This window comes from Fonsecaea monophora, assembly GCF_001642475.1.
Source record: "Fonsecaea monophora strain CBS 269.37 chromosome Unknown Scaff33, whole genome shotgun sequence".
Lineage (NCBI taxonomy): Eukaryota > Fungi > Ascomycota > Eurotiomycetes > Chaetothyriales > Herpotrichiellaceae > Fonsecaea > Fonsecaea monophora.
Window position 1 is genome coordinate 1 of NW_019173964.1, and position 135,657 is coordinate 135,657.

The 135,657-nt window shown below is 52.6% G+C and overlaps 39 protein-coding genes across 39 annotated transcripts in view; 18 read left to right on the top strand and 21 right to left on the bottom strand.

The window, feature by feature from the left end:
* Positions 1-682: 682 nt before the first annotated feature.
* Positions 683-2,150, top strand: AYO21_05289 (hypothetical protein; the record flags this gene model as incomplete). Its single annotated transcript, XM_022655259.1, has 2 exons — positions 683-844; positions 993-2,150. 2 exons carry the CDS (start codon positions 683-685, stop codon positions 2,148-2,150), a joined length of 1,320 nt encoding a protein of 439 aa, XP_022512341.1.
* Positions 2,151-2,478: 328 nt separating this feature from the next.
* Positions 2,479-5,885, bottom strand: AYO21_05290 (eukaryotic translation initiation factor 3 subunit A; the record flags this gene model as incomplete). Its single annotated transcript, XM_022655260.1, has 3 exons — positions 2,479-5,502; positions 5,561-5,785; positions 5,844-5,885. 3 exons carry the CDS (start codon positions 5,883-5,885, stop codon positions 2,479-2,481), a joined length of 3,291 nt encoding a protein of 1,096 aa, XP_022512342.1.
* A 370-nt stretch (positions 5,886-6,255) lies between these two features.
* On the top strand, positions 6,256-7,018 carry AYO21_05291 (hypothetical protein; the record flags this gene model as incomplete). Its single annotated transcript, XM_022655261.1, has 3 exons — positions 6,256-6,277; positions 6,334-6,739; positions 6,799-7,018. 3 exons carry the CDS (start codon positions 6,256-6,258, stop codon positions 7,016-7,018), a joined length of 648 nt encoding a protein of 215 aa, XP_022512343.1.
* Positions 7,019-8,486: 1,468 nt separating this feature from the next.
* Positions 8,487-9,099, top strand: AYO21_05292 (hypothetical protein; the record flags this gene model as incomplete). The annotated part of the gene is made up of 2 exons (XM_022655262.1): positions 8,487-8,604; positions 8,657-9,099. The coding sequence occupies 2 exons, from the start codon at positions 8,487-8,489 to the stop codon at positions 9,097-9,099; spliced, it is 561 nt and encodes a 186-aa protein (XP_022512344.1).
* Positions 9,100-14,196: 5,097 nt separating this feature from the next.
* AYO21_05293 (hypothetical protein) lies at positions 14,197-14,985 on the bottom strand (the record flags this gene model as incomplete). Its single annotated transcript, XM_022655263.1, has 1 exon — positions 14,197-14,985. One exon carries the CDS (start codon positions 14,983-14,985, stop codon positions 14,197-14,199), a length of 789 nt encoding a protein of 262 aa, XP_022512345.1.
* Positions 14,986-20,668: 5,683 nt separating this feature from the next.
* On the top strand, positions 20,669-22,912 carry AYO21_05294 (hypothetical protein; the record flags this gene model as incomplete). Its single annotated transcript, XM_022655264.1, has 1 exon — positions 20,669-22,912. The coding sequence occupies one exon, from the start codon at positions 20,669-20,671 to the stop codon at positions 22,910-22,912; it is 2,244 nt and encodes a 747-aa protein (XP_022512346.1).
* Positions 22,913-23,625: 713 nt separating this feature from the next.
* AYO21_05295 (small COPII coat GTPase sar1) lies at positions 23,626-24,536 on the top strand (the record flags this gene model as incomplete). Its single annotated transcript, XM_022655265.1, has 3 exons — positions 23,626-23,787; positions 24,037-24,130; positions 24,196-24,536. The coding sequence occupies 3 exons, from the start codon at positions 23,626-23,628 to the stop codon at positions 24,534-24,536; spliced, it is 597 nt and encodes a 198-aa protein (XP_022512347.1).
* A 1,837-nt stretch (positions 24,537-26,373) lies between these two features.
* Positions 26,374-27,579, bottom strand: AYO21_05296 (serine/threonine-protein phosphatase PP1, variant; the record flags this gene model as incomplete). Its single annotated transcript, XM_022655266.1, has 5 exons — positions 26,374-26,392; positions 26,457-26,485; positions 26,545-26,844; positions 26,925-27,326; positions 27,400-27,579. 5 exons carry the CDS (start codon positions 27,577-27,579, stop codon positions 26,374-26,376), a joined length of 930 nt encoding a protein of 309 aa, XP_022512348.1.
* A 2,244-nt stretch (positions 27,580-29,823) lies between these two features.
* Positions 29,824-32,040, bottom strand: AYO21_05297 (hypothetical protein; the record flags this gene model as incomplete). The annotated part of the gene is made up of 1 exon (XM_022655267.1): positions 29,824-32,040. One exon carries the CDS (start codon positions 32,038-32,040, stop codon positions 29,824-29,826), a length of 2,217 nt encoding a protein of 738 aa, XP_022512349.1.
* A 6,532-nt stretch (positions 32,041-38,572) lies between these two features.
* Positions 38,573-40,750, top strand: AYO21_05298 (hypothetical protein; the record flags this gene model as incomplete). Its single annotated transcript, XM_022655268.1, has 1 exon — positions 38,573-40,750. The coding sequence occupies one exon, from the start codon at positions 38,573-38,575 to the stop codon at positions 40,748-40,750; it is 2,178 nt and encodes a 725-aa protein (XP_022512350.1).
* Positions 40,751-41,745: 995 nt separating this feature from the next.
* AYO21_05299 (hypothetical protein) lies at positions 41,746-46,961 on the top strand (the record flags this gene model as incomplete). The annotated part of the gene is made up of 2 exons (XM_022655269.1): positions 41,746-46,384; positions 46,492-46,961. 2 exons carry the CDS (start codon positions 41,746-41,748, stop codon positions 46,959-46,961), a joined length of 5,109 nt encoding a protein of 1,702 aa, XP_022512351.1.
* Positions 46,962-47,619: 658 nt separating this feature from the next.
* On the bottom strand, positions 47,620-48,918 carry AYO21_05300 (hypothetical protein; the record flags this gene model as incomplete). Its single annotated transcript, XM_022655270.1, has 1 exon — positions 47,620-48,918. The coding sequence occupies one exon, from the start codon at positions 48,916-48,918 to the stop codon at positions 47,620-47,622; it is 1,299 nt and encodes a 432-aa protein (XP_022512352.1).
* Positions 48,919-49,263: 345 nt separating this feature from the next.
* Positions 49,264-51,774, top strand: AYO21_05301 (hypothetical protein; the record flags this gene model as incomplete). The annotated part of the gene is made up of 1 exon (XM_022655271.1): positions 49,264-51,774. The coding sequence occupies one exon, from the start codon at positions 49,264-49,266 to the stop codon at positions 51,772-51,774; it is 2,511 nt and encodes an 836-aa protein (XP_022512353.1).
* A 925-nt stretch (positions 51,775-52,699) lies between these two features.
* On the bottom strand, positions 52,700-56,631 carry AYO21_05302 (carbamoyl-phosphate synthase arginine-specific large chain; the record flags this gene model as incomplete). The annotated part of the gene is made up of 4 exons (XM_022655272.1): positions 52,700-54,088; positions 54,170-54,451; positions 54,498-56,188; positions 56,292-56,631. 4 exons carry the CDS (start codon positions 56,629-56,631, stop codon positions 52,700-52,702), a joined length of 3,702 nt encoding a protein of 1,233 aa, XP_022512354.1.
* Positions 56,632-57,581: 950 nt separating this feature from the next.
* AYO21_05303 (hypothetical protein) lies at positions 57,582-60,217 on the bottom strand (the record flags this gene model as incomplete). Its single annotated transcript, XM_022655273.1, has 4 exons — positions 57,582-57,668; positions 57,729-57,938; positions 57,990-58,057; positions 58,108-60,217. The coding sequence occupies 4 exons, from the start codon at positions 60,215-60,217 to the stop codon at positions 57,582-57,584; spliced, it is 2,475 nt and encodes an 824-aa protein (XP_022512355.1).
* A 1,581-nt stretch (positions 60,218-61,798) lies between these two features.
* On the top strand, positions 61,799-65,121 carry AYO21_05304 (hypothetical protein; the record flags this gene model as incomplete). The annotated part of the gene is made up of 3 exons (XM_022655274.1): positions 61,799-61,903; positions 61,950-62,439; positions 62,618-65,121. 3 exons carry the CDS (start codon positions 61,799-61,801, stop codon positions 65,119-65,121), a joined length of 3,099 nt encoding a protein of 1,032 aa, XP_022512356.1.
* Positions 65,122-68,380: 3,259 nt separating this feature from the next.
* Positions 68,381-69,701, top strand: AYO21_05305 (nuclear transcription factor Y subunit beta; the record flags this gene model as incomplete). Its single annotated transcript, XM_022655275.1, has 4 exons — positions 68,381-68,534; positions 68,835-69,155; positions 69,235-69,362; positions 69,444-69,701. 4 exons carry the CDS (start codon positions 68,381-68,383, stop codon positions 69,699-69,701), a joined length of 861 nt encoding a protein of 286 aa, XP_022512357.1.
* A 1,150-nt stretch (positions 69,702-70,851) lies between these two features.
* On the top strand, positions 70,852-72,604 carry AYO21_05306 (hypothetical protein; the record flags this gene model as incomplete). The annotated part of the gene is made up of 2 exons (XM_022655276.1): positions 70,852-71,183; positions 71,239-72,604. 2 exons carry the CDS (start codon positions 70,852-70,854, stop codon positions 72,602-72,604), a joined length of 1,698 nt encoding a protein of 565 aa, XP_022512358.1.
* Positions 72,605-73,947: 1,343 nt separating this feature from the next.
* Positions 73,948-75,904, bottom strand: AYO21_05307 (hypothetical protein; the record flags this gene model as incomplete). Its single annotated transcript, XM_022655277.1, has 2 exons — positions 73,948-74,071; positions 74,298-75,904. 2 exons carry the CDS (start codon positions 75,902-75,904, stop codon positions 73,948-73,950), a joined length of 1,731 nt encoding a protein of 576 aa, XP_022512359.1.
* An 855-nt stretch (positions 75,905-76,759) lies between these two features.
* Positions 76,760-78,908, bottom strand: AYO21_05308 (hypothetical protein; the record flags this gene model as incomplete). The annotated part of the gene is made up of 9 exons (XM_022655278.1): positions 76,760-76,922; positions 77,015-77,089; positions 77,164-77,210; positions 77,308-77,522; positions 77,639-77,716; positions 77,770-77,868; positions 77,960-78,375; positions 78,431-78,518; positions 78,569-78,908. The coding sequence occupies 9 exons, from the start codon at positions 78,906-78,908 to the stop codon at positions 76,760-76,762; spliced, it is 1,521 nt and encodes a 506-aa protein (XP_022512360.1).
* Positions 78,909-80,739: 1,831 nt separating this feature from the next.
* Positions 80,740-82,229, bottom strand: AYO21_05309 (hypothetical protein; the record flags this gene model as incomplete). The annotated part of the gene is made up of 4 exons (XM_022655279.1): positions 80,740-81,182; positions 81,238-81,410; positions 81,465-81,922; positions 81,990-82,229. 4 exons carry the CDS (start codon positions 82,227-82,229, stop codon positions 80,740-80,742), a joined length of 1,314 nt encoding a protein of 437 aa, XP_022512361.1.
* Positions 82,230-83,541: 1,312 nt separating this feature from the next.
* On the bottom strand, positions 83,542-85,491 carry AYO21_05310 (hypothetical protein; the record flags this gene model as incomplete). Its single annotated transcript, XM_022655280.1, has 3 exons — positions 83,542-84,482; positions 84,534-85,294; positions 85,436-85,491. 3 exons carry the CDS (start codon positions 85,489-85,491, stop codon positions 83,542-83,544), a joined length of 1,758 nt encoding a protein of 585 aa, XP_022512362.1.
* A 438-nt stretch (positions 85,492-85,929) lies between these two features.
* AYO21_05311 (hypothetical protein) lies at positions 85,930-87,916 on the top strand (the record flags this gene model as incomplete). Its single annotated transcript, XM_022655281.1, has 5 exons — positions 85,930-86,271; positions 86,321-86,379; positions 86,429-86,493; positions 86,694-86,844; positions 86,896-87,916. 5 exons carry the CDS (start codon positions 85,930-85,932, stop codon positions 87,914-87,916), a joined length of 1,638 nt encoding a protein of 545 aa, XP_022512363.1.
* Positions 87,917-88,075: 159 nt separating this feature from the next.
* AYO21_05312 (hypothetical protein) lies at positions 88,076-89,385 on the bottom strand (the record flags this gene model as incomplete). Its single annotated transcript, XM_022655282.1, has 2 exons — positions 88,076-88,854; positions 88,974-89,385. 2 exons carry the CDS (start codon positions 89,383-89,385, stop codon positions 88,076-88,078), a joined length of 1,191 nt encoding a protein of 396 aa, XP_022512364.1.
* A 1,407-nt stretch (positions 89,386-90,792) lies between these two features.
* AYO21_05313 (hypothetical protein) lies at positions 90,793-92,184 on the bottom strand (the record flags this gene model as incomplete). Its single annotated transcript, XM_022655283.1, has 1 exon — positions 90,793-92,184. The coding sequence occupies one exon, from the start codon at positions 92,182-92,184 to the stop codon at positions 90,793-90,795; it is 1,392 nt and encodes a 463-aa protein (XP_022512365.1).
* Positions 92,185-92,962: 778 nt separating this feature from the next.
* On the top strand, positions 92,963-95,285 carry AYO21_05314 (hypothetical protein; the record flags this gene model as incomplete). The annotated part of the gene is made up of 3 exons (XM_022655284.1): positions 92,963-93,433; positions 93,490-93,887; positions 93,953-95,285. 3 exons carry the CDS (start codon positions 92,963-92,965, stop codon positions 95,283-95,285), a joined length of 2,202 nt encoding a protein of 733 aa, XP_022512366.1.
* A 911-nt stretch (positions 95,286-96,196) lies between these two features.
* Positions 96,197-97,891, bottom strand: AYO21_05315 (hypothetical protein; the record flags this gene model as incomplete). The annotated part of the gene is made up of 1 exon (XM_022655285.1): positions 96,197-97,891. One exon carries the CDS (start codon positions 97,889-97,891, stop codon positions 96,197-96,199), a length of 1,695 nt encoding a protein of 564 aa, XP_022512367.1.
* Positions 97,892-98,828: 937 nt separating this feature from the next.
* AYO21_05316 (hypothetical protein) lies at positions 98,829-100,786 on the bottom strand (the record flags this gene model as incomplete). Its single annotated transcript, XM_022655286.1, has 3 exons — positions 98,829-99,108; positions 99,213-99,980; positions 100,056-100,786. The coding sequence occupies 3 exons, from the start codon at positions 100,784-100,786 to the stop codon at positions 98,829-98,831; spliced, it is 1,779 nt and encodes a 592-aa protein (XP_022512368.1).
* Positions 100,787-102,453: 1,667 nt separating this feature from the next.
* On the top strand, positions 102,454-103,888 carry AYO21_05317 (hypothetical protein; the record flags this gene model as incomplete). Its single annotated transcript, XM_022655287.1, has 3 exons — positions 102,454-102,924; positions 102,990-103,512; positions 103,566-103,888. 3 exons carry the CDS (start codon positions 102,454-102,456, stop codon positions 103,886-103,888), a joined length of 1,317 nt encoding a protein of 438 aa, XP_022512369.1.
* Positions 103,889-104,532: 644 nt separating this feature from the next.
* AYO21_05318 (hypothetical protein) lies at positions 104,533-106,389 on the top strand (the record flags this gene model as incomplete). The annotated part of the gene is made up of 4 exons (XM_022655288.1): positions 104,533-104,832; positions 104,920-105,291; positions 105,349-106,164; positions 106,279-106,389. The coding sequence occupies 4 exons, from the start codon at positions 104,533-104,535 to the stop codon at positions 106,387-106,389; spliced, it is 1,599 nt and encodes a 532-aa protein (XP_022512370.1).
* Positions 106,390-107,126: 737 nt separating this feature from the next.
* Positions 107,127-110,080, bottom strand: AYO21_05319 (hypothetical protein; the record flags this gene model as incomplete). Its single annotated transcript, XM_022655289.1, has 7 exons — positions 107,127-107,443; positions 107,586-107,807; positions 107,877-108,376; positions 108,445-108,787; positions 108,834-109,618; positions 109,672-109,772; positions 109,868-110,080. The coding sequence occupies 7 exons, from the start codon at positions 110,078-110,080 to the stop codon at positions 107,127-107,129; spliced, it is 2,481 nt and encodes an 826-aa protein (XP_022512371.1).
* A 792-nt stretch (positions 110,081-110,872) lies between these two features.
* AYO21_05320 (hypothetical protein) lies at positions 110,873-112,453 on the bottom strand (the record flags this gene model as incomplete). Its single annotated transcript, XM_022655290.1, has 1 exon — positions 110,873-112,453. The coding sequence occupies one exon, from the start codon at positions 112,451-112,453 to the stop codon at positions 110,873-110,875; it is 1,581 nt and encodes a 526-aa protein (XP_022512372.1).
* A 1,046-nt stretch (positions 112,454-113,499) lies between these two features.
* AYO21_05321 (hypothetical protein) lies at positions 113,500-119,268 on the bottom strand (the record flags this gene model as incomplete). The annotated part of the gene is made up of 2 exons (XM_022655291.1): positions 113,500-114,523; positions 115,589-119,268. 2 exons carry the CDS (start codon positions 119,266-119,268, stop codon positions 113,500-113,502), a joined length of 4,704 nt encoding a protein of 1,567 aa, XP_022512373.1.
* A 2,269-nt stretch (positions 119,269-121,537) lies between these two features.
* On the top strand, positions 121,538-123,370 carry AYO21_05322 (hypothetical protein; the record flags this gene model as incomplete). The annotated part of the gene is made up of 6 exons (XM_022655292.1): positions 121,538-121,698; positions 121,776-122,161; positions 122,234-122,304; positions 122,363-122,578; positions 122,666-123,019; positions 123,116-123,370. 6 exons carry the CDS (start codon positions 121,538-121,540, stop codon positions 123,368-123,370), a joined length of 1,443 nt encoding a protein of 480 aa, XP_022512374.1.
* A 1,156-nt stretch (positions 123,371-124,526) lies between these two features.
* Positions 124,527-125,773, top strand: AYO21_05323 (hypothetical protein; the record flags this gene model as incomplete). Its single annotated transcript, XM_022655293.1, has 3 exons — positions 124,527-124,963; positions 125,090-125,446; positions 125,611-125,773. The coding sequence occupies 3 exons, from the start codon at positions 124,527-124,529 to the stop codon at positions 125,771-125,773; spliced, it is 957 nt and encodes a 318-aa protein (XP_022512375.1).
* A 529-nt stretch (positions 125,774-126,302) lies between these two features.
* Positions 126,303-127,643, bottom strand: AYO21_05324 (hypothetical protein; the record flags this gene model as incomplete). Its single annotated transcript, XM_022655294.1, has 1 exon — positions 126,303-127,643. One exon carries the CDS (start codon positions 127,641-127,643, stop codon positions 126,303-126,305), a length of 1,341 nt encoding a protein of 446 aa, XP_022512376.1.
* Positions 127,644-128,410: 767 nt separating this feature from the next.
* AYO21_05325 (hypothetical protein) lies at positions 128,411-131,749 on the bottom strand (the record flags this gene model as incomplete). Its single annotated transcript, XM_022655295.1, has 3 exons — positions 128,411-128,692; positions 128,745-130,201; positions 130,252-131,749. 3 exons carry the CDS (start codon positions 131,747-131,749, stop codon positions 128,411-128,413), a joined length of 3,237 nt encoding a protein of 1,078 aa, XP_022512377.1.
* A 1,037-nt stretch (positions 131,750-132,786) lies between these two features.
* Positions 132,787-134,577, bottom strand: AYO21_05326 (hypothetical protein; the record flags this gene model as incomplete). The annotated part of the gene is made up of 1 exon (XM_022655296.1): positions 132,787-134,577. One exon carries the CDS (start codon positions 134,575-134,577, stop codon positions 132,787-132,789), a length of 1,791 nt encoding a protein of 596 aa, XP_022512378.1.
* A 670-nt stretch (positions 134,578-135,247) lies between these two features.
* AYO21_05327 (hypothetical protein) overlaps positions 135,248-135,657 on the top strand; it is a gene marked incomplete at both ends in the record, with an annotated part of 3,702 nt that continues 3,292 nt past the window's right edge. The window contains one exon of the mRNA XM_022655297.1: positions 135,248-135,657. This exon is cut by the window's right edge and continues 3,292 nt beyond it. Coding sequence (XP_022512379.1) covers positions 135,248-135,657 — 410 coding nt within the window.

Genomic DNA, 135,657 nt, shown 5'->3' on the forward strand with positions numbered 1-135,657 from the left:
GTGAGTGTGGTGGTGGTGGGTTTGTTGTTGTTGTGTTGTGGTGTGGGAGACAACGATGTTTGACACGGGTTGGTTGTCGGGAGGGGTAGGAGTGTTATAAGGGACGGGTGGTCCTGTGGAAAAGCACTTGGACCTTGAGAAGGGTGGGGGCGTGTCAAAAGGATAACATGACGGGTGATCTCGACAAGGGGCTTGGCTGGCGCTCCTGGTTGTAAGGGTAACCGCCGTACTTTGACAAGCTCAGCCAACTCGACTGATCACAACAGCCCCTGTGCTTGGAGAAGCTGTTGCGGTGGGCGCGCATAAGAAGGACCAGTACTCCACAAAACAAAAAGAGTCATGAAAGCAGAGAAAAATGCCGGGGTCAGGCGTTGGAAGGCCAACCAATTCAACGTGCAGGGAGGAGAAGAAAAAGCCCAAGAGAACGTATATTCCGCTCCATACTCAAGTACAAGTAATCAGTGAGCACCTTTCAAAACTTCGGTATCATAAGTCTTTCTGAAGAAGTAGTCGTTTTAAAAGCGGCGACACTAGGGTGAGAGTTACAGTAAAGGGTAGATATAGATTTTCCTCCTCTTAGACTCCACTTCTGCTCATATCGCAAGACTTTGAAACTTCTTGCCGTCATTTTTTTTTTTTTTTTGAAAAAATTTCGAGGGACAGCCCTTTCGATGAATACCCCATGTCGTTCTCATTTGGTTTCAGCGGCGATGACATCGAGGACGACGGCCAAGCCACAGAGCACGAGGCTCTCACCAACAAGATCTCCGAGTGCGCACTGTCCGACCCAAGAGAGTCCCCTCAAAACACCGTAGAGCCCAAAAAACACTCACTGGAAGAACTGGTAAGTTTCTGTCCCTCTATGATCTGCGAGCCCTGAAAACACTTTTACGGCCCTTTTGTCATCCACATCCAGAAAAAAAAAGAACCCCACTGTTTAAAACAAGAACCAAGACAAAAGCCCGACTCACAACCAATCGACTCCTTCCCAGTTAGTATCGTTGCCATCCCAGATATCGTACAGCACGCTGCGCATACCTAGTTCCTCAGGAGATGGGAAGCTACGGGACACCAACTCCAATGACCACGGAGCCGTGACGTCGATATGCCGTCGCTCGGTGTTTGACATCCGCGCTCAACTCATGGCCGAAGCGAACCCGTCCGCCGAAGAGGAAGAAGAGGACACGGCCAGAACGCTCCTCTCCGGCCTAGAAAGCGGCGACCTCTCCTCGGGCATCTACGAGGGAGGCTTCAAGACGTGGGAGTGCGCACTCGATCTGGCCTCCCTCGTCATCTCAGAAACCGATGTGTCCGGTCATGGCCAAGGTCAGGAGGACGGAGACGACGAGGGGCAAGAAGCCTGGGAGGTCGTCGAGCTCGGCGCGGGAAGCGCTGTGCCGACTCTCGCACTCATGCAGAAGTTCCTCGACCGGAGACGAAAGAGACCTACAACGCACGGTGGGAGCCTCAAAGTGACGTTGTGCGACTACAACGCCGATGTCCTCCGGCTGGCGACCGCTCCCAATGTCCTCCTCAATTACCTGTTCGTCTCTTCTGGAAGAGTTCCTCACCCACTCGATGACCGGTGGACCCAAACCGATGGGGACCTCGACCTCGAAGAACTGGGAGGCGAGGCCCTCGTGAATCGCACCATCCAAGACATGACGGCCAACGACATGTCGTTCGAATTCATATCGGGGGGATGGGGCCCGGCATTTCTGGACCTGGTTTATCCGCCATCTCCGCCGTCACCACAGGCATCACTCGGGGAAACGGACCACCAACACCGACACTCACCCAAACCCACGAACCTGCTGATCCTGGCATCCGAGACAGTCTACTCGCCCTCTTCGATCAAGGCGTTCACAGAAACCGTCCTCGGTATCCTAGCTTCTCATTACCGTCGTTTTAGGGCCGCGCCCGTTATAGGGAGGCCTCCTCCACCACCCAGAGCCTGGGTCGCCGCAAAGAGGGTCTACTTCGGCGTCGGGGGCGGAGTGGACGAGTTCGTCAGGGAGGTGGACAGGCTCGGTGGGAGGAGTCGCGTTGTTGTGGACGTCCAGGACGCAGGCGTGGGAAGGGTCGTGCTGGAGGTTACTCTGTCCCCGGCTTTTTGGATAGTGCTGCCAATACATAGGGAACAGCAATGATCATGTGGAGAGAGCGGAATGGCGAATGTCCAAGGGTGGGAGTGGGCGATGAACAAGATATCAATGGCATAAAAGGCACTTGGACTTATCGAACCACAAAGAATCTCCCCCCCGTTGCTATGGGAATTTGGCCGTGTGCCCCTGTCTTGATTGCGCCGCTAATACAACTATGTGGCCGTCTCAATTTGGTAGCAAAAGACTGACTCAATGCCTGGAGACTTAAATTACAGATACCTAGCTTTTAGGCAAGAATAAACCTCCATCACCGTCTCCACGTCCTCATTTTCCCTTAGCCCCTTTGCTTGCCGCTCCGTTCAACCCCTTCATCTCACTGCTGGCGATTGCGCATGCTCGGAGGCACGTACCTTCCTGGAGCTGCTGATGCAGGCTTTCTCGGCGCTGCTTCGTCACCACTGCCCTGTGCTGGAGAACCGGCGCCTTCTCTCGACAAACTGCGGCCACTATCTCTCATGTGCATCGGCACATAACGTCCACTTGGTGCGCCATTAGCGGGAGAAGCGGACGCATTGCGCGCTGGTGGAAGGTGGTCGCGAACAGGCGGGTGATAGTCACGAGCAGGTGGATGGTCTGCCGTAGGTCGAGTAGATCCGCTTTCACGAAGATGTGGTGGCACATATCCGCCTGGGCGGCGGGCTGGTGGCTCTTGAGCGGGAGGTGCAGCTGAAGGCGCAGCCTCAACAGCAGCCTGTCCTTGGCCAACAGTTGTGGTGGCTTCCTTTGCGGCTTGTCGTTCGCGCCAGCCGCCACCAGCTTTGCTAGCCAAATTGAGACGGGGTGCAGTTCGTGCACCATCTTGAGACTCAGTACGGGCCTCCATGGGAGGAGCTTCTCTCTGTGGACCGCGAGCAAACGGTGCTGGGGCGGGTGTTGTCTGTTCGGCTTTTCGGGCAGCTCGCCTCGCTGCGGCCTCTTCCTCACGCTGCATCTGTTTCCTCGCAGCCTCTTCACGTTCCAGCCTGGCGGCTTCGGCCTGCGCTCGTCTCTCTGCAGCCACACGTTTCTTTTCTTCCTCGACTTTAGCCTTCTCCTCTTCCTCACGCTGGCGATGCTCTTCCTCTTCACGAATGCGGCGCTCTTCAGCTTCTTGGGCAGCAGCTTGTCTGGCCTTTTCCTCATGGTAAGCCTTGATGCGCTTGCGCTTCTCCTCCTCGAACTCCCGCTCAGCTCTCTTGCGAAGCCTCTCAAACTCGGCAGCACGACGCTCTGTGATCTGGCTCTTGAAGGCGTCATACTCCTTCACGAGTCTGCTAAGACGGTGCTTCAGGGCGAGCCCTTCCTTATGCTTTTCCTGTGCTTCCTTCAACATGAGTTGCTTGTTTTGCTCGTAGATCTTCATATCTTCCTCTCGCTGCTTCTCGTAATCCTGTTGTTGGTACTTGAGTTCCTCTCGGCGGAATGCACGCTCCAGGTGGTCGAGACGCTTGGCCGTAATGCGGATGCGCTCATCTTTCTCTTTCTTGTCCTTTTCAAGCTGTGACAACTTGAGGTAACGAATTTGATTGGAATCAAGTTCGTCGATGTTCACGTCGTGGAGATCGATCTTCATGCCACTTTGAAGTTCGGCCAGCTGTTTCTCTATTTCTTGACGTCGGATGCGTGCCTGTTCATCTTTAACACGCTTGAGCTCACGAGCCCTAGTCTCATCGCGTAGACGTTGAGACTCGGCCTCTGCCTGCTGTTGGGCACGGATACGGCGACGCGTTTCTTCCTCTCTCTGTCTCTTTTGGAAAGCTTCAGAAGCCGCTTCTTTTTTCTTCTCAATGATGACACGTCTCTCCAGAGTCTCCCGGTGCTCTTGTTCGGCTCCGGCCTCAGCACGAGCGAGGGCGGTTTCTCGCGCCGCTAGGCGGGCCTGATTGTAAGACGGATCGACATACATACAAGTCACATGCAAAGTCTTTGCCAGCCTTGTCAACTGGGATCGTGCAATCTCCGCTGGAGTATTCTGGAGTCTTTGGACGGAGCCAACTTCGCTCTCTGCCGATCCCGCTGCGCTGCCCGGGTGTAGAGCCTTGGCCGAGGAGAAGACGTCCGAGTCAAAGGCCAAGATACCAGAAATATGGTCCAGTCTGATGGATAGATCGCCTTTCTTGCAACCATTCATGATAAACTTCTCAATCATGGCAGGAGTTACCTCAAATGGCGCAGGGAATTGAGCGAGCCGGGTCACGAAGCTCAGCTCCACTGATTCGTAGACTTGTGAGAGTTGTTGAAAGAGGCGGGTGAGAATGACTTGCTGCAGGGGAAGGACATACTTCTCCATCTCGGGGTCAGAGCCAATCTGAGCCAGGATGGGAGAAATCTTCTTGCAGATCGAGAGAGGATGGAAATCAACCTCAAGGATGTTGTAGAGGTCTCGAATTTCCGGTCGAACACGCTTGAGCAAACCTTTGCTGAGTGCGTCCTTGAAGAGTCCAGCCCTTGTTGGAGCAAATGGCATGCTGAGGAGGTTGGTCAGGCGATTGTTCTTGTTCTTCCGCGCCTCATCGACATCAACCAAAGCGCCCCGCGAACGAGACGTGCTGATGACGGGGATTGCCAGCGCAGAGAGCAATACAAAAGAGGCAGCTTTGGTCAAAGAGTCTTCGGTGACAACAGGGTTGTCACGCTTAGGAGACTGACCAGATGCAACCGCAGTTGCTGACTGTCGTAGCAGGTTGTAATACTTGTTCCATGCGGCGGCGTGGAACAAAAAGTTGTCACTGACGAGGAAGATCTTTGTGAGTTTCTCGTAGTAGTTGGCCATCATGACGTTCTTTGCCGGTCGCTTGGATAGTGTAAGAAGCATGTGAATATCTTCGACACTACGGAAAGCCTCCTGCCACAACTCAAGTTCATCTGCCACGTTCAACTGCCGAAAACGTGTCTCGAGATGACGCTGCAGGGTGTCGGGTTCATTCAGATTGATAGCATGCATCTGGGAGGAATACTTGGCAGCATTCTGCACATGGTTTCGCAGGAGTTCGCAAAGGCGACGGAACTCGGTCTTTCGTGTGTACTTGAGACAAAAATCGAATGCTTGATGAGCGGTGCCCTGGTACATGACCTCCAGTCGAGCATTGTTCTTGAGAATTTCCAGGACCGTGCGATACGTCTCCCAGAGAAACTTGAGCCATGGCGTAACAATAGCTCGGTCCGTTCGATCTTTGGATTGTTCGCCAGAGACAGTGGCGAGCAGGATAGTCTCAGGGGTTTCAGTAGCTTCAAGGTCTTCGACATTCAGGTCCGTGGCAGTTGCTGCTGACTCAAGCGACGACTGGACCTGATCGGCCTTGGCCTGAGCCTCCTGAACCTTTTGTTCGGCGAGCTCAATGAATTTTTTCAAAACCAACTGCAGTGGTCAGCATGTATTAGACAACAATAGGCGTCGGGGTTGTAATTCATCATACCTCAATCGTTCCCACGTTTGTGTTTTGCGCAATGTTCTTGTATTGGTAAAGTCCATCTTTTGCAGATTTTCCCTTTCTCAGATCGACACACAACTCGACAAAAAGGAGCATAACAGGCTCCAAGGAGGAGATGGGACTATTCCGGGAACGTTTGGAGGTGACATGTTCATGGAGGACGTTGAGAGCGGCTTGGGTTTGGTCGACGGCGATGAGCTCTTGCGCTCGCTGAAGGGTTCTGTCAGTCATTGTGCGCGACAGGAATTGAAAGGGATTTTTGCCTTACCCTGAGCACATTCTCAGGCCTGATATGGGGTGGCGGAGGCATCTTGATTGTCGGCTGGTTGAGTCACAAGAGAGATGAGGGAAGAGACGATCAAGCAAATGATATCTCTCAAGACTCTACCCAGATGGCCGATGAGTCTGTCCTAGAGATGGACTTGTGACTGAATGATTGCCGACAGGAGCCTTAGTGACGATGTCAAAAGTGGTCGAAATCGCACTGCCCTGTGTTGTGCAGCTTGGCACTGATTCTGCCGGACCATTGTTTCCCCGAGCGACACCTCCTGAATATAAATTGTCTTCCAATGCGTCACCGTATTTTTTTCCCTCACGTCTCGTCACGTGTACCCAAACAAACGCACTTCGCAAGCTGTTCTTTTGCACCACCGCACTCATCACGCTTACCCCAAAACAATATGGCGTCTCTTCTTCCGGAAGGTAGCAGTTTAAGTTCCCCCTGCTAATCAATCCCTATTAATTCCATCTTCTCGCAGGCAAGAAAGAACTCGTTCGCCGAGGCTACCATCCTGACCAGCGTGTCCTCGATCGCTCCTCTCGTTCCTACCACCATCAACACAAGGAGATCCGCGCCATCGACAACTTGCAGGCTCAGTGGGCTGAACACTTTGACAACGAAATTGCCAAAGAGAAGCCCGAGGAGAAGGCACAAGAGCCGGAAGCCCCACGCCCAACCGTTGTTCGTCGCGCAACTCCCACCCTTCGTCGAGTCACTCAACGTATCCCTACCAAGAACTACACCGCAATCCCCGCCGGCTATTTCGAACGTCCTGCTCTTGCCAGCGACTTCGACGTCACCTGCGTCCTTGACTACCACGCCTTCCTCTTCGACCGCCACGAATTCTTTTCCTGCAAGAACCCAACATGCCAGCTGCATATGCGGTGCGGGATGGGGGCGATGCCAAGTCCAAAAAACAAAGCATGGCAGATCTTAAACTTAGGCGGCTTCAAGAACTGAATTCGCGTCTCAAGGAAGATCTCGAGAGGCCTCGTGTCAAAGTCGCAGAAGCATCCATGAGGTACGTTTTGCAGAGTTCCAAGCTCTGCGTGGTTCGAAAGCAAGGGTCGTCCACTAACCATGTTTGGCCGCCACAGCCTGATCAACTACTGCAACCAAACACGAGATTACATGGTACCGTCGGTCTGGGGACAGGTGGATAGGAAGGAAGATCCATACAATCCACAGAGTGGAGGTAGTGAAGGGTGTTGCACTGTCATGTAATCGAGTTTTGTTGAAGCTGTTCGGATTGGGTCACAAAAGGGACACAACGGAGCACTCAAAGAGAGGTGTGGTATCATATTGATCGAGTCAAAAAGCATTCGGCGCAAGAAGGCGTTCACAATTGTCAGAGTCACGCAACATCGCAACAGGTTTTTATGTCAACCCACAACGGGAGAGGCAGCACGGAGTATTAATGTACGTTGCGCTGCGCCTTGTGCTTGGTTACAGATTCAGCTTCTCTTCGTCCTGTCGACAACTTCGACAATGGGTTTTTCCATTGAGGATTATGTAGGAGGCTACCTGAGTGCAATCCAATTCAAGTCAATTCCACAACCATGCTTTTACTGTTCATCCTTGCTGGGAATAAAGCTCCTCACCGCAACAAGAGCGTGATTCCTGCTTATCGAATCTACCACACGATCAATCGGTCTTTTGGGCACTTTTTTTTTCAATGCCCTGTAGACGATGCTATGGACGGCAATAGCTCCATCCAACACGGTTCAACCTCGTCTATGGCAAAATATGGCCACCCAATCCCGCTTTGGGTGTACAAGATTGGGGATTTCCCGCTTACCCAGGGATCCCTTGCCCCTAGCACCAGGGCACACCGCTGTGCCCAAACAACGACTCCAGGATAACCCCTTTTTGCTTCGGAAATGCAGGCGACCTTCCCTATTTCTCATCGCTTAGAAACCATGTTCCCAATAACCGAGTCAGAAATCCCAACACGTCGCATGTGGCCCGGGTATGTAACTAAATTTGGGGTCTTCTCTCCTCTGCTAAAATGATTGAGCACTTTGCAACCGAGTTGCTGGGGAACTAGTTGCCTATCGGCTGAGAGGGCAAACGAGGGCATCCGGTTGGGTTTCAATGAGGAAGCATTCGAAATCGAGGGGATTGACAAGTTTGTGTGTGACAGTTGTATCTGACACTTGGAGCAGCAACTGTGGACTCTCCTTCCCCTCCACGATTGCTGGGAAATTCTCCGAACAAGTACGGGATCTACTCTACCGTTATATCGGAGGTGATGATCTACCCGTACCTCGTACTGAGTACGTATTCTATCTGCATTGAACCGCATCAGTGTGTCAAGCTCCACCTGTCACCTCGTTCTGTGGAAATTCTCCAGCTTGTCGAAAGCCCCTGACTTGACGATAATCATCGATCAAGGCGGCCATTGACCGATCTCATATTACACGCGACCTTCTTTCTAGCGAGCTATCAACCGCATATACCGAACAACTCGTCCAGTATCCTGAAGGTGGCTGCCTCCGAACCCGTACCCGAGCTCAAGTGTCCCGCAGCAAATCGATCCTCAAACCCCTGATGTCTGCATAAAGTCCGTCTCCTTGAAACACGTCAACACAACCCGCAGTTTCCGTTACGCTCCTACCACCACAACCGACCATGGCAACCGAAGCTTCCTCACTGGTCAAAGTGCCGCGTATCGCGATCGCATTCTGTACACAATGTAAATGGAACTTGAGGGCTGCTTACGTGAGTGTCGATACCCTGGCCGTGACTCGTATGAGCAATGAAACTGGGATCTATCCAACATCACGACTCTTCCAATTTAGCTTTGACCGCCACTGACAATCCTTCCCTACAGTATGCTCAGGAATTACTTCAGACATTCAGCACCAGCATTGGCGAGATTGCTCTGATTCCGTCGACGGGGGGATTGTTCACCGTCACGCTCACAACAACAAACGTCGTCAACAACACTTCCAGTGACGGAACTGCTACTTCAACAGGATCAACGGAGCAAGGGATCCAAACCACTGATACGGTGATATGGGACCGCAAGAGCGAAGGCGGCTTTCCAGAGACCAAAGAGCTGAAGAACCGAGTTCGAAATATTCTCGACCCGGGCAGAGATCTCGGGCATATCGACCGGAGCTTGAGAAAGGGGAGCTCCCAACAAGCCCAGGTAGAGACTGGCAAGTCTGAGCCCAAGCCAGATGACAATGTCGACCCGACCCAGCAAGAAACGAAGAAAGAATGTGAGGATTGCAAGTAATACATTGGGTCTGGTGGCCTCGGAGGCACACCACACGTGTTGCAAACTCCTTCTTCTACATGAGACCGGCGTTGTCAATTATCTCTAGCCTGAACCTTTGGTTGGGTATCTCGGAGCTCACGAGCCTTGAACAGCGTGTGAATTGATCTACGCACGGCGACATAACAAGGTAATCAAGATACTGCTTTTTCCCTCTGAAATCGTGAATGTGGACGGGAAGACAAAAGGCTCGAGCCATCCAATGGCTGAGTCATTGAACAACTATAGGTATATTACTCTCATCACAATTGATGTCCACCTCCCTCAACCCATTGACGTCCAAAGTCCACCATGTCTGACCTTTGAACAGTGCTAGCTCTTGTAGCCCATTTGCACTCCCATTTCCGAGTCTATCTTCAGGGACAACCACGTTAGGGAACTGTAAGTGGGTAGCTTGAGCCACCCAATCGAGCTCTCTTCAAGAAAGCGACAACTTCGTTCCAACCACGCCTAATCCCTGGGGGACTCGGGGACCCCAGACGGAGATAAGGCCAGCAACGACCCTTTTTCTGGTTGGGGATACTTGATCCACGTCACTGCCTTTCGCCATCTCTCTCGATCTAGAAGCTGTTGGGTGTCCTGCCAATGGTTGAAGATCTGGCTGCCACGGATGTGCCGGCCGACGACTCAAGAGGCTCCTCCACCAACCCAAAATCCTCGACGACGGCGAAGTGGGCAAACTTGTCGAGGTTCGGATGGCTCGAAGTAGACGTGGGCCAGGTGGACGACTGTCGCCTCAGAACATTCGGTCTTGACGCTCAACGATTGGCATTTTCGGCGTGAGGCGCTGACAGAAAATCCAAGGAAGCTGGGAAGATAAAGTACGTCGATAGAGGTGGGTGCTGAACATGCTCTCGCGCTCGGGATCAGCTTGAAAGGCCATTTTTCACCAAGATTAGTGAGGAACGTGGGCGTGTGGGACATGGGGACTTCAAAGGCATCTGTCTCTCCCTCTCCCTCTCCCTCTCGCTTGTGTATGGAATCATTCTTTGTCACCACATATCCGTCCCATTACCTCCCTCCCCGTTTGACGTGACATGACCATTCATCTTCCCCCATCAACACAGCTGAACAGTCGAGAAAAGAGCGCAAGGCCATGCCCTGACTCTCAATGTGACTACCTCTAAGCGTCCATGTTACGTCCTGAAGACTCGAATACCGGGTGAGGAAAGACATGACCAATCGCAGCTCTATCCAAGGTTGACCTCATCGCCGGTCCTGACCTTGTCAGAGGACTCCCAGGGGCCATTCTGAAAGTCAATAATCGTCCGTGCAGGAGTTTTCAAAATGATGTTCATTCTGCGATAGTGAACTGACTTCCTGAAGAAAGCCCCATTCAAAGTCCCCGCAAGAAGAGTTCCTTGTTGAAGCACGGCGGTCAAAGCTCTCTCCTTCGAGGGGCAAGGCCGATAGAATATGGAGGCATATCGACTACATACAAACACCACGAGTTGTTGAGACTGCGAGGGGGGTTCAGAACAGAATCGAGAATGCCTTGTCAACATACATTGTAAGCATACATACAGCCACATGACTGCGTGCTTGGATCAGAGCACACCCACCCCTACACCATTGAGAGGATGGATATATCGCTGTCACCGTCCCACTTAGTTTACTCCTCACAAATACCTACTCAGTTATCAATTGACCAGCGATGACGACATGGGCAAGAATTTCAGCTTCGACGAAAACCCAGCAAGGGAGGACTCGTCAGCACAACGTCCCAGGAAGAAGAAGTCTGCAGATTCGGGGCCTCGAGGTTTCTTGGTTATTTGACTGTCACAACACGGCTGGCATCCTCTCTGAAAGAGGATTCTGTTCAGCCCGATGCCGCTGATTTGCATGGGTACAGCGGCATCGTGGTCCAAAAAACTGTCCCGGTGTCTCCGTTTGCGAGGGTCCTGACACCGGCAGGGGTGCCATGATTGCCGTGCTGTGTATGCACCAAAGGTGATACCTGCTATCGGTGAGTAAAAGGCTTGGACAGGATTGTACAGAAGACACTCGTCAGAATAGAGACAGGGATCGAAAAAGCCATGATCACCACCGTCCTCTGCGGCTGAAGTTCTCACACCCGCTCATGAAGTTGCAAAATCTGTGCACGTATCCTTCCCGTGGCTTCTATCGTCCAAAATCACCGAGTGGATAGCTTGGCTTTTTCGTGGAGCTTGTGAGTCTAGCTAATACCCGCGATTCTTGGGTCAGCAGCACAGTACAACATGAATGGGTACCCCCGTTCCTCTGCCTTGCTCAGGAGTGCCGTCAATGTGACTTTGTTGGCAAGATGATCGTCGAAAGAAGTCTAGACAGAAGTTCCGGGGTCCAGACATTGCAGTACCCTCGATTTCCAAAGTCTGTAACGTCCTTTGCGTTTCCTTGCTGAGACTCACCGCAGACCAGTCTTGGAAGCGCCCGTATATTAGATGCTGGCCCTGTTTGTCTAAGCGATATATCTTGAACAGGTCAGTCATGTCCGGCGCGAGTGTCAGTAAGACGACATTGGATATGAAATCCATAGTTTTCCGCCAATTGTATCCCATACTGAGACTCGGGAGCACACAGCATCAATTGTGATCACCCATCAGATCGCGCCGTACCGCTCATGTGCCCCGTCATTTCCTCAGCCTCGCATATCGGAGTTCCACCATGTGGTATATCCTGAGCGGACTATGACTGTGAGAAGTCATGGTCTTCATGCATCGAATAGATGGCCCGCAAAAGATGACTTTCATGGCTGCTAGATGTACCGTCGTGGTCCTGCATTTCCGACACAGTCAAGGTTGAGAGCAAGCTCACGCCAATTGCTAACAGGGCAGATCTGTTTCCATTTCATCAGCCAGGCTTTGAGGTCGAGTAGACGGGGGCCCGAGTCATGGTCATGGTCGAGAGGCGGCCGGTCTAAACGACAAGAAGCCTCAACCATGGTCACTATCGCACCGCGTGACAGACTCAGCATCATAGGAGCGCAATCAAGGAGCGCGGACTCCGCTTGTGGTATTCAGCGATGTGCTCCATGAACCCGTCAGCACCGCCAGGCATGCTGTTCAGGCACGTCGCAGTCAAGAGTGTATTCGTTTGTGGTTGGAAAACACAAAAAGCCGTACGTACCCAAGGGGGTTTCAAGGGGGTTGTTCACGACCAATTTCTTCCAGGAAGAGCCGAAGCGGTTTTCCCAGCTAGAGGGTGTTGATCAGCTGCGTCTATCGTCGTTAGTCGCGAAGGTATGTTGCTTGACGCGTTGCAGATACTTCCTCTCGACGATGAATTCTTGTCGCAAAAAAAACAAAGCGTTGGATATTTTCGGACTCAATTCAGAAGGCCATATGAAATTGAGATTGGCTGTTTTGGTATTTCCATATTGACACAATAGGAACCTGACCTGGGCTCCCCGTCTGAATCTCAGACGTTTTCCATCATCCTCTGGCGCAGCGGCGGCAGTATCAGAATGATAAGAATATGGGTCACCCGTCGTCCGTCGCTCTGTCTTCGAAAGGTCAATATAGCCACAATTGTCCCAACCACCCGCTGCTGTGGATCAACGCCCATGCTGTGTTACCGCCGGAGCAACGAATTTGCCTGGGTCTCCTTCGCGTCGCGAGCATTGAGCAGGTCGTGGGTGGCCGCCTCGATGAGCTGCAAGTTCTCACGGTTCGACCCCTGAATGGCCCTTCCAGGGACGCCCGGTAAGTCGCTTGCATATGGTCAATGCATGCATGGTGAAGGCTCAATACCTGCAGAATGGATTGATAAACAGAGCTTGGGAATCAAAAGCAAGCCTGGCCTTTTTCAAGTGCCTGAATCATCATAGCGTGTTTAGTCTCCCCTGGGCGTCTGTCCACCCGACCGCTCAAATACTTCCACGGCCTTAAGAAGCAGCTCTTTTCCAATGTGCTGTAGGTCTAAGATGCGAATTTTCTGCGATACTCGCACGGCTGGACGCATCAGAGAGCGGTGGACTGGGCGTAGTACGACGGACACTGCATGCTAGCCGAAGCAGCCAGGTCGTGTAGTGAGCACTGCTGGTCTAGCAGACCAAGCGTTGACCGAAGCAGGATCATTTTATATGCGTGTTAGATAGCAGAAAGAGCCATCTTGAGCAGTACAGCATCCAGAACGACAGATAAGTTCGGATGGCAGCCTACAGACTGCAGTTGTGAAAGCGTGAGGTCGTGGTTGTGGATGATGCGAATGAAGTTGTGGAAAACAATTAAAAACACGAGTCTCTGGTGCAACATTGTATCGACATCGGCCCAGCGAAAACAACCGCTAGGCGGTGACAGCACGTCCCATGTCCTCATCGGACGCCTCGTGAAGAAGTAGAGAGCACACCATCCATCATCCGTCATGTAATAAATAACCGTCTTCTAACTTCGGAGTCTGTCAAGTACTGCGGAAAGTGATGCTCAGGCTTCAAAACATACACCTCAAACTATACACGATGTTACAACCAACGACAACACTAGAAGAGTACAGAAAACGGTGCATGAGCCTGTTCTTACAACCATTATATTATTGTTACATCTTGATATAGACCTGGTACTTCCCCTGAAACATTGTCCTCGAGCCTTTTTACCTTGTCTGCACACTGCACACCGAAACAGTCAATGACCCTGGCAAGGCAGGGCAGGGCCGGGTAGAAAGAAGAGAGAGTATGAAGTGGCCACACTTTGCCGACACGATGCCATTGCGAAAACATGATCCATGCTGGCTTCCATCGTGGTCCCGAACCTCGTCGTGTGCATACCCTCGAGCCAATCGGCCCGAGGGATGTTGGGTGTGCAAGCAGGTGAGAGTCAGACCACGGACTCAATAGCCGAACAAACATCATGTAGCCTTTGCTGGCCCTATTTCCCGCTCATCAGACACCGAACCGGGTATAGATGCATGAGGCGCGTGCGCGGCAGCGGCCATGCTAGTGACATAGGTTCAACAGCACATGGGCGGAACCAACCAAGTCAGCGTCTTGATATCTCATCCTTGCTGAGGCGACAAGTAAAGCGAGTTCCAACATCCAGCTTAATGGCTCCGTCCGTAGCAGCGTGGACGAATACAGAGCCCTCACTTCTTGCGCATCTTCTTCTCGACGTATTTCTGGACGCGCTTGTCGCTCATGATAAAGCCCGTGACAGCCACGCCCAGGAACAGCTTGGAGGCGGCCGCAGCTCCGCTAGGATCCGTGACTTGTGAGTGCACCGACGACGGCTTTGTCGACTTTGTGGTTGCGAAGCCGAGTTCGGAATAGCCAGGCGGCGTGCCTGACGAAAGAGTGCGCATCGAGGCATCATCAGGCGCCGCCGACTGGGCCGCCGCCCGTTCTGCCTTGAGCCTCTTCTTCTCCTCCGCAGCGGCCCTTTCGCGCTCGTCCTCTTTGACGATCCACTCCCTAACCACGTCCTCGCCGGGAAACATCCTCCTCCTCATCGCGATCCAGATTGGGACGAGCAGCTTGTGCAACCGTTCCTCTTCCTTCTTCATCTGCTCGTCGATCCGGGTCCCCGATTTCCCAACCCAGCTGGCCCCACGCCATCCCTTGGCGAAGTCGCTGTGCACTCGACACCACGGGTGTGCGAACCGCGAACCGACAAAGTTCCGCGAGACGGCGCGGTAGTTCTGGGAAGTTCCCGGCTCGAGGAGGTAGATGATGGTGGGTTGCTCGCGGAACTGCTTCAAGTCGACGAAGAACTGCTCGTGGGATTGTTGCGGGATGAGCAGGGCCGAGAAGAAGCGTGCGTAGTTTGTATGTGAATCCGGAAGTCCGTGGATGTACCGCTGGAGGGACGGGTGGATGATGGGGTCATCGCCTTCTGATTCTGGTGGCCGCACGAGTGGTTCTTCCAGAGACGACATCACAAAAAAGTGTCTTTTATCGCAGATGGCAGCCTCGAGTTTGCCTCACAAGCTGTTTCAAAACCAGGAAGATCCCTCTTCGGGTATGTTTGGATTCTTTGATAGGAGTTGTAATGAGGTTTGACGGGATGTCCCGCGGCCCCTGGTCAATTCAGACCGCAGAAATCGTGGCGGCTGGTGGGAAAAGTCGAGAAAACTGGGGCGCAGACGTCGAGATTTGTATGTTCCAGGCTTAATGATGGGTCAGTTCGTCTGTCATTGCAAGAAAAGTAGAAAGTTCCTCAGGTCCTCAAAGGCCAAGGCTCCAAGACAGCCTCGTCTACGCGGCCGTGGATTCGTGACTCCGTGCCAAGTCCGCACTATGGATTTGTCGACATCTTGAGCTGTGATCTGCATCAGTCTCAATGCTTGATAGTTCCTATTGTGGAAGAAGTTCCAATATCAAACCCAGTGCAGGTAAGCTGTTGATATTTAAGGGACGGCGAAACCAAGTTGGTCGGATGGAGGCGGGAGGGAAGACCGGAAGGACCAAGAGTGAGGCCTTGTCTATATGGGACTTCCCAGCACTCCACAGAGGCTTCGTAAGACATAATTCACAGACGAGGAGCACCCCAACCGTATCTGAGCGACACCACTCCATCCATTCGTCATTATAGGAATCTTGTTGGAAAATATAGAAGTGAAAGGACAAGGCTACTCTGGACAATTGAGTTTCCGAGCGCCAAGAAGCCATTTCGATATATTCTGGCTTCATGTTTATCTTTATCTGGTCAGATTGAGTTGTTTTTTTTTTTTTTGGATCCAGATGGCTTCCAGATCATCCCTGGAGTCCCTGAGCATCTTGCTGGCTTGACCCTGGGGACTTGATGTTCATCCCGTTTCATCGACAGCCGATCATTCTCGGACCTTGCTCAAGATCTATCAAAAGCCAAGAGATTGGGAGGAGCCCCTTTGGCTCGGCATCGGTGCACTTTACCCCGGACCGCAAGTCTTGGAACGTTGGACAAAACTCTCAAAAGAAGCTCGTCCAGGAGAAAGTGCGGTGAGATAGCGTAGGGAGGGCCTCATGTGATGGAAGTCGGAACCCCCTTTTGCACGACACTGTGAACCACACCTCTCTTCCTAGGTTTACTCGGTTGGGTTGCGATAGTTTCTTAGCAATGAACCGTCCGTTTCGCCAACTCCTGCCTGCATGCGGCGAGCCGTGATCTCGTGAGCATTGCTATACGACAACTTCTACCTTGTCCTTGTGCTGGCCATGAGTGATCGTAGGCAAATGACCAACGATCCCTTGTTTGGGTTACAAGATGCACGGGGTATTCGCGGGGTTGCAAGCGGAACATCTGAAACCCGGAAAGACGATTGTCAAAAGACTCGAAATATCGGACGCAGGCCCTGACCTTTTGATAGCATTTTACGGCTTTGCTGGAAAATGAAATTCAAAAAGAGGTTACTCCATCTGGAAAACAACATACCCAAAGCAGTGCTCGCCTTCTATTGGGAGATGGTAAGCGCCGCACAAACGCACACACATCGTCAAGACGAGAGCAGTTGTGAACTACAAGTACAAGCTTGGAATGTCGCGTCGTACTCGCCAAGACTACATCTCGCAAGAGCCCACTAACACGAGTCGCCGTTTTTTCTTCTTCGTACAAGGAATGGGAATGTGTGTGGTGAGGGGTAGGCAAAAGGAAACCTCGGTCAGTGAGTGGCGGACTTGGTCAGTGGTCACAAGTTGCTTCTTTCTCAAAGTGGTTGTTGCATTAGCCTTCTTTTAGTCTCCATCAACACCCAGTTGTTCTTCACTGCGATTCGCTAATTGAAAATGCCTCATAGTAAAAAGTCCGTTCTCAATGGGGCTGTGGGCCAGACCCGCCGGTGGCTCCACTGGTCTGTGCGTTGTCGTCTCCGCCCATTCACATTTCTGCTTTGTCCGCTCGAGATCCAAAAACTCGCCCAAGGTCACTGACAATTTGTATTTGGTACTCTGAATTGTGTTCATATCCCACGGCGCACTTGCATCTGCAGTCGTGGTCTCACTTGAGCTTCCGCGACCTCGTTTGCCGATTTAATAGTGTGGAGGACGCTCGCTTGGCCATGCAGCTATCCCCACACTGTGGATGTGGATGAATAAACTACTTGCGTCGTTACAGCATAGCTTTATCGAGCTCTGGGAGTAGTCCAAGCTAACAGCAGCTCGCATTCTTACGTGGAATTGAATGCGACACGCAATATGGCTGAGAATGAATGCATCGTGAGAGGGCCCGTGGTCAGCCAGATGACTGAGGTTGCCAGGTGCTTCAGCTGTCTTGTCTTCGGTGTCACCGGTGCATGTGCTTCTAGAATCATTCTTTTGAGGAACAGAGTGGCACAGACCCGCCTGTTCACCGTCAGACAGTGCAAAGGGTCGCTGGTTTCATGCGCATGCGGACCGCTGTGGATGTGTACATCAGAAAAAGATCTCTGCGAATAATATATCGGGGCAAGCTGCCGAGTTGTAGCACGCGGTAGTGCCTGCGTTTGACTGGTCCTTATGCGTCCGAAGATCTCCGTCACACCTCTGCAACTATCCTCTTGGTGAGCAAAGTGAGCAGTGGAGAAAAGCATCAGCAATAATACTACTGTGAGTATACAGGATGCGGTACTGCACCGTCAGAAGATCATGTCATGTTTGGAGGTCTCGCGGGAGGAAAGAGATTGGAGGAATACGCGGTGGCACTTGAAAGACAGCCCTCACATCCATGTCTTCGACGGTAAGACCTCTCGAGCCGTGCGGCCCGTGAAATGGGCACGAGGGAATCAGTTTCCCCTGTGAGCATGCCAAGGTCATCTCACAACATAATGATTTAGCATCCTGGAGGATTTTTCCAGTTGCCCACGAGTACAAGTACGCGTACAAAGAGAGTAAGAGCAGGGAGTACCTCGTACGCGTCTTTGTGAGGCATTGAGGTTGACGTCATGTCAGCTGACAGGAGACTGCGGGATTCAGCCTACGTTGAAGTCGGAGCCCAGGGCATCGAAACGCAGATGCAGGGCGAGGTTAAGGATGACGGGCGTTGAAACACAATGATACCTGGGACCAAGTTCGATAGTACCAGGTATCCCAACCCACGAAACCGCACAATGTACTCCGTAATTGCATGTCAAGTAATGCTTGGATTCAAGATACTTCCCACTTGCGTCAGATCACTTCTCTTCCATCACGAACCAGTCAAGCGGTTCGGCAATAACGAATATGCTGCAAAGCGATCGCAGGTCAAGTGGTCAATGATGTAGCAGATCCAAGAACCTGATTTCGGGAGGGCAGACGCCGTTTGACCAGCGGCAGTTCATGGTGGGCGAAAAGGTTTGATTCAAGTACCAAACAAATAAAGACCTGGAAATGACAACGCGTTCTTGTTGGATGAGAGTTTAGATGACGCGCCAGAATTCGAGAAGTATGCTGTCATATTGCGTCAAGACGGCGAAATATCCCGGTCATAATGCCTGCAGGACCTAGGAACAAGTTACGACTCACGAACTATCAGGGTCCACGGTCCACGGGAGCTGCCCCCATCGAAAAAGGCACACCCGGAAATGGTCACCTTGGCAATCATGTTGCCAGATGTCACAGATGAATGTCACCACCAGTGCAACGAGCTGACCGTGGCGACAGATGACCATGTCGATCGAAGTGGCACCAGGGTTTTCTCTCTGGTTCCTGGCTGCCCATGCGGCGGGATCAACAATGGGCTGTGAGGGACACAAACCCATATAAAATTAGCACAAGGGCATTGGAGCCTGTGCCTGTATAGGAAGCAAAGCATGTCTCCGCGTGTACAATGGTACCGAGGCGGTGTACTGGGACTTGTTGGTTCCTCGATCCTATGTACTCCAGAGAGCATGACGGACTGGTTTTGATCAAGTACCCTGCAGTAGTTCTGTCATTGTTTCCCTTTAATCCTCTCTTGCTCTTTGCATTAGTATTGTGTTATTTTACACCGATCGCTACCCGTCTGTGGAGGGGCGCAATTTCACCAACGCACAAGGTCGCAGGGACCACCAAGTGGGATACGAGTAGTTCGGGAGGCGAAAACCCTAATAGAAACCGAGGGCCAACCTGCTGGTTGAGGAGATCCCGTCTGAAAATCCAAGTCAAAGTGGGCGGTTTCAAGTGCAGGACTGCTGGAGACGGCAGGCTAGCTTCGGGCGTCTTTTTGGCCCTTTGCCGCCGAGAGGAATTGATCAACCTCGAGGGATCCAGGTCCGAGATCTCGACGAGTTGCCGTTTGAGAGTTAGTGGTACGGTGGTCGGTGCTCGATAGTTGAGTGAGCGGTGGGTGGTAGGCGGCAGATGGTGGGCTGTGTGGATGAGATGGATTTTGTTGGCCTCTTTTCAAAGCACGGGAAAAGGTGGCTAAGGGGGTAGCCACCTGCCCGCAGGTGTCGACTTTTGTACCCAGGACTTACAACTACGGGCACTGAGAAAAGAGTTTACCAGTAAGGAGGAACGAGTTAAAATTGCAACCCAGGGCAGACTCTTTACCTCCTTAGGCGCCTTAGTGACCTACGGAGTACCTAATAGCGGGGTCATCTGGGTACCTAGGGGAAAACCAACAATGAGCAGTCCAACTGGAACCCGTCCAAACAACACACCTAATGGCTGAAATCCGTTGACTGTTGACTGGCTAGGCAACCCCCTCCTCCCCCCCAAACTGGGTCTCGTTTGGCCTGGCATCTTCTGGCTGAATGGCTGCGTCGCTGAGTTTTGTTTATGTGTGTTCGCTGGTCTCTGGCTTCTTACTAACTACTTCTCTCTCTGCCTCTGCTCACAAATCTTTTTCCTTCTCCAAATTTTTCTCTTTTCTTGCCATCCAAACCATCCCATTCCGGGTACCATTGGTGCCATAATTGGTGGCATCCCTCTGCCACACTCTGCCACCCTCTCTCGCTTGCTGCTATTCCGGCTGCCCGCGATTTTCCCTCATCTTTCACCCATTTTCCTCTTCACCGTCGTCCTTTGTTCATTATTCTTCCTCTCCAAATTTTCCCTCTCCACTCCCGCATCCCGACTGCTCCCTACAAGCACACCACCTACGATTACTACCACCCACTCCCACTTCCCGTCCTCGCCATCCTCCATCCGTCTTCTTCCTACTGCTCCTCTCATCCAGCACCTTCGGTCTCTTGACCATACTCGCTTCTCGTAAGCAATCTGTTTCATGCCAACTCATATACTCGCATCTTATTGACACCTTCCAGATCTCCTGTCTCTCGAAATTACGCTCTCGCAAAAGTCCTGAGACGCAGCAGTCACCGCAGAACGCCACCTGTCGCGCCGCACTCTCCCCTCCAAAGACTCTCCGGTTCACGCTCTACCACTCTGCTGGTGTTCAGAGGAATTGACTTTTTATCTTCACACAATGTCCAAGTCGAATTTATAACAGCGGCGGTCCCTGTGGGCCAACATAAAATCATTTCCTTCACCAACCAAACAGTGCCATTCGGCTACTGGTGTTGGTAGCGTTCTTGCCTGAACTTGATCGCCATCTGTGTCGGGCTGTGGGAAAAAGTTCCTGCATTCTTCTTCAATACCTTTACATCACTTGCTTTGTCACTCCTGGCTGCAATTCAGATGGCACATCACCAGAAACACCAGATGGACGCCACCCGAAGAGGTTCAGCCATGCAGAGTTTACTCAAAATGTTTAGTCTATCAAACGCCCCCACAGTTCCTCTCGGTGACGACGAGCTCAGTGCGGACGCTGATGAACCACCGGACGACCACGTATCCCCATTGACCGTCGTCCCAACGCGAGAGGCAGCCTACCATCGATCTCCCGCTCCTCCCAATCCTCGCCGCGAGTCTCTTTTGACTCGAGCCATTCTGGCGGAATCCAAGCACGAAGATGATTCTCATAGATTTGCCGACCGAGGGCTATCGACGACTTCCTCCCATAGTACAGCGAGCATGCCGTCGACTGCCGAGTTGACGAGTGATGGGGACTCCAGCCAGTCATCGTCGGCGACGCCCAGTCCACCACCTCCCTCAGGGCGCTTCGGCACCCTCCTCAACTTCAAGAAAACAGGCTCCAAGGTGCTTATCGCCCCGGTGACGAAGGACGAAAGGGAAGCAGTGGCAGAAGTTGGCGAAGCCGCGGTTGAGAAGACGCTGGGCCGCAAGCGTTGCATCATGTTTGCTTGTGGGGGCACGGATTCTGAGAAGAGCAAAGAAAGCGAGGCATTAAGCAAGCAAAAGCCGTCAGCTGGACAACCCGAGCCCCCCAAGCGGAAGTGTGCACTCACCTTCGCTTGCCCCTCTCGAACGAGCACAAACGAGATGAAAAGCTCCCCCGCCAAGCTACGGGCTGAAGCAAAGAACGCACGGCGCCCGTCTCCTGCTCCCTTCAGGCGCAAATCCACCTCAGAATCTGTCGACCTCTCCGGCCACTCCACCGACACGACTAGAGTAGCTAGTCCCGAGAAATTCAGACTCACCCCACCCTCCCCAAAGGCAGCCTTTCACGAATTTGCAGCATCTCAGGATGAGACCGACGCATGGGTTGACAAGCCAGATGTCCACAAGGAGAAGCTCACTTTTGATGATTGCATGAAAAAGGAAAACCGCATCCGGCAAATTGGTCGTGAAGCCGAAGAGGAGGCGGAGGAGGAAGAACGAGAACAGGAGGAACTCGGAAATGCATCTGAGGATGAATACAATGACAATGAGGATGATTTCGCTCCTTCCGATGATGGTACCGATGGTGGCAATGAATCTGACGACGAAGGAGGCTTCGCTAGCTCCGACGAAGAGAGCGACGGCGGCTCCGAATATAGATTCTGGGCGCCTTCGAACACCGGTGCGGGCATGAGCAGTGACCATCTCAACATCAGCCACTTCAGCGCCCGTCGACAATCCGAGGCAAGTTCCGTCGAGTCTTTGATTCGATCGAGTACGCCTCCCCTTCACTCAATGATGAGGCAAGTTGGAAGACGTCGCAATAACAACGCCTTCAAAGTGCCGAAGATGAGACCCGGCACACCAGAGTTGCCCGACAGCACCGACTTTGTCTGCGGAACTCTTGACGAGGATCGTCCGTTGGAGGCCGCGTACATCTCATGCCGCGAGCAAAAGAAGCGAGAGAAGCACATCCCCATCCCACAAGATATAGATCCGAGCTTCCCGACGACTGATCCAGAAGACAACGAAGAAAACAGTGACGATGAAGAGGTCGACGAGTCGCAACACAGCTCCGAGGGCCCGCGATGGCTCAAGGACGGGTTTGCAGACTTCGACGAGGAGCATCATGGACGCCGGAAGGCGTCGTTTACCATGCCAATCGCTCATTCACCCTCTCCACCTCACACTGCATTCGGCGGAAGAGTCGGTCGCAGCATCCACCGCGTGCCGCCGCCGAGGCATGCCGTTGCACGATCACCACCACCTCGAAAATTGTTTGGGCATTCTCCCACTCGACTGAGGTCACCCTTTCCGCAAGCTAAGCTGCGTTCTCCTCGTGGGTCGCCGACAAACGCTGGTATCCGGACCAGGATCAACCCAAGAGGTCTTGCTCAACGTCCTGGCATGGAACGGACAGCGTCCCTCCCTGATACTCCTAATCCATTCTTCAAAAACTTCCACATTGGCAGTCCTTCCATCTCCAATATTGCGTCTGGAGCTGTCACGCCCGCTCTTGAGGAACCATTCCGTCCAGACATGCACGTTCGTGGCCCCGTTGACATTGTTGCCGGGCTTGAAAAGAAACGTCAAAAGCGCAAAGAAAAATACTGGCGTCAACATTGTCGTAAAGCAGCCAAGGAACAGTCTGAACGGAAACCGGTTCCTGGTCGTGGAGCGGAGCGCATGAAAGAGCTGGGTCTAGAATGTGCTGAGCGAACAAAAGGCTACGGCATCGGGCAACAGACTCAGCTGGTACTTTCACTTTGATTCCCTTCAAGTCCACCCTTTTACACATATATTGTTTTACTTGTCGACCATTTCCCCTCGGCTCACTTAGAGCTTTTTTTGAACATATATCGGTGCGGCTTAGCGCTCGAATATGACGAATTGATGATGGGATTGGGTGGGAGCAACAAGGGTTATCGCACAGCCAGCATATCATTTTTCACAAAGCACGGTTTTGGGATCCAAGGGGCATTTTATGCATAGCACCGGCGCATGTCGCGGGAGGCGCATCTTGCGTTGTAAATATGTGACATGACCATCAGCATGGTCCCCACAATATCAAAAAAGCTCTCTCGAGTGGCAGACTCGATTGCAGAGCGTGATATGCACAAAAGCACCAAGAAGTATTTTGTTTATTCCTGTTCATAAGTCGATCAACGGTTGACGCCGAGGACGCCAAGAGTGATGTAATGTGACCTTTTTGTGTTATGTTTCACGTGACTTTGCTGCATCACGTGAGAGATTCTTCGATCCAAGTCTAAACTCCGAGTATTTGGGATTCTTTCTCTTTTCGGAACTTCTCAACGGTGGCACCCCATCACCTCACTTCCTGCCGTGAGATCTGGTCGAGTGCGTTTATCACTCTTATTCTCGCGATCCGCCTCCTCGTTAGTTTCGTGCTCCCATATTTTCAAAGACCACCTCTGCCTCGTTCGGACGTGCAAAGATGTGGATCATAAACTGGTGTATGTGCAATGGACTTCCTGCGCTTGTGCAGAGGACAGACTGACCTGATGGTTGTTATCACTTTAGTCTACGATATCCTCGCCTCTCTGGGTCTTCTGAACAAGCATGCCAAACTCCTCTTCCTCGGTCTCGATAATGCGGGAAAGACAACACTATTACACATGTTGAAGGTGAGAGGGCTCTGAAGCAACAAACCGCGGAGTTTGTGTGGTGCGGAACTGGATAGGAACAGATTGGGACTGCCTATCATGACCCATGGCTTTGATCATGGACGTGGAGGAGCTGCAATCTTGGACTCGGTTCGGTCGTAGAGTTCGAAAGCTGACCATGCGTGCTGCTTTATAGAATGACCGTGTCGCAATTCTGCAACCAACCTTACATCCCAGTATGTACATCCCCAATGATCCTCTTCGAATCAGTATATTATACTGACAAGCTCTGGCACAGCTTCCGAGGAACTCGCCATTGGAAACAACAGATTCACAACCTTCGACCTGGGTGGTCATCAACAAGGTACGTTGGACACTATTTCGCAGCCCTTCGGGGCGACGCAGCCAGGTGGACTAACTCCTGCGCAGCGCGCCGCCTCTGGCGCGACTACTTCCCCGAGGTATCGGGCATCGTCTTCCTCGTCGACGCCAAGGACCACGAACGTCTACCGGAAGCCAAAGCAGAACTCGATGCCCTACTGGCAATGGAAGACCTCGCAAAGACGCCGTTCCTGATTCTGGGAAACAAAATCGATCACCCGGATGCGGTGTCAGAGGATGAATTGAGACATCAGCTAGGCCTGTATCAGACTACGGGCAAGGGCAAGGTACCACTCGAGGGAATCAGGCCGATTGAGGTGTTTATGTGCAGTGTTGTCATGAGGCAGGGTTATGGAGAGGGTATCAGGTGGTTGGCGCAATATGTTTGAAAGACAGCAGAGCAGATGATGCATAATGACAAAAGGGAGGCAATCCCGACGGCCTTCAGCGATCGATACGTTCAATCTGTCGAGCCACAATCCCCATAGTCCCAATTTCACCCTTTCGTCAGAGAAATCAATCAATCAATCAGTTCCTCAAACCTCGTCCGCCGTCCCATTCCATGCACACACATACATCCACCATACCAAATCAATGGGCCCTTGGTACGAAGAGGAGTCAAAAAATCGGAGTTGATAAGACACAATGCCATTTCTTCATTTGAGCAGCGAGACCACTCACATGCAAACCCCCATCAAAACATTTTGACGCGAGATAATACGATACACATGCTGGAAGAAGAACATACAAGATAAGATGAGAGCCGCGAGAGGTAGAAAGAGAGGAAGAGAAGTAAAACAAGAACACAGTGACGAAATACACAACACTCGGGCAGAGAGAGAGAGAGAGAGAGGCAAGACACACAGACAGACTAAACAGACTAAACAAACATCCGGTCGGTAGAGAGGGAGGCAGGTTGTCAGTTAAACAGGTATTATTAGACCGTTAGAATGGATGAATGAATGTGATTTTCTGTCGATACTTTGACCGCATCCATCATCATCACTATCGATCCAGTCTGTGGCAACACACACACATATATATCTCCATACCTACCTATATACTTACCTATCTGCCTACCCACCTAGCTACGTAGTAAGGGAGAGTAAGCCAGAGAGAACAATACAGATATCCAAGCTCCACGTGCATGTGTATAAAGAGTCAATATGCATGGTGTGTATGTGCTTTGTGGGTACATATATGTATATATATGTCATATATACGTGTTGTGTTGAACGTCCTAGGTACCTAATGTGTAGATATAGCCCTCGAGATGGGTCCACGAGATATAGCTCACCTGTGTTGTTCTCGGCTCCCAAGGTCAGCGACCATAACACTCAATCTGTAAGATATGGCGTAGGCAAGACGTATAGGCGCAGTTCGTCGTACGCACTACTATCTCGTCTCATCCCAAAATAACAAAACCCTCTATTAAATTCACAGCATACTACTTATTTAAAGTCATCTTGATACAGAGGGAGCGGATTCAACTGCTAACTCGATGCGTAACTGCTCTGCTTTGTGTCGTGTGGTATGATCTGCTTTATTCTTGTTCTGCACCGTGCATTCAATCATTCCATGGGCGTTTCTTTGTCCATCCTTCATCACCGCATCGAAAAAAAGGGCAGGAAAGCAAAACCGGCATTTGCGTAGTACATTTGGAATGGGGAAAGTAGTCTCGCCTTGCGCCCTGCGCTCCAGCAACATCTCTTTCCTTCTTTCCCACAGACAAAAACACATCGGCAGTTACACCGCGAACAGGGGGGTCAGGTTCCGGGTGGTCAAAAAAGCATTCTCCATGTCTCATACACCACGACCCTGTTCCACAAAACATCACTATCCCTGAGCCCATTTCCATTGAGAGCCCCATGAAAAGTACTTAGGCCGACTCGTCCTTGACCTTTGCCTCGACCCAATACCTTGCCGCCGAATTTGTCGTCATGACTGATTTTGCCATTGTGGATACTAAAGACTGGCGTCCGACCTCCAAAAATCTGACAGGTCCGAGGGCTAGTCAACGTATTGATGAAAATGAGTAACTGGGAAGTCTTTCGCAGGTCCAAAAAGATGAGATGTTCATGAGAGCGTGGAAACTATCAAGTGGTGGCGGTTGGTCACATGCTTCGGAACCGGAGGGAAAGGACACTGGTCGAGTGCGAGACCGGATCGACGGGGAAGCCAGAAGGTGACCCTATCTTCTTCCAAACCTGCTATCAATGACATCGATCAGCCCGAGTCGAAGGGACTAGGTTTTGGATTTGCGAGACGGAGTATTGGACCCGCTTGGGCTCTTGGAGCCATACACGTACTTTTGTTTCTTCTCGGCAGGTTTGAGAATCTGGTGCGGGTGGAAAGTCAGCAAGGATACTTCAAGGATCCAGAGGGTTTGTGCCGTACCTGGAAGGAGCAAAGTAGACTTTCGTCTACGCTCATCATGGCACCAGCATTGTCAAACTCGCCGCAGTAGTTTGGAGCGCTGAACAGGGTGACCAACTGTCGCTTGGAGAAGAACTCGTAGCCGTCTTCCACCACTTGATGTGCACGACAGATAAGGTCCATGTCATGTTTTTGCAGGAATCGTGACACGACATCGGGTCCAAAGGTGAAGGACACGCCACGATCGTTCTCACTCCAGCCGGTGATGTCCTTGTCGGGATCTGACCAGAGTAAATCGCAAAGGAGGCCGCAGTCCGGAATCTGTTGTTCGTTAGTGGATTCAGTACTCATGTAGAACAGCCGCGACCGTGCCGGCTTCGCAAGCAGGTGGGAACACTCACATCTGTCGGTCGCATGACACGGCGTATCTGCTCCATTGAGTTCAGATCCGGACTCAAGCCACCGTGCATGGTGAAGATCTTCTCGTCAATGATAGCGGCGATCGGCAAGCAGTTGAAGCAGTCCGTAAATGTCTTCCATAGCTTAATATTGTATCGACGTTTGCACTCATCGTAGAAGCCATAAATACGGTTGATGGAAGCGCACTCGTGGTTGCCACGCAGAATGAAGAAGTTTTCGGGGTATTTGATCTTGTAGGCTAGAAGCAAGCAGATAGTCTCGAGGGATTGCTTGCCTCGATCCACGTAATCGCCGAGGAAGAGATAGTTGGCTTCGGGGGGGAAACCGCCATATTCGAAGAGGCGGAGAAGGTCGTAGTACTGGCCATGAATATCGCCACAAATCTACGACGATGATAATCAGTGTGACTGTTTTCCGCGAGGGCAGATTGATGTTCAAAGGAGGAGCAATTCGTACCTTGATGGGGGCTTCTAGCTCGAGCAATATCGGCTGCGAGATGAAGATTTCTCGCGCCTTTGTGCAAAGGTAGCGAATCTCATTTTCGAGCAGCTGAACCTGCTTCCCTGGTCTGCTTCCTCTGACCTCTAACAGGCGATCAATGACAGAATCGAGGTCTACCTCATTTGCGTCGGCCATAGTGGGATCGCCGCGGGCGGGGCAAGGGGGTGGAAGGAAGGGGGGGCGGCGACCAGGTGCGGTCGGATGAGAGGAGATTCAAGGAAATCAATGGGTGTCGAGGCGTGCAGATGGTAACGCTAGTCTGCTGAAGAATGTTTTGGATCAGTCTGGGATGAATTAATTGTAGGTGGTGAGTGGCGGCTGACGCAACTGACTAGTTCGGGGGGTGGCAGAGAGTATGTACCAAAATTGAATTTTCGACCCCGAGGCACCCAACAAACGGGTTCAGCGAGAGGAGTCCCCAATCAGACTTGACGAGGGAGGAATGAAGATCGCAGGGGACAATGACCTTCAGCAAAGAAAGGTGTTGTTATCGTGGTGGATGTTGGAGGCACAATGTGCCAGGCTGAGGAGTGTTTTCTCGGCGCAGAGCGGGCAACGCAGTTGGGTTTCGTGAGCACCAGTTTGACACCGTACGATTTTTCTTCTTGCAGGTAGTGGGTCGGTGTCAGTGACAAAGAGCCGGATTCGCGGTGCTTTGAAGAATGAGGATGGAATGAATCGAATACAGATCGCAGGGCGATTAATACAGGCGAAACGCGAGGTGAACTGCGGCCGGATGAGAAACGCAGTGCAGGTTTGCGGTGGTTATGGGATAAGATGGACTGGATGAGTGGTTGGTGGACGGAGGGAGGGATGGGAATGGGAGGGATCAGTGGGTGGAAGGCGGGATTCGTCTATTTTCTCAAATCCTGGCAGGCGGCAAGGCGGTATCCTCTCTTGGCACCAACACTCCTCGTTATGTTTTAGTTGCAAGACACAAAGAAATCTTCCCTCTCCTATTTCTTCTTTCTGGTTGAGTTTTTTTTCCTTCGGTCTGACACCGTGAAGAGAAGTACAAGGACTGTCAGGGGAAAGAGGAGGAAACATAACAAGAGCAAAACAAGAGATAGTCTTATGTGTGCAGCCTGCGAGCATACAATTTGGGGTGAGAAAGAGAAGGAGACACACAAGAGACACCACGAGATACGCGAGAAGGAATGAGACAGTCGCCACGAGTGACAACAACGCCAGTAACTCATTACTCAACTCGCCTGTCCTCTACATCATTCAGTCAAGTTTTCTCTGCAAGAAGAGCTGCGAATACAGCGTTCCCCTGGCTGCGCTCTAACTGCTAAATCGCGTTCAACTCTCCTCCCCTCCACCCATCCATCCCACTCATTAATCACCCAATCAGCCCACCCAAACACCACTGTGGCCGTGGCCTCCTGCATCCTCAAATACCTTTCACCTTTCTACTTTCGACCATCATCTACTGTATTTGATAAGTACGGGCAAGGCCCTTCCCATGCTGACATAAAGCAATACCTGTAACACTTCACCTCCATCTCACGACAGAGATTTGGTATGGGTGCGCATAATTTCCCTTGAGCATGAGCTGACGTCGCCGTGGCGACCATAAAGAATCTACCATTGCAAACCTTGCCCCCTCCCAACCTCTACAAAGCTCTTAGGACATCACTTCGCCTTTGCGGTGTCGACTTTAGGATCCTGCGTGGTCGCTTACTCGACGACTCGGATTCCTTACCTGGGGAATTAGCCTGTGGTGACACTCTGCATACGCAGATAATCATTCGACGCTTGTTCTTATTGTCGGATTTGTGGATGAGCCTCGTAACTTCCCCAGCTATATCCGGACTCCGGCACAGTGTGCCAGGATTCTGCTGCAGGTGTCAGCACTCTGTTATTGTAAGAGCACCATTCGTACTATGCATAGTTCTGTGTCCATCGAGGTGGCAACGCGCTGTCCGGTAAGCAGGAGATGGATGTAGATATTGGTACTGTACTTTGGACAAGATCGCGAACATGTATCAATTGCAAACAGGCACTAAACTTCCATCCCAGTCCCATGGTCTCATGCTTTCATGCAATCATGCAGACATGATAAAAGCAGTCTGTACTAGATTCCCTTCCCGTCAGAACCAAAACAAAACGCCATCGCTATGCTTCGAAAAGCACATCTGAGCAGAATGCCACGAACAATCCCATGCGGTAAACAGACGCGACGACTGGTTTCCCCGATCCAGCTATACATCCCACGAAGTCTTTCGGCAAAATCGCAACGAATGGGTATATCAATGCAAACAAAACACAAAAAACCCACGGCCTCATGGCTGAGACACGAATGGCCTCTAGTAAGAATGTCAAAAGAGAAATGTCCGCACATACGCAGCAAAAATCACACATGTTGGGAAGGCGGACTTATCCCAGTGTCCGCCCGCCACCAGAAACCATGACCTGGTGTCCTGACCGATGCAACGCATCATGGCTCAGGCTTTGCCCTTGTAAAACTTCAAAATGATGGCTGTTGTGCCAATTCTGGTCACCCAAAGCGTTGAGCCAATTGCTGCCAAATTCTTGTCGGAGTGCTTCCACTTTCGCTCGGTAGTCATCTTGTTGTTGAGCTGGCTCGCTCGAGCCAACAGATGGTGCCTCTGTCGAACCATCGAAAACGTCGTCCACCACTGCTTCGGCTAATCGTGATTGTGATATAGTCGGGGCACTGAGTATTGGGACGTTATCATGGTCCATGATATTGGCACTCGGCGTGATCGTCGCTGCTAAGTCCTCGTCAGGAACTCGGGCAAAAGTTTCATCGTGTGCCAGATCTACTATCCGTCTTCGGGGAGGCTTTTTCCGGCGCGTCGTGTTCATGACAATCTCCGCTGACTCGCTGTAGCCAGGCTGAGCCGGATCAGACTGTTGAACTATTACCGGGTGCTCAGCAATTCGGACGGATGGTTGTGAAAGCTCTCGCTCAACCTCGGGGACTCGATCCACCAACTGCTTTCGCTCCGAATAACCTGGCCCTGAGTCATCGACAATAATGTCCTCCACGTACCCAGGCGTCTTTCGAAAGAGATTGAAGGTGGTCACTCGGTATTCAGAGTGCGTTTTGGTGAACGGGTTTCGCTTGACCCATATCCGTTTTAGATTCGGTATACCCGTGAGTCTTGCCATTTCCATAGGATCTGAGAGCTGATTGTCCTGGACGTTCAACTGTTCCAGAGACAGCAGCTTCTCCACACCTGCCAATGACCGTAAGCGATTCCCTTTCAGGTTAATTGTGAGGATAGCAGGCAGAGGCGATCTCGAAAGTGACTGGAGAGAACCAATCATGCAGTTCGATAGATCAAGAGAAACGAGCCTCGTCAAGGATGCCAAGCTATCTGGGATTTCGTTGAAGAGGTTAGAAGAGAGATTGAGGGATCGAAGAGTGCTGGCTACAGGCGCCAGACTTTGTGCTGAGATGGTGGTCATGGAGTTGTCTGCCAGGGATAGATACTTCAGCCTCTGCCATTTTGAGGGAGGTAGGGTATTTAAGCTCAGCATGTTGGTGCTGCTCTCGCTACGATGCGGCTGGATCGAGTACTCGCTCGAGTAGGAACTTCCAGATCCTGTCCTTCTCACCGTCGACGAGTAAGTCCGAACATGTCTATACGAGCTGGCAGGCCGAGAGGCACTTGGCCGTTTTGGAGACACGCTTCCAGAGAGCGGCTTCGTTTTGTGCCCTGGCTCCATCGAGTCTTCATTATCCAAGCTTCCATGGGCTGGCGAGCCTGGATCAGAATGTGACTGTGCATATTCAGCTCGTGGGGTGGACGGCACTGTCCAGGAGGCGGACATGGTGGGAGATCCACGTCCTCCTTTGGTGGATCGTCTTCGACGTTTCTCAGCGTCGTCCAGAACAATGTTGGTGAGTAGCTCAGTTGGATCACTGACATTAGCCCGCTTGACTGTAAGTAGTGTCAGCTGTTCGGATATTCGATCCCATCCGAAGAATTGGCGGAAATCAAGATCCACTATGTCCAGCTGTTGAAGGTTCTTGAAAGCAAATAAAGGAACAGCAGTATCGAAGGGGAATTCCTCGTATCCCTTGATCAGCCGTGCGCGGTGATCAGTGGTGAGGCGCAAAGAAGGAAGCTTAGTAAAGGCAGAATAGAGATAGGTGAGGTCCGCCTGCGTTAGGGCTTTGGCCTTCTCGCTTTTGGATGTGCCCCCTCCCAGGCCAATGGACGACCAAAAAGAGCTCATTCCCGACATGACACTGCGCATGCTGGACACGGAATGTATCGAATCTTTATCACTCCGGCCTTTGGACGGTTTGTGGGTTTGCAGGAAGGAGACATAGTTGGAGGGTGTAGGCTCGCTGGTCAAACTCTCGAGTCGTATGTTCATCGGCCCAACAGCTATATCCAGCTCTTCCATGCGAGATAAGAGGTAGAAGAGATGGTGGGGTGTCAGCGTCAACAATGCCGCCTTCGCGGCATGGGATCGAAAGTAGAGGCCAGCAAAGGAGAATGCTGCAGCTAGAGCGCTGGCGGAGGTATTTGTACTCGAGGAAGATGTACCAGAGGTTGGGACAGAGCTGTTTGCAGAGTTATTGTTGAGGGAAGCCTGCCGCCTGTGAACAGACATCTGCAGACTGTTTGCGAGGGCCTTCTCATGTTGGCGGATAAATTGCGCCAGAGACTGCAAAGGACATCACAACGAATCAGTCAGGATGCTTGGTATGGAGGGGGTAGAGGAATTTTGCAAGCGACTTGATCCTAGCCCGCGTGCGCATAGTTGTGATTGCGATGCTAGATAACACTTACCCGAATGAAATGATGCCCATCTTCTGTTTGCAGGCGGTCCATCTCCTGCTTTGTCGACCTCGAGGGCTCGATATGGGCTTGTGGGAAAGGCTCTTTGGGAACAAATTTTCAAGGTAAAGGAGTGTGGAGGTCTAAGACGTGCGACCCGGGAGCTGTTCGCCAAGTCAACTGAAGGCTCATTGACAGGTTGGATATTGGGAAGGACGAGAACATACGAGGATTCCGCAAAGAAATCATGGTGGCATGTGGCGTGTCAAAAGGTCCTGGCTGCAATGCCCTGTCTACGTGACCAGGCTGAAGAGACTGTCCGCAGCCGGTAAGGAAGATTGCAGATGTGTCTGTGCCTCTCTTCACGCGTGATGCCCAGTGAGACAAGACTCTGATTCACCCGAGTGAAATTGAGGCAGAACGCTGTGTATATTGAGGGGAATTGGGACGTTCAACCAACTGTTGTGTAAGCACAAGTGGTTGCGTGACAGTCGTGGGAGAGCAAGTGACGGGCCTCGACGGGTCAGCAGTGAGATGAGCCGTGGGATGAATGAGGCTGAGAGGGGGGAGGAGATATGAGGGTGTGTATGAGAACCCAGAATACCAGCACAGAAGAGATGCAACGACGGCCGCGTCTGATGTGCAAGACCCCAGGATGTTGAACAATGGCGGTGACAAGGTAGAGTTCAACTGTCTGAAGTTTGTGTAGGGGAGCGCAGGAGGGCGGAAGTGGGATGCAGGATGGAAATGGAAGAGATTGAGTGTGCAGAGTTTTGCTATCAAAAGGTAACAACAGAGTTAGATTGGGCTTGGGGCCAGGGTGGAGGGGGGACAGCGGGCAGGGCGGGCAGGCGGGCAGCTCGTAATGGGCACCTTTAACTAGAACCGATCAGATGCAGGGGCATGGGTGGTCTGAACGGAGCCGGGGGGTGGGAAAGAACTAGCTATTAATGCCCGGCTCAGTTAGAGGCAGCGGGATCAGATGCATATCATCAACAGTCTTGGTGGGCTGTACCCAAGTAATAGAGGATTCCGCCACGCTTCCTATAACAAAACGCGCCTCTCCCCCCCCCTCCCTTCAACAACCCCACGGTAGTCCACTTGCTCAACTGACTGGTTCCCTGGATTGCCTTTGCATACCAGGCTAAGAATGACAAGGACAAATGAGTGAGTACTAACTACGTCCTCAGGACAACTCTGGTGGCACCCTGGGTTGTCATCTGAAGCTGATGGTATTGCTCAGGCTCTGCTCAGAGCGAGTTGAGTCAACAGGATCGACGTTGATCTCCCTGCGGTGTCTCTATGCCTTTTCCACGACGGGTATATCGACGACTTATCCCTATCCACAATTGTGCTCCTTCGGGGGACCCTCACGGCTTTTTGATCACGAGAGCGGCGATGATATCCTCTCCCTGCCCAAGTTACCCGCCCGAAATCCGAAAGCTTCACACCCTCCACTGTCCTCATTCTCGTGATTGACCTCGTAATCCGTCAAAAAAATTAGACTCAGCTTCCAGACACCAGACCAGGTCCCGAGTGTTTAGATGTCGCAATGAGATCCGTCGATGGCCGGCCGGACAGGCTCGGCCCTCGCTTGGTTCCTACAGCATCATCTTCGAAGGAAGCCGCCTAATCAGAGGCGGCAGGAGATACACAATCACACAACCGCTGGCCTTGCCCCCTCATGCCACTCGACATGCGACTGGGAGAACCGTGCTGGAAAAGGTTCTGTCACATCGTCGAGGCTAAACTTTTCTCGATCTTTGGTTCTGGGAACTTTTGCACCTTCTGCAGTCAAAGTGGCAGGAGTTTCCTTGCAGCTTTAGAGCAATTCCACGCCATGTACAAAAGCGACGCCCAATAAGTTGTCGGTGTGGTCGTCTCGTGGAGAGTCAAGAGAGCCAGAGGGCGAGAGACCAGTACCATTAGGCGCTTTGATGCACCGCTGAGGGTTAGAGCACACTAGGAATAGCTGTCTGTTGTTTGACTGGCCCGACACTTCGAAACAACCTCAGTGTAGCCTGATCAGGCTCTGGATCTCTTCATTCGTCCGGGCTGCTATGCGCTGACGACGATAACGCCAACCAAAACGAGGTGTTGTGGCAAGCCAGTCTGCCGGTCTGGCTTCGCAGAACCCGATGGCTACCAACTTGCATTCGTATCTGCTTCTGTCCTTGTCTTCGGCACTCACATATCACGGACGCCCGTCTGCATGACCAGTCCTTCTGCGTCTGTGCTCCGTCAACGACAGGTCAGGCTTCTGACCGCCACTCTAAAAATGACAATTCCAGGCTGTGCCTTCTCGCGGTCTCGACCGATTGACCAATGCTGATGCATGAGCCGTGTGACACAGAATGCTGCACGAGTTCGAGCGGGAATATTTCTCAGTCAAACACACAAGTTCGCCATTATTGACTCAATCTGAGGGTGGTAAGAAACCCGCTAAGCAAAGAATGCTCCCTCTTTGCTGCAAATCTAGGGCGCATTGGTCCGTGGTCACATTGCTAGCGTCAAAATCAGCTGCAGCTTCGGAGGACCTCATGACCGATGCTGAGAAAAAAGTGGTGGCCTTGTTACCAACCACCGCTCTCCCATCGGATCAGGCTGCTTGATTTGAGCCGGATGCAGGCTCAGCAAAGGGGGGTTACAGTTCCAGCATTTCATTTTACGTGCTGAAACCCCGAGAGGTCTGGGACCTACATTCACGAAGCAGACAGAACGCCGGGCTTTGTTCTGTTAGCGAACTCCGGGGGAGAAAGGGCACCAATTCCTGCATAAAAAATCAGGGAGATCTCCTCGAAGTCTAACCTCTGGGGCAAAATACGAGTAGGACCCGTGCGTGGGCTGCGAATCGCTTACTGAGGGCTGGTTCTTGCGCTTCCCGCCACTTAGGAAGCCAAGTGTGGGATGTAGTGCGGACAACCGAGAAGTCTTTCAGCATCAAACGAATTATGCTGTGTCACAGGAAGATCGCAGGCAATGGAAATGTTACACCATTGGTCGAGTGAAGGCTGTTTCGGGGGCACAAGATTTTATTCTACCTACGTATATCACTGCCTGAGGTCGGATTCCGGCTGCCGAGAGCTTCGAGTCCTGCCAGTCAAGATTGGAACCCGCTTCCAGGTGCTTTACGGGCGACCACGAACGAGACAAGCCATCAGTGTCCCTTTGTTTGCCCCTCCAGACTGTCTCGCCTCTGTCGACACCGCATTGACGCCATTCTTAGCTTGGACGGGGTCCCTCCAGCGCCCTACTCGTGCTACTGGTTACTTGTCGGTAGCCACCTAACCCCACTGGACTTGAGCCCAAGTGCACTGTTAGCTTCAACCATGAAGCATTATTTCCTGCTAACACAACCGTCCTGTGAGTGATTTGAAGCGAGCAACCAATGGCACACCCGATTCCAAGCTGGAGCTACACCTGAAAGAGGCCGAGAGGGAAATGAAGGTAAGCAAGGATTTTCACATGCTTGATATTATTTGTTTGCTCCAGCTGTACCGGGTACTTGGAGTGGTACCAATTGAGCTGAGAAAATAGATGGGAGGGAGGGCAGAAAAAGCAAAAAGAAGAAAGTTCTGTTGGGTATCCTAAGAGAAAGAGAAACTTTACTGGCATTCTTGGGGAAACAAACGAGGAAAACGGTTCGACAAGCCACGGCGGGTTGAATGATAATTATGCAATGACTGCCTTATGCCAACAGTCAATCAGCACGGATTGGCGAGGGCAGTGTATCCTTTACAAAAGAGAGACAATGACCAAAATCCCTCTTGAGAGTACAGGAATACTCGGTCGGTACCATGGAACGATGGAAGCATCCTGCTCTGGCTACAAGTACAGCAACACGGCAGGTAATATGGTCCAGCGCGGCGCCGCACCGAGGTCGCGTAGGCAAGAGATCACTAGAAGCAGATATGCGTCCAGGGATTCCAGGCTATGTTAGCGGCAAAGCTGTAGTGGATTCAGGTTGCATGCCCACGACATCTTGCATCACTTCCAAAGCTCTGCAGGGCTCCAAGTGGCCTAGAACTCGTCGCTAACCCCCACAGCGTCAAGGAAGCACCGCGCCCAGAGTTCGACCGAAGGACAAGTAACTGGTTTTTTTTATCCATGATAGTCGTACCCTCGGGCAAATGCTTCGACGATCAACCACTTTTGGGTTTCCGCTCGGCACAAAACGGGGCCTCCATATTCATAAGGAGTCACATGGAAACAACAAGCGGAGATCTCCCTTTGCTCAGTGGCCCGTTCGCTTTGGAAACTTGTTACAGTGATAGGCATGGCAGATGAGCTGCTTGGCGAAACCGTCGAGGGAGGAGGATTGTGGAGGACTGCGTTGCTGGGGCCCGGTGGATTTTGGACCCCGTCGTGCGATGGAGGGGCACAAGCGACTACTGTAGGTATGATGTCAAGCCCCGACAATTATCCACTGGGCAATTTGCGAGAGTTAATGCGTTGCATATGTGTCCAGCGCTGGCAGGCTGGAAGACTGGCAACGCTGACCTCTGCATTGAAGATCAGACAAAGATTGCTCCATCATCTGACCAGAAATGTGTTGATCAAAACCCTAATGACTCTCAAGGAGGGATAAGGTAGCTGAGATGGAATCCTCATATTGCCATGCGAGGAGGGGAAGAAGAGCGGTGTGTCCAAGGGAACGTGTTGGGAACCCGTGGGGATTGGGGGAGATTGGATGATCATTGATGATAGATAACAACGAGGAAGGTGTGAACCACACTTATGCACTACGTCATTGCCTCTACGTACCTCTCTAGTAGGTAACTCTGTAGTATGCTCGTCATATAGTACAGAGCCTCGACACGCTTTGGGTCGCTTCTAACATCATGAAACAAGTCAAGCGCATTCAAATATCCTCAAAGGCACTTTTTTAGATTGTTGTTTATTTCAACTTGACAACAAATACCTCCCACAACACCCCGTAATTTGTACGGTTGGTCATTCCGACCCCATGTTTTGCACCCTCGTTGAACTTTACATCGACGCGTGACTTGGTGGTGGTGCAGGATACACAACGGGAAAAGTTCAATCTTCCCAAGGGATATCACGTATATATTGTCCTTGCCATGGTAACTTCATGGTATTCAGGTTGATCCTTGCCGTCAGATTGATCAGGACGTTTAAATGCCGCCGCATAGAAGGCTGAATCCGCTGGTCGAAATACACACAGGCTCTTTTACCCAAATCGTCGTGAGGCTGATCGAGACTCAGGCGTTGCTCGATCCCGCTCTCACGCGATTCACCGTCTGTGTATATTCCACTAGACCGACACCCCGGTGCAATAGATTACCGGTTTGCACGCGTCCTTTAAACCACTCTACTGCAAAGTCCATCTACATACCTTACTTGTATAAACCAGGCAGGATATCAACATAGAGTCCTACAGAGAGAAAGACGCTGGCGCTGACATACAATACTGCCTGATTGACGCCTGGTTACATTCCTAGCAGGGCACCACTTTGATGTTTCACTGGTTCTAGAATGCCGGGCCGGTTTGATCTAGGCTTATCAGATGTTTCCGCGGATGGGATGCCACAGGCGTCTACTCAACGACGACTTCGGAAATAAATTTTCGCCCCCATATCGCTTCGTCGAGGCTGAAGAGGTCTATACAGAGGTGTTTTCCATGCTCCGCACTTGAACTAAGAAGACAGGGCCGTTAAATGGTCTTTGCGACACTTGCGACGCGCTTCCATACAAACCATGGCCTGCGTTAAAAATTCAGGAGTGAGTGTGAAACCAGTCGAAAAACTATTCATCGAGGAGGATTGAGTCGTGTAAAGAAGAGCAATGTTCGTCGAAAACATAATCTCGCTGCTAGGATGCACTCGCTGTCCGCTGTTGGTCGTATCGTGAACTGGATTGGACATATCATCCATACATGAGTACACAATGATCGCGCATAGAATAGACCGTACCAGCAAGGTTTCTTGAGCAATCGTGGTCCTCATCTGCCAGATCGATACCCCAGCTCATTGCTATATACTCGGTGGTTCAAAGCATGTATTGTGCCACTGGTGCTGTCGAGGTGTTGTGGCACTGTGGCACTGTGGCTTGACAAGTGTGGCGCTTTCTTAGCATGTTGCCCGTTTAAGTGGCGCAAATGCCAAGCCCCTTCTGCGAGCCTCACGATGCCAGTGACTTCTTTGGCGTTCCAGGCACCTGGTGACCCCAACAAAAAGACATCATCATCATAGTGGAACCACCGTGCCACCTTAACATTATCTCTCCACCGGTTTGAACCTCCCTTGTTTTATCCTCAAATCTTCTCTTTTTTATGGTGGTAGTCCTGCCTTCGTGATTCTGTAATGGACTTGGGCTAGGATTGTGACATCGACAATGTCAGAACGATGACATCTATCCCACAAAAGACCGATGCAGTTGCATCAACGCCAGCCTCTGCAGGCACCTATGATATTCGCGAATTACCAGACTACGACACTGATTTTATTCGACGCGAAGATCTAGAGAGTTTTGCAGAAGCCCTAACTGCCCCCAGTACCGAGCCCGTGACGGCTTTGAATGATTGGGGTCCAGTGAGACAGCGTGTGAAGAGAAGTCGAGTCCGACGGAAAGCGGCACCGCGATCCAAGGACGAGACTCGCGAAGGCTTCGTCTATACGATCCTGTACTATCCTTTATTGCTCATTGTCTGTGGCTGGATAGTGTTTCTCTTCATCATTTATAATTTGACCCGGCTCTACATCTACGCTTACGAGCATGTGTTTTCATGGACCGGGGAACGCGAAAGACTGCGCAGAGAACTACAGCGAGCGACTACCTACGACGAATGGCAAGAAGCCGCCCACCGTCTCGACGAGTATCTTGGGAATGAGGAGTGGAAGCACTCCGACCCATACTCGTATTACAACCACCAAACCGTGAAAAAGGTCGCCGTCCAACTGGCCGAGCTACATCGGAGAGCTATAGCCGAGTCTCAAAGACACCAAGGGGGAGATGGCGGCCTCGTGGCATTGAATGAATTGAAGTCACTGCTCGAAAGTTGCGTCAAGAACAATTTTGTTGGCGTGGAGAATCCACATTTGTACAGTGAGACTTATATTGGTACGAAGGACCTGATACAAACCTTCGTTGATCAAGTTGAGCGAAGCCTTCGATTCGTGCTCGAGAATAAACAAATCACCGACAAAGAAAAGGTATCATTCTTCCGGCATCTCGAATTAAACTATGGGCGCACGGCACTCTGCCTTTCTGGGGGGGCGACCTTTGCGTATTACCATTTCGGTATTGTCAAAGCCCTGCTTGACACAGGTCAGCTCCCTGAAATTATCACCGGTACGTCTGGCGGCGCCCTGGTTGCGGCCCTGGTGGCGACCAGAACGGACGAGGAATTAAAGAAACTCCTGGTACCGGCATTGGCATATCGTATCAGGGCCTGTCACGAGGGATTTGCCACATGGATTCGCAGATGGTGGCGTACTGGTGCGAGATTCGATTCGCTTGACTGGGCGATGCAATGCAGCTGGTTCTGCCGGGGCTCGTTGACTTTTCGAGAAGCATATCAGAGAACTGGCCGCATCCTCAACGTCTCATGTGTTCCCTCTGATCCCCATTCCCCAACGATCTTGAATAACCACATTACGAGTCCCGACTGCGTCATCTGGTCTGCGGTGCTTGCGTCTGCGGCTGTCCCTGGAATTCTCAATCCAATCGTGCTAATGCGAAAGATGAACGACGGAAAACTGGTGCCCTATTCATTTGGCAACAAATGGAAAGATGGAAGCTTGCGTACAGATATTCCCTTGAAAGCGCTCAACATCCACTTCAACGTCAACTTCTCCATTGTTTCTCAGGTCAACCCGCATATCAATTTGTTCTTCTTCTCACCTCGAGGATCACCAGGTCGGCCAGTCACACATCGCAAGGGCCGAGGCTGGCGTGGAGGATTCCTTGGGTCCACCATTGAGACCTCGGTGAAGCTCGATCTACAAAAGTATCTCAAGATTCTGCGACACCTTGAGCTACTGCCTCGGCCCCTGGGTCAGGATTGGAGTGAGATTTGGCTACAACGATTCTCTGGAACGGTGACCATCTGGCCCAAAACGATCGTCAGCGACTTTTGGAATATCCTCACCGACCCTACTCCTCGTCGACTGGATCGAATGCTCATCGTTGGGCAGCGCAGCTGCTGGCCAAAGATTCGCTTCATCTCAAATCGCTTGAAGATTGAAAGGGTCATTCTGGAGGGGCTGCGAATGGGAGGTCCCATTGACGACGGCGCGCGTGTGCCAAACCCTGTCCTTGAGCAACAGGCCCAGGAGGCTCTCCTACGCGCCCGGAGGCGACCTGGGACCGATGAAAACTCGGCATCAACAGAAAAGAAACTCCTCAAACCCGCAATGTCGCCGGTGCGGAGGCAAAGCAGTATCCTTGAGGAACTCACAAGACAGGCTTCCGTGCTATGGCATGACGACGGAGCCACTGAGGGAGAGGATGACGCTGTGACAACAGATGACGCGGAGGGCGAAGACGGCCTGGTACAATCGCCTGCAGAGATGACACAATGACCCCAGACCGATATGTATCATTAGAATGAACAAGCGTTAGCGAGCATGCGTAGGTGCTATAGCACTATCTATCGATAAAACCCAATTGAAGTAGAAAACTCGAAGACTGATGTCCATCACGTGACACACAAAAGTACGTTGCCCTGTGCGGGCGCCAATGCAGCCGACGAACCGGCAGGGAGGTTCTGGCGAGGCACAACCGAGATCTGACGTCGATCTTTGCAGCCACTGCTTGGGGTGGAATAAAATGTTCCTACAATTCGTTCCACGCGTGATACGGCCGGCGGCGGCGGGGAGAAGTGGTGAAAAGCCCAGCGATGGTGTCGCATACCTCTCCGGTACCAGGTCCGCACAGTTTTGGGGCTTCTAAGACACCAAAAGTCGATGATCGAGACATGTTGATATTTGATGCTTCCAGAGTGCTGCTCGCGACGAGATCTCTTGCCTGTTGGGTTTATCAGCGCCAGTGACCGTGATTGGCTGTAGCCCTACAAAAGTGGAGGTCTTGGCTGGACTTGGCGCGGTGAGTGGCTCTCAGCTTTGCCTGCGCTAGCCCCAAAACACGCCTTGCGCCTCTGGGAACTGCGAAACCCCCCAAAAAGCCAGAGGTTCGAATCTCCCACCAAACCATCAAAATATCATCGCTCAGAGTGCTCGGAGGCGATCGTGCATCCTCTGCCGTCGCAGAAATGACACTGGAGTCTCTCTGATATCCCTGGCCCTGTCCCCCGTTCGATCCCTCCCCTGGATCGCGCCATCGACCCGCTTACTGACTGACGCGCTGCGATCCCTCCATGCAAAGTCATTCATCATTCAACAAATCAGACGGCTTTGGTCCCTTCCCGCGTGGCTCGTAACCAGACATAAATTCTTCGAGTTGGCCAGGTGGGATGCTGTTGTGCTGCAGCCAGTGCCGCGACATAACTTGCTGAGATACCCTACCACCCAACCCGACCCCCCTCCCGTCAAAGTACCTCCCAAAGCGAACCACCACCATGCCCGCAGGACGCGGAAGCAAGAGGACGCTCGAAGAAGTCGTCAACTATGAAGATTCGGATGATGAGGATTATGATGACCGAGCAGCCGGCCCCTCCAAATCTCGCTCTGCGAAGCCTCGGCGGCGAGGAGCTCCTGTTCGCAAGAAGCGCAAGAGAGGATATGCGGGTTCCGATGTCGACAGTGACTCGGACGAAGTCGTGTCGGACGAGGATTCGTTTTCTGACGAGGACGAAGATGACGATATAGAGACAAATGCGATAGGCCGACCTGTTCGCAGGGCGGCCAAAAAAGCTGCAAACAAATATGAAGAAAGTTCCGAGGACGAGGAAGATGAACTTGCCAATTCCTCAGGCGAAGACCGTCCACGTCGCCAAGCCACAACATCTCCGCGAAAAAAGTTGATCATCACTCTCAAGACCACCCCTGCTCGTTCAGCGAGAAGCCTGCGAACTAGGAGCGGAAGTTACGGTATCAATCAGCCGGCCACCTCATCTGCACCTCATCCTACAGTCACACGGAGAAGCAGTCGCCTCTCTCATGACCCTGAGGAGGCTCTGGTGAAACTGACCGATTCGGGAAACCACGTAGAGATTGTTCGCGAAGGATCACGAGACCCTGAAGGTATCCCTCCAAGAGCAATGAAGGGCGGAAAGGGCCTCAAATACCCTTCGAAAAGCACCATTGACGAAGAGTCGCAATCACAACCCAAGGAAGAGGAAGTAGAAGAAGTACTCGAAATACAGGCGTCTCAACACGAGCTCTTGGAAAGCGACCCTCAAACCATGGAAGAACATGCCGCAGAAGAGCTACCGAACATTACTTCAGACATTATCAACATTGCGGAACCTGAAGGTGTTGAGAGTGACGGCGACTTCAACCCTGAACCCGCTGCCACACAGGAAGAGGCCACAGTCGAAGTTGAGAAAGAGGACGTAGAGGAGGAGCAGGAGGAGGAGGAAGATGAGGAAGAGGATGAAGTGAGACCAGCACGGGGTAGGCTAACCCGAGGCTCTTCCAAGAGAAAAGTAGACTCGCCTGAATTTGAACCACACAAGTCGCCCAAGCGACTACGTGGACGGACTCTTGGAGGCGAAGCCAACTCAGGGGCTTCGGGTAGTCGTCGACGAAAAGCGCCGGACGAGAGCAGTGATTTTCATCCTGAAGATGAGACCGCCAACCAAGATGACATGTCGAGCTCCAGCGAGTCCAACGCATCTCCTCGCAAAAAGAACGGCGATGATGACGACTATGAAAGCGAGAATCAAGGTCGAAGGTCGAGGCGCCTCCGTAGTCAAGCCGCTTCTCGCCAACGGTCTGAAGAAAGCGACGACGATCTAGCAGCAGAGGTCGCAGAGCTGAAGCGTGATGGCAGGAAGTCAAGACGGCCGAGGGAAGAAGAAATCATCTACGAGCCTCGTGGAAGGCGAGGCGGTAAAAAGCCCAACTATGATCTTCTCAGGAATCTCGCCCCACTCGAAGAGGAGGAAGAAGTGGCCGCGCCGTCTCCCTCAGCACGAACTCGAAAGACCGGCGGTGGTGGCTGGAGTCGAACTCTTTTCAACACTTACGGCCCCTTTGGCGGTGGCGGTGGCCTGCCACCTGTGCTGGGTGGAGGCCCGCAAAGGGCTCAAGGAGGTGTTGACTCGGACAGCAGCGACGACGAAACAATGAAACAACCAAGACAATTGGGTGGTACAGTAGGAATGACTCCAACCACTGCTGGTGGCTTCAACCTCTTCCCACAAACTCTCAACGCCGATGCAGCTCAGGCTACAGCTGGCACTCCGGCCAATCTCGGCAAGATCAAGGACAAGCAGACCCTCGCAGATGCCGACCCGCTTGGGGTCGACCAAAATGTGACCTTCGACAATGTAGGGGGTCTCCAAGGGCATATCGATCAGTTGAAGGAGATGGTTGCTTTGCCTTTGCTTTACCCAGAGATTTTCATGCGGTTCAAAATCACTCCTCCTCGTGGGGTTTTGTTTCATGGTCCGCCTGGAACTGGCAAGACTCTTCTCGCGCGAGCATTGGCTACCAGTGTCAGCTCTCAAGGCAAGAAAGTCACCTTCTATATGCGCAAAGGTGCCGATGCCCTAAGCAAATGGGTTGGCGAGGCTGAAAGACAGTTGCGGCTACTCTTCGAAGAAGCCCGAAAGAATCAACCTAGCATCATATTCTTTGATGAGATTGATGGTCTTGCTCCTGTACGGTCAAGCAAACAGGAACAGATACATGCTTCGATCGTTTCAACGCTGCTGGCACTGATGGATGGTATGGATGGCCGCGGCCAGGTTATTGTTATCGGTGCCACCAATCGGCCTGATTCCATTGATCCGGCTCTACGAAGACCTGGCAGATTTGATCGGGAGTTTTACTTCCCTTTGCCAGGCACTGCAGCTAGGAAGTCCATCATTGGCATTCATACAAAGGGCTGGGATCCCCCTCTACCCGAATCTATCAAGGATGAGTTGGCAGAACTGACAAAGGGTTATGGTGGCGCTGATTTGCGTGCTCTGTGCACAGAAGCCGCGCTTAATGCAGTGCAGCGCCATTACCCTCAGATTTACAACTCGAACGAGAAACTCGCCATTGATCCAAGAAAGATTGAGGTCACGCCCAAGGACTTCATGATTTCTCTCAAAAAGATGACACCCTCCTCAGAGCGATCGGCGTCGTCTGGCGCTGCTCCACTACCGCCCAGTGTGGCGCCGCTGCTTCAGTCTCAGTTGGACCAGATCAGCCAGCTCTTGGGGGAGATACTGCCACAACGGAAGAGACTCACAGCTTTGGAAGAGGCTCAATTCGAAGACACTGCCGACGGTCACAGTTTCGGTCGCGAGAAAATGCAACAAACTTTCGAGACCACCAGAGTCTTTCGTCCTAGATTGCTGATCCATGGCAAGCTGGGCATGGGGCAGCAGTATGTCGCTTCTGCACTGCTCAATCACTTTGAAGGCCTCCACGTTCAGGCCTTCGATATTCCGACATTGTTCAGCGATACTGCGAGTTCACCCGAGGCCACGGTCATCAGGCTGTTCTCTGAAATCAAAATGCATAAACCAAGCGTCATTTACATTCCCAATGTGCAGGAATGGTACAACACCGTGGGCCAGGCCGTGATATCTACTTTCGTGGGGCTTTTGAGATCCATCAAACCCACTGATCCTGTTCTTTTACTTGGATTTGCCGAGGGCGACTACGATGACATGGATGATAACATGCGCCGCGAGTTTTTTGGCTACTCAAAGAAGAACCAGTTCCAGCTGAGAGAGCCTAATCTTGAAGAAAGGTCTGAATTCTTCCGCAGCATCAAGGATTACATTAGCACGGCTCCAGATGATTTCCCCGATCCAGAGCACCGAAAGAAGCGTGAACTGGAAAAACTTGCCGTGGCACCGCCTGAGCCAGAGAAGCCGAAACCTCCGCCAACCAAGGAGGAGCTCAAGGCACAAAAGAGGCGTGACCGTCAAACTCTGAACATGCTCAAGATCCGATTACAGCCCATCATGGACCAAATCAGGACCAAATACAAGAAATTCCGGACCGGCGTGATCGATGAAAGCCACATTCGCTACCTCTACGACGAAGCTGATCCAGGTACTGTGACGTCGGATCTGCACACTGAAATTCTGGCCAGAGCTTCCTACCGGCCTTTCGAGATTGGGAAGGACGCCCATGGTGTTCCCGGCCTGATAGATCAGTCTAATGGCAACTTCTATTACAACCTGGACTCTGTGACAATCGAGAAACGCCTGAGCAATGGGTACTACAAGCGACCGAAAGATTTTCTGGCAGATATCAAACGCTTGGCTAAAGATGCAAAGGCCATTGGTGATGAAGATCGACTGCTCAAGGCCAATGAGCTGTTGGCGAACGTCGAGGTCGACATTGGATCCATGGAAGTCAACGAACCTGCGCTGGCCGCGGAATGTGAACGTGTTTACCAACGAGAATTGGAACGGGAACGAGAGGCCCTAGAGAAAGCGGAGCAAAGCAAAATGCCTCCGCCTCCCAATGTGACCAATATTGCTCAGGGTTCGGGAACAACGACGACAAATGACACAGGCCCCATTCTGTTAGGCGAGCCCATGCATCGCCGCAATGACTTTGCTCAGCGGCTCGCTGCGACATCCACTCAAGCCCAGTCAACCGAGTCCATTGTTACGAACGGCATACATCCTAGTCAAAATCACTCAGGACATTTGACAAATGGGTCTCATGCAAATGGCCACGAAGTAGATGTGGAAGGCGACACTTTTATGGGAAGGGGAGACTCGCATCCATCGTCTCACAACAAGAGCAACGACACGCAGCAGACGAACACGACTAGCTCCTACGGTGCGCGTGCCTCTGCCCAAACAAGACCGTGGAGTGCATACACCGCACCCTCCCAACAGCTTATGAAGGAATCAGGACTGTCCGCGCCGCCCTCCCAGACTGGACCCTTCACTCCTATGCCTCAGGGAAGCCAGCCAGGGGAGTTCCAGAACGATGCTAGCACAACTCAATCGCCCAACGAGAAGAAGCCGTCCTCCAATAATACGCAGCAAGAGATTCACCAGGATTCAGGCCCTGATCTCTATCCATTCGACGAGAGACGATCTGCTGGAGGCAGTCAGATTCCGTCCACGCAAGGTATGTACACACGACCCTCACTTGATATTGCCCTCTTCCCTGTGAACTGTTTCGCTGCCCGCGATACTCTCTAATGTACGAGAATCTAACATTGAACGTGGCGTTAGGGCAAAACTCACAATCGCAAGTTGCTACAGGTGCCCGTCCTTCTTCACCGCAAGGGGCGAACCAAGACTCCAACTCACCGCCTTCCATGATCATGCCTCCCCCCATTGAGGCGCCGTCACAGCGACATTCCAACGCCAGCCGCATCGATGACCTGCTGAATCCCTCTTCATCTCCACGTCCGACGTCGCCACTATCACCGACTTCTCGCCCCAATTTGATCCAAGTCGAGGAGCATGCGCTTGAAAATCTACATACTGAAATCGCGGATCAGACTAGCGGTCTGTCCGTCGAACAATTGGAGCAAGTGAACAGCGTATTGATGGATACGATCTGGAAGACGAGAAGTGAGTGGGACCGAAATAAGGTTAAACAGAGTGTGGCAGAGGCTTTTAATGAGGTTATGGAGGACATGGCCGGTGCCGGACAGCAGTTTGGGGACGGCAGTTGGGGCCGGAAGGCACAGGTATGATCTTTGGGGGAATCATAAAGGACGACGGGCCCAAAAGGGTGGTATATGTTGGAAAGATATAAGAAGATTAACAACGGGCTTGAAGAGACAAAAAACAAAAAGGCTCACCCCCCCCCCCCTCGTTCGGAGAAAAAATTGGACGGCTCGTTTTGCATCAAAGATGTGTGCGCCTGTTTGTGATGTATGTATGTACATGCAAAAGAATCAAAAGAACAGAAGAGAAGAAGAGATGAAGAGCGTAATCAATGTTGGCGCCAAACAGTAGCCATCAAGGCTTTTTATGCGCGCTCTCCCTCTCCCTCTCTCCCTCTGATTTTATCTGCTTTGTAAAGCGCGTAAGCACCATCACCATCACCATCACCATCACCATTAGGATCTCAGGTCCAGAGGATCCAGTGCCGGGAGTGGAAGAGGAAGAGGAAGAGGAAGCTTCCAGGGATAAGGCCCTAGAAAGGTTCTGTAAAGGCTCTGGAAAGTCTTCGTTGGAGAAATCTATGTGTTTTTACACAGTCTATATATATGCCTTTTGGTTCGTTCCGGCTCTTTGGGCATCAGGGCCCCAAAACATGTCAAGCAAAGTATTAGCAGTCGCAAGTGACGCCGTCTACCCGGTCCAAGCTCCATATTCGTACACGTGCCCCTGACCAGGGTCATTCATTCATCGCGTCTTCGTCTTCGACTTGGTCTCTTCCCCCTTCGGCGCAGGCGCAGGCAAGGCGTACAGTGCTCCGCCCACAAACACTATCGTCGCGCCCATCACCACGCCCGTGGGGAGTTTGTTGCCAAACAGCCAGATGCTCAGGACAAGGCTGACGAGTTTCCTGATGTTGAGGACGATCGAGACCGTGAGGGAGGACGACTGCGCCGAGAGCCGGTTCACGCCTATAATGCAGAGGAGTTGCGTCGCGGCGTTGAGCAAGAGTAACAGGAGCGGGCGGGGGAGAGCAGAAGATGGGTTATCAAGCCAGGAAGACGGAGATGTGGGTGTCTCTATCTTTGACGGATCGCGGCCGATGTCGTGGCCTGGGACGGCCAGGAGATTCACGAATTCCAAAAAGAGCTGCCGGATTTGACTCACAAAGTATGGTAGCGAGATGGTGTGGCTGTAGAAGAGCGTCTCGGCAGTGATGTCCCCCGATCGGCCGTGCGTGGCATACATGTCGTCGGCAAACAGGCCCATACACGCTGAGAGGACGAGTGCAGAGGCGAGAAGCACGAAACCCGGGGCTTGAGACGAAAACGCCGGCAGTCTGGGGGACATGGACGCCGCCTCCGCCGTCGAACGGTAATCATCCAACTCTTCGACTGCCGCCCCGATATCAACCTGCTTGGACCACGTATCCGAAAACGCAGCCAACACCACCCCGCCGAAAAGTAGCATGACCGCGACCACCTTCTGCGCAGAGTACCGGCGTCCCTTCCAAAACCTCCCCGCAAGCATGGTGGTGACGGGGCCCGCACTCCTCAGTATGATGTGTAAAGGAATGCTGATGCGGTATTTAAACGCCATGTTATTCAGAATGTTGATGGTCAGGAAATAGGCCGTGTAGATCAGCCATTTGCGGATCGGGATGTTTCGTTCTTTGAGGTAGAAGTTCCGCAAGCCCCGGTGGGGAGAGAAGTGTCGCGGTAGGGTGAATAGGGCAACGAGGAGGAATTGGAACGCTGTAATCAGAGAACCGGACGAGGGGGAGGCATGGATGATGGATTCGAGAGTATAGACATTGGAGCAGCAGCCGCCGAATATGAGCATGAGGGTCGGAGCCCAGATTTGGAGGATCGACGGCAATGCGCTTACTGAGGTCGATGTCGATGCGGTGTTGGATGGTGAGGGCGCGGGCTTTGCCGCAGGAGAAGTCGCTGCTCCATTCTGGACATGCTTCTTGTCCACGGCATGATGGTTCTCGTCGTGCTTGACCCTCTGGCGAGTGCGTGTCGAGTCGACCCGAGCAGTCATGGCTTGACCAAACAAGAGACGGACGAAGCTTGTGTGTCGCGGACAATTTTCTGGAGTCTCCGGGTCATCATTGGAATCGCGAACTCACGTGCCGCTTTTAAAGTGACCTGCAAGGTACCGAGTAACACCCCTGCCCCCTCAAGCTCAGCCTTGTCTCGCTAGCTCGGATAATCCATTCTCCGGATTCCCGATTGATCCGCTCAGCCTCACATCCCCGCCTCTTTCCTGTGCAACTTCTTAGTCCAATGTGTGCATTCGGTGGAAAAGCAGCATGAAGAGATACCAGCTGTTTATTCGACATTGCTGCCTCGAGAGAAGAGAACTGTGTTGAGACTAGGCAGTAACATGGCCGCGGACAGCGCAGGACCTGCATCAATTTCCCCGATCCGGGATTACGAATCGGAAACCACGCATGGCAATGAGCGGCCGGCAAAGAGACAGAAGGTTGCTGCGGCGTGTGATCAATGCAGGGAGAAAAAGATCAAATGCGACGGGCGGAAACCACTGTGTCGGCCTTGCGAGCGCAGACACGGCGCAACAGCTCATTGTGACTGGGGATTGAGAAAAACGCGCAGTATCGGGGCCTCCAAACTCGAGATTATGCGCCTGCGGTCCCGGATCGATGAACTGGAAAGGTCTGGTCGACAATCGAACCAAACTAGAAGCATCGCCCGATCACCTACGCCTCCATTGACGTCGGATGGGAACCACGATAGCGACGCCAATGCGATGATGGGACTGTTGGGAGAAGGCAAACCTGGTGAAAGTGGCGTGGTTGAAGATTCGAGCGCTGCGAGCTTCATGAATCGTATCAAAGCCGCTCTAGATCAACAACCCACACCAAATCCCGCTTCGCAAGTGTCATCAACCGTCTCACCGATAGCGACGGCTTCACCCCGAAGACGACGTTTCAAAACCCCTGACTACGTCCTTCCTCCCAGACACCAAGCAGACCACCTATTAGAGGTATATTGGAGGATTGTCGATGCCCTTTACCCTTTCGTTGATAAGGATGATTTTATGGACAAATACCAGACTCTCTGGACTGGGAATCCTTCAATGGACGACGAAGTCTGCTTCACATGTCTTCTCAACGCCATCTTTGCGATTGCCTGCATTTTGGACTCATCCATCCACCCCCAAGATCGTATCAGTTCCGGTGAGGTCTTTTACAAACGCGCCGTGGCACATTTCGACCTCGAGTTCTTGCAGTTCCGCTCGGTGCACACCGTCCAGTGCTTTCTTCTGCTCGCACAGTACCTCCAGAGCACCAGCGAGCCCCAGCAGTGCTGGCTGTTTACCAGCTTGGCCATCAGGATCGCTCAAAGCCTTGGGCTCGACCTGCCCTCCACCAGTGCCCAGACTCCCAATGGCACGCCAAATGACTTCCTCCGAAAAGTCTGGCACGGCTGCGTTCTGATGGACCGAACGCTGGCCATGACCCTCGGTCGTCCCGGAATCATCACTCCCCAAGCTGCGGCTTCAGTGCCTAGGCCTCATCCTCATCCCGGCTCCAGGGAATGCTCCTGCCACAGGGACCTTTGCGTGTTCGAACCGTCGGCTCCTGACCTCCATTTCTTCATCGAATCTCTTCAGCTATATGAAAACATGAGCGAGACGCTTGCAGCACTTTACAGCCCCACATCCGTAGACGCGTCTGGCCCCGAAGACAGCTATTCTCCATATTTCGGCGGCAGCACGGGCGCAAAAGCAGCTGGGACGGTGCTGGAGATGGACAGCAAATACTGGATCTGGAGGAGACGTCTGCCCCTCCACCTGCAATACCCCCCGGACTCGTCGTTCGGGTGCACGAACATGATCCACGGCCGCCAGGCAAAGGTGCTTTACCTCCGAGACTGCCATATTCGGACGCTACTCTTCCGGCCAGTCCTGTCTCGCTTCTGCACGGCAAGCCAGAACGACCAAGAGTTCTCCGCCAGTGAAGATGGCCTCGCGCGCAAGCTCGCACTGCAGTGCTCAATCATGTGCGTGAAGAGTGCGTTGGACACTGTCGACTTGTTCGGCAGAGTCCACGCAGAATGCCGCCTGGAGCTCCTCGACGACTTACTGCCCGCTTGGTGGTACAGCATCTTCTACCTGTACACCGCAGCGACTGTCCTTGTCGCCGCTCGACTCAACCCGGCCGTCGAAGCCGGTGCGGGTGGAGAAGAGGTGATTATGAGTGCCGCCCGTACTGCGACGGCCGCGCTGCAACGGTACGGCAGTTTTGGCAAACACGCCAAACGCTGCGCCGCGGCCATAGCGTTGCTTTTCGATCAGATCCCGCCACGACGCGAGCCACTCCCTGGAGCTGAGGTCCGGGCATCGAATGAGGACAGGGTGACCGGTGTGACGCGAAAACAGCACGGTGGCATGGCCGGGAATGGGAATACGCAACGGTCAAGTGTCTTACCTGCAAACGGCGACATTAACGTCAACGGAGACCCCTCGCGCTGGACTTTCAACCATGACCAAACACCTCATGATAGTGGTCCCAGGACGACAGGTCCCACCACTCGCTCTGCCAGTGTCAGCGCCAACGCCAATGGCCACTTTGCAGCAGCCTCTCGCAACACCGCAGCACCAACGGTCTCAAACAGCTCTGTAGCAGCCACAGCCACAGCCACAACGACGGCACCAGCGCCGGCACCAGCATCAGTCCCAGAATCTATGCCATTCCTGCTGACGAGTACCCACGGCGTCAATGATACTGGCATATTCGAAGCCCACCACCACCACCACGAAACCGCCGCTGTGATGGCTGACTTTGATCACGATTTCGATCTCAACCTCCACCTCGATCTGGGCGGCGACATGTCCTGGCTGAGTAGCATCCCCTTTGATCTGTATGGGTAGCCCGTGACAAGTGACCTACCCACAGCACCTCCTGTATCACGTTTACTCACGTACACATGTATTTATCCTCGGGTCTACACCTATACTATGACGAATGAATGTCAAGTAATCTAGTATATATATAATATGTGTACCTACAGTAGCCTGGGACCTACTGTAGGCTAGACACTTACATGGCTCGATGGGTTGTTTCAATCGGAGTGTAGACGTCTCTCCCTGTATTCTGTCTTTGTCTCTCTCTCTACCTACCTCCCACCTCTTAGCCAGCGATGAGTTGGAGAGGACTAGATTTCTTTCTTTCTAGAGAAACGGTGGAGGTATAGAGAGCAGCGCAGCAGAGCAGAGCAGAGTAATACTTATACTAGACACTGGGCACCAGGAACTCTATTGACCAGCACTCTAAAGCGTCTATGCCTCTCTTCTCTTCTCATCTCTTATCTAAATCAGAGGCTCAAGGGTTTTTGATTTGCCCCCTCCAGCACGACACATAGACAGAGAGCATGAATGAAATCTTGTGTCTCTCCCTCTCGATGGCCTTCTTGTTTGGGAAAGGACAACTTTTTCGATAGCCACACACAATCCGTGTCTCCGTGCTTCCATCCCTCCTCAGGCGCCATGCCTCTTGTACCTCTCTCTAGTCTAGAAAACTTTTGCGTCTGTTGTAGACTTTTTGGTTCTGTGTCACAGTTGCTGTCCGGATGATCCAATTGCAGGCAGCTCACGTCAAACCTAACCAATTCTCCCTCCCCCGTTGTGTAGTGTATGAATCGACTTTCCGTTTTTATTACATCATCTTCGAACCAGCAAATTCCCTCCAACTCCTGACCTCTGGGGGAATTCCTTCCTGTCGAGGAAGTTTCGCATTCATGCATTGAGCAAAGAGCAATGCAGTCTGTAAGTTTGGAATTAGTCAATCATCACACAATTACAATGACGGGGTTGTCCATACCTTGGGTTCCATGAACAGAGGGACGCCAAAGTCCACGGCGTTCCTTCTCATCACATAATCCTCGTCCACGAGCGTCTTGCCTCGAGTCTTTGCCAGGTTGAAAACCCCCCTAATGTCGTACTTCTGGAACACTTGTCGTAGCGCGTTCTTGTCCGTGGTCGGGAACTCAATCACCTCGACCGATGCGCCGGACCTCTCCAAATGCTCCTTGACGTTCTGGTTTGCCGCATAGAACTTGTAGCCAAGGGGTTGAAGATACTCAACAATCTTGGGGAGCTCTGGAAGCTCAGTGGATCCACCAAGCAGGATTCCCTCGCCAGGCTCAGGCATACGGAAGTTCATGGTTGACTGGAGCGATGCCCAGTACGCCTCGATCAGGTCCTTTCCAAAGCACGCAATCTCACCGGTACTGCTCATCTCAACACCCAGGAAGGGGTCAGCACCCGCCAGCCGAGTCCACGAAAATTGTGGAACTTTGGTAGCCAGGTAGTCACGCTTCTCGGCCATGAGATCTTGGGGTTCGGGGACATCCTGATCAACCAATGCTTTGGTCGCAACGTCAATAAAATTGGTCCCAAGCACTTTACTAACAAAAGGGAATGACCGTGAAGCACGGAGATTGCATTCAATGACCTTGAGAGCAGGTTCTTCGCCGGGTGCGTCTGCCTTGATGATTTGCATGTTGAATGGCCCGGTAATGTTCCAGGCCTTGGCGACCTTTTGCGCAATCTCCTTGACACGAGCCATCACCTTCTCGTCAAGATTGGCCGGAGGCAGAACTAGAGTGGCGTCTCCGGAGTGAACACCTGCGGGTTCGACGTGTTCAGACACAGCGTGCAGAATGAGTTCTCCTTTTGATGCGACAGCATCCACGTCAATTTCCTGAGCACCCTCGATGAATTTAGTAATCACCACGGGATGGTCGGGAGAGACCGCCGAGGCCGATTCCAACTTGTCCTTCAGCTCTTCGTGCGTGTAGATGACGGACATGGCAGCACCGGATAGAACATACGACGGTCGGACGAGGACAGGATAACCCACAGAGTCAGCAAAGGACTCGGCATCTGCAACCGAAGTCAACTCTTTCCACGCGGGTTGATCCACCCCGATCGAGTCGAGGATTTGCGAGAACTTGTGGCGATCTTCGGCCTTGTCGATATCAACGGGATTAGTGCCAAGCACGTGCGCCTTGCCTTCTTCTTGTAGCCTCAGCGCGATATTCTGCGGAAGTTGACCTCCCACGCTGACAACCACGCCCGAAGCATTCTCGAGTTCGTAGATATCCATCACCCGTTCATACGACAACTCTTCAAAGTACAGCTTGTCGGCAGTGTCGAAATCAGTGCTAAATGTCTCCGGGTTGTACTTTGCCGTAGAAAAACAGTTAGTATAAGGCTTTTGTAAAATAAATACAAGAAAAAAAGGAAAGGAAAGAAAAGAAAAGACCAAGAGCCCAGGACGCGGCGGCGCCGGCGAAGACACGACAACGGCAGCAGCCACAGCTTTATGATGCCTGTCAGACAGTTGATGACGAGTCAAGTTACCCTTGTTGTGGAAGCCAAGGTCGCGTGGAGAGCATGTGAAGGGGTTCCTCGATTCCTTGAGTTTTTGCTTGTGTTTGGCAGTGTTTTCATGGTCCTGCAATAGATGTTTGGTGCCAAAGGAGATATCACAGCGGGTACAGTAGAAAGTCTTTTCTTTCAGAGTCTTTCCGACGCCATTGGCTTGCTGTTTGGCGTCTGGTCCAGGCATGTCAAGGAAAAAGCTCACTTACATTGATCATGACAGTCTTCTGGCCCATATTGCGCAGAGACAGCGTTGCGTTAACAGCGCACCAATCGAATTCGACCGAAGACCCTATCCGGTAGACTCCAGATCCAAGAATGATGGTTCCGTTGTCTTCAAAGGTGACGTCGTGAGATGATGCATTGTACGTTGTGTACAAGTAGTTGGTATCGGCGGGGAACTCGGCTGCAAGCGTATCGATCTTCTTCACCCATGGTCGAATACCGAATTTCTGTCGACGGGCTCGGACTTCTCCTTCAGTAGATTTGACGTACATGGCGATTTGCTTATCAGAAAAGCCTTGTTTCTTCGCCTTCAACAGCAGCTCGTGCTTGATGCCGTTAAGAGAACCAATCTCTTGGATCTCTGTCATTGTGTCTTTGAGGTTCTGCAGCTTGTAGAGGAACCACTTATCAATTTTGGTCAGGTCGTGAATCTTGTCCACTGAATAGTTCTCGTGGATCATGGCTTGCCCAACAGCCAGCCACCTTCGGTCGGTAGGGTTGCGAAGAACATCGTCGAGGTCGTCGAATTTGTCACCCTGGAATCCCACATATCGGGGATCGACTTGTCGAATGGCTTTCTGGAAGGACTCTTCAAATGTGCGACCGATGGCCATGACTTCTCCCACGGATTTCATGGCACTGCCAATGTCACGCTTCACATGTTGGAACTTTGACAGATCCCAACGAGGGATCTTGACGACGATATAATCCAAGCTCGGCTCGAAGTTGGCGGTGGTCGTCTTGGTTACGGCGTTGGGCAGTTCGGGGAGGGTGTGGCCCAGACCGATTTTTGCAGCTGTATACGCCAAAGGATAGCCGGTTGCCTTGGATGCGAGCGCCGATGATCGGGAAAGACGAGCATTTACTTCAATAACGCGATAGTCGAGACCGTCGGGTTGCAGTGCGTATTGAACATTGCATTCACCGACCACCCCCAAATGACGGACGATTTTGATCGCCGCTGTCCGCAGCATGTGATACTCCTCATCACTCAGGGTCTGGCTAGGCGCGACGACAATGCTGTCTCCGGTATGAATGCCCAGGGGGTCAAAGTTCTCCATATTGCAGACAGTGATACAATTGTCCTCGGCATCGCGGACCACTTCGTACTCAACTTCTTTCCAGCCTTTCAGGGACTTCTCGACTAAGATCTGGGGCGACAGAGAGAGAGATCGGGATGACAGGTTGCTGAGCTCCTCGGGGTTGTTTGCAAAACCTGATCCCAGGCCGCCAAGTGCGTAGGCTGAGCGGACGATGATCGGGTACCCAACCTTTTCAGCGGCGTCAAGAGCTTCCTCGACGGTGCCAACAGCGATAGACTCAGCAATGGGAATATTGATCTCGTTGAGGGCTTTTGCAAACAGGTCCCGATCTTCGCTGGTCTCGAGGGTCTTGATGCTTGTGCCCAGCACCTTGACGCCATAGCGGTCAAATATACCCATCTTATTCATTTTGACACCCAGATTGAGGCCGGTCTGGCCTCCAAACGTGAGCAGAATGCCATCCGGCTTTTCTCTCTCGATGACATATGTCACATATTCGGGGGTGACTGGAAGGTAGTAGACCTCGTCGGCGAGCTTGTGATCGGTTTGTATGGTCGCAATGTTAGGATTAATGAGGATGGACTTGACGCCGGCTTCTTTGAGAGCTTTCAACGCTTGTGACCCTATTGCAGCTGTGAGCGTGTGATCCAAGACTGCTGCCACCACATGCCACCTTGCTTGGAAGAATTTTGCAATGGACTGAGTCATAACCGTCTGCCCTTTGCGACGACGTACCAGAATAGTCAAACTCTCCTGCCTGTCCTATACTCAAACCACCGCTGCCAATGACTATGACCTTCTTGACGTCGACCAGGTTCTTCCCATAGTCAATAGCACCACTTTCCAGGTAGGCCTCGGGGCGAGGGGCCTCTTGTACCAGAGCACGACGTTTTGTGGACCTTGTGAATCTCTTGACTTGCTGCCACGAGGGTGTTCTTGGGTTTACCAGGTGTTGTCGGACAGCGAGAGAGGGTGTTCGAGTAGAGAATGACCGTGCAGAGAGTCGGGGGACAGGTGCGCAGTCGCGCAGCAAAAGGCTGCTGGCCTGGCGAAGAGCTCGCGTGGTCGCCGCCATTATGGTCGAGCCAGTTGACTGGATTGCTGTTGGCAGGAGAGGAGGAACGAGTGTTCCACTCGATCGCTGCACAAAACCAGCTCAGGATAGTGTTGTTTTGGTTGAGAGGTCTAAAGCAGTCACCGTGAACAGAATTGTTCAAGAAGATGAAGCTCGACTCACACGCCCCAAACACTGACTGGGGGAGTAAAAAAAAGTGCGGCTGGCCGCGAGACTTTCAGATTGCGGGATCCAATCGATAAGCTGCAGTCAAAGCAATCTGGGTCCTCCGACGTCAGTGGGGGATCAAGAGATAACAGTTTTTTCTCTCTCCCTGCTTGTCTGCTTCTTCGATCTCCCTCTCTGGAGCTATACAAAACACAGACTACTGAGGTGAATGTGTGAGGTCGGCTTTACTACAAGAAAATACTGAACTACTAGGTCTCATCAAGCGCCCAAGAACCATCTTTCACCCTCCGCCTAGCCATTCGATCTACGCAGCCTCCTTGAAAAATTTCTCCCTGTTGCGTGAACAAGTCGGTTTTTTTTTTTTTCCTTCGCCCTGGTCAACCTTAGATCACCATGAAAATTTTAGTCTGGGGAAAGAAGAGGCGTTGGATGCGGCAGAATTGGGAAAGGCTGCAGACAAGGTGCATGTTTCTAAACTCTTCTTGGTCACCGCCTTCACATCGTCCACCAAAGGAATCCAACTTTTTTGCAGCCACTTGGTGCTACCATCACTTCACTCGCATTTGTGCCTCCGCCCCTCTTTCGCTCATCTGCCAACCATGCCCGATGTTCTCGCAATGGTACCGCTATTAAAAATTCTTTTCCTTGCGTCATTTGATCTGTGCTGCATGTGGTAAGACACAGACTGCGGATCTGGCTAGAAAAAACTACTTTTTCGTTCCGCTTGATCTACGGATTGTCTATTCTCAGAATGCCAAAATTTTCCCATGCATTCCTCGCATTCAGTCGTTTAGTTTGGTATAGTTGGCAGGGAATAGTCCAGTGTGCCCGTTGTACTCGCCTTGCCACCAGTCTTCATCAGGGAACGACTAGACGGGTCCATCGTCAGTAGGGGCTCAAGTGGACACCCTTGTCAAGCCGACACTTACCACGTTCATGATGATTGCGTTCTCGGGGAATGACAATTCGTTGTCCTCCCCAGCCTCGTAGTCGTAGAGCGCGGTCGCTGTCACTCCTTTAGCCTCAGCAGCTGCCGGAGCTGGTGCGGGAGGAATCGGTTCTGCCGCAGGGGCAGCAGCAGGAGCACCGCTAGCATCGTCATCCAGGAGTGTGAGATAATTGCTGGGTACTAGGCCCGTCTGAATCTTCATCAGTATCACTTGTACTCTTCCTTGGAAGAGCCGACTTACTTGTCCTGCCTCATTCTTGACAAACCACCAGTCTGGGTCGATTTTTTGAATGTCCGTCACCAGTTCACCTAGAATGGTCAGCAACGATTCTGTCTCTCGGAAAACAAAAAGATAATACCTTCACGCAGTGATACTTCGTTATCCTCAGCTGCCTCGTAGTCATACTCGGCCCGAGCGCGTTCACCCCCAGCTGCAGGATCGGGGGCTGGAGCAGACTGTACAGCCGCGGCGCCTAGCGTGGTGGCTGCCGCAGCCACTGCCGCTGTTCTGCCCAAGTCGGGACCTCGGGCTGGTTCATCATCTTCTTCTCTTGCCACGGGTGGAGGGATGGCCCGCGCCATGGAGGTTGCTGGCAGCACGGGTGGAGGGGACAGTTGCTCCTCGTGCGCGTCAGTAACCGCCGCTGAGGCGCTGACTGGCATGGCGATCCGAATAGGAGAGCCACGAGGCAGCTCTGGCTCTTCGTCGGGGGTGGGACTTCGTGGTTGTGCAGGTGGTGGAGGTAGCGCTGGTGCAGACTCTTCCTCTTCCTCCCTAGGTTGCGACGGGGTAAAGCCTGGGATTGGAATGCCACGGTTGGGTTTGCTGCTTGTATCGGGCTCCGGAGCAGGGGGTGGTGTTCGGTCAAACGATGCTGGAGCTCCCATCGGAGGCGCTCCACTAAAGCGATCTCGAATCGAGCTGATTCCGCCGATTGCAGAGGTTGGAGCCTCTTCTTCCTCGACCGGTTTCATAGCCTCGCCCGTCACTTGTTGACCAAGGCTGCTGCGGCCAGTATGCGTAGTTTGCACAGGGGCCCAAGTCTTGCCTGTATAGCCACTTTTCCAGCCGCTATCCCCACTCTTCTGGGCGACGACCGGGGATTGTCCGCCATAACCAGAAGGCGACACTGGGGGTTCACCAGAGCCGCTCATGCCTCTCTCACGAGCCTTTTTCTCAGCCCAAAGCTGGGCTGGCGTTTTCCCACCTTGATCTGCGAATGTTCTACTCGCCGTCCCCACGGGAGCAGCTGGTGCCACAGGTTTGGCCTCGAAACCACCGGGAATAGGTGCTTTGGTCCCAGTGAAGGTTGAGCCGCCACCAAACTTGTTGGCCACTTTAGGTTTTGGAAGAGAGGTCAGGCGTTCAGGCCCTTGCGAAAAGGCCGCTGATCTTTCTGCCAGTGAACGAGTGGGTATTTCTGATTCTTCCGAAGGTCCAGTCGACAGGCTCGACGCAGGAGGCGGCCGCGAAAAGCCGGTTGAGTCTTCAGGTTTCTGCGCTTTGGCACGAATGGCCGCGATGTCAACCTTGCCGATCGGCTCGTACGCACCCTTTACGGGTTCCGGCCTATCGTCCTTCAAGTTGCCTGATTCTTTAGCCTGACGTCGGATCGCCGCAATGTCAACCTTCCCAATGGGCTGGTATGCACCTCTGACCACTTCAGGCCGATCGTCCCCTTGACTGCTAGTGAAGGGCGATGGAGCAGGCTTTTGTGAAGTCAGGTCTCTCATGTTGACCTTTGTAGGCTGATAGGCTGGCGCTACTTTTTCCAGCTGAGTTCTTGTGACCGGAGGAGCGTCCGCACCCCAACCATCCTCATCCAAAGCAGCATCTCTCTTGGGCAGATTGCGCGCTACAGGGTTATAGGCAGCTGAAACCCCGGTACTCTGGGTAGGCGTGAAGACAGGTTTTGAGGCAATTGTCGGCTTGGTTGCCGCAACTGGTGGGGGAGCTGCCGCAGTAGAGGTGCTAGAAGAGTATTTCGAGCCTGAGGCATCGGCGACTTTCTGGATGATGCTCTCTGGAGTGAGGTCACGATCTGATCTCGCCGTGATTTGGACGTGGTAACCATGCAGCAATTTGGCGACCGTGGTCAGGTGGCTAGTAAAATAACCTTTGGTTCGTTCAGGGACACCTTCACCACACCACGCAACAAGGGCACTTTTAGGGAGACCTGTGTTGGAGTCCTTGACCTTGACGAAAGCAAATTGAATGCGGCCATCGGAGAATTCATCAATCAAATCAACAAGCTCGCCTTCTCCCGTGCTTTGTACCTTCAAAACGCTCTCTTTATTGCCCGAGTCCTGCTGAAAAGCATTCGCGAGCGGCGCCGAGACTGAGAAGACCGCCCATTGTCCGTAAGTAGGGGAGGCTGCGGCGGCACCGGTTGGAGGAGGAGCATTGACAATTGACTGATAGCTCTTGGAGATAGATGGGCCGTTCGTCGAGGTGTTGAGAGAAGCCATGGCTACCCAGAAAAGGTCGGAGAGTCAATATGGTCCAAATAGACCAGGCTGCTCTTGGGCGTCTGCCTCCTCGTCTTTTGGGAGAGGAACTGCGTGCTGCTTGGGCGATCTAATCAGGATATCAAAGAAAGACGCTTGCAGTAGATTTTTGCGGAGGGTATAGGATTCAGTAGTGAGAAGCGTGGACAGCAACGATGAAGAATGAAAAGGCAGCTTACTCTGCCTGGTGGCTTAGTGCCATTGGAAGTTGGAGTACGAGGTGCTGGAAGCAACAGGGTCCCTCAGCTTCGCAGTTCTGATGATGGCATATGCCAAGCCCCTAAAGCCGAAGACCATCATGTGACCAAGCTCAACCGTTGCAAGCACTGGCACCCCGGGGACCACAGGCTGCACTTTCCCTTCCTTCTTACCTTCGCAACTGCGCCCTCTTTCCATCCCCACCGCAATCGTTTACAGCGCCCAGGTTAGACGCAGCAACAAGGGATCATTGATGCTCATTGACCTGCATCTAGGATCGCCTTGTACATTCCGACTTGACCTCTACAGCCGACTCGCGCTGCCACGCAACGCCACTGACCAGCTCGACCTTGCGTGTTCCTAATCCAGTCCGAATATCCTCCCAACCACACCCGCCACGGACGCCCACGGTTTTGGTCGATGAAAAGCGTGTCTGGAGATCGAACAGTTCCGGTTGCTATTATAAGCAAATACCCAGGATTTGTTGATCTCTGTCGTGCCGACAACTTCAGAATTGACAAGGAAAAGGTTCTGGCAAAACGAGTCCCGTGAAACCGTGCTCCTTACGACCACACCACCATTGCTGCCTGTTGTTCGAGCAAAGCAATTGCTCTGCTCGAAATGTTTTTCTTTCTCTTCTCATCAGAACCAGACTGGCTAGCACACTTGGCTACCAGCTCCTGGCGCTGATATTTTCGTTTCTCAAACAGGTTTCGACTGTTGAGCATTTCCTATTTTACTTTCTGCAAATGGTCTCCATAGCTGTGTGACATGGAATTCAACGATGGATCAACTTTCGCTCCTTGGAAAGGCTCGCGAAAGAGACCCAGGTCTCCCGACCTTGCAGACCGTTCTGCCCACGAGTTGGACTACAGACCCGTGGCTATGGAGCGTCCCACAACAGCCGTTTCCTTGGGCGTCGACACGGAGCGGAGTAAACGGCGAAAGCACTCTATCAGCACGCAGAGTCTCAGCTCTCCTGCACCCCCAAAGCGAGCCCCTATCCGCCGGCCCTCAATGCTGGTGGACCTACCTGGCGAAGTTCTGCAGCACATTTTCACTTTTGTTGATCCCATTTCTCTTGGACGGTTGATCCGTGTCAACCGCTGCTTTCGTTCTCTCCTTGATCCCGCATGTCTACTGCCACAAAAGTCTGCATCTAGCCTGTCCATGCGTTTGACCATGCGCAGTCAGGACCTTGTTTGGGCCGCATCACGAAGATCGTTCCTTCCAGGTTTTCCAAAGCCAATGGACAAAATGACAGAGCTGGAAGTGTGGAGACTTATTCGAGGCCGCACATGCCAATTCTGTGGAAAGAAAACAACTCACAATCAACCCCTGTCGATGTCTGAACTCTGGGATTCCGGGCCTGGATTAGATGGTGTTCGGCCTATCTGGCCATTTAGAGTCAGGACTTGTGGCCGTTGTCTGCAACCCAGGCTGATAAAGGTAAGATCCTTGCTCTGAACCCAGTGCAGTGTCTGATCTCCAGTAGGATGCAGAATTGATTGTCTCTACTTATTCGGCACTAAGGCCCGCTTTGCCTTTCGCGATCCTGACACAGGGGTTGAATTATATTCCATCCACGGTAATCCCGCAGAAGCCACCACCCCCTCATCTGGAACTGGTCAAATACTACTTCCGGCCTCAGTTCGAAGCACTTCAATCCGAGTTCCATGATATAAAGGCTTTAGGTGCTGCTGCGGTCGCCGAATGGTATAAAGGCCTCGAGACTCTGGGTCATCGAAGTAACACCGACGCTGCGCGCTTTGAGCAATGGGAACTCCAAGGTGGATATTCCAGGTTGCCAATTGCCAGAAGCCCCAGCGGAAACGGTGTCGGTACTTCGTTGATGAGTCTTACGAATCATGCAGACCCTATGCAAACATTCGACAACGTGCAACAACCATCTGTGCATTCTGCCGACGGAACACCCTCTTCTGGCAATGTGGTTTCAGGACTCTCCACTCCCGGCACCCTCGAAGGTAAGCGATTATCTGATTTGGTTTTTTGATACTCGGGATTGTCTCATTCTCTCTCCAGTCGTAGTAGCTTCTGGATGCTCTCGTCCGCAGCAGAACTAATAGTGATCCCGTGCAGATTCTAGACACCCTGCCGCTCAAATACAGTCATGGCCTCTTCCACACTTTCCTGTTGCGCCAGGACAGCAGCCCCTCACATCTATCGGCCCTCTTGGTCCTTCATCGCCATCTGGCCAAATTCCAGGGCGTCCCCCGCGCCAAAAGACTGAACGTAGTCTGAAAGAGGCAACAAAGACAAGGGCTGAACGCCGCAAAGATATTGAGAGACGCTGCCTTGCCCTCGAACCCCCAATAATGCCGTCAACGTTGGTGCATATGGATGCGTTTCAGGCGGCGATCTTGATTTCACGCCCACTCGACGATAAGGCCTGGGAGATATTGAAACCGCGTCTTCTTGCACAACGTGCAGAGGCTGAACATCGAGAGAGCAAAATTTCACTCAGCGATCCTACGATACAACTCCAAAAGCGCCAGCAACTGGAGGAAGAGCAGCGCGTGGCACAGGCAAATGCAAGCCACATGTGGATCGAACTGAAGGTCCCTCCAAGAGATAAATTACAGAAATATGCGCAAGATTTTATACATCTGACATGGTCGGATGGTACTGCGGTGACCAAGGCAACTGCAAGCAAGTTCGCTGCGGAGGTTCTTTGTCATGTGCGACAGCGCTTCGACGAGGTGGTTGCTCAAGAAGATCGAATGCTCCAGCTCAAAGGAACCGCCTTTCCCCAAGACGAGGCGTCCCTTGCCTGCAGGAAATTAAAACTTGAGGACATGAAATGGGTCTATGAAGAATTTGTGAAGCCTCACGCGGAAAGATTCGGAAAAGAACTTTTTCTCTGCCACGTGTGTGATACCACACAAAAGCTCTTCGCATTCGAAGCAGTCATCCAGCACTTTGCTGCGAAGCATACGAGCTCTCTTAGTAGCGGCAACAGCATCGTGTACTGGAAAGCCGAATGGCCCTTGGAACCCCCCTTCGATCCACATCCGAACATTCCCTGGGCTCTCCAGGCTGCAGGAAGCATGGCTAGCACACAACCACCTCAGCAAGCTCGCCTGGGTTTGCCTCCTCGCGGCCCGCCATCATCGGTTGAGGGCGGGCTTGGAGGTCCATACAATGTCCCGCAGCCTATTTCATCATCACAGTGGTTTGCCGACCCATTACAACATGTTGATCCGAACAGTTCTTCTAGTGTTTTGAGAACGGACTCGCCCAATACCGGGCGTCTCCCTCCAAGGCTTGAAAAAGGACGTCTCCGTGGTAGCGTCGCCGGCTCTTCGATTGCCAGATCTGAGACCTCCGGATATACCAATGAAGATGAATACGGGCCTCGTTATCAGCCCTATAAATTTGCCCGCCCGAACGCTCCTATCGTTCAATACTACCAAGGGTCACATGCTGGCGCTAAAATTGGCGACGAGATGGATAGGAGTCATTCAGGCAAATCCGCACCTCGACGTGAAGAACACCCTCATCTTTTCGAGACCGAACGTGGCTGGGAAGCCTGGAAGCGACCAGGGCCGATTTCCCACGGCTCCATGATATATTCGTACGGAGACAGCTCTTCGAGGTTCTCGTACGGAGAATCTGTACAAAGAGATGGCGGGACCTCGGTCGACGGAACATCTGAGACTGGTGGTAGCAAGACTACCAGCCACATCTCTTTGCGGCGGGAATTGGCTTCGGAGTCAAGAGCGCCAACCAGCGACCTCGAGTCATCGAGAGAGGAAGCCCATCAAGCCGCCACCCATGCAGCCGTAGAGAATTTTCTCAACAACTTCAGTCCTCTGGTTGGTGATGCGGGCACGGATAGTGCGAGAGGCGTTGGCACGATAACGCGCCCGACTGACTTGGAGCAACCACACAGTATACCGGGACTGCATCCGATTGATGCGTATCCTCAGCAGGGTGAGACCTGGGAGAGCTTGGGCAACCGCACCGGGGGCCATATCTCTCCTCCTACTCGACAAAGACCTGCTCCACCCCTAAGAGAGCTTGAACGACCGCCTGTGTGGGCTGACAACCCTCCAGCACAGCTCCGCTATAGCCCTTCGATGCCACCAGATCGTGACCCTGAGATTACTCGGGAGCTGGCTTATGATGATAGATACAGGGAGCTTCCCGGACGAGCACTCCAAGCCCGCTACGACCGCCAATTTGAAGATATGCGGGATCTCGTCCCCGCATATCCAGTGCCTCCTTACGAACCTCAGTATTTCTACGGTCACGACGGAAGACGATATGTAGAAGTAAGGGAACAGAATGCGGAGAGGTATGCACCTCGAGCCGACGACTTTCCTGAACGATATCACAACCCCACGGATAGTTCTGGCTCGCGTTATTTGGACAGCAGGCGATACATTCCAGAACGACAACTTGAACACGACAATCGTATGCATGGTCCATTGAGAGAATACGAACTTGGCGATAACGATTACCGCTCTGCTCAGAATATGGGACCGTCGTGGGGGTATGATAGCCGCCACCCTCACGAGCAGGCTACTCTTGAGCCACATCCACGGAGTGCAAGAACCAACACTCGAGAGACCACATATGAGCCGATCGAGCAACCAATGAGATACACGCCGCGATCCTTTGGCGCAGAGCGCCCTGGTGAATGATCGCTTCCTGCTCGAAGGAGCTGGATCGGGATCCCGCGATTCCAATGGAAGTAAATTGGAGGTAAAGCTGATGGATTTTCTTCTGGTTTTGCAACTTTCTTTTCGATTTATTTGCTCGGGCGTTGTTTGGGAGCGAGTGAAACATATTGCATGGCTCCGTCTGGGTCGGCATGTGTGCTGTTTTCTTTGTTGTTTCGAAGAGATACCCCCTCCATGTTTGTTTCAATGCCGAAATGTTTTGATGCCCTTTATTTACAATATTGCCAAAAGGAAAATTATATATTCGATGACCGCCAGGTATTGATGAGGGAACCGATCAAGTCCCCTTTCCACCAGCTAGTTAAAAATATTTTTTGCTGCTTTCGGGGAAGAATGTGAACGGCACGGATTTCTGTGTGCCCTCTACTTTCGGCATCATGCACACTCACGCAATACCAGGAGCCTGGACGCGACAACAGGCTAGCACGTGGGCCGGCAGCTTTGCATCATACGAGTCTGGGACGGTCAGTGTTGAGGCGGAGGCCTAGCGCACAACCCATGTCTATACCTATGCGTGCATGCCCAACGTGAGGCGGGCTCCCCACCCTACCATGTGACTATTTTTCTGAAATCCTATATCTGCAACTATATCCGATCTCGATGGCGATGAGTTTGATCGGAAGAGCAGAACTGGCCGAGTTGTAGCAGTCACCCAATAAGTGTTCACGCCGGACTTTGTGGAGCTCAGCCGTTGTTGGGGACTTTTCTGCCTTCGTGCAATTATTACACCTGTCAGGATTTCGTCAACGTCATGGGCCGTCGAAGCCAGGATTCTGGGGCTGTACGAGGACTCGTAGGAGGTGCTACAGCGCTTATGCACGGGGTGAACGGACTCAGCAAAGGTATTTCCCGTTAGTGAGGCTTGAGATTCGGATTGATGGCCCACCGCCGTTGTCGATGCCCGTGATTGGCGGAGCGGGTGCGTCATGGCCCCTTCATGTGATACAGCGCCTCTTGCCGCTGGTTGGTGACCGTCACACTTCATGGGAAATGAAGCAGACGCCAGTGCTCCTCGTCTTTGCCGACTTCACGGTGATGAACTCGAAGAGACTGGGATGCGGCAGTTAAACTGAGATTGCTGGGTGTTCTTACTGCCACTGCCACGAGAGCGCGAGGAGATGGTGGTGGTGGGCCGTCTTCACCGCGACTTCGGGACCTGCGGGAAAAGCAACAGTGATTGAGAGGGTTCGGGTCGGCCGTGCTTCGTGTCTTTTTTTGGCCCATACAGGTGGGCTACGTATGGGCTAGGAGGAAATCAAGAGGGTCAACAGATGTCGAGTCAAGAACCCTGATGGTGATGCGAGACGGTGACAATTCAGATGGCAAATTGTTTGGTGGCTGTCAACATGTCTGGCGTGGCTTGGGCATGGTGGGCATGGTGGGCATGGTGGGCGAAACTGCATTGTGGAAAATAAGGCGGGCAAGGCATATTCAAGCCCATTTGAAAGCATACCAGAGTAACGGTTCAGATGAAGCTGATGGCTTGCAGGTATTAGGCGAGAGATGGTCTGCAGACTAAGCGAGGGTCAAGAGGTGGTGAAGAGAATGATGCAAGTAGTCAGAGAGACGGGTGATGGAGGGAGGAGGGAGAAAATCTCGAGCGGACATTATTGTTGGCTTTGTTTGTTCGAGGCCACCAGGCTGAGTATCCCTCCGCAAGACTTACTTGAGGCCCAAGGCACCTTAGGTACATACTCGTAGGTACCTACGAGTACCTCGAACGAGTAAAGGCACTCGGTAGGTTACCTAGCTAGGCTGAACATACTCGCGCAGTACCTACTTGTATGTACCTACAGTAGGCAGGTAGGTGATACACGTAGTGGACAGATGAGCAGCCACGCAGCTTTACGTGATGGGCATTCTACAGGCAAGGTGGCCCCCAAGTGAGTCAGTGACAGTATGTAGGTGTGTAGGACGAGGAACAGGCACCCGAAAGACACCCAAGGCCAGGCATACCCCCATAAGCCACTAGGCAAACCCACCGACTCAGGCTAGTAGGAGGCTAGCCCTAGCAACCCGAAGAGCTCACGTTGCTGTTTTCCTTGCCCCCCATCGGCTTGCTCGCATTCCCACCTTGCCGTCACCCTCTCTCTCCACCCCACCAAATACCTAGGTACTGCCCGGCTGCGCAGCAGCTACTGCTACTGCTGGCTGTGATGCTGCTTGCTTTCTTCTGGCTGGTCTCTCCACCTTCACCATCTTGTCTATCCCAACCGTAATCCATCCAACCATCATCGACGTCTCTTTCATCCACCAACTATCCATCGTCTTTCAACCTTGTCCATCCTCTTGTCGTGTTGGCACCTGCAGCGCGCCCCTTAACTATTCTACTATAGGATCCTTAATAAGTCTCAACAGCTATCCGAACTTCATCCAATCGTCGCCCACTCCCATCGGCAAAACAACAACAATCATTCGTCCCACCATCTGTCTGCTCCCGCACGCCTCGCCTCGCGCATTGCATACCACTGTATGTCTCAATCTGGTTCTACCCTTTCTCGGTCCATTAGATGTCCCCGTCCTAGGATATCGATACTAGCCTGTAAATGCTAGTATCGCTAATGAGCCCCGTTCCCAGCGCACTGACCGATGGACTGACCAAACAATCTAGACCTGCAGCAACCGCGCTGACCCAAGCATCTCATCTGCAGCTGTCCGTCCCGGCCTTCGAGTCGCGCAGCAGCACCACAAACCATACCAGTCGCCAGTCGCATACCATCACTGCGCAGCCACCGCACGGCGCACTCTCTCGCGTGCCGCATCGCCTCGCATCACGATCCTGCTGGCTGGGTTCCCAAAGGTTCCAGCGATCGGGTCTCGCTTCAGCTGCGACTAGATCCTCTTGCCTTTCGAAAGTCCGTCATTTGTGCGTGCCCGTGGTAGACCGCCTCACATCCCACCACAACCATTCGACGCTTCTTCCGGAAAGTCCCAAGTCTCAAAATTGACGGTTTCGCCTGCACGACAACGCATCCCCCATCCTAAATCGTTCCCCGGTTCCCCGTCAGCCCTGGGAAACGTGCCGACTGGTAATCATTTTGGGCACAAACAAAGCAGGAGAAGGGATCGTCTGACCTCTTGCGCCGGAAGTGACGCAGGCCAGCATTAGACATCCTGCACTGGTGTCGCCCCAGTGTGACGTGGTCATCAACGCCAGCCAGACAATCCTCGCCTTGCAATTCGGCCGCTGCGGCTATCCTCCAGAGTACAGGACTACATCATGTCGGCCTCCCCACCCAAGGAACCCGATGTCGAACAGAACGCACATTCTGGTGAAGAGCAGGATCATATGGATCGCGAACAAGAAGGAGCTCAAGGTGCCGGTCTGGACTTTGAAGTCAAGGAACAGGATCGATGGCTTCCCATCGCCAATGGTGGGTGAAAAATTCTGTCTTTCTTTTTGTCTTGATGTTTTGCAGGTCATACACACACTTTTCTCTCACTGGAGGGGAAGGCACCGTGTCACCAGACGCACAGTCTTTGGAGTGTTGGCATTTGATTTGTTCGACCCTTGCGTAACAAGCCATGCATCTTTGCGCGCGCCAGCAACGTTGCTTCTGGGCTCTGTGCGAATCCGAATGTGCGACGCTGCAGCTGCTCTTTAGCCAGCACCGTCTCATTCGTTGCTGCTTCTCTCCTCCTCAAGCCATGATTTGCGTCCCAGCTCTCCTCAGCGCTGACTGGTGCGGCATCTGGACCACTCAGAGAGCGCTGTCAACGTCTCACTCGACACAACAAGATCCCCAAGATGCCTTCCAGTTCTTCTGAGCATGAACGCAAACCATTGTCATCCTCCTCCAAGCACCATGGCGGTCGATCAACATCGTCGTCGTCTTCCTCCATGTCAGCAATGTCAGATGCTAACATCCGAAACTTTGCACCAGTGGCCCGAATCATGAAGACTGCCTTGCCCGACAATGCCAAAATCGCCAAGGAAGCGAAAGAATGCATGCAAGAATGTGTGAGCGAGTTCATCTCATTCATCACCAGCGAAGGTATGTGAGCTTCCTGTTACTGAGAAATCATCGCTTGCGGTCCGTTCATGCCGGGGGAGCTTTGGCTAACGTTGCACAGCGTCCGAAAAGTGTCAACAGGAGAAGCGCAAGACGGTCAATGGGGAAGATATCCTGTTCGCCATGACTTCGTTGGGCTTCGAGAACTATGCAGAAGCACTCAAAATCTATCTCTCCAAGTATCGCGAAGTAAGTTTTGTGTCTTGTCCCCCTCTCCTTTGTCAGCTCGACGAGGAAATCAATCTGAACAATTGAACTGATTGGGATGAGACCCAATCCACAAGGGGCGAGAACCAGAACAGACCTACCAGCAGTGGCGGGTATGGGGGTGGCGTCGGGCCCGGCAATGTCCAGGGCAATGCCGCGACAGGCCCCCCCGGCTACCCAGGGGGGCAACCCGACAATGCCACCGAACTATTGAATCAAGGGCACGGCATGAATGCAAACGATCACGACGCGACCGGTCCATATGGTTATCCCAGCGCCGTGTCCAGCGGCCACAATGGCATCGCCAGCGACAATTTCTGAGTCGGCAGGAGAGGACGTCCGCGCATGTCAAGGGCGCCGTGGGCCAACAGCGGACAGGAGTGCACTATCTGCCAGTTCCTCGGGCACCGCCAGATAGTCAGGCACGGTGGGGTGAGACGGACGGAGACGGCGATTACGGATGAAAGAAGGCACAGGGTTTTATTCGTTACTGAATATGCCAACTGTACATGAGTATCGGTGCTGAAAGACGGAAGGATATTGTAAGAAAAGGGCCGGGCTGTCTGACCATGGAAGAACACAGAATGCATTGAGGTTAACCAGGACTGATCGTTAACAAAGAGCCTGACGTGGGTGGATTGTGGGGTCAGGTAATGAGGAACGAAGGAGCTATGGAAAGGCTGTAGACTGGGTTGTTTAAAGAGATCGACAGGCGTGAACGAATGAATCATGTTTTGAGGGAACGAGGCCTTCATTATCGGAGAGCGGAGTCCCTGACAGGAACTTGGCTGAACAAATCAGCTCGTTCAAGGGGACTTCCTTAAAAGCCAGGTGTTTTCGATGCTTTACAACGCGACATTACACACAAGCGTTATCAACTAATGGCGGCCGATATTGAAGTGATCAACCCCCACTAACAAAGTCCGAGTCTGGCTTTCCAATGCGATAAGGGTTTCTTTGAGGTACCAAATGTATGCACAAGTACGCCCTTGTTTGACAATAGGGCGGAGGGCGGAATGCGGAATGGGGCCGGCGCCAGGCCATACTCAAAGGGGACAGTCACGTGTCAAGACTTGGCCAAGCTAGACACGGATAAGGCACTGTGATTGGCCGGACTTGAACCTCACACGAGTGGGCCGACGATAAGCATGTTCAAGCGCACATTTCCTGGACCAGGCATCCCTTAACTAATTCTGGATCTTTTCAAGCCCCTTCGTTCCTTTTATTTACCTAATATCGTCCCCAGTCCATCCACTCCCTGTATTCGTCGTATGTAACGTTTAAATGCTGGAACGTCACAGGATCATTGCTCATTCTTCCGACCCTGCACTATCATTTATACTTTGTGCTCGTCTTTGGTTAATTGCTCCTTGTACCCCATAAAACACCTCCCCTCCTGTTCGTGAGCACTCTCCCTAAGAGATTCATTCGCACATCTGGAGATCCAGAACATCTGACCTCACAGATCAATATGGCACCTCACGCTGAACCTGAGGCGGTAACGGATACTTCGTCCTTCGTGTTGGCAGACCCTGTGCTCGCCAACGGGGACACACACTCGGTCTTCACCGTCGACCATGTCCTACCTCACCGCCAGAAAACAGGGCCGCCCCCGACGACGGTGGCTGCTTTCTCGAGTGCGGACATGTTCAAGAGTAAAGGGTGCTTCAGAAAACCAGCGGCCCAACGGTGGGATCATCGTCTCTCAGTGGAGAGCAAGGCTCGACAAGCTTCGTCGTTGAAGGGGGCGATGAAGTATTTCCGAGCAGATACTATCAGCCTCTGTGGCGGGTTGCCTTCGAGGTAAAGTTTTGTCTCGTAGCTTTGTATAGTCTGCTCTGTGTTGATCTGTGTCTAGCGACTATTTCCCTTTCGAGGAGCTCAGCGCAAAACTCCCCGTCTCCCCTGAATTCTCAGAAGCGGAAACACACGAGTCCGGCCGCGTGTTTTCGACCGGCAAGCATGACGCTCGGGATGGCAAGTCGCTTCTCGATCTATCGATTGCCCTCAACTATGGCCAGTCGATGGGTCCCGGGGCACTGATTCGCTTTCTCACCGAACACACGGAAATCGTCCACAACCCGCCGTACTCGGATTGGGACATCTGCATGACCGCGGGCAGCACGTCGGCGTTGGAAATGGCGCTCCGCATGTTTTCTGAGAGGGGACACTACGTGATCACCGAGGAGTATACGTTCAGCACCGCCATCGAGACGGTCGCTCCCTTGGGGTGCAAAATGCTCGGCATCAAGATGGATGCCGACGGAATGCTTCCAGCGGAATTGGACGACATTTTGTCCACCTGGGATGAGAACGTCAGGAAGGCGCCGAAACCGTTTCTCGTGTACACGGTGCCGACCGGGCAAAACCCGACGGCGAGTACGCAGTCGCTCGAGCGCCGAAAACAAATCTACGCCGTGGCCGAAAAACACGACCTGTACATCCTCGAAGACGAGCCTTACTACTTTCTCCAGATGGAACCCTTTGTTTCGGGCCAGACGCACGAGGTTCCGAAACCCTTCAAGCCGGCGCCCGTGGCGGAATTTTTGCAGAACCTCGTCCCTTCGTACCTGTCGCTCGACACGTCGGGCCGGGTGCTCCGGCTCGATTCCTTCTCCAAGATTATCGCCCCCGGCAGTCGCTGCGGCTGGGTCACGGGGTCGAAGCAGGTGATTGAGCGCTTCATCCGGCACAACGAGGTCAGCGCGCAGAACCCCGCGGGCTTCGCCATGGTCCACCTGTACAACCTGCTCGAGGAGAACTGGGGCCACCAGGGGTTTTTGGAGTGGCTCATGTTCATCCGCGCCGAGTACACGCGGCGCCGGGACATTATCGTGAATGCGTGCGAACGGCACCTCCCCGCGCAGATCTGCAGCTGGGTGGCCCCCAAGGCGGGCATGTTCCACTGGATCAACATCGACGTCACCAAACACCCGCTGTACAAGGCGCGATGTACGTCCGGCGGCCACGTCGACTACGCGACGCTGTTGGAGATCGAGGACTCGGTCTTCCTCGCCGCGGCGGAGCAGTCGGTCCTCATTGCCAAGGGGTCGTGGTTCAGAGCCCAGCGCGGCAGCGACACGCAGTTATTCTGCCGCACGACGTTCGCGGCCGCCCCGGCCGAGAAGATTGTCGAAGCCATCAGCAGGGTCGGCGCCGCACTCAGGAAGGAATTCGAACTGGACGAACCCGAGGGGGGCGAGCGCAACGGTCATGCGAGGTGATTGCGGCCACGGATGTGGAAATGTGTGTGTGTGTGTGTGGACTTGTGTTTCCTCACTTGTCCCTCTCGCGCTTTGGGTTGGTACATGAGAGTGAGAGCGAAGAGCGCTCTCACAACTCGTTGTCGGTATTCTCGCCAGTGGTGCGACAAGTCTTCAACGCCGAAGCCGACGGACATGGGAGCCAAACGGCGCAAAGGGCACCCCGTGATTGTCTATCGTTGGTCTTCGATAATGATAGTAAGCCACAACGTACCAACAGCCCGGCCACATGGGGCCTCGACCACCCCCATCGCGGCTACGAATCGACGAACAACCCATTCATTTTCAACCTGATTGGCGTTGTATTGACGGAATTTTCCACTTTTGTTTAGAATACATCTCCTCCTCTAGCTACCTGCCTGCCTGCCTGTGGTGGCCCCTTTATTGTTAGCAGAGATGGGTGTTGGGGAACATGGATATTAAATGTTTTAAAACGTTGGGTTGATGATGAACCCCCCTTTTGGTTTATTCCTGTCCTGTGGGCTTTTGTTATTTTTTTTTTTTTTTCCGGTCTGAATCGAAATTTTTGGTCCGTGATGGATGGATTGGGAACTGATCTCTCTCGTTTCGATTCTGATCCAATACTGGACCGCCATAGACTAGAGTGACAGGGGACCACCTAAAACAAGCCCAACACGGATCCATGTCCAACAGAGCGTTGGTGCGCTAGCAAGCAGATCATATATGTCTCGGGGGATTTCTGGACAATAGGGATTATCGATAAGATGATGATGCTCGCCCCGTGCGCACCGTACCAGACTGACTATGAATCTATTCGTGAAACAAACAACGAGCCTAGATAAGTTGAACGGCCCAGACACGGACGGTGAACAGGAAGAACCCTTGGAGAATTCAAAGTCAAAAAAGAAAGAGAAAAACAGATATTTTCCCTACCGTGACAGAGACAGGTAAGATGGCTAGATGGCAGGGTGGTAGGGCTGTAGTACGGCGGGATAGCAGGATAGCAGGATAGCATTATGGGTTGGATGGATGGATTGATGGATGAATGGATGTATATAAAATCATACATGTCGTCTTGTCTCGTGGCGATCTTGAATCTTGAAACTTGATAACCCCTTGGGTGCCCCCCATCGCCGTCAGATGGCATAATATCTCTCTCAATCGCACATGATTCTCTCGAGTCATCGCTCGTTCCGTCATCCTGTCATTCTATCTGTCTATCTAATCATTACTGGCCCTCTCCCATCCCTCTACTTCCCCTCTTCCTCTTTCTCCCCTTCCTCTCACTTCTCCCTCTCGCTTTGTCTTTCTCCGCTATATACACACACCAGCCAAGCGAACCTCTACTTCTTCACCACCTCAAACCCGTCCCACGTCTTGAGCGCCTCCTTCGTCGCCGCGTCGTACGCATCCACTCCGGCGAGGTAGAGGAGTTGCTCGCGTGGCTTTCCGGGGATGTTGGCGCCCCTGGTCGAACGAGGCGGGTTAGTAAGAAAATAAACGGGGACATGGAAAGTGGAAGGTGGAACAATGGAAAATACAGAGCTAGAAATGCAAAAGTGACGATTGATATGGGGTACGGGCATGGGCATGGGCTTGGGCGTGGGTGGGCCATTGTAGTCCACAACATGGTGTATCGAGAACATGAACAGGGACAGGGGACGGAAAAAGAGAGAGAGAGGGAAAGACTCACATGTACCAACTGTTCGTCTCCGGGTGCAACGTCAGGGCATTCATCTTCTGGATGTCCTCGCGCCATTTGCTCGCAGCCTCCTCCTTGGCGTCGACGTACCGGATCCCTTCCTCCTTCATCTTCCGAATCGCGTCGCAGATCCAGTCGATCTGCATCTCGATGATGGGCGGGCCGTTGGACAAGCTCGTGGGGGCCTGCGGCGAATAGACCATGAACATGTTGGGCATCTTGCTGATGGCCAGGCCGAGGTGGGTGTACGTGCCCTCCTTCCACTTCTCCGTCAGGGGCACGCCGTCGGTGCCGATCAGACCGATGTCCTTGAGCGAACCGGTGACAGAGTCGTAGCCCGTGGCGAGGATGACGATGTCGAACTCGTGTAATTTGTCCGAAGTCCTGACGCCCGTCTCCGTGAACTCGACGATGGGCGTCGCCTTGAGGTCCACCACCGTCACGTTGTCCCGGTCGATCATCTCGTAGTAGTCCTGCTCGAGCGACGGCCGCTTCGTGCCGAACCAGTGGCCCTGGTCCAGCGGCGCCAGCACGTCCCGCTTGAACGGGTCCTTGATCCGCTCGCGCACCTTCTTCGCCCAGAACTGGTAGATCTCGCGGTTCACGGCCTTGTCGGTCCCGTACTCGCGGTAGTTTGAGATCAGGAAGCTGAACCCGCCCCGCTGCCACAGGTCTTCCCAGTACTCGAGCCGCTCTTCGGGCGTGGCCTCGAAGAAGGTCTTGGACGCCGGCGTGTACGGAAACCCACTCCGGCACTGCTTCGCCGCGAGGAGGTAGGCCTGGTAGAAGTTCTTGGCGTCGTCTTGTTCCTCCTTGGTCAGTTTGCGTTGGTGCATCGGCAGCGCCACGTTCGGGGTGCGGATGAAGGCCGTCAACTGACAATCCTCGCGCGCGAGCTCCTGCACGATCTGTACACCTGTCGCGCCGGAGCCGATCACCCCGACCTTTTTCCCCTTGACGTCGAGACCCTCTTCCGGGTACAGGGCCGAGTGGATCAGGCGGCCTTTGAATTTGTCCAAATCCTTAAAGTCCGGGTAGTGCTTCTTGTAGGACGACCCCGTGGCCAGCACGAGGTATTTGGCCTTTGCGAGGCCGCCATCGTCGGTGCGGACGTGCCACTCGTCAGTCTCGGTGTCGAACTTGGCCTCGACGACCACGGTGTTGAAGTACGCGTCCTTGCTCAGCTCCAGGGTCTTGTCGATGTGCTTGAAGTACTGCCTGAGTTCCTGGTGTCCCGGGAAGCGCTCGGTGAAATACCACTTCCTGTACACCTCGGGGATGGAGAGACTGTAGAAGGGCGTCTCGCTGTCGACGCGGGCCCCCGGGTACCGGTTCCAGTACCACGTACCACCAAAGTCCGAGCCAGCCTCGAAGAGCTTGACCTTCAGTCCCATTTTGCGGAATTGGTAGAGGCCGTACATGCCCCCGAACCCGCCACCCACGATCAACACATCGGTGGTGATGTTGTGGATGTTGTCCGTGGGTTGCCCGTTGGTGAGGGCGTCGCTCGTCCCGTTGGAGACGCCATTGGGAATGCTTTCTTTCTCCGTGTGCGCGGCCGTGTCAAAGTCCGAGGGACGATTGGGTATAGCTGCCATGGTGCAGAGAGTGACTCCTTTCTGCCAGAAAAGCAACTGCCCAACTCGCTTTTTTTTTTTTTTATAGAAACCGACTTCGACAGGGTGGGACACCGGTATAACGTTATATTGGGAAGATGCACGGACAGCAATTCGGACGAGTCGAAGTCGCACGACTTCAACCTCGGCCCGCCCATCCAGCACCGAGTTTCTGACAATGGCAGACCATGGTTACCCCTCCACGTAAACTTGGCCCTGTAAACGTCGTCTGCTGCTGGTTGCCGTCATTCCGGTAAGCGCGGGAATCTGGGGAAGCGGGGATTTGCTCAAGCGGATTAGGACTTCGTTAACGTAAGCCTCTCACGTTAGGGAAGAGGGAAGGAGAAGATCCTCGGTAGTAAAGCCTCGGCATTCTACCTGACACCGTCGGATCCGACTCATGATAATTCTGGTTGTCATCGATCAATCTCGTAATGAAGGAGAAAGATAACAGTCGGATCCGAGAAGTGAGTAATAGAGACAGAAAGGGAAGAGGGTGAGAGAGGGGGCAGGGCAGCCTTTGCCGCGTCTGGCGAGACTCAGTAACTGCCATGGGTTGAGGCCACCCAATACCCGTACATTCGTGGCCAGATTACAAGGTACAGGTACTTACATCGAGGTCAGTCAGTTAGTCACTCAGTGGAAAAAGGGGAAGCCGGTTCTTACAATTGCCTACGTGCCTGTATGTTGGCGCAGGCTCGATTGAGCATTGATTTGATATGTTCAACGTCCACATATCTCTCTATTCGTTTCCCCCGAGTCTCAATTTCTTGCTTCATCATGTCACATGGCTTGTCCCTGCTTTGACCGCCTACCTCTGATCTCTCACTCTCGCTCTCAGTAGATGTACCGAAAGTTCAGATTCTCCCGATCCGTCAAGTCGCCAAACGCGGTGGCGTCGAGGTCCCGTTCGTGGTGCCCCTGAATCTTGTCGCGACGTGCATTTTCGTACTTCATCAAGACCCAAAAGACGATGATGATACAGACTTCGAGGAGATGACTATTTTTGTGGTATTAGTTCCCGCCGATCCTGCGCATGTGGTAGGGATGTGGAGGGTTGGGGGGGGGGGGGGGGGGTGTGCTGGTACATACCTGACAATCATGCTCCAAATGCCCAAGGTGTATTCAGGGGCTTGATCGGTCTTGTAGAAGAACGGTCCGGCAATGCTGTTTTGGTGGGAAGAAACACGGTCAGTCATATGCTCAAATTCTGAGCTTCACTTGGGAAAAAAAAGACTTACTTTCCAGTACAATATCCCAAGAACAAAACAGCGTTGGTAACCACTTTCTACATTGTCACTGTCAGTCAAGCGGTCCATAAACCACCAGAACCCAAGATTAAGGTCGCTTGAAAGGAAATAATCCAATCTTTTCAAACAACATACCTTTGTATGCCCCGCAGTGTTGGCAATCTGGAGAGACAGGATCATCACAAACGCCGCATTGTACGGCCCAGTGAGCAGATAGCAGAAGTATCGCCCAACGTGGTGCTTTTCGTCAACAAAGCAAAGCCCAAAGGCGCCTGCGATGTTGGGGCACAGGAATAGTAAAATGAACTTGCAGCGGTTGTTGTTGGGGAAGCGATTGTTCAAGAAGACGCCTGGAACCCATGTTATCAGCAAGACCGTTTAAGAACGGATGGATTCATAGGAAAGCTTCGAACAGCCAAAGTGCGCTGTGCGGTATGCGCTAGTAGGAGAAAGAGTGCGAACGTACATGTCAATATCGACAAGATAATGAAGAAGCCATATGGGATCTGCATAAGCGTGGTGACGAGGGTCGAAAACCCAAAGCCTGTAGAATCTGTCAGTTCTCACTCCAGAATAGTGTGGGCAAAACACAGTCACCTTTGATAATAAGAGTACCGAAATTCGAGATGCCGCCGTTGGGTATGTTTCCAACAACGCCCAGCATGAAGAACAGGTACAGTTTGATGTCCGTGAAGGCTTCCCAGATTTGGTATGGCTGTTTTCCGCGAAACATGTTAGCCCAGGGTCTCATGCGTGACAGGGACTTTGCATGCCTTTAGAATTTTACATTCCACACCGGTTTGATTGCTCATAAGCCGTTCAACAGCAATTCTCTTCTCTCGATCATTCAAGAATTTGGCCGTGACGGGACTGTCTGGCATGAAGATGGCGATGACAATTCCCCAAGCGCAACATAGCGTCCCGATGATGATGAACTCGTACCTCCAGGATGCCAACGCACCTCTGATGTGACCGATGGCGTAGCCGAGAAGGCCACCCAGGGCGATGCCGAGACCATTTGCCGTGTACCATAGTCCGATGCGCAGTGGCTGCTCGCGTCGGGTGTACCACATGCAGGTAATGAGCATGAAAGAAGGGTCCGAGCAGGCTTCAGCAGCGCCGGCAAGGGCTCTCAGGACACCGAGGGTAGCGAAACTGCTACAAGCAGCCTGAAGCATGAGAAAGAATCCCCACATGAATATACTATCCTGTGTCAGCCGGCTGAAGGGCATTTTCAGAAGAATATGGCTCGACGTACTTGAAGCCAAGGTATTTGCCCAAAGGAAGTCTTTGCATCAAGAAATTGGTGGGAAATGCCCACGCCAGGAAGCCAAAGTAGAAAAGACCTAAAGGTCCTCAGCCCAAAAGCCGTCGAAGTATGTCCAGTTCAACTTACTGCTGAGCCAACTGTACTGGGTTCCGTGGAGGTTGAGGTCGTCGCGAATGCCGAAGATGGCGGCGTATGACAGGGTCGTCTTGTCGATATAGAAGAACGCATAGTTGACAGCGATCAGCGGAAGGATCAAGAAGTCGATCTTTCGAATGAGTTTCTTTTCTTCCGCCTCGTCAATCGGGATATGTAGATCGTCTGCATCGGTGAACAGCTTCAAGGCGACATCACCATCCTGATGCTTGGACTTTTCTGAAAATCTGAATTTGTGTGGAGTAGGGGGCAGGTTTAGGCTCTCGATTTCATTATGCGCCGAGATGGCCTTGTTGTCGATGTTATCTGCCATGATGTTGGTCCACAGTTCACGATCTGCAAAGTCGGGATCTGTTCGCGTGCTTTCGCTTCAGATATCTCCCCTGCAATGGTGAGAGAACGAACAGAGCTCCCAAAGAGACAATTTAAGGAATGAGGAATCGGGGAAGGAAAGCGAAGAAGATGACAAGGAGTGGCAACAATCTTCTCCATCGCTTCTTAGACTCGGAGAACAGTTCGAACATATGATGATATGTATGATGGTGGACCAGCGAGTCCAGGGTATGCAATGACGTTCCACCTTGTTGGCTGTTTGCTTGAGGACGAATTCCGCCGTTGCATCTCGTATCCAGAAATTGGCTTGAATTGCTTGGCTTGCTTGTCATGTTGTCGAATCAGAACCTGGACTCGATGTCTATCCTTGTAGATGATCTCCAGGATCCCCCATCCGGGCCATAGAAGTTTGCGGGGTTGGAAGGCTTTGTGGAACTCAGTGGCCAGATGCTCCGACGGGACACTGTCCTTCGGCCGTTGCTACGCCGAGCTGATATTGGAGACGGATGTTCTACCGATCTTGGCCTTGTGGACTGGACAGCATGGATGTTATTGTGCCCTGTAAATTCTGGCATGCCAAAGTCCCCAAGCTATTGTTGTCGATGAACATGACATGGCCTCGCGATTGATTCCAGTACTCACACTGGCTATCGTCTCAGGACCTGGGTGTCCAGCTCTTACACCAGAAAGCTGGCCCAGCGGTCGACTTCCACCTCATCCTCAAACAGTAAATTGAGTATTGTGTGGGGGAAGAACTGGCCCCACGTGGAGAAGAGGGTAGAGGGAGGCATGCATGCAGATCGCCATGTCTGTCTGGGCAGAGGTCGACATTCCACCGGAACGTCTATCCCTTGGTCCTGGTGCCGTCGGTCGCACATAATAGCCACATCCAGCTTACATCGTCCGTAAAGAGGCGACGGCTGACCGGTCCGGCACGGAGAAGAGACCGTAAGATGAGCAAGGCCATCTATCAGATGATTGTGACTGTGGGAGAAGAGAGGATTGCAGCTGGTCTTTCCGAGATCAGGCCGTAGAATCAGCAAAGGTGCTCGGTGTTGCGTCCAGGGGTAAAATGTCAGTGCGTACAGCCATTTGTCAAGATAGGTCTAGTCAGCCTTGACGCGTATCCCTAGCCGGGTTGTAAGTTCGAAGCAGATCAAAGAGCACTATTGCAATGACTCGACTTGACTTGGAACCCTGTTTGAGAGATTGTGGAATGACTGGGACAGACAACGTCAGCCGCCAGCTTCGTTTGACACGTGCTTTGGTTTCGTCAACGCGATTCTGCTTGGAATCATTCTCTCTATCACCAAAGCATTCGGGTTCCTGACATTGACGGATGTAAACGACACGATGGGGTGACAGGTGAACGAACACGGTTGCGCGGGTAGCGGCGTGGAGTGCGGAGTAGCACTTTCAGGATTAATGCTCCGCCGTATTCAGAGGAGCAGAGGACCGTAAGTGCACTCTGGCCAAATTACTAATTCATCGATCCTCCACCTCCTCTTCCTCTGGTCCATACCACCAACATGAGCCCGACTCTTCTTTTAAAATTTAGGAATACATTCTGTTGGTACCTAATATACACTGCTGCGCTCTCTGCTCCCTGGGTCTACACTTTCCAATGCCAGTGCTACCTTGACCACTAGAGCGTTTCTATCCCTCTCACTCGCCTGCGGAAAGAGACAACAGGCACTTGAAATTAAAAAGGCCGAAAGAAAGAAGAAATTGACTCATACTCGCTCGCTCACATGAATGAAATGCTCTCGGGGGCGTTGGCGTAACCCATTCTCCCAAAGCTGTCAATAATTTCAACTGTCCAAAACGACGTGAATGTTCAACCTTGGATCTCGAACCGAGTTGACGAACCCGGCCACAATGTCCGCCGAGATGCTCTCGGTAAAGTTTGTACCGTCGGGTAAAACCACGATATGTGCAGTGCCTGCACTCCCGTCGAACACTACTGCGGCCTTTGTGAATCCGTTGATGGGCCGCTGGAACCAGTTCGAGTCGCCTTTGGCTTTAACCCCGTGCCAGGTAGACTTGCACTTCTGATTGCCGGGGTCCAGAACCTCAAAGACATCGAACTCGCCGCAGCCGGAACTCCAGCAGGAGCAACTTCCGTACTGAATTGTGCGAGGAATTTGAGCGTTCAAGATCCATGCTGCGGGCATGTCGCCATTGAACCCAGTGTTGCCGGACAGGGGCATACTGAATTCAAGCAGAAAGAGCTTGGAAGGACCATCGAAGCCATCTGTCAACCTTGTTAGATGAAGGCCCCTGAACAAGAATGGGCGGACCGAACTTACGGTAGGCAACGGTTCCATCCCGGACTGTCCCACAGGAGCCATCCGAGCATGGACGGTCGGTCATGATGACGTATTCGCTGTTATCTGGGACCAAAACGTCTGCCAGTGGGACTGGAGACGAAACACCCGCACTGTTGTCTGCTGAGGCATAGGATAGCGACAATCCCCAAACGCTATCAAGTTATCAGCAAGGTGAGACTCCGCATAGAGGTTGTGCGAGAACTCACGTGTCGAATACACCTGAACCCTGTCCGCCGTGGTGGTTCAAGAAGACAAGTCCATCCGCAATGCCTTGTTCCGCAGCATAATAGGCCTGCCGTCCCCACTGGCCCGAGCCTGCATTCATACTTGCTTTGGGAGGAGCGGGAGGGTGTGCAGGACTTCCTGATCCAGGTGCAGGTGTTGCAGCTGCTGCTCCGGCGCCGCCCCCTGCGTACTGATTCTTCCATGACACGACGTCTCCATTGATAGTGGCCGTGATCCAGTCTCCGACACCACGCTTGTCCTCCACATGCCCTGCACCACCGAATTCATTGGCCCCATGACCCTTTTGATTATGTAGATGTCTGTGCAAGTGTGACCGTTGTTGAGGGTTGGGTTCCAGCGATCGCTTTGTGTTGTCGGAGCCAGGAGTGTAGAATGCGAATTGTTTCAAATGAATCGGCCCACGGAAGTGCCATGATATCTACCAAGTAACCGGATGTAAGTTGAAATCGCACCTCTCAATCAGAATAATTTAGATTGTGCCTTACCTCTCCGTCCATGGGCGCCATCCCCCCTTGATAGCTCTGTGCTGCGAAATCACACGCCCCATTCGCTCCCATGTTCGACACCCTCTGGTACTGGCCCGCGGTGCCGAAATTCGAGTATGAGATGGCCTGAACCGGATCGCAGTACCAATTACCCTTTTCCTCATAGCAATTATTGTTTTGAGCGAGAGCCACGCTCGCAGCCGCGACGAGCAGGGTACCGACCCTACCACCGCACTTCATCTTCGACACCGCTTTGTTTTTTTTTACTTCTTCACAAAAAGATAGGGGACTCGCCGGCTTCTCTTAAGATATACTGAGTACCGTGTCTTGCGCGGCGGGTGCTTGGAAAAATGTGGGCCTTGTTTCAATATGGTTGATAGTCTTTTTCTGTCGCGCACAAGCTTCCGAAACGTTGCTGTCGTGTCACCTTTGAAGCACGGGAATAGGGAGAAGGGAGATCAAAAAAGGGGGGAGAGGTTAACTTTCTTTATTGAAAGCGTACGAGGTACAAAAGAAAAAAAAAGGACAGTTTCTTTGAAATGGCAGTACTTCTTCATACTAGAGTGACGTGCAAACGGTGCCCTCACCTTGTGATCCACTTACTGTTTGCAGCGAGACGCAGAGACATCTTTGCTTGCGTCCACTGGGGTTGTGAAATGCGAGGGCTGGTCAAGCTCTTGGCGATAGCGAGCACAAATCACAGGGTTGGCGTTGGTCAGGGTGACGGACGCTGTGTGCATGAATGATGAGAGAGAGAGTGTGTGTGTGGAAGCACTCCAAGTGACTCTGGAGCTTGGAATACCTACAGGAGTATGTGAGTGGCAGGGGGTGAAGAAAAGGGAAAAAAAGGGAAAAGGTGAGGCAGCGCAACCCAAACCAAGAAAGTCCAAGACCCCATGGAGTAAAAGTGACCCACCAACCACATATTCAAGGGGCCAGACAAGGAACAAATCCGAACGCGATTGACCAAAAGGGCTTAAAGGCCATTGGACGGCGATCATGGCGCCGCCGGAAACGAAACAACGGGACAAAGGCCAAGGACAAGTCAAGACGGAAACATCCAGACCACACGACCTCCCAAGGACCTCCCAAGCACGTCCGGCTGGAATACTTGTATATACGGTTTGATTGCTCCAAGACTCGATTTCTCGTCGCATTCCACAGAGCCGCGTGGACTCAATCTGTCTGTGCTCAGTGATCAGTGCCGCTCACATTCCATTCCAGTCTTGTGCCTGAAGTCTGGACACTCGGCGCTGGCCTGATGCGAATAAAGAGTCGATCCCATGGACTATTTCAGGCGGGGAACTCCCAGTCTTGACATGGCACTGAGAGCGATGGTCATCATGGTCATTTGACATTGGGGTATCATTCATGCTCATCGTGCTGACGACGGCTAGCACTGCAGGCGCATATTGCGCTCGTTCTCTATCAACCCACAAACAGCCTCCAACGCCAATTTCCCAGCCTCTTGCTGGGCCAAGTATGCCCCCCCAGCTCCATGCAGATGCCCGTCATTGTTGGTTCGTGATTCGTGTGCGTGACGCCGCCCTTCCTACTCCTTTTCTCGGTTCTTGAGTTTTGTCCACCCACTCTTGCCCTTACCCCGGACCCCCTCCTCCTCTCCACCAGGTGTCATGATGCTTCTCGCATCATCGTACTCCTTCCCGTCCATTGGTCTCGTCTTGATGAAGACGGCTTCGTCCATCTTCTCTCCCCCATCATTCCATTCCTGCTGATCTAGCAGTTCCCATTCGGCATTGTTCATCTCGGCCACCAGATGCTTCTTCAAAGGGTCAGAGATCTTAGAATATCGGTTTAGGTGCCAGTGGCGGGACGGATTATCTCCGGCTGCAGCGGCAGAGCCAAGGAAAGTGTGGGCAGAGTTGTGCGAATTCGAGCCAAGACGTGCTGGGAACGCGTTGGCCTTATCATCAATGACTGGCGACGACGTGCTCTGAGATCTGTGGTGACGATTGCGAGCGTTGCGTTGGGTGAGGACTCGGGTCACTGCAGTGGATTGCGCAGGGGCTAAAATCATCTGGAACAAATTGCGACCAATGTCACAGGCATCCTCCCACGTTTCGGTGCCTGCAACGAAACCTTGAGTGCGAGAAAGCCACGCAACATCCCAAGCCAGGAGAGAGACGCCTTCAATGAAGTAGCTGAACGCAAGGGGTTCCTTCTTGGCAAACTGAGCGACAGATTCGTTGTGATCGTCAGAGCCAATGTACAGTGGACGGGGCTTGGGAGACGAGCTGAGATCCATTCTGGAAGCGGTAGGACTGCCGGGTGCAGAAAGACTCGATCCACTGCCAGGGAAGGTGATGCGTTGTCCAAGGTACGAGGTAAGCGGGGGGTTGATGGTTGCAAGTGGGTAATCCCGGTGAGGCAGGGTGATTTCAGCAGGGAGTCGGATACCCAGGTAAAAAGAGCAGAGGAAGATGAGCCGAGTGACGTTAGCCAGGGCAGCGGTGAGTTCAGTGCATCGCATGTCTGTATGATCAGTTAGTTGGGGAACTGGGGGACGCGTGTCGGTGGTCTTACTATTGATCTCCTTCAAATCTGGCAATAAGAGACCAGCAATAGAGTGGCGATCCTTGATAGTACCGTTTTTGATCTTCTTCCTCGAGTGATGGAGCCTCAACAGACCGGCAGCTTCTCGACAAAGAATGGCACGAGTATCGACTGTCTTCTCATGAAGCGCGTCGTATTGTGCCTTCAGCTTCTCACCATTTTCTTTGAGCTCCTCCATTCTCTTCTTGTAGTTCCTAGCCTGGGCTTGTTTCGCTGCAGCGAGGTTGGCTCTCCGCTCCTCTAGGTTCTTCTTCAGAGCCTGTGCATGCTCTTTCTTTTCTTGTAATTCCTTCTGCCTGACAACGAGTTCGCGTTGCATATCTTCTTCTTGTTCCTTGGCCCGCTGTTCTTCAATTCTTTCCTGCTGTCTCTGCCAGGCCTTTCTCAATCTGGCAGTTTCTTCATCGAGGGGTTGTTCAGGCTCAGGACCAACGATAGCTTCCACCTTCTTTCCAAGGGACTCTTTCTCGAGCAGAACTCGCGCGAGGTCGAAGCGACAATTGTAGAGCAGGTTGTTCACACAATTTGCGCAGTTGACGCTCGTGTTTTCGGCCAGGTGTTTGTGACAGACTGGACAATCCATCTTGACGGTTTCTACGTTGATGTACGTAGAGTCGGTAGAAGAGCCAGTAGAAGTCAGGGGGATCTCGATCTCATGTTCAGTGGTCTCGTCGTCTTTAACCTCCGCATCCAGCGATTTCGGCGGTGGCGCGGTTTCACTGGCAAGAAATCTGTAACCATGATGTTAGAATGAGGCCTGTCTTGTGTGCAGTGTGCATCGAGCACGATTATAGCAACGGCGCTGGCATTGTCACCAGGGCGACATCAAATCGTCAAAGAGAGGCACGGGAACTGGAATAGGCACGACTTACCTGTCGCGAAGCGATCTGAGGCTTAGGCTAGGCCTAGACCGTCTGGGCTGCGACATGACGTAGATGTGGAAGACAAGACAGTGCACGTGATTTGGTGAAATACGCTAATGTAAAAGCGGTTAAGCGTCTGTGCACGCGTTGTGCCGATGTTTAACCGAAGATGGTCCAGGCGAGAAGGCTGTGAGGTCCTTCAAGCGTCGAATTTTCATCTCTCAAAGTCTACCAGCAGTCTCGCCAAGATGGACGCACCGAATAGCATTGATGCTGATATTATAACTTTTCCGACTGCGAACGAGGGGAAGCAAACACCTCCTCCTCAATTGAATACAGACGCGACAACTGTAATCCATTCCTCACCACTACCGGACAGATCCAAGTCCAGACAAGGCAGTCGGGCTCGAAAACGTACAAACGAGGAGATCTATCAGCCACCTGAAATTGCGAAGTCGAGTCCTACAAGTACAAGGATCCAGAGAACTGCAACTCTCCCAACAATGCCCGAGGCTGAAGCATCCCATGCTTGGACCAAGACTTTCGAGCATCAAGGCCCGCCTCAAACCAGTGAGAACACCTCGTTTCAGCCAACCGGTAGAGAGATTGTTGCAGTTCCTGCTCCGTTACCCCAACGCAATGGTTTTGTCAAAGAGATCTACGACTATCAACAGCAACTAGAGCTCGAATTCCGAGAGTTCGAGCGAGCGATGAACGAGAGAGACATCTCTATAGACTTGGATGCAATCGATTGGAACGAACTTGAAGCGCGGTATAATAGGGAGATTCAGCCTTGCCTTGCAGCTGAGAGGGAGATTATGGAAGAGTTCAATGCCCGCTCCGCGGTAGGTAGCTATCTTCACGAGCAGGCAAAAGGAGGCTAATTAGTTGCAGCAATTCTCGCTCTATATGCAAGTATCAAACGAACATGAATCTGAGAGGGCCATCAAGAGGTATGTAAACGCTCTGTTACTGGTGGCAAGCAATCTGACATCCATGCAGACTTCGCACACGGATCGCTCTTGCTCAAAATTCGGAGAAGTTATTAGCCGAGAAACAAGCCCACCGTGAGTAACAAGGACTTGTTGCACAGTACTTCGCTCACCTTTTCTTCAGACACAAAGGTTCTTGAGGCGTTTCAGAGTGCTATGGCGCTCTTAGGCAGCCTTTGAGAGCGTTGCGAACCGTGCTGTGAAACGGGGAACTCGACTACGTCATGCGGTACTGACCATTGGCGCAAAACGTGATTGTCCACACTTGTGACCAGGACTCCTGATCGTCTTGTGGCTTGATGGTTGCTACCAAGATGAGCATTGTATGCCCGTGATGTCTGATGAGTCAAAGTCAAATGCAGACAGAGATCTTCTCGCGCGGCTAAATGCACTGAAAACGTCGACGGTGTCTTTTGAGCAGACAAAGTAAATGAATGACTCTTCTCAACCCTTGGACATTGAGCTGATGCCTTTTAGTTTTCAGACACCTCTCGGGAGAGCGCTTCCTGTTTCGCTTGATCCTACCCCGGCTCGTGCCCTCCACTCAGACCTTTTGACAAGATGGAAATCTCTCGGAGGCAGTCCTTCTTCGGCTCTCCAAGACCCCGCTACTTCGACCCCAAAGTCTGAGGACGAGAAAACAGTGGAGGAACTCCTGGCAGATTTAGGGCCTTCAGATGCGTGGGAAGTCGGACAGAGTGAAGAGGAACAGGTCGCAGATCTGCTGCGGACTGCAAAGTCAGCGCTGGCAGATGCGTCACACACAAAAAGCGAAGGATTAGGCGCAGACCAAGCTGAAGGCACAACAGAAGCAGAGGACAACATATCTACAAAGCTCCCGCCGATTGATGTTTCGGTGTTTCAACCCGGGCCCGAAACAGAAGAGAGCCCAGTCACCGCGGTAGGCAACAACAAGTCGAAAGACACTTTGGACCGGGAGGCAGATGAACTGTTGGCAAGGATCCTAGACGAGGCCAGGCTTGAATCTGCAGAGACACAGGACCAAAACACGAGTCTCCCAGAGGAGGACGCTGAAGAGAATACCTCCCCGAGAGATATAGAGCATGCGAATCCTAGATCTGAGCGGGACGCGTCTTCTTTTGACCTCCCCACCACCCCTTCGAAACTGCCAGAACCCTCAGCCCCAACCAAGCCGTCAAATGAAGACGACGACGACGACCTCGCCTCTCGCTTTGCCGGCCTATCCCTCCCGGCAGTCCCGACGGGCATAAAATCCACCAAGGCAACCTCGTCCGCGCCAAAGCCCAAGATCGGCTTCACTGACGAGGAGATCGACACCTGGTGCATCATCTGCAACGACGATGCCACGCTGCAGTGCATCGGCTGCGACGGGGACCTCTACTGCACGAACTGTTGGGTGGAGGGTCACAGGGGCGAAAGCGCCGGGTTCGAGGAACGCAGCCACAAGGCAATCCAATATGTCAAGGGGGGCGGGAAGAAAAAAGCGCCCAAGAGGAGAGTCATGATGGGTGCTTGACACACATACACAAACCACACACTTTCTCACCAATGGTGGTGGCGGTGGTCAGTCGCCGATTGATGACCCGGTTTTGCCATTATTAACTATAATTTATTTAATCCTCAAGATGGTGCGAAATCCCCAGAACGAAGCCCTTCCGAAGAGACAAGTTTTTTCCTACACGCTCTCCTTTCCATCCTCTTGTGCCTGCGGCTCAGTTTTGTGGGTGGTTCTGCCGATCTTGTGTGCGTGCGCCCTGTTCGGCTCGCCAGGCGGAACGATGAAATACATGATGCCATGGAAAACACTGGCCACCAGAGGTGCCACCCAGTGCACCCAGTGCCAGCCGGGAAAATGGCTGCCCACGTAGACACCGAAACACCTTGCCGGGTTCAGGCTCGCACCACCGTACGCCGGCAGACTGAATGCTGTGCATAACGCCAGACTGCCCACGGCCAAGCCGACAAAGATCGGTCCGAGGGCAGGGCCAAAGATCTCGCGCTGGCGGGGATCCAGACCGACCCCGAACGCGAGGATGAGCAAGAGCAGGTCGCTGATGACTTCAATGGTGAATGCGCTCGAGACAGGAGTTCCCATGCCTTCGAAGAGATAGCACCCTCCAACCTTGAATTCTCTGGTATTCGCTGCCGCCCTCAACAGCAGGCCCGCAAGAGCACTGGCTGAGATCTGCGCCACCAGGTACAACACCAAACGGGGAAAAGTGGTTAACCTCGCGAAAAAAGTCCCAATGGTGATTAATGGATTCATATGGCCTCCGGACACGGCACCGAAGGAGAAGATCAGTAGCGCGAGGAGGATTATGTTGATTGGCGCTGCGATCAGGGGGCCCAGGAAATACGAACGGCTGAAGGGACCGGATGTCTCTGACGGTAGCGGCGGAGGGGTGTTTGGGGAGAGACTGTTCCAAGCTGAGGCCCAGACGAAGATCATGGTGCCTAAAGACAAGTTATCGTCAGCATCATTCGATTACTAGACAACATGTTCCACCCTGCGCACGTCTCCCGATTCAATGACCCACACATCTCGCCAGCAACCACCAGAGGGAATGGCTCACCGACAAACTCGACCATGGAGGCCTTCCACAGCTCCACCTCCCGAAACCCTCGAAGATCGAAACTTTCCTTCAAGGTCAAATTGGGTGCGGCATCAGGCACTTTTTTTAGCAACTCCTCGTTCTGGGGGTCGGAGCGGTCGAGGGTGAATTCTAGGTTGCCGCCCAAACGACCGGCGAAGGGGGCGCTCAGAGAGCCGCCCCGGCGCCTGCGAGCTGCGAGCGAGTTCGAGTTGAACGTCTGCCTCGTGGCGGTGGTGGACATTTCGTAGGCGGTCGTCGCGGGGAAGTGGTCGGGGACGGTGAGACAGGGGCGGAAGGTGGGAGAGAGGGGAGGTGTGGGAGCCTTGGACTGCTGTTCCTCCGTGGTGGGCTGTGCGTGTTGCTGTAGCGGTGCGTGATTCGGACCAGTCATGGACGCTGATGCTGTTTCGGAACCAGCTGGCCTTCAAGAGACAAGACTGCGGATGTCTGAAAGGCAGCGATACACCGCCACGACAGCGCCGGAATTGGTTGAGGTATACGGCTGGCTCGCTCGTCGATCAATCGACGACTGGTTCTCTGGCCTCCTTTAATCCCAGCGTAATTGTTTCGCTTGACAAAACACCAGGCTGGTCAACAGCATCAACGAAATCTCTCCTCCACTCCCACTTCTTTTGGCGAAATCACCCTCTCTTCAGCTCTCCCTCCTGTTTTCTCTTGTCGCGGCCCTTTTCTTCTCCGATCCTTCTCCTCTTTCTTCCTTCCTTTGCCTTCCAATAATGAGTATTCCGGAGAATCAGGATCCGACTTTCAAGTCGATGAATTGATTGTGGGAATACCTGGGTATCGGGTATGCCGTAACGGTAACGGCAACGGTATTAGGTAGTGATCAATGGCAATGATTTCTCAAAACATTCCCTTCCACCGCTCCCGGGTTGTGGTGTTTTACAACAGGCGACAGACAGACAAACAGACGGACGGACAGAGGGCGGGAGATAAAGCCCCCAACTTCAATCAACGCCAGGCAAAACAAAAGATAGGCCAAAGAACCCGTCTGAAATCTTTATTCAAAATGGCCAGTGTCAATCTCAATCTTGTCGTGTCGGGTTCAATGGGCGCGAAGGGGATGGGCGGCGGAAAGAAAGAAAAGACAAGCAACTTTTTGATGGATGAAAAGAAAACTCCAATGGCTCAGTACGGTGGAAGTGTGTATTATGTACGGAGGCACCTCGTAGTTACTCGATGGTAGGTAGGCGTGGTAGGTTAACAGGTAGGTACGTAAGGTCAGGAACCGTGGTATGAATAATCAGTACGGCGTGTGCGCAGTGGCCCCGTTTCCCTGTTCGGGCGAGGTACACATAAACATACGGGCCTATGCAGGGATGTGATGTGCTGTAGCATGCATGGCTGTGCTACTCCGTAGGTACAGTGGTGGAGCACCGTGTATTACGACTTCTCGAGAACGCCTCGGGGATGATCATGTATCGAGTTGGCAGGTCACGATATGTATGGGCTTTTGTGGCGCTGCTTGGGGGAAACCCGATGTGCATCGCCGGCTTTGGTGGCACCCAGGTGGCTCTGGCGGTGCTGATGACAAAGCGATGACAGGGTGAACATCAAGATGCATACAAGAAATGTCGCATGCAACCACATGCAGAACATGCTGGATAGCAATGGCACCGCTAACTAGGCAGCCTTCAATCTCACTGTACATGTCGGCGGCAAGAACCTGATGTCGCCGCAAAAATCGTCATTACACTTTCCGCCTCACAACCCAGGCTCTGCAGGTCTTATGATGGACTCGTTCAAAGCCATTATTCCTCAACATCTCGAGCCATCCTCACTCATCCTCTCCATCATGTCTTCGTTCCACATGGTCGTCGTCTGGGTTCAATAGGACTCCAATATCGGTACTCTCATCCAGCACCCTCCTCCCTTCCTTGGCTGTTGGCAATTTCATGTCTTCCATGACGAGCTGCAAGGTCAACTCGGGTACCAACACAGCGCTCACATATGCGCCCACGCCCGCTGTTCGCAGCGCTGGGTCCGACTGTAATGCCTTGTTGAGAAACTTTGAGAGTGACTCGGTAATTGCGTGGACCATGATTCGGGCTCCTTTGGGACCATAGTAACCCGGCTTAGCAACATCAATCAAGCCTTCATTGAGATAATGCCGAATAGTCCTGCGGTTGCCCTTGGCCGCCTTGATTTTCGCGTCCAGCTCATCCAGGTAGTAACTGTATCTCTGTCGGTTTATCACCCGCTCCAGCTCCTGCGTTTTCTTCGGTATCCGGAAGCTTTCCAACTTCTCCCAATCCAACTTGGGATAGCCTCTTTCTTCCCATTGCCCTCGTGCTTCCGCAAGTCGATGCTGAGAACAAAACTTTTGTTGTTGTTGGAAAGGCATAGTGCGGAGATTGTCCGGAACAAACACCGAGATCGTGTCTCGCACGGGTTTTTGACAAACGGGACATCGTACTCCAACTGTTCTTGGTTCAGGCTCCAACTTGAACTCGTCATCGTGCACGAGCAGAAACATGTCATCCACAGAAGAGAGAGAGGACGTCGACCCCGACCTTGCACGGCCTGCAGCGCGGGGCGAGTCCACGTCAAAAGAAACAAGGTTGTCAGTGCCGCCGGACGATGAAAAGTCGGGCATTTCTGGGATGTGAATATCCGCTTTGTGATGATCCGATATTTCAGCTGGAAGACTAGGGACGTCGATTTTCTGTCGTTGCTTGATCTTTCCCTTGACCCCGTCCAGCACCGGCACTTCAGCAACGTGTATGAATGTGGTTTTCGATGCCTTCTCTTCACGCCCTTCCACTTCAGCATAAGATACAAAACCAGTACCTTTTGGCTCCGCCTGTGCGACGCTCTCGATGGGCTCTAGCTTCTGGAAAAACTTGCGGTTCGCATAGTTCTTAGAGGGCTTTCTCTTCTGCGAACCCGACGAGGTCCAGCCGGGGAATGGGTCGTCGAGGGTCGAATCTTCAAGGGTCTTCAGCGGCTCAAGCGCAGGTTCGTCTTTGAGCTTCCGCCGCTTCGGTCTGGTTGAGGCAGCTGTGCTCGCCGTACGTTTGGTGGGAGGACTGGAGGGTTTCAGAGTCTTGCCTTTGCGCACTCTGGGTGAGCTCTGCGCCGGCTTGCGGCGTGAGTCGTCGTCCTCATCTGAGCTGGAATCGGGTGGCGCGTAAATGAGTCTCTCATCTTCCAGGGAGTCCGTCTTCATGTTTGGACTAAGAGATTGTTCATGAGACTCTGCCCCTCGGATAGATCGAAGCAGTGTTGGGCCGCGGTAGTTCTCTCGTGTGAGATATGTTCTCGAGTAACTGGCATTAGGTCTGGTCATATCATCATCACCAGATCGGGCCAGTCGTAGAGTGAGAGAGGTGATGTGAACGTGAATATGTAATTGGTACTCGTAGTTGTCAGAATTTAGAAATGAGCCCATTGATAGGGAACTAAGTGGAGGGCTGGAGGTGGCAGAGTGGTCGCACGCGCCTATTATGGGCAACCAGTAGTAACTGAAGATGACTCGTAGTCACTACTAGTAGGAGACGAGGGGCTCCCAGTGGTTGCCAGTGGCTCCCAATCGCAATCGTCAGTTCTAATGATAATGGGCGCCCCCCTGCTGTAAGCTGGGCACTTTGCGGGACAGACAAGCTAGATTTAGGGTTCGGAGCCCAGGTTTTTCCGGGCGGTGGACCGCAGCTTAACTGGGCTATTTGTGTGCTTGGTGACACTTGGACCCTCCAATTTCGCCGTGGCAAACGCAGTTTCACACTTAATCCGTTACTCCAGATGGACCGATTCAGCTAATGCAGCTGACAAACAACGTCTCTTCCCTATATTCGCTGAGCTCATCATAGCAAAAGGTGCATGGCCAAGAAGGGATGAGACTTGGCTGTGGCAACTCGAAATAGTATGAATTGAGACGAGTGCACCAAAGGGCACGCGCCCTCTTCTCCCTCCTCCACCTCCCCTCGATCGGCCAGGGAAACGACACAATGGGCCTCCTGGACGAGGACCCCGTCGACAGTCTGGGTGAGAAGTCAACAGCAATCACCTCGCCTACCGCGATGTCCCCAGGGGCACAGAGTCCATCAGGCATCCAGAGTCCCCCGCCTGAACAACAGCAGCATCAGCATCAGCATCAGCACCCGCATATCGACCATGCCAAAGAGAAGCTACGCCATTTCATTCATCCTGATGGCCGGAAAATCCACATTGCTCACACACCCGAAGAGCACGCCAAACTGCACAAAGAGCTGAGCCAGCAGCATGGCCCCGACGAATTCGATGTCGTGATCTCCGGCACCCCAGAACATCTCGCCGTCGTACGCGAGCTGCACGCCCATCACTCGGCTCAACGCGACACGCTGCGGGAGAGACATGGCGACATCTTCTACGAGTTCGAGAAGGTCAGAGACGACCTGGATCATCTGTCCAACGAACTCAATCAATTGACCCATCACGGAGTGTGTGAAACTGTCGTCAAAGTGGTGGACGGACCTGTTGCTAATCCATAGAGTAGGTGGCCCTTGACGCCAACTTCAGCAAGTTCGGCTACACAGCGCGCATCCGTACCAAGGACGACCACAGTGGCTCATCGACACCGTCACATTCAACAACAACAGCCAACTCAGAGCAAATTTTACTCGACAAACATCAGAGCCGCGTTGTCGAAGGTACGAAATTCTTCAAACGGCCCGTCATCCGCCAGTACTTCCACAAGGGACTGTTGTGGCGGTCTGCGCGCAGCGGTGAGGTCGGCACCTTCGAACTGTTCGCCGACTTGCTTTACGTCGGCATTATTGGCATCATTGGGGACAAGGCCTCTGAGGATCCTACGGGGAAGTCGTTCTTGGTGTATGCTATCAACTTCACTATGGCCTTCAAGATCTGGAATGATTTAACCCTCGTCTCGAACTGGTCAGTCGGGGCCCACCCATGAGAACTGGATGATTGTTTGGTTTTACAAACTAACGGTCGTTTAGGTTCGAGCGAGACGACATCGTCCAGAAGCTTTCTGTCATGCTCTACCTGATCCTCCTCTTCGCCTACACCACCAACATCTCGTACGCGTTTGAGGAAAGGCATCCCGGCGGAGAGTTCGACACATATATTCCCATGATGTCCTTCTATCTCGCTGAGAGGTTCTATGGTGCCTTATATTTTACCTGGCTCTCTTACGTGGTGCCCCTGGTGAGGGGAACCCTCCTGTACACGTCCATCATCATCCTTTTGGCCATTGTGTTTTGGATCAGCAGTATCCACGTCGACTACCCCGGCCAATTGGGTTTGATCTGGATCGCGATTGTCATCGACCTCTGGGGCCAAGGGTTTGGGATGTTCCTTTCGCGCGCCTCTGCCCGACACATGCACGCGCAGGGCAGTCGCAGAGAACGCTTTATCCGAAAGTACTTTGAATTTTACCCGGCCATCAATATCGAGCATCGAACCGAGCGCACCAACGCCTTTGTGTCGCTGGTGTTCGGCTATTCGGTGCTCACCATCCTCTACCAGTCCCGGGCACGAGTCGGCCTCAATGCATTTCTGGGCAAAGGCATCCTAGGCCTCATCCAAGCCTTCGCGTTTCAATGGCTTTACTTTGAGATCGACCACCAAGGCGTCCACGTCCACGCCATCCGCCGCCACTGGCTTTCCAGCACCGTTTGGATCACGTGCCACCTGCCCTTCGTGCTCTCGTACGTCCTGGGGGCTGCGACACTGTCGAAACTGGTCCTCGCGCACGACTGCGACAATGCCAATGTCGAGGACTTGGGCGAGGCGTACCAGCCCAGATCGGTCGCGGAAATTGACTCCGGTCTGCGCTGGTACTACTGCGGGGGCATCGCGGCCGCGCTGCTGTCCATGACGCTGCTCTCGTACTGCCACGTGCATAAGACGCTGGAGAACCCGCGGCTGAGGAAAGTCCCGCGCTTGGTGATCCGGTCGTGCATCGCCATTGCGATCTTACTGCTCCCCCTAGCCAAGCACCTCTCATCCATCAGCCTGATCGGCACCACCACGGCGCTGGTCTTGTTGGTCCTGACAATCGACATCTTCGGCATGTCCTGCACGGGCGACCGCTTTTGGACCGGCGGCTGGTGCGACGAGTCCAAGCGCGCCACGCACTACGAGGCCCGCATCCGCTGCAGCAAGCGCAAGAAGCAGGAGATCATCAAGGCCATGCACCGTGGGGAGACCGTCCGGCTCGAAGAGCTGCTGCGCCGCCAGAGCACCAACTCCAGCGCCATGAGCAGCCAGACCGAGCTGGGCGTGAGCGAGAAGTTGGGCGATGAGGAGTGGCAGCACGCGGCGCTGTGAGGACGCTCTGACATTCCAGAACGACTCTTTATCATATATCCTGTCATACTTGCAGACATATTACTATACCCTCCCGGCATTGGATCTATGCATCATATACCAAGGTATGTACCATACTGGGTGTGTGTGTGTGTGTGTATGTATTTAGTGGTATATATATCACTCTCAAGCCTATCCATCCATCCATCCATTCCTCGCTCCCTCCACCCGGATACCCGTCCATTTACACCTCTCTGTCTATCCCCGCATTTGTCCATCTAACCGATGTGTTTCTATCTCTTTACATGGAATTTGATACTGTTACGCAACTGCGAATCAAAGGAATGGCTCACCCAAGAAAATCGAAGCTTTCCCCCCAGAGGAAACAATGTGAATCGGCGCCCGGAGGAGTATAGGCAAGCAAGGGAAAGGGAACACACACACACAGACAGTAGCTATTCGGCAGGGAAAAGGGGGAAAAAAGGGGGAAAGGAAGATAAAGGATGAAGATGGTCATGGATATAGGCGCATGGATCTGATCATGGGCATGGGCATGGTAGCTGGCTAGCTAGCTAGCTAGCTAGCGAGTCAGCGAGCGAACTTGGTGTTGCATTTCCATTTCCGTTTCCTTTTTCAAAGAAAAATGGCAAATACACCCTACATCGAGGGCGAGCACAGGAGTTGTTCTGTACGAGCGAGACAATGGACAATGGCCTGTGTTTGTGTTTATGTTCGTGTCTGGCTCGTGGTTTGAAGCGGCTCGGAAGGGGGAAAAGAAATGGTGTTTTGTGTTTAGTTCTGGTCACATAAATATATTTTCCTTCTTAATGCTGAAGAGAACAAGAAGCACCAAAGGGCGCCAGTACGGCCTCCTTCTATATGCCGCAACTTGGTCGTGGAACAAGCTCCCACCCCACTCCTCTTACTCCTTTTTACCTAGGATAAGGATACGAGTAATCATGGTGCAGCGGCATCGCAACCGTGCCCGGGCTGTGATGTATCGGGTAAGGTACGTCTGTCTGGTGATGCGGCTGGAGTCTGGGCTCCGAGTGCGATGACGGGAGTGGACTTGGGTTTGGTCTCGCAGCTGGCAGGCTTGCTGTTTGCGCTCTCATTCTCGCCTGGGCCAGTGCGACACTGTCAGCCTCCCCCATTGTTACAGGAGACGAGACTTGCTGCTGCATGTGGAGAGGAGGTCTCTGCTGCCCAAGAACGCCTGACGAGCCGTTGCGAGGGTCAAACTGAGTGGGAGAACTTGCCAGAGGAGGAGGCGAGAAAGGTGGATAAGGGGAAGGGGATGAAGCAGGACCAGGATATACCTGGTACATGGCAGCAGGTTGCGAAGGGTGGACGACGTTAGTCTGTGTATTGTTGCGTGTTGCAGTCGCGGTAGCTGAGGAACCTGCAGTTATCGGCGTTGAATCCAACTCGACCGCAAATGCTGGTGCAACTGGTCCACTGGTTGTGACTGTCTCTGCTGTTGATGTCGGATGATGATGTTGGTAACGCGAAGGACCCTCAGGTCGCTGCATCGAGGATAATGAGGCTTCAGCAGAATGTGATGACTTGGCCATGATAGGTGAGGCTGGTAGCTCAACGGCCTCGACGGTGCAACTATACGAAGCAAGCTCGACTGGGTGAGCGCTCGAAGGATGCGACGCATGTGACGTCGATAAGGGCACAGCAGCAGGCCCATTGGATAGTTGCGGTGATCCAGCCACTATAGCGGTACCTGTCTCGTTTCCATAAACAGGTTTCCAGTTGTTAGATGCCACGGCTGGCATTTCATGATATCCATGGGCGGGTAATTGGCTCGAAGTCAGAGCAGGGACGGGGGCTGTGGAAAGGTGTTGATCAGAAACTGGAAGACATGATTCACTCGGGACAGCTCCGGAATACCCAGCGGTGTGGTGCTGGTTGACAGTGTTGTATCTCAGCGGCATTCGACTGGGGTCTGCTTGCGGCATTGCCCAACTACCGTGGGGGACTGAAGGCCCGGCAGAAGAAGTAGGGACAGGCACGTTCTGTTGTATTAGACCAAACTCTCCGAGATTCTGTGCACCAACAGATCCATTCAATTGGGATTGATAATGGGGCTCGGGGTCTGTCGGGCTGTGCCATGACGAAGCATGCTGCTGATGCTGAGGTCTTCGCGCAGGCAGGGGCGGGGGGACAGAAGAATATTGCTGTACTCCGTGCCCTGGATTACTTGTATACGGCTGCGGGATTGGTGGGGACAATATAGGAGACGGCGGCGAGGGAGGCCGGCCTGTGTTTGGAAGCACATACGGAGCCGGACTGGCTCCGGGATATACGTTTGGTGCTGTCTGTGGTGATAACGGCGACACGGGCGCCTGGGGACCAGACCAGTGACCATAAGGCTGGGCATTTTGGGGCCCTGGATAAGAGTACTGGTATGTCGGTTGAGCGACTTGCGCAGGATGGGGTGGTGGAAGAGGACGTTGCTGAACATATGCCGGGTTGAATTGGTTCGACAGACCTTGCGACGGTTTAAAGCCTTGTGAAGACGTTGACGTTGTCGTTGATTGCAGCAATTCTCCCGGGTTTGATGCCAGGTTATACACATCCCTCATGAATAGCATCGATTTCTTAGCAAGAGACGACATGTTGGTGCGTGTTCGCGTTCAGGGACGACTTTTTCTAGCAGTTTCGTCCAGTATTGAACTCCGGTGCGGTCAAGGGTTTTTAGGATATAGCAATACCATGCCACAGCAAATCATGCCCCCAAGTGTGAGGAGGTCCATGTTCGTATTCCCAAATTTGCAAAAAGGGGGGAAACGAGACGAGAGCTGCATTCTAGATCCACTTTTGGCGCCTGATCCTCGGAAATAGTTTGATAGCACAGGCTGAGCAGAGTTGAAGAAGCTGCCAAGGGAAACTGGGCCAATAAAGCATTGGCTTGATCGCTAACGAGGGCTTGTGGCCTTGGTTCGAGACTGGGCCGTTTCTGTTCCACGGCCCCGAATAGTGGCTTGCCGAGAAGTCTCCTGTTTAGCCTTGCCGTCGCAGGGGCAATTCGCAAATTGACCAGTCAGCCCTGGACTATTTTAATAATGTAATGCCACCAAAGCTCCCGATGCAGACATCCGACCGTGTTTGCTTGTGTTACTGTAAACTCTATAGGCACTCTGGTTGGTTGGATTAGGAAAAGTCTCACATGTCCATATTGTTGTGTAGAACATGCGGCTGAGGACTTGCTTGGGAATGGCGGTGGCGTCCTTCTGGATGCGGACTGTTTTGGTTATTCTGTGCTATGGGATCCTCAGGCTGGAAGCAAGATCAAAGAAGGAGAAGCAAGCGTATAAAGGACGCGGGAGTGACGACTCCTCGAGGTTATTGGCTCTACCCAACAGCCGGCGTTTAACGTGCCAAACCAGCACCATTCCTGGACCACCTGTACCTGGCTAACACAAAGGTCAGTTGTTTTTCTGTATCGCGAGGATTGCTCCTTCTGCCCTTGGCTAGGGCTATAGCCGATCGCATGACACTGTCCCGTCGTCAGCATCGAGACAACACCATACCAGATGAAAGAGGGGAGATGGTTTACTTTCTGAATTGTCGCTGATAATCTGTCGGAAGGGTGACAAAACATGCCTCTGTTGCCCTGATGACAGCCTCGCAGGCGGCCAGTATCGCATTCCCGGAATCGGCCTGTAAGCGATATGCTACTAGCAGGAGAAGAAGGCTGCCGTGGAGAAGTTGGATTCCAAAGAAGTACGGCATGAAACTGATGTCCGGGTCACATTCCAGTATCTGGGTAACGCATTCAGAGGCGGCCATTGTGTGGGACATGGAGTCTTTGAACCCTAACGAAGATGTCCAACTACAATATTCAATCAGCCTATACTCCAGAACGGCAAGGGCTAAGGGGTATACATGTGACTGCTCCTTGTGTGTTGAAGGAGAAAACCAAGTAAGTGGACTTACAAATCTGCATCCTCAAAGAGACATACCGGATCCCATTTCGAACCCACCAGGATCTTTAAGACACTGACAATATGGCTCGCGTATCCAGCCACAGTTTTGGCAATGTGCGTCGCCTCAGGTTCTTCTGCTCCCACGGGTGAAGATGGCTTCCATCGGGATTCATTCTCGGCCTCGTTCTCAGCGTATATCTTCGTTGTAACACGATCCAATGTCGCTTGGTAATGATCAAGCTCACGCAAGATTTGACGCTCTTGTGAACTCCATATCGAGGCGCCGGAAAGAACTGGATGGAGGCGTGATCGGTTCCAGTCCAGAAGCGTGCCACAGTGGACCATCAGTGGCAAGAAGAATTCGAAGAGGCCCACCCCTAAACAAGTCTTTGGAGGCCCGTGTGAGCGTCCAGTTCCAGAAGGTAACAACATGCATCGAGGCCCTTCGGCACGAGTACCGTGGCTGTGCGGCTGGGCACCGGATTGCCAGGTAACATCGTCGAGTGGGAGGAGTAAATCTCTGCACTCGGCCTCCAACAGGGCAAGAGGTCTGTTGTAACACAATGCTAAATGTCGGTCCATCAGAAAGAGGAGCCACCACGTCCGGCGACGTTCCTCGCGCTGGACTTCATTGATTAAGTCTCCTTCAGCGTGTTGACTCAGGGAACATTTGCAATTCAAGCTGGTTAATCCATTCTCTGCATCATTTGGCAATATCGCAGACTGTACCTCCTCATTCAATTTCAAGTCCCGCGCGAGGTTGAAAGCAACACTCCACCTGGCTTGCAGTTAGAACAACTGCGACTAGAGAGAAACAGCCGGGCCATTACAAACAGCCGGACGAGTAACTCACCACCTGATGCTTGCGGCCTTCTTTTCACTGCCTGAGATCACCGAGGAAACATGAATAAAAGCAATAATATAGTCCATACCCCAGGACTCTGGGAGAGTATCATTCGGGAGGTCCAAGGCTCGGAGTAGGTCATCATTTCTCCATCCCGAGTCCGAACCGAAGGCGGGCGGTAGTCCTAAGTCTTCCTGTCTCAACAACGGCTCATACCTGGCAGGATTCAAAAGGCGATATGTAAGCAGGCTCAAGTACTTGCAGACTCGATCTTTCTCTTCGGGTCCACTAAACAGACCCAGCGCTTTGTCGCTGAAGGCAGCTACAAACAGCATGCTACCCAGAAGCGCAGGATGAGTTTGACGAGGTTGAGAAGGGTGGAGGACGTCAATTCTGCGTAAAATGAAATTGTGGATGTGGTGGCACGTAGGATGCATACGACTGAGGAATGCACTGGAAAAATAAGTGTCCAACAGGTCGCAGGCAAGACCAGATCCAAAATCCCGATCCAGAAATGGCGACAAGTACTGCAGGACTGGGTATTTGCATTGAGCAAATGCTTGGCTGTTTGGTGTTGGTGCTTCACGGGAATCGGCTATAGAGGGCAACCTGTAACTATAAGGGTCCAAGATGTGAAAGGTCGGAGAGACGTATGTTGAAGGGATGCCAGAGGGATCCTTGCCACTATCAAAATCCACTGCTCGAGTCTGGCCATCCGAAGGCAGAGCAAGATGAAGCATTGCCGTAGTGTTCTCTAGCGAGGGAAGAGGCAACCCCAATCGATGATCCGGAGTCTTAGCAGCCCCCAGAGAGAGATCGTCCTCTTCGTGAGCGGTCGCTCGCCCCCTTGTCTGTTGATTCTTTGGAGACGGTGGTGGAGATGGCGAGGCAGGCGAGGCATTGTCTCGAGGATCATCCGAGACAGACACCGCTCCCGGAGGGTCAGTCCACGAGATGCTGTCATCTCTACGCCTTTTATCATAAACACATTGTTCTTGCAGCTGTGCACACCGGGAACAGGGGATGGTACCCGTGCAGCGAATCTTGGATTTGCGGCATTGATTGCAGGCCCGGAACTTCTCGCTGATGATTCGGTGGAATGGACGCTCTTCTGCATGGTTTAGATGCGTTTTAAGATGGCGACTTAAGCTGTCGTTGCGCGAGAAAGAACGACCGCATTCTGGACAAGGTGCTGAGGCAGGAGTCCTGCGCCGGGCAACCTTACTCGAGCCCATTGTCTAGCATGGAGACTGGGTGATGGCAGCACCGGCCATTCTCGACCACGGGGGCGATGCCGAGAAATGGAAGATGGTGAGCGCACGGCTCGTCGTCCGTCGTTGTAGCAATGGCATTGGAAAATGAGGGTGATGAAGAGGTCTGTGGCTAGCGCATCCTTCTACTATCCAACCCCGCAAGCTACTATTCAACTAGGTTAGTGATAGTCACACGCTGGGGTCGGGGTGGGAGAAACCCTCCGAGACCCTCGATTGGCCTATTTGCTGGACCTGGTGAGCCCTGTCGGTAGGCGAGGATTACATAGGTAAAGGCGCTGCTTGTGGGGAGGTAGCAATTAGAGAGACATGGTTATGCAACCTGCGCTCGAAAGATTATGTGTCTATTTTCCATCTCTTGTCACAGGTGTCCAAGTGCTGGCCTGTCATAGTGCTTGACGCATAAGGTAGAGATAAAATGGCGGGGTCTGCTGGTGAAGGAATGGACAAGCTGTAAGAACGCTATATGGGAGCGTAATGGTGAGAGACAGAGGCATCCGTTAGTTGATGCTAGAAGTGAATTGACATGTTGCAGTGACAATCATAGAAGGGTCGAACCAACTAAGGAGCGACGAATCCGCAGGAAGTTGGAAACAATGGCAGATAGCTGATGAACCAGGATGCTTTTCTCCCTACCTTTCATGCGTCGTCAAGATTAGACGCATTCTATGACCTTTGAGACTGTACGAGGTACTCGGTACTCGGTACCTCATAAAAGACAAAGGCTAGAGTGTGTGAGTGTCCACAAATCTCCAGTAAGATACGGTGGCGCATTGCCACTGATGCGCAGAAACACGACACTTGATACGTTGACACAAAATGACCTACACGCAGGCACCATCAAATCTCTCCCGTGCTATCCCCGTCCTTCCTCCTCTTCCTTGGACCCCTCAATGCCTTACATCCAGACACATTCACTGACAGTCTGCATGACCCTCTTCATGCCGACGGCACTTAGCCGCGGACAGCGAGAAGATGCAGATATCTTTGGAGATGCGATTCACCTTGGTTCCCTCAAGCCTCGAACACGGGACAGCCACGACCATCACGTGCAAACCACTAACAAGGTAAATACTGGCTGATCTGCTCCTTGAATCAGGCCAGGATCCCAAAGGAGCGTCTTGCGATCCCATAAAATGACCACTGCAAACGGAGACCACTCCTCTTCCGGGGCTTTGGACCCCTCCCAGTTCCGCGTGGCCATTGTTGGGGGTGGCATTGGCGGGCTCACCACAGCTCTCAGCCTTGCGACTTACAGTCCTGATCTGCCAGCAAACAACATCACAGTCTATGAGCAAGCTCCAGCATACAGTGAGATTGGCGCCGGTGTTGGTATAGGTGTGTCGGCCGGCCGAGTGCTACAGAAGCTTGGGGTGTGGCCAGCAGCGAATGCCATCTCGGGCTATCGAAACAACGTGCATCGGAGCAATCGTCGTTGGGACACGGACGAGCTAATTGTGGACGCGTTGGCCTTTGACAATGGCGGTGCCGAGGAGGTAAGACAGCTGTGGGTGCATCGTGCCGAGTTTCTGGAGGTCCTGTACAGTGAGATTCAGCGAAGGAACTGTGCTACGCTGAAAACCGATAAGAGGCTTGTCGGGCTTGAGGTATGACACCTGGACCTTGTGCTTGATAATATTTGTGCCTTTGCGGTGTCTGATTCCCAGGGTAGGACAAGGGCTCTACGGTCACTCTTCGCTTTGCTGATGGGACAGAGGAGTCGGCGAATCTGGTCATTGGATGCGACGGCATTCACAGCACTGTCCGCTCTCAGTTCGCCGTGGACAAGCCTGTATACTCTGGCCGGATAGCGTTTAGAGGCACAATACCCCTATCTGCCGTGTCCGATGATTGGCCTTACTCATCCTGGACGCTCTCATGGCTAGCGCCCAACAAGCATTTTCTGGCATTCCCCATGTCACAAAACCGCCTCATAAACGTCGTCGCGTTTGTTTCAAAGCCAGAGAACGAGCTCGACGGGCTCAAGGAGAGCTGGAGAAGTGAAGCACCACGAGAAGCTATCGAGAAGGAATATGCCGGCTGGAACCCGACCGTGCAGAGGATCATCAAGGCCATGCCACCTATCATCAGCCAGTGGAAGATTAACGACCGCGAGATTCTGTCTCAGTGGTGCTACATGGATGGCAAGGTCGTCCTCAGTGGTGACGCAGCACACGCAATGTTACCCATGCAAGGTTCGTTGATCCCCATTGACCAGTCCCTTCTCACCATCTAATCCTGTCATCAGGCTCTGGGGCAGGTCTCTCCATCGAAGATGCCAATATGCTCGGCTTTGCGGTGCGGGATTACCTGAAGAACCCAAGTGTTGGACTCACCACATATGTCAACCTGTACCAGACGGCACGCGTGCCACGGGCGCAGAAAGCCCAGATCACCTCGCGGCAGGCGGCGGAAGTTTACGACATGCACGGCCCGGATTTTGAAGGGAAGACGTTTGAAGAATGTCTCCCGGTAGTGCGGGACAAGGTCAAGGATCGCATGGCTTGGGTGTGGAAGTCGAACTTGGAAGCAGACTGGGCAGCGGCAAAGGAGAGCATTGGCCTTGCATAGGGAAACATGGGTTATTGCGAAGGTCATGGTTTGTAGCATGTAGAGAAAGAAAGTTTTGTTCTCACAGTTGCCCTGTCTAGAGTCAATCAGTAAATGATCATCTTCGCAGCTGTCGAATCTGAACTCACGAACCTCCCAAGCCTCGGCCTTCAGATGCATCTTTTTTCCACTGACCACGTCCAAATCCCACCTTCTCTCTCTTCTCCCACTATTATTTCATGCTCCTTCACTATTCCGGTACGCCCCAGTTCCGATCCAGCATAGCCTCGATCGCCCCATCGCTCGCTCACTCCTCAAAACACCTGCTCCGGCCTTTCCCCGTACGCCCTCCCGACTTCCCCTCGATGCATCTGCCAGGTGCTCAACCCCCGTGGGACCCAAAGGAGGAGACTCCGAGACGCGGCGGAACACGACCGACACGATGGACGGGCGTTATTGGAGAAGCGACCGTTCAAGCCTTTATTCTTAAGAAGCTTGGTATCTCGAAAGCCGGGTCTGGTGTGATCCCCCAAAGTGATACAGTGCCACAGTGCCACAGCGATACAGAGTCGTCTGGAGCCGCCTCCGAACCAAGACGGATTGATACCGAACTTCTACCTGCTCCTCTTCCCTTCCGTACCTAATTCGACAGACAGAAGACGACAATGCTGGCCACCGACTCGATATCTCACCTCCCGGTATGGGGGTGGGTTGCCATCACCGCGGCCCTCCTCTGTGCGTGGGCAGCCAGTTTCCGCTACCAAAAGGGCCTCAACAAGTACAAAGGACCGTTCATCGCATCCTTCACCAACTTCTGGCGGCTGTGGCAGTGGGTGTGGTACACCGACAGATGTGCCTACCCCAGTGTGGTCAAGTATGGAAAAATCATCCGGGTTGGGCCCAATACGTTGTTATTCAATGATCCCGATGCCATCAAGGACATCTACATGACCCATTTCTCCAAGGTAAGAGACGCGATGCCTTGATCAAGACGCCTCCCATCCTCGGCTTCATTCGGTGTCAGCAGTCTGTCTAACGCAGCAACTCCTCAGTCCGACTTCTACAAGGTTGGTCAGGGAGTCTCGCGGGGAGTGGCCGTACCCAACATCTTCTCCACCACAGATCGCATCTACCATGGTAAGCTGCGGCGATCGGTGGCCAACGCCTTCGCTTTGAGCACACTGGTCAACTATGAGCCGTATGTGACGGACACAGTCACCACATTCCTGACTCAGCTGGACCAGAGATTCGCGGGTCGACCTGGACCGGACGGCATTTGCGACATGTCTGAATGGACAAAGTTCTTCGCCCTGGATGTGGTCAGCGCGTTGACAATGGGCAAAAGCTATGGCCTATTGGAGGCTGGGTATGATCACATTGGCATCATCGAGGCCCGAACGACCTTCTTGCGCTACTTCACCATTGTGAGTTTCCCCCGTGGTAGGAGCGAGGACACATATAATCTAACGCTTCTCTTCCAGGTCAACAATGTGACTTGGCTCGACCGCGTGCTAAAGAAGAACCCGGTTCTCCTGTGGCTCGGCCGAATGGGCCTCTGGAACAGCGTGACGGCGACGGTGCCCATCGCACAGCGACAACTCGACCAGAAGAAGCGCGACTTCAAGGGCGTCAACGAGAACGAGAAGACGCGGGTGGATCTGCTCACCAAGTTCCTCCAGGCCAAGGTCGACAACCCGGACATTGTCGACGACCGCGCCGTCTTGGGACTGACGCTCTCCATGGTCAACGCCGGCAGCGGCACAGTCGCCACCACGCTGGCCGCGACATTTTACTTCCTGCTCAAGTACCCACACGTGCTGAAGGAGCTCGTGGCCGAGATCGACTCACACTTCCCGCCGCCGAGCGCCACTAGGAACAGTGGCAAGGGCACGGGCCCGATCAACTTTGCCGAGTACGTGGTGCCGTTCGCCGAGTCGCAGAAACTGCCCTTCCTGGACGCCGTGCTCAAGGAGATCTTCCGCCTCTGGCCCGGGCTGGGCATGCAGCTGATCGAGCGGGTCACGCCGCCCGAGGGCGCGCACATCCTGGGCGAGTACATCCCCGGCAACATCATCGTCAGCTGCAACGCGTGGATCATGCACCGCCACAAGCCCACCTACGGCGAGGACGTCGAGGTCTTCCGCCCGCAGCGCTGGCTGGACGCGACCCCGGAGCAGCAGGCCGCCATGAACAAGGCGCTGCTCGTCTGGGGCGCCGGACCCAACACGTGCATCGGCAAGAACATTGCGTTTTTGGAGCTGTACAAGGTGGTTCCTTCGGTTCTGAGGATGTTCACTGTAAGTTCCACATACAGACCTTTCTTGGAGTTTTTTTTTTAATCCCCCCTTTTGCCCCCGCCCCTGTCTCTTCCCGTACTATAAAGTATTCATGACTAATGAACGTGGATACAGCTCGAACTCGCCGACCCCGAGAAGGAATGGAAGATCTTCAACCTGGGCGATCCCGAGCCGTCAGAGTTCTTTGTCCGATGCCAGCCGAGATATCGGAAGATGTTGATGTAAGTTTTTTTGGGTAGGGTTAGTAGTTCTATTTTTCGAACAACGAGTCGATGCGGTGCGATGCGATGCGATGCCATGACACCTGGTAGAATGAGGGTTATGAGCGAAGAATAGATGATATTTACTTGAAGAAAGTCCATCGCCGCAGCCGCCGCTAAGGGATAAAAAAGAGTTCATGACGTATCTATTGCAATGTCACAGATTTCACAGACAGATTCTACCTACCTATGAATGGGATTGGTTTTTTTTTTTTCCCGTGACCACTACCCGAACGAACGAGTGAATAAACAATTGGACGATATTTTTTGGTTCCCCCCCTCCCCCCAACCTCGCGCAGACTCAGGCAGAGAGGGAGAGGGAGAGAGAGAGAGAGATCGATCTGTGTGTGTGTATGTGTGCGAGAGTCTAAGACGTAGGAGGCGAGGCAAGAAGAGAAGGGAAGAGAAGAAGCTAATAGAGGTAAGTATGTGTGTATGTAGGCCAGGACGGGGAGACGTATATTCCTGTATTTGTATGATTTGTAGGGTATCTCTCTCTCTCTCTCTCTCTCTTTGTCACTGTGTACGCTTGTCTCTCGACCTCTGCGTGTGTATGCGTGCGTGTACATGTGCATATATATATAGAAAATAGCTAGCGTCGCTTCTTCTTCTCCTTTTTTCTGCATCAAATGTGCGTGTAATTGTCGAAAAGATGGGTGGGCACTATATCCCCTTCACAATCTCCCTAATCATACCTTGTCTTCACTGAGCCACTCCGCGGTTATACGCGAAAGAGTGGCTACTCAGAAACTCGAGGTCGCCATCGAGCATGAACTCGCCCAGCTCCATACCGAGCGGGGACTGCTTGCTATTCGCCACGATGCCGCCGTTATGGTTGTATATGCCCATGCCCACGCTGGCACCTACCGCTGCGGCCCCGCCACCGAGCAGCACTCCATAGTCGCCTGCTCCGTGACGCGGGACGGGCGGTACCTGTCCGAAGGAGGCCTGGTTCGTCGGTTGGTGGTATGTGACGGGCTGCCAGTTGTGGGGTTGAGGGATGAGGCCCTGTCCGATTGCTGCATAGAGACAGGTCTATCAGCTGTGCGGAAAACGAATGGGGAAAAGGGAAAGAGAGGAGTAGGGGATGGTTTCGGATTGGCGTTCGGGGAGAGGGAGGCATGGCTTGGGAAATGACAGGGAGCTCATTCATGTACATACCTAGCGCCTGGACGACCTGAACAAACTGCTCGAGATAATCTCGGCACCGCGCGACCATGCGATTGTCGCTGTCCAGATGGCGGATCGCTTCGATGGCCATTTCCAAATGCAGGCACATATCCTCTGTCGACTCGGTCAATGACATATTGGATCTGTTCTCTGAGGCCTTCTGATCGATTTGGACCAGGACACATGCTCCCAGCACCAAGGCTGCATTGAATGCTATACAACCCATGTTAGATCCGCAGCCAGTCCATCAGGAGAAAGACAACCCGATAAGAGAAAACGTACTGTAATACAGCGAAAACCACCAGGCGCCCAACAAGCCCCACTTTGATCGGCCCGTGGCAGATTGGAGGGCATTGTGCACCAGACAGATAATCTCCTTGGCCGACTTGATGGCGATCTGTATATGGATGGTGCCAACCTGTTGTAACAACGATGTATCCTGATGGCTGGCTGGGTTGCTCAGTCCATCGAGGAACTTTACCAACACCGGGCGATGCAGCAAGATGCGCGCGTTGGTGTAGCGGAGAGTCAGGATGAACCGGAGTCGCAATTGCCGCCATGCTTCCTCGGCCGAACCCTCTACGTGCGGTAAGCGTTCTGGCAATACGTCTTGGGTGGCGATGAGCCTCATATGGGACGGCAGTCCTCGTTGCCATTCCGAAAGCTGGTTTTCGATCTTGTAGACGAGGGCGATTGTCTCGACGGCGCCGGCTTTGAATGAACAGGCGAGGTTCTGGCCGTAGAGTGAGTCGATAATGGTGCAAAGCACTTTGTAAAGCGAGCTAGATTCGAGGCAACCAGGTTAACATGACTATCAAACGTGCAAGGATTGTTCGCGAGTGCCACTTACATGGTGCCGTTGAAAAAGGCAATGCTCAATGACTCCTTCTTGTCGGTTCCTGCAGCTCCACCGTCGACTACGGAGAATTCCATGGGCAGATCAACTTGGACGTAGCTGTCAGGGATTGCGGGTGGTCGGCCAAAGGTCATGCTCAAGGTCCGGTCGAGCATGATGCAACCAAACCATGTCCTTTTGCGAACCTCCTGCTCCTGCGGAGGAAAGACTCTGGCTAGATCGCTGGAATGAAGTCCGATCTGGAATGCGGCTCGCACCGCAAGACCATGTGTGTTCCATGTCTGTACTGATTTCTGCGTTCCTTGAAGGTACTGGCCCATGAGGAGGAGGAACTGAACTGTTTCTGTAAGCAACGGGACACTCCAAGGTAGCCAACAACTTACCAACTTCGATACTAGTCCCCGTTCCATTCGCGTTCTTGTCGTTGAAGAGCCCTGAAGCTCTGCGAAAGTATATTTCTGACTCTGCGCTGGCTTTCGCCGAGGCTGACTCGACACTTCCTGGAGTGGTGGTGATTTCCCGTGCGTGGACTACGGCATGAGCGAAGACGATATTGAGGAGGGCGAGCCAAATTCTCCTGACGCCCTTGAACTTGTCCTTGCTGGCCTGTTCAAATATGGCCATGAACGAGTGCTCATGAATATAGGGAAACAATAGGCCCGTGTTGCTGAAGTACCAGGTGAGGAGCTCCCGTGCGACCGAGTCAGGAGGAAGAGCATAGATGTTCACTTGATCGAGAGGAGGATCGCGTGGCGTCGGAATGGGCGAGGCCGGGCCTGAGGTGTTGATGAAGCCTCCTGTAAATCCTACTGAATGATGTTCTGCGGGAGACGGCTTCCAGGGTTCGGGATCGTGAGTCAACCGGGCCACGGCCCTCGAGACGTGTCTCAAGAAGGCGATATTTGAAGAAGGCCCAAAGAATGCGCAGTCCTCTTCCTGCGCAAAGGTGACCGCCCCCATAGCATCAATGGGGTCTTCGACGGTTTCGGCATCTTCGAGACTCTCTTCTCGCAGGCACGCGGTTTCCTGCTTTTCAGAATCCAGGGAAGAGACGCCATTTGAGGTGTTCGGATTGGCAGGTTGGTAGACAACGTTCCGGTCGCGATTCTCTAGCGAAGCAAGGCGGCCTTCTACCTCTTTTAATCTATCCTCGATGGACGATAGGTACCTGGAAGGCGGATCAACGACGATGCACTCAGTGTCGGAGGACTTGCAACTCACTCCTTGCCGATGATGATGTTGGAATACGACGCAGACTGTTGATAGACGCATTCAAATCCCAACTCGATACACAATGAGCACTTGGGACGCATGCCATCGCACTAGCACAGGCACTCCGCAGTCAGCTCGACACAATGATAGAATGCTCATGTCATGGCCGGTCGTCCCAAGGCCCACGCAGACCAAAAAAACTCACACGTGATTTCCGTCCTCGGCAGACGGTGCACGCCAGTGCGACTCGTCGTCGTTTGCTGGGAGGATCGTTTGACTCGGAGGCCTGGTCGGCTGCGGAAATGCCGTTTTTGGCACTGGTCCATTCGGGGTCGACCGCCTTCTGGCGACGTTGTTGGGATCGGTCGGCGTGATGGGCGGAGCGGCCATCGTCCGTCACTCGGTCAGACTGATGCATCTTGTTCGCTCTGGTGGATCACGGGCTTCCTGCCTTAGCATATGACAATCGAGCAGAGTTGACGGCACAAGCGACGGGGGGAGTAGTAGGGAGGCAGATTGAATTGTTGTCGGCCGCGCGTGCCGGAACATGACCCTCTCGCTCTCTCGTTCTTCTCACTCTCCGTTTCTTCCTTCTCTTTTTCTGACTCGGCCCACGGGGCTAAGGCGGATATATAGGGAAGGTCGTTTCGATAGCAAAGATGGTGATGAGGGACGCTGATAATGCTAGGCTCTAGCCATTGTCAGATGGCATGACAAGATTAAAAAAGAAGAGCACACGAGAAGTTGTGTTTTCAGTGATTGATGAGATGTGGATGGCAAGTGGTCAGCTGGCTTGGCTGGCACGGCTGGGTAAAGGGAAATCTGGAGCTTTGCGGGGTACGAGACAAGCTTGAGCCTCGTGCGCAGCCTGCGGTGCCTGCGTAACTGCGGAGCTGTGTAGCGTCCGGCCTCAGACCCGACGTTCCCCCGTCTCCCTCAGTTCGACTTATTGGTTGTCATATTCACTGACTGTCAACACCATCTCAATCTATTGCTGACCACCACCTAAAAGCACACAGGAATACGAGGTTCAGAATATACAGTGAACACCTTGTCCCCCAACCACATGATGAGGCTACCGTATCTTGACGATCTCTCTGTGCCTCTCGCAAGGGTCCTGGCCAGACTCGTCTCGATCCGATGAGACGCTAACACGGGGAGGGGACCGCCACATCGTGTACTTATTGCAGAACTTCCCTCCACCACTCGCTCAAGCACAGATATAGCTTCCTGCTAGGCTCTTGTCACCAGCACCCCGATAACGCGACGTGGCGGGAAAAGGACACAAGTCCCTCGACATGACCGTCCCATCATCTCTGATCTTGCGAGCCTCCAGCACATCGGGCACCTTGTGTTCCTCAACCCACGCCACAACCGCCGAGAGCGGATCAACCGGAACTGCTCCAGGGGCCGGGCCTGCACCGCAGTGATCGACACCCGGGGCGAGGAACGTGCGATAGAACTCGGCCACTGTGGACGCGTTCCCCAGGGTCCGTGTGACTTTCTGATGGTAGGCAATTGTGTCTTGGGGAAATATCAGTTGGTCGGCCAGGCCGTGCCATACAATCACTTTCCCCCCGACGGAATGGAATGTAGAGAGATCTGGCTGATCCGAGCCTATCACTTGACCGAATTCTCGCTGGGATTGATTGAAGATGGTCTTAAATGCCGAGTATCCGATGGTGCTCGTGTCAAAATCCGGGTCTTTCTTGACAAAGTATTTGATCCAGGCATCATTCACGAAAAACGGTAGACCGGTTCGAGTTCCGTTGACGATGGTCGTATTGGCCAGACTGTCCAGTGCAGCTCCAGGGTTGAGGGCATAGCGATGGGAGATGGCCGGTCCTTGTGGTCCTGTTAGGATTTTGGCGACGACACTGGCCATTTCCTTGGTGATGTTCTCGTTGCCTCCTTCACACTGCACACCTTCCCCTACCAACGTGAACGGGTCAAACTTGCAGTGTTGCAAATCTGTAATGACACCGTCGATCACTGAATCCAGCGCATCACAAGCAGCAGTGCTCGCCTCGGTGAAAGCTTGGAGGACACACTGACTGATATAGGTCTCCTCCTCTTTCATGACCACCTGCGGCCATTGTTCAGCGACGACATACCTGGCCCAGTCGATGGCCGGTGCGCCGGCCACGATACCGTCGAAATCCCGGGGGTACTGTTGTGCTGCGACCAAGCCCTGTCTCCCGCCCGTCGAACACCCATTCCAGTACGAGTGGGCCGGTTTTCTGCCGTAATATTGCGCTGTGATCGCTTTGCCCGCGACAGCCATGTCGTGCACAGACCTCGAAGCGAAGTTGAGCAAGAGATCCTCGTTCACGGTGCCGTTGGCACGAAGAGCCCACATCGCCGGACTATAGGGGTCACCCGAGAGGCCCGCGTCGGTTGACGCGGCGGCATAGTCGAGCGCCACCACCGGGGCCAGATTGTACTCGAAGAATCCCGCCGCATATCCCGAACCCCCAGTCCCCACGAAGCGGCCATTCCATGCACTCCTCGACGACGGCAACCACACTTTTATCTTGACCTTGTCGCCCGCGCCGGGGTGCGAGATGACCAGATCGACACTGCAGACGTCCAGTCCGGTGAAGTTGGTGTTGAGAAGGGGAGGGTTGGCCAGTACCGTCGCGTTTGGGAGATGTCGCGACTGGATCGAGAGCACATTTGCTCCGTCGATGACCGGTTTGGTCAGCGCCGTACATGGCGTTGTCGAACCCAGAGCTGTAACGCCGATGGTTAGGATTGAGAGGAGCAGAGCGAATGTCCGAGGAGACGCCATGTTCGGTATGCTGGCTTTGGTGTCCCACTAAGAAAAAAAGGCCTTGTTTTTCTACACACGAAGAACATCCCCAGGGACTTCTCAGCAGACGCCTGCATTTATATATACATATACATGTGTACATCCATATCCACATTCCCGAGCAGCCGCAGCCGCAGCAGCAGCACCCGGATCAGCAACACGCCAAATGACTCCGTGATTGAGGCCGTCCGCAACAGAACTGCCTTCCCTCCTTCGGGCTACCTGGCTAGCCACCCAGCTACCCAGCTACCCAGCTAGCTAGCATCGGTGGGCCGTTGACTTTTGTACGCACGAGGTATTCACTCCCCTGATCCGCGTGCTCAGCTTCGTTTCCAGAAAACCTACTCGTAGTTTTTTTTTGGCACATGGAATATACATACATACATCCACACTGTACACACACAACCCGAGTCAAGTCAAGTCAAGTCACGAGATTCTATAGATCTCGAGTGAGATTTTAGACGAGGGCGCATGTGTGGGTCTGCCACTGTCGACCAACTGCCTATGTATGTACCGAGGTATGTAATAATACCTAGGAGGGCAGTGAGGTCACCTATGTACAGTACCTTGGTCTGCAATCCCACGAGGCTCACAAGCAGGGTAGGCAGGGGGGCGTAGATCACCTTCTCTACAGCTACCAACCACCAACGGCGTTTCAAGATTGCAGGATGAAATCCTCATGGACTCGTATTTTGACTAGGGCGGAAATCTCAAAAGCCAAGGAGCCAATGGCTTACACGAGTGGACGAGGCATAGTCGTACCGTACCCGTCAAGCCCGTACATCAGGCATGACATACACACCGAGTACTTGGCGGCGCATCACCTTGTCTAACTAGCCCGTTGTCCACGGTCTGCTGCATGTTCTTCCCAATGTCCTTCAAAATGTCACCCATTCACAAATCCATGAATCATAGTCCCCAGCTGGAAGCATTGCTGGTAGGTCACGATGTGATCCGAGCGTCAACACCCCTGCCGTCAACTGGCGTTCTGTCGTCGACATCTAGCCACTTCAGCATCTGGCTCTTCAAAGCCTCAAGTCCGAAAACCTGTTCTCGAGCTCTGTCGCACGTCGGACTCCCTCGGCGGGTGTATGGTTTTGCCCGCCCACCGGAGCGCCGCATTGAGGACAACGCGCTTGCTCCATCGGCATGCCGCACTCCCCAACAGTGAACGGGTGGTTGTTGGCGCAGGTATACCAATGCCCTGATCCACGGAAATCACTCGCCATCGCGTTGATCACAAGCCTCCACTCATCATCATTCACCACTGTCGTAAAGGTCGAGGACTCTAACATTCCCTCAACTGTCTTCACCTCACCCACCACATGTCTGGTCGAGCCTGGGTACCGAGTGCATACTTGCTGGGCGTCACTAATATGCTCAGTGGCTTCTTTGCTTAGACCTGTAAAGGTATCCGATCGTCCGCTGTAGGTCCGTTCAGCCAGGCAGCATTGCGCGTAGAATGTGTGAGCTTCGACCTCCACGGCCGGTTGGAGAGCTTCCCGGGCGGCCGCTAACAGCTTCAAGCAGTCGACTCTGTTGGCTTCCAGGTTGACGTCGCGCAGGCAGGTTCCAAAGGCTGCCAAGAAGTCCAACAATATAACAAGCTCGCATCTCAACAGCAGCGATTCGCCCTGTAAAGTCTGGCTGGTTTGTATGGCGGTTGGATCGAATCCCACATCGCTGCTAGTTTTGCCTTGTTTTCGGGCGAATTGCACCATATCCCAAACTCGCTTGAAAGGCTGTTCGTCGATGTCGACCTGGCGAAGGTATCTCATAATGTGATTGCGTGTCTTCGCAATTGACGAGTATCGCAAATCATGCGCGACCTTGAATATCAGCTTGACTTGGTCCTTGCGTCCACCAGACAGAACTTGTTCCTCCAAGTGCATCTTATTCCCCTGAGATTGGACATCTTTGACCGACTTGGCCAACTCGGCTTGGTGTTGGCGAACTGACTGGTAAAGCGGAAGAAATTGTTGGTTCGCGGATATGATGAATTTCTTGGTGGCGTCGTCAATGAGTCCTCTTCGGACTATGCGGCCGTACCTTGATATGGTTCGTAGTGAGCCTCGACAGCTGCTGCACACCTTCAGCTCATCTTTGGAAAACGGCATTGCCGAATCAGTAATTCGGACATCAAGCCCATCATCAGCATAATGCTTTGACATCTCCATTTGACCATCCATGCTTTCCATGGTCAAAATATGACCACACGGAGGGATTATGCATGGGTTCTCGTCCAGATTGATCTCATGGTATTCCTCCATCAACAACAGATCGACCACCATCTTCTTCACCTCCTCAGGAGCACAGATCTGACAGTATCTTGGGAGTGGACAGACCTCGCCACAGAGCGAAGGGCATCGATGCCCGCAACTCAGGACACGGGCGCAGCGTTTTGAACAAGGTATCCAGTCACATGGAGCGGCACAAGGAAGAGTACAAGCGCTGTGTGGGCATTTGGAGGAGCATCTTCCCTCTGCGCAGGGAACGCACGGCTCATGGCAGCGTTTCGTGCATTTTGAGTGCTGGCATGATACTTCGCAAGGAGCTCGGCATGGTGGACAAGGACTATCCCCGTGACATTTTTCTTTACACAGGTGCGTGCACGATTTGAAGGCACGGCCGCATGCGTGTTGGCATCTCCCATGGTCTTCTCTGATGACTTTGCCATCTTCTCTTATCTTACAGACGTTACAAGATTTCGAACAAGCATGGCCGCACGGAAGAGCTTCACCGCAGTTGGCGTTGCAGCAAAAGCCGTTGGTTTCAACACTCTCATAGCATGAAAGTTCAACCTGATGGCCACAACCAGGGACAACTCGAGTGACCCTATCCTGGCAGACTACCTTGGAAGGATGTCTAGCTTGCCAACACGGCAGGGTATTTCGCATGTGGCCGCAAGGTAGGGTGAGGTGGAGGTCGTGTAGCTTCTCTGGGCATTTGACAGGACAGGCATCTCCGCACTTGTTAGGGCACATGTGGTCACATCCTTTCAGAGACCTGGGACATGGTTCGAGGCATTTGACAGCACTGTGTAGCATTTGCGAATGGCATTTGCTGAGGCAGGAATGCCCACAACTCAAGCGCATTTCGCATGGCAGGTTGCACCCTCCTTCAGGCGAGAAGATGGCGAAGTCGTCCGGTTTCGAGACGGAGAATGTGGCTTGTGGATGGCGGGGACACTGAAGTGGAAGCGACTCGCCGAAATTATCGTCAGAATGAAGCATGTCGATCACAGAAGCCCACATTGGGACATGACCAGAGGTGCGCGAGTCCCCGATGATGTACATTCCGTGTTTGGCGCGGGACAAAAGGACGTTGACTCGGTTTGATGTCCGAAGGAAGCCACACTTGTTCTGGTCGTTGCTCCTCACCAATGAGATGATAACGACTTTGGCCTCTTCTCCTTGAAAGTTGTCAATGGTAGACACTTTGAGTGCCCGCGAGAGAGGGGTCTTCTGGAGAGCAGGCGTGACACTATGACCCGCCTCATCATTGTCCTTTCCAATTTCTTCTCTTTCCAATTCAAGCATGTCGCCTTCGGTCAAGGAGATCTCAAACAACCCTTGGAGTGCTCGGCGGATTTTCTGAAGTTGGCCAAGGTAGGGAGTGAGAACCGCTAGGTCATTCGTGTGGTAGACACCCTGTCTAACTAGATGAGACACCAGTGCGGTGACCATCTGGACTTCAAAGGTATTCGAATGGGAAGTTGTCGCATCCGAGTAAGAGAGGACACCATCCTCATGGTGCGCATGGTCGAGCCAGAAAAGTCTCTTGGCTAGTCCAGCCACAGGCGGATATGATTCCACGTCTGAAGAGTCACTCAACCGTGGATACAACGTATTGCGGATGAGTTTGGAAATCGAGGGATGCATTCGTCGCTGTGTCTCCAGGGTACTAAAAGGCACCGCAGTCTGGGTAGAGCATGAAGGCGTTACCAGTCTTTCGAACAGGGATATATCCAAACAGTGTCGCTTTCCCAAAGAACTTTCTCTCGACAGTTCGTAGCTTTGGATATGGGGGGGAAGTTGAAGATGGTCACCGATCAAGATTGCGTGCTCTAGAGAAGGCAGGAGAGCGGTAAGAATATGCGCCTCAAGCACTTCTCCAGCCTCTTCGCAAACAAGGACCTTGGAATTGAGCTTTCGAAGAATTGGCAACGTTCTCGCCAGACCTGTAGTGGTTACACCGATAATCTTAGCCTGTTGCAAACATCGAAGATCAACGCCTGCCCGGACTTGATCGAATCGTTCCTTGTGTTCCTTGTACTGTGCCAGCGCGTTCAATAGTTCGGCCTGGGCTGTCTTTTTGGATTCTGCCAACCAATGGTAATACAGCCGCTGTCTCTCAAAATGATTCAAAGACTCGATGTTGGGCACCTCGAGTAGACTCTCTAGTCGGCGGACAGGACCTTGAGGTGAGCCACCTTTACGCCATGCATTTAACAGGTATGTCTTGTGACGCACAACCCTCTCAAATCCATCGTCGTCCTCTCCGCCAAAAAAAGTCCTGTATGATTTGGGATAATAAATTTCGAGGTAGCTTTTGAGTGCTGCGACATCCCCTTCGAGCGAAAGTCTCTTTATGGCCTTAGATATAATTCTTTCGTCTTCATCAAGCCTTAACTTCAGCACCCAGTGTTCATGTCTCTCGGTTTTGGTCAAATCAATATTGCTGGCCAGAATACGGAGGTTGCAATTCTGCAATATCTCGGACTTCGACTGGGATCCAATACGGACAATCTGACCGATGCCATGTCGCACCAGGTCTTCTAAAAGTTGATCAAGTGCGTGATTAGTGTAGCAAACGCACAGCACCGGACCAAGCTTGGCCTGTGCCTGTATTGCGATCAGCACCTTGATCAGTGCCACTCCAGTGAAGCTCTTACCCGTCCCGGGAGGTCCCTGTATCAGAGCGAGGGAGCGCTGGAGAGATGTGAGAAGCGCATCGGCCTGGGCTCTGTCAAGAATGGAGTTCTCACGGAACGCCTCGTGGTTGGAATCATCGTCAACGGCAATCTTCATCACAGTCTTGTCTTTCATGATGCAGCTGAGGTCGAACTCAAACCCGGGTCTGGTGGCATAGTAGGGGGCTGCAATTTTCGATAAATCTGCTTGGGCTTCAGGTGCTAGGTACTCTGAGAAGGGCATCTCGGGATTTCGAAGCATTGCTCGCAAAGCTCGCAAGGTCGGCTCGAAGGAGGGCAGCAGAACACCAGGGAACTCAACTATTTTGGCGGAAGCGGAATTAGGGGCTTTCATGAGATCCAGGACGGCCTCTGTCCTGTCGCTGACCAAGGAGACGGTAGTGAAGGCTCGGACAGGGTCCGAGAACAGGTCCTGAGGTTTTTCAGGTCGATTTGGAATCTTCTCGTCGTCTGAACTGGATGAGTCGTCGGTTTTTGCTAAGGGTTTGGTTGGCTTGCGTTCAATAACCGAGCAGAATATCAAAGCCCCATTGGAAAGAAGGCAAATGAGGGAGCCTACACGGAGGCGTTTCTGAAATTCCCACCATTCCTTCCTGTGTTTGGCCGAGCGTTGCCGAAGATGAGAAGGCTGGTCGAAGCCGATAGTGATGAGCAGGCCTTGCCATCTGTTGAAATCGATTTTCACAACCCGGGCGTTGTCGTATGTCAATTTCCGCGAACCTTGAGGTTTACCTCTATTTTCTATACTGTGGGAAGCTTGCACCTCTTGCCTTACAGCATCCCTAAGCTGCCCCACGGTATCTTCTCGAAGAAGACGGAAGTGTCGATCCAGGAGTCCTAAAACTCCGGGGAGATGCCAGTCCTGCGGATTCATGGACGGCAGATATTCAGAGCGTGTTGCATTGATTTCTTCGAATGTGGGCATAATCTGTATATCACAAGCGTTGACGCAGTCGTTGTCATGCCGCGGCCCGTCCTTGGATAAAGTCCCGGGCAGGTCTTGCTGCAGAGCGAAAGTGGCCTTTGGTAACGCTGTTGTCTTTGGTGGCTTCCAACCTGTCAGCTCTCGCCCGATCCCTAGTCGTTGATTGATGCGGTTCACTATTCTCCTTGACTCGTGAGCTTCACCCTCGTCGAGTTTGGCCACGACATCAAACAAGGAATCTGCAAGCAGCCTCAGGTCATCATTCACCAAGGCGTGAGTATTGCAGTCAATGATGTTCGAGAAAGCCTTGACGACCGCTTCGATTTCCGAGGGCAAAATATCAACTTGGCTACAGTCTGCAATGGTAGCAACGAGGGTCTTGAAGAATTGTACTGCACGCTGGCCTTGGACGCCGTAAATGAAGTTGTAGATTGTTCCAACGTGCACCTCAAGCAAGGTGGACGCAAGTACGTGTTGATGGGTGATGACTTGACACAGTGGTATTGCTTGCTCTTTGATCATTTTCCGGCGCATGTCTAAGCTCATGCCATCCATACTGCGCTCGACCACTTGCTTTATTCGTTGTAATCCACCGTCCTTGGCCAGGATGAGAACTGTCTCTTGCATTATTCCCACATCGGAGCCCACATAGGCGAGAGCATTTTGGAAGAAGAGGGGGGGAAGGGGTGTTGGAGAGAAGCCATTTGCGCCGTGAGGGACGGATAGTTTCCAGGTACTGAATCTGTCGTCTGGCTCGTTTCTCGTCTGCCGGGGTCGATTGAAACGGTGTTCAGCTGTGTTTGCGAGACTGTCAGAGGGACCGCCAGCAGCAACATGGGGATATTTGCATCTAGACCCGTAATGGCAGCGACCAGTGTTGAGAAACAACCTGCACACCTTCCGGGGGTGATCGCTTGCTTGAGAGCGCGGTGCCATACTCTCGAAGTCAGATCAAAGTCCACATAAGATGAAGCAAAGAATATATCCTGCCCGTGGTTAGAAAAACAGTGACAGAATTGGCGGAGGCTGCAGAGATACGTCTTCATTAAAGAGCGAGGGGTCGTGGTGAGGCTGTATGAGATGCCTTAGAGGACCAGAGCAGGCTGGCACTTTTGGTCGTCCCATGGGCAGTGCTTGGCTGATATTGGCGAGCTGCATGTGAAGCCGAACACGGTTTGCCTGCAGGCATCCATTCTACCGCCTTTCCAGTCATATTGGAGCAAGTTCTCATCTTTCAGATGTTATGCAAATGTGACAGCATGCCGGCCAGGATTGCCCGCCGAACGGTGGTCTACTGGTTGGTCAAATGAGGCTGATTTCATCCAATGTAGCCAGCGATTTTGATCCTTGAGGGCAACGGGCCCAATGAATTCTTTTGCCACGACATGGCCGCGGGTCTGTCCGTGACCTCTGCCGAAAGAACTGAGGGTCCGTTTGTCTCTGATATGTCCAAGTGAGGCTGAGGGTCGGCGTCAACTGAGGGGTATTGACCAGTCTCGTCAGTTGCCAGGATGCAGCGACCCAAAACGTGGCCGAACAATATGGTCAATTAATGAGACATTGCGGCAGACAGGGTGCTCCATTGGTCTCCTGTAGACTCTACCGAGTAGACAATAGGCAGTCGGACATTGGGTTGCCATGTAACAGGCCATCAGCCACTGAAGAGGGATTTGAAGGGAGTTGAAAGCGATTGAATGAGATGAAGAGATGAAAATGGAGTGGAGCAAGCGCAGAGAAAAAGCTAAGATGAATGGGGCTCGTACAAGGACGTGGAGTAGTGGAGTTGAAGGGCCCCAGGCTCACTGAGGCTCAAGAGGCTACCTAGGTAACACCCAGGTAAGTACTTGTAGGCAGCTTAGGTAAGAGCACGTCCTCCCCTCCCCCCCCCCCCCCCGAAACCCTACCTAGGTACAGTACATACAGATATTCTGAGTTAGGCGCTTCAGACCAGCCACTGGTCTAGCGGTTTTACAATTTCCTCCATATCCTTCCATTAGAACCCCTACACCACAGAGGCTTTACAAGGCCGATTGGCCTGTCTCAATGACACAAATGAACCACATTTACAGACACCGACCTACAGATGATTTGAGTATTTTCGCGGGAAATCGAGGCACCCTTGATTGAAGTGTCTGTGCAGTATTGAGCTGGCTGGATATAGCGGAGTACTCAACCCCGAACACTCTGTATTCGACGACAAATGTCATTTTCCAAACACGATATTCCACTCCAGTTCAGCGTGGAGAATGCACGGCCACTGGATCAATTGACCCGCCTGCTGAGTTGAGTCTTATCGACGTTCGGCGGCCATATCCAGACCCACCTCTCCATCCTCCTTGCGACTCTTCGGCCCCGTGGCCCTTTCCTTCGCCATATTCCTGACCAAGGCATTCACGAGCCGTGGCCGATACAGCACAGCCTCGCTACCACATAAAAGAATATTTGCTTGGTCCTACGCGCACTCGCATAGTAGTCGATAGATTGTTCACGCCGGCTTCATGAGCTTCCTGATTGCTCCGATAGAGGCAAGATTGATCAAAGAGGCAAGAGCACGGTGGGACAATGGACTATGCTTGGCGACCTAGCGAGAATCGTAGACTCTGGGCGATAATGTCAAGAGATATCGCTCCGATGCCATCTCCGGGATCGAATCTTACGCATGTTTGGTTGAAAACAGTGGTAAAGGCGGGGCGGGGGAGGTGCACCCTTGAACTCACTCAGAATAGAGGTACAAGCGGTATATACCTGGTATATCTCGTACGGAATGCCTAATAAGGTGTATCTATACGAGTGGATGGACATATAGTAGGATTCGGGGCCGAGATGGAAGACCTGAATCACGGGACTCGCTTGGACGAGCTCATGGTAGCATCTTGGCGTAAACTAGTCTTTATTAGGGATGGTACACGAGAACTAGTTAACGAAGGTCCCGCCTTGTTTGTCGCTTCTGTCCAATAAGCTTCCAGATTTCACCTCTTGTTTGCACAAACTCGCACAACTTGCACAAATTGGGTCTGCAAGCGAGTTTCGGCCCGCTTGGAAGGGTGGTTTTTGTGGCCTTTCCCAGATTGTTGTTACCCCGTCTCGCCGTGTTTCTTCCTCGGTACATAAGTCTAAAGGTGCATTTTACCCTCTACCTCTGAATGGCTTCGCGATTCATCGTCAAAACGCTACCAGACCGCCATACACAGTCGACACGTTCAGAATGGCTGAGGATACCAAGGAGGGTGTTGAGGACGTCCGTCCGGACGCAAATGACTTCATCGTCGACTGGGATGGCGACGACGACCCTGAAAACCCGATGAACTGGACATCCCGGATGAAGGCGATCAATATCGGCATGCTCTCATGTTTGACTTTTGTCACGTATGTTATACAGACGACCTGGAAAATCTCCCTGGCGACCAACTATTCAAGATTGCTGATATAGTTTTACCCTCCAGACCGCTCGCGTCCTCCATGTTCGCCCCAGGAATCCCCGGCGTGATGAAAGACTTCAACCAGTCGAGCGTCATTCTCGCCGCGCTCGTCGTCTCGGTCTACCTGGTCGGCTACGCCTTTGGTCCCCTTGTGTGTGCGCCCATGTCAGAGATCTATGGGCGGTTGCCGGTTTATCTGATCACGAACGTCCTGTTCGTTATCTTCACGGTCGCCTGTGCCGTGGCCCCGTCGCTCGACAGCCTCATTGGGTTTCGATTTCTGGCAGGTTCAGCGGGATCGGCGCCTCTGGTTCTCGGTGGAGGAAGTGTGGCAGATTTGTATCCGAGAGAGAAACGAGGGTCGAAGATGGCCATCTTCGCAATGGGTCCGTTGATTGGTCCCGTCGCTGGTACGTTTGGATGCTCTCTGTTCTAGACTCTGTATGGAGCATTCACAACAAATGTACTCACTCTATGATCAGGTCCCGTGGCAGGTGCCTTCCTCTCACAGAATGTCGGATGGCGATGGGTTTTCTGGGTCATTACTATTGCGGTAGGTGGTGGCAGCAGCGATACTTTCTATTCCTTTCTCCAACTAACGGATGGACCAGGCTGGAGTTGTCATGGTGATGTGCTTCGTCTTCATGAGAGAGACCTACGCTCCTGTCCTCCTCGAGAGAAAAGCCGCCAAACTTCGCAAGTCGACCGGCAATGAGCAGTACGTCTCGAAGATGTCAACGAATGACACCCCTCGCGCGGCTCTTATAAAGGCCTTGATCCGCCCAACCAAGATGTTCTTCAGGTCTCCAATTGTCTTCATTTTTGTTGTATGTCATTCCCTTCGCCACCCTCCAACCTCAGCAACAAGCAAAGGCTCTCAGCACCCTCTAACCCTCGTCCTCTGTCTCTTTTAGGTCTACATCTCGATCGTTTACGGCTACCTCTATCTCCTCTTCACCACCATTACCGAGATTTATGAGACTACGTATGGCTTCTCGACCGGTCTCGCTGGGCTCTCTTTCCTGGGTATTGGTATCGGCATGTTCATAGGGTTGATCTTGTTCGGTGCCACCAGCGATAAGCGTATCCGCGCGAAACAAGCCCAAGGCGACGTGTCACCCGAGATCCGGTTGGAAGGGCTAATACCGGCCGCATTTTGCATCCCAATTGGATTGTTCTGGTACGGCTGGTCGGTAGAGAAGGAGGTCCACTGGATTATGCCCATCATCGGTACTGGCTGGGTTGGACTAGGACTCATGGGCATTTTCGTGAGTACAAGCCTTTTGTTCTTGTTGTCATTATCTGGAGGTTTGCTAGTTTTTTAATTTGTTGCTTCCTGTGCTAACGAAGAGCCAATGTCGTAGATGGCTGTCCAAACATACTTGGTCGACTGCTACCCACTCTTCGCTGCCAGCGTCACGGCCGCCAACACCATCATCCGCTCCCTTGTGGGCGCCTTCCTTCCGCTCGCTGGTCGACCCTTGTACTCCAGTCTCGGGCTGGGTTGGGGCAACAGCCTGCTCGGGTTCATCGCGCTGGGAATGGCCCCTCTGCCATTCTTCTTCATGAAATACGGCGCCTGGCTCCGAACCCACCCGAAGTTCCAAGTGAGCTTCTGACCAGAAAAAGATATCCTGCCCTTCCTTCTCAGAATTATCATATTGTTACTATTTGACGACATGATAGAGACACAGTCCAGCCTCTCTATTGTGAGTTTGTTATTGAGCCAGAAATCTTTGCGACCATTTGTCGCAGAACATGAGCATGCAATGGGGTTATGTGGGAATATATTTGTGAACCAAAAGAGCCGGGTGGCGCAGGCGTCGTTGGATAGATGGGGAAAATGATGGGGAACTGATCCATTTTAGAACTGGGACAGGTGCTTCTTTCTGTTTGTTGTTCTAAAAGTTATGTAGATGCACAGACCGTGCCGTTGCCAAGTAGACTACATACTGTATGTACCTTGTGCTTTGGCATGCATTCCTTCTCCGTCACCCTCGCCATGGGGGTGATGATAGATCGTCGCCCAGATCAATCCATCAATGAGTTAGAGGAACGAAACTCCGTTCTTGGGCGAAGATACGGTAGAAACGACATACACGATTGTCATTGGGATCGAATGACTTCCCAGACGGCCCTTGACTCACAAGGCTTGCAATGAATGACAAGGCTGCGCTATCGCCTCGCACGTTGTCCGTCACTGGTTGTCCGCCAAGGCGCTAGTCTTCTAATGGTATATGTGCTTGGCATAACTTCAGCTGTTATGACATCTCCCGATTCCAAGGACCTCCCAGCAACGCCACAGAAATATGCTTGCTGAACAAAGAAATTAGGATGATGCTGCTAACGAAACAGAAAGATAGTGATCTATCTCTGTACTGATACCAGAATCCCATTACATCCTTCCGTCTGCTTCAGCCCGCCAACACAAAAGCAATCGGCACATCCGCTCCATATTAATACCTGCAATCCTTCAGACTCTCTTGTTTTGCCGAAAATGGTCAGTACAGTGCCACGAGCCCGTCCCGGGGCGATCACCAAGTCGAGAACGTCTGCTCCTCGGCCGAGGTGAGAAAACGACTGGCTTACTATTCAGGATCTGGCCTGGGGGTCCAACCTTTGCGATTACTAAACGTTCCCGCGGTGTTTTCGGTTCGTGTCCCGGAGAATCCACAACCATCGATGGTTACTTGACGGTGATTTATATCGACGAGGGGATCCGTTCCCCCAGGTCCTCAGTGACTCTCTACAGCTGTACCAACAACGTCTGACACGATGCAAGCACCACCAAGCTCAACGATCCAGATACCCGAGACATACACGACCCCGGCAGACAGCCATGTGCGAGTCACCAACCACCCCGAATCTGCTCCTGGGGTGACCCCCATCCTCATCGTGAGCCTGAACCGGCCTGACAAACTCAACTCCTTCACTGGCGAAATGATAACGGGGCTGGAGTCCTTTTTCCGGGTCGTCGATCGCGACAACCGGGTCAAGGTCGTGATTCTGACAGGGGCGGGACGGGCGTTCAGCGCCGGCATTGACTTGAACCTCGACGCCGTTCCGCCCAAGGACATCCCCATCACGGACATTCGAGACACGGGTGGCAGGCTGGCGTTGTCCATGTACAACTGCAGCAAGACGGTGATCGTGGCATACAACGGGTTGGCCGTCGGCATTGCTATGACGGCCACGCTTGCAGCAGGGATCAGGTAATGTGCTCTCGTATCCCAACCCAACCCCGCCCTCCTTCGCCCTTGTTCTCCTGTTCACTGTGTGCGCGTGTCCGAAATGCATATGATACAAGAGTGCTAAAGAGAAAAACAATGGCTCTACAGGATCGCAAGCCCCAAATCGCGCTTCGGGTTCCCCTTCTCCCGCATCGGCCTGACCATGGAGTCGGCGAGTTCCTTCTTCCTGCCACGCATGGTCGGCTACGGCCGCGCGACGTACCTCCTGACCACGGGGGCCACGTACCCGGCCGACTCCAAGGCCCTGGACGGCATCTTCTCCGAGCTGGTCCCGGAACCCAAGGACGTGCTGCCGCGCGCCGTGCAGCTGGCCGAGGAACTCATCGAGCGTGTCAGCACCACGGCCATCCACCTGAACCGCCAGCTCATCTGGCGCAACCCCGGGTCTGCAGAGGCCGCGCACCTCGTCGACAGTCCCTTGCTGGCCCACCAATTCGCTTCCAGGTAAGTCGCCCCCCCCCCCCCCCGGGGGCCCCCCGCGGACCTGAGACTCTCATTCCCTGCTCCAGCCTTCTGCATAAAAAGTGATATAGTAAAAACCCCCGAAACAAGCCAAGACCGTTCCACTGACCAATTGTGACACGTACTGTGTATGTGTATATATATAGGGACCACGCCGAAGCCAAACGCGCCTTCTTCGCCTCTGGGAAACCAGACTTCCAGGACCAACTCGACAAGGACGCCCCCGTCATGTATCCGTGGTGGACGGCGCCGGCCGTCGACCCCAGACCTGCCGTGACACATGCGGCCACTCCGAAATCCAGGCTCTGAGCTGAGCTGAAACACCCGCTCAACTTGGGTGGCGTTCATCCATCCATCCAACCATCCATCCATCCATCCTCCTTCGCTGCACATGGGATGCACGGCGTTGTTTCCAGAATCCATTGACCTTTCCCACCGTGCATGGGCGGATTGCTCGTGCCTTGTGTATGTGACTTGGTCAGACTTTCCATACAAAAGGTAGACAGCCAGGGTCACCTTTTCGCCGACCTTCCAAAGAAGACGCAATCTAGTCCTCATGGCCGCTTCCAAGGAAATCAGTAAAAATACATATCCTGATGGCCGTTGAAACGACGACCACATCTTGTCTATCCATCACACAGACACGGCTTTGACACTCTTACTCTAGGAGAAGGGGAGAGAGCTGTAAAGGTTGTCCAGAGTTTATTCAATAATACCAATATCTCTATCGGCTCGATCTGTTCGTGTTCTAAGATGATGTCTATGCCACAGGTACTTTTTCTCTTTTTTTTTCACATGTTCCTCCCTGCATTTTGCCGTCTCTTCCTCTTTTCAGTTTTCACCCATCTTTTCTCACTGCCACAAGAGACTTCTCTTCCATTGCAAGCTCATTTTGAGGCTCAGCTGGAATTGGCTGTTGCGAACCTATCCCACCCTCCAGCTTTGTCTTCATGCCTCCCCCAACATCCTCTTTTGTAGCAGCTTTCTGGCAAACAGCTGCTTCGCTTGACAATTTCACCGCGTTGGAAGGGACTCCACCATCAATTTGAGGAAGCGCTCGCCTCATTGCTCCCAGGAATCGTTCTTCGTCTGTCGACTCTGTCCCACCTGGATTAGCAGCAATTTCTTCCGAGTCGGGCTCCTCAGCCGATTGCATAGTTGATTTTGGGCTTTCCAGGTCAAGATGTTCTAGCTTTTGAGACTTCCCAGACTTGGAGTGCATGAATTGTAGGAACTGATTCTCGAAGAGATGTTTTCCAGATTCACGGAAAATTTCATCACCTGATAGCTGAGCCTGTTTTCCACAATTGGGACAGCCGTCAGAGAATGTCGTGGCAGAGTAGGGATGAGATTGATGGCACATGGTCAGGGATCCGAGCTGGTGACGCCTCCAAAGGTTCTCGATCTTCCGTGTGTAGTCATTTTTGATCTCCGGGATAGATGGCGGTTTCGAACCATCGAAACGCTCGAATGCCATGATAATATCCTGTGCAGTCGCCATCAACAGGGCACAAGTCCCGGGAGATCGGCGGCAAATTGCAGTTACCGCGTCCAAGCCAGCTCTGACCGTCTCATCGTCCACGTCCGTGCAGTCGTCGTCAACAGGATGACCAAGCTCAGAAAGCTGAGCTCTTGTCGATTTCACAAAGAGCATGAACTGGAGCTGTTGCAGCTTGATTTCAGCCTCAAGTGACGGATATGTATCAGTCAAAGCATTGTCCAATGCACCTTGGCAATATCTTACGCATGAAATTGATTCTTTGTAGACGAACTGAAGAATTTTGAGGCCCAGACGTTGGACGCCGAAAGAGGGGTCTGGAAGCGAAAGAAGCTGATTTGAAAGCCTCAGTGCATCAGAGAGGCGCACAACGACCACCCTGAACTCCAAGACGTCAAGGTGAAGATGGAACCCCAGATTATACGAGGGGATGACATATGGGAAATTCCCATGTAATGTCATCATGCTGCTCTGAAATCGATCCACAACGTTGCTTCGGAAACTGATGATATTCTTCTGGAGATCGAGTATCTCTTGGTTCCGACGAAGGACGAGACCAGCATTCGCTTTCGCCGCCAGGGGATTGGGTCTGATTTCTTTGATACACATCTCCAACGTCTGATCCAACTGCTTTCTTTGCATGTCAACCGCAGCGGCGAAGGAAGCTATCCGGCGGCCCATTTTGGCGAGAAGAAGGTCAAAATTGTGCTTCAAGTCAGCCAACTTCCTGTGGATTTGGTAACGGCGAATATCCTTCAGAGGCACTCCACACCAGCATTCTGGCGGTTTGACATCATTTGACCTCAGCTCAGAGTTGATTGATACAATAGACCCCCCAACGTCGACATTGTAAATGCCATGGAGATTGAGGCTATCCAGATGAGCAATATCTGTCATGTGTCCGCATGCTGGAGAATAAAGTACTCTTGGGCCTCTTACCCCATTCAAGCATTCCCGGCAGAGCTCTGGTGGAGGGCACACCTCGCCATGAACCGATGGGCAATCGTGGCCACATTCCAGAGTCCGAGGACAGGGCCGACAGCAGGGCAATGACAGATTGGGTAGACAACAAAGGATTTCCAATGGTGTTTCGTGTTCACAACCGACGGCTGGTTGCTGGACACAAGGGTCGCAGATGTCGTGGCACCGGTTCCTGCAAGGTCCATGCTCACACCTCTTCAAGCAGGATTCAACACACAATTTTGCGCATGATTTTCCGACATGACAAGTCTCCTTGCAGTGATGGCCACATACTTTCACGCGATTGCATACATGCGTGCAAGGTTCATGCTTGTCAGAGGTTCTGTTTTTGCAGACACCGCATTTCCTACTGCAAAGATGCCCGCAGGAAAGTGGCGCACAACATGCTTGCTGGCATACGCTCTTGTCCTCAGTAATTTCACCACAAAAGATGCTTATGGAATGACCACAGCTGAGAAGTTTTTTGTCTATGACAGTCTTGCACTCAGGAGTGTCTCCTGAGCAGAGGCTCTTTCCAGGATGTCCGCAGCTAAGGGTAACTTCGCCGGTGGTAGTCGTGCACTTTCCGCATTTCTGAAAACAGAGTTTTTCACATTTGTGTCCGCACGGTTGGAAGACCCTGGTACATTTCTCTTGACAGGATAGGCGGGAATGGAGCTGAGGTGGGTGACATCTCTCCTTGCATTCGTGACCGCAGGGTAAAGCCATGCCGCACAGCGCTGCGCATTCTGGGACGCTTCGAAAGTCTTCTGGGTGCTCAACAAGATGACGGTGGGCGGTATGCACATGACAGTGCGTCACTATCGAACCTCCGATCTTTCCATCGAGAGCGTTGATGACTTCCCTCCACCTGGGTACTTGAGACAAGGTCTGGGAGTTGCCCACAATGTAAAAGCCGTTACGAGCCCTGCTGCACGCGACGTTGATGCGATTCAATGTCTTCAAGAAGCCGGGATTACCTCCGCTTCGGACCGTGCTGAGTATGATAACCTTCGCCTCCTCGCCTTGAAAGTTGTCAACAGTTGCGATCCTGAGCATGTCGACGATCGCAACTTCATCCTTGGTGACCCTGCCTTCGTCACCCAGGCTAAGAGCCTCCTCACTAAGTAATGCTTCTCTGTCTTTTTCGCAAAGCCATATATTGCAGTTTGTTGCCAGCCGCCCGTACAGTTTCACCAGCTGGCCCGCATATGGAGTTAAGACTGCAATTTCTCCTTGCGAATACGCACCACTACGAAGCAGATATTCGACAAGAGAGGCAACCATCTCAACCTCGTGCAAATTAGCATGTGACTTTAAATCGTCCGATTCAAGTTCCGGAACTCGATGGTCCCACCAAAAGACTCTGTGTGCAAGGCCATGAGTCGGCGAGCGTTGGAGTGTAGATTCGTGATCCGTGAGATAGGGATAGGTCAAGCGAGTGATGTTTGCAATTTCAGGATGCATGCGGCGTTGGACCCTCAAGTGGCTTGATGGTATTATCGATGCCGACCGATCATGAGGGAACATCATTCGCTCCAGCAAAGACTCATCCAATCGATAGTCGCTCCCGATTGAAGTCTCAAGGCTTAAATTCTGTTCATTTGTCTCAGGCCGCAACTGCTGGGGATCGCCAATGAAGATTGCATGTTGTAATGAAGGGAGCAAAGTACACAGTGCATGTGCCTCCATGACTTCCGCAGCCTCTTCACAGATGAGGATCTCGAGATCAAGTGATCGCAAAAGCTCCCAGCGGGCGGCGCATGCAGTGGTGGTCATCGCGATGATATTTTGAGACGACATGACTCGCCCATCGCGCCCATTGGTGATTGTCTTGATTTTGTCTGTGAATCCCTGCAATTCAGAGTACAGTGAGGCCATCTTGTTCGCAAACTTTTCTTTGTCTACCTCCGCTTCCCAGCGCCGAAGCATAAGTTGACGCTCGCTCAAAGGCAGGTTCCAGACGCTAGACGTTCCAGCGTTTGCACTTTGGAGCTCGGCATGGTAAGATATGTCAAGAAGTGTTCCATCTACATTTTCTTGGGTAGGCTTTGCACTGTCGTTCGAGGTTTGGGCCAACCTCTGAGCAAGTTCAAGGTGTAAATCCCGAATGGTCTTCAAGTCTCCGCCTTCTGACCAGTATTCGAAGGTAAAGGAATGCGCAAGCAAGACGCGAGAATTGGTCGAGAACTGAGAATGTATATTGGGGTACTTAAGGCGTAGAACGTCCTCGATATAGTGCCAAGGAGGGGTCGCAGTGTGCGTTTGGCAAGAAAGTGCTGTTTGTACTTAGCTCCGCTCAGACAGGACGAATGGAAGATGATCATACCTTTGCACAATGAATCGAGCTCTGCAAACAGCAGCTTCTTCTGAAGGTCATGGGCATGCAGCATTTGGGACTCCTCTTTAGTCAATCGTGTCTTTCGTCGCAAGTTGCGCAGATTGATTGCCCCGGTCCAGGCTTCCTTGCTAGCGGAACCGACTCGAAGTAGATTGGAGACACCAGCATCTCGCAGGTCGGCAAGAAAACTGTCCAGGGCATGATTCGTGAGACACACCAGCAGGATAGGTTTCAGTGACGTGCGGGAGTCGAGAAGCGTCTTAGCCAGCTGGACACCAAGAAAAGTCTTGCCGCATCCAGGTGGACCTTGTGTGCATGCAAACTCCCGCAGGAGACTGTCTCTAAAGGCTACCGCTTGACCTTCATCCAGGGTGGTTTCGCGGTTCAAGATCTCTAGAGTGGAGGGCCGCGACAATTCCTTTACCGACGCAGAGGCAATTGGGCATGTCGGTGGGACAAGCTTCGTGAGATTGTATAAGAATTCTGATGAGAGGGCATAAGAAGGAGGGGGACATAGGAAATGGGAGGGGATACCGGCGATAGAGTGCAGCTGTGCGGCAGACCAGGCCTCGGTGGGATGCTTATCAGGAGCGACATAGCTCTTGAAAGCGAAGTCTGACTCTCTCATCTGTTGCAGCCGCCTGAGACAGTTGTAAAGCCCGGCGAAGAGAACCTTGGGAAATTCTATCAGGTAGAGTTCGCTTCCTCCGCAAAGACCCAGTGCATGGCGGCAGAGTTGAAGGACGTCATCGGGGGTGGTTGTTGGGAGGAAAGAGAGCTGGACTGCTGCTCGAGTGCCACGTCCGTCAAAGCATTCCATAGAAAAGGTGCTTTGCGCTTGATGAACCTCGAGGAAGTAGACAGCCAACTTCATGGTGGCATGGTCCAGTTGTAGCAATGCAACAAGCATGCCTTTTTGAAAACGGCCGGAGTGGTAAAGCTTCTGCGCCCTCATGAACAGAGGGCAGTCGTAACTGACACGGACCGTCATCGCCATCTGTTCATGGGAAAGCAATTCTTCGACCTTAATATTGTTGTAAAGAAAATATCGGTTGCCAGACGTGGTCTCGCGACGGACAACATGATCTTCAGGAGCGGTACCGGTGCCCAGGAAAGCCGCTTGTGAGGCTGAGTAGCAAATGTCCCGAATGCTTTCAATGCTGTCATATCGAAGTTGCCTGAAAAGCGTATCCAATAGCCTGCCAGGCCCGTTTTCCAGGAAGTGTTGTGTGTAGAGATCTTTTTTGGGCATGAACGTTGGTCGATAGACGGCGAGGATTTCATCGGCAGTTGGGAGGATCTTGATCTTTCTGTAGTCTTCATGGTCGTTATCGTGGCGCGGACCAAATATCGAGAGCTTCCCAGGACCATCATCTGTGAAGGGAAGGCGAGGGCGCGGCTCTGGAGAAAGGACGTTCACAGAGAGACAGCTAAGGCTTTGTCCTGCTGAGGAGGCGGAAATATAAGACTTCACGGTCGCGGCCATGATGAAGTCGCAGCATTGAGGTCATCTGCGCCGCAAAATCGTGCGCAGCAAGGAGGAAGGGTAGATTCAATGCCACGAAACTGTGAATGGCAAGGACGAAGAGGTCGCGGCATCTTTCATTTCTTGACGGGGATCTTTCGTGCGAGCTCAATTGACGGATCTCGTCTTGGCGCGCAACAATCACTTTCGCTTGTGAATCTAGAAGAATCAGTGAGTCTTCTGGAATCATGGAGGCGGCTAGGGCGTGACACATCGTCGTTGAATGAAGGTGAGGCAAGAGGTTCTGCCTTTTTTTCCCCACGGCACTGCGGCCAGCCGCGAGCAGCCAGAAGGCCACCGCAGTGATCCTCGTGACATTGAGATTTCACGTTCTGAGAGTGAACCTTTGTCAATTTATATTCAGCTCTCTGTCTACTAGCTTCAACTGCAGCCATTCAGCTCCACATAGCCACGACTCGGACACGTTATCACCGGGGCTCTTGACCTTTGCATGATTGTCACCTACTGGCGAACGAGAACGACAAAGCTCCAACCATGAAACAGTAAGCATATGATACCTTTTCCATCTCAAAACCAACGTCCTAATACTATGCGCAGACGTGGCCCTCCATGAATCTATAGCGTGATGCAGAGAGATCCCCCTCTCCCGCGGGTCGCTTCGGAAGACGCCAGCCGCGAAATGAATTCGCTATTCCTCTACAGACCAGGGATTGGGTCATGCACAAGAGAACTGTACCATTCTGAGGAAAGGACCCTCGGGACATTAGTTCGAAGAGGATATTTGCGAGTCCGTCTGTGGTCAGAGACAGGATCAGCCGACGCGAGGGTTTCAGACAGACGAGGAACGTCGTCGGGACTTGGGATAAGCCACAATATGTAAGAAGGCAACTATAGCGAGTACCGGAGAAGATATCCGTAGTCCCTATTCTTAGAGAATTGGAACAGTGGGACTTCAAACACTTGGGAAGTGATATTGATGAACGATCTGAGTCTGCTCACCAGAACCTGTACACTGCTAACCACGTCTGCCCTAAGCATCAGTAGATTGTCGAAGAAATGTTCCCGGACCCGCTGAACAGATTTCCCTGCGTTCCTTTCACCCAGTGACTAAAAGTTCTACTGCCTTTGCCCTCCAGCAAAATATGTAAATCCTCGCTCTCTGGTGGCAGGTGCACTCCATTTCCGGGTTTGGGATATAGTGCGGCGAGCTCATCAAAGTAGCCGTCATACCCTTCATCTACCTCATGGTCCTCGCCAGCATCCTTGTCGCCAAAGGAAGGAACTTTCGAGACTGGTGTTACATAGGTAGAAGTGAACTGCGCTTGGGGCATTGCCACTGGTGGTGGCGCCGGGGTTTGGAACAAAGGCAAGTCCGGTGCCAGATCTGAAGCCTGAAGAACTAATGCCACAAGATCATCTCGGGAAAGCGTTTTCAAGTACGCTTGTCGTTGCTCGAGGCGGAGGAAACGACCTCCTACTCGTGGCCCAGTGAAAGTGGGTTTTGGCTCGACGACGGGAGATGCCACAACTGCGGACTGGGTGCTTCCTTTCCCGTTTATCTTCTTATCCTTCTTTTTCCCATGCAGAATACGGTCACATTCAGAGCAGAACCACTCAGCTTTGGAGTCAGTAACCGTGTGTGTAGAGATCCGGGGTTCATGACAGCGTTGATGCCAGCACTTGTTACACGCATCGCAGAAGACAATCACATTTCCCGGAGGACCATGCCCGCGCAAACAATGCTCACAAAGCGCAAACTGCTCACGTCCCCGGTAAACTCTGCGTTTGATCTTTGGGTGAGTTTTAGTGGACGCAGGAGAATTCGACATCGTATGGGCTGTAGAGTTGTTTCGAGACGGTTTTCTTGAGGGACTCGCTTGCACAGGAGTACCGTCGCCGAGAGAGACAGGCTTCTGGACTGGCCTTCCGGAGCGAGTATGCGCAGAAGGGTTGTATTCTTCGGAGCTCTCTCGAGATGGGGTAGCTGTGGAATTTGAAGTCGATGCACGTAAATTAGACTCTGACGTCTCGGACACACCACTCTTTCTTTTCTTGCTAGGAGGTCCAAAGTGGTAAGGCTGGTCCGATGCGTTCGTGGGTACCACTTGGGGTGAGCTCGGGTCAGCATCTGGAGTTCTGATGCTTCGTGGCCCACGTTTGACGCCTGGTCTGCCTCTACCAAGCCCCTTACCAGAGACCACAGAACCGTCGGAAAGAATATATTGCTTGTTTCTGCCTGATACGTTGTTTTGATTGACTGCTATTGTCGACGTATTTCCATCCCTAACATTATTGTGGTTCGCACCACTATCCACGATAGTTATTGTGTCATTTTCGTCGTCGTTGGCGTTACTAACAGAAGAGAGGTTCTGTGTCTGACTCATGCTCAAAGACGGTAGGGAATATCGAAAGTTAGGGTCGGTTTTGGTCTGCGCATCGATGAGAACGGCGTTGACATCTGCGGGAAGGCTGGGTATGCCGGTTCTTAAAGTAGGTATGTTTGAGTTGATAAGCGGAGGTGGAGTATGACCGTGAGGTAAGATATCTGAGAATGATCCCTGGCGAGGTCCCGAGCCTGAGTGAGATGCTGGATTGAGACTCACGTGTGGAGAAGGCTGCTTGGCGACGTGTTGAGGAGCCAGCGACTCGACACTGCCATTCAGATTGTCGTGTGTGACATTGAAACTTAAGGCTGGAGCAGCAGCGGGGATATTAAAGTAGTTGGATTGTGTCGTCGAGTTGTTATTGTTGTCATCATGTGTGACATGACTCTTAGGATCATTGAAGGAGTCGGAAGGAACAAAGGTATTCCTCGGTGGGGAGGCCATGCCAGCTGAAACCGCGATTTGCTAGGAGTTCAGTTCGACATTTGGTTATGGGTCTTGATTGGAAGAAGCCAGGCGGAAAGATGGATACACAGCAGCAACGTCTGGCATCAAAAATACATCAGCTCCATGTTTGACAATCTGTCAATTTCAATAGGGGAGACGAAATGGCTGAGCGTTAGACCTGGTATTGTTGGTTGGTGGAATGTCGAGTTCGAGAAGAAAGCGACTAGTTTCGTTTTTAGAAGTGAGGTCGCAGGATTGCTAACTACACGTGATCATCTCGGGATCGGATGCACGTGATTGGCCTGTGTCATCCTGGTGCGTGCCTTCTCCACCATTTCTATGACATTCTTGCACTCCGTCGTCATTTAACGCACAAGTCGCGCATCCTGCTCTCATCCACTGCATGATCCACGACTTCTCGACCTATCATCAACTCAATGCCATGTTTGATCTAACTGAAGGTTTTCGAGTGAAATCTGCTGAATCGCTGTACGCACAAACCTCTCAATATCATATGGGAGGATAAAGACTGAGCCACTTCAATATGTCTGCTTCTGTCCTTGTTGTATCTCATCTCTTCCTCCACGAAGCCATTGTACTGTCTGCCAATTTCCGGACCGACCAGACGCCTTGAGTGTTACATGTCTCTTTGCTCCTTCATCCAGCCATGGCCTACACCTCCACGTTCTTAGTGTCAAACATCCACTGCCCGTCTTGCGTGTCCTATGTTCAAGATACACTAAATGGAATCCCAGGAATCCAGTCCATCCAAGTCTCACTTATTGACCAAACCATCCGCGTCAAACATGCACAGGACTCCACGCGAGAAGTCATTGTCAGTGAACTAATCAAGTCAGCTTTCGAAGTTGAGCATGTCACAACCATCCGAGCCGATGGGGTTCAGTCTCACGACTCCGATGTGTCACCACGCCCCGCAAACGCCCAGCTCTCTCGATCCCGCTGGCTCATGTCCCGTGCCCAACGCAAACACATAGAAAACTGCAAGGCGTGTCAACGCGAAAAAGGCCAACGATCAAGGCCAAAACTATCATGGTCTTCTCTCATGCGACTGCGCCG